A 144,179-nucleotide genomic window follows, 5' to 3' on the forward strand; every position below is an offset into this window, starting at 1 on the left:
CTATAGGACTAATTTGAATTGTTCGTGCAATTCAAGTTTTTATAGCCCAATTTCTGCTTCAACCCATTATAAATTCTCCCTTCTAAACCCAATTTTACATCTACACAAAACTCAAGTTTCTCCTCTCCAAAAAGAAAAAATAAGTATCCCATTTTTTTCAACCATGTCATCAATATTCTCCGTGGATGATCAAAGAAGGTCCAAAAAAATAACCCAAGCAACTATCACCACTTCCTTCCCCTCCTTCTTTGATGGACGTGCAATTCACGTGTCCAATAATTTATGATTAAGATAAATCGAGAAATTTAAGTGATTTTCTATTCCTGTTAGCAAATCTAAAAACGGAACGTTCACCATGTATAATTAACTTGAACGAAATATTCAAAGAACTAGAAACAACTTTTTGTATACTTTAATTTCTGTTTTATGACGAAAAAAAGTTTTTACAATGTGTGTGCAATTAAAAAATTGCTATTTTTGCATAAAATCTTATACTCTATTGATTAGTTTTAGATGTATGTGTTACTCATTTGTCAACATCTAAAAGACAATAATAAGAGGTTCCTTCATCAATTTTTCTTTTTTAGTTAAATACCACTAAGCAAGCTTAGGGGTAATTTATTAATCAACTAATAAAAAGAAGTTCAACAAGTCGGAAACCCGACAAAACAGAAATAAAGCAACAAATAAACAAAAAGGGAAAGAGGATCAGGTCATAAGACCAAAACCCTAAAATCTAGCTCAACAATCGGCAAGTGCAGTCCAGTAGTTCTTAAGCTGAATTAACCGGTAAGTTGTGTAATTTTCCATCCAATCTCCATGTATCTGTGTTGAAGACTTGTTGTAATGAGAATCAAACTGCTGTGTTTGAGTGATTTCCTTCCTTATGAGCATCAACTCAAAGGAAGCACCACAAGTATATGAGCACTAAAAGAGATGCATGCGTCAAACCAATTGCACGAGGAATTACCTGAAGCAAGAAAACTATGAGGGCAAAATATTGCGTTGGCGCATACTCATTATGGCACCTCATCTTTCAATGATTATCTTTTCTTAGCCAGTTTTTCAACGTATTTGTTGCACACTTTTGCCGGTAATTTTTGTGGCCATTTTATTATTTATTTGTGGTAACTAAAATCACGATGTGCAACTCACGTGTTCAGTGACTAGTATTATCATAAAGATGGAAGAAGAAAAGATCAACAAAAGAGGAGATCTAAAAAAAAAAAAAAACAGAAGCAGACAAGCCATTTCGTCGATAATTGTGGCATAAACAACGGTATAATTGTAACATACACATTGTAAAAACTTAACTTATAAAACAGGAATTAAAATGTACAAAAAGTTGCTTCTAGTTCTTTGAATATTTCGTTCAAGTTAATTATATATAGCGAATGAATTTAGATTTGCTAACAAGAATAAAAAGTCACTTAAGTTTCTTGATTTATCTTAGACATATATTATTAGACACATGAGTTGCATGTACACCAAAGAAGGAGGAGGAGAAGGAAGTGGTGTTAGTTGCTTGGGTTATTTTTCTGGACATTATTTGATCATCCACAGAGTATGTTGATGACATTGTTGTAAAATATGGGATACAGATTTTTTTTCTTTTTTGAGAAGAGAGACTTGAGTTTTGTGTAAATGTAAAACTGGGTTTAATTAGAAGGGAGAATTTATAATTGGGTTAAAGTAGAAATTGGGATATAAAAAACGTGAATTGCACGAACAATTCATATTTTTTATATGTGTTTGTTTACATGTTTGATGGATAACAGTTGTGATGAAGTGGAAGTTACTCCAGATTCATTTCTGGATATGCACTTTCATTCGTGTTTGTCTACATGTCTGATGGATAACAGTTGTGACGAATTGAAAGTTACTACAGATTCATTTCTGGATATGCACTTTCTTTCAATATTTTAAACCAATTTAATTTTTTTGTAAGTTTAAATTTTGTGCACCGTGAGTGTATAAAAATTTCTACATTGTCAAATAAATATACCTTCTAGTGCAGTTTATCAATTCTTTTTAGCATTTTTTACTTTTTCTAAAAGTTAAAAAGAAAAAAACACTATGTGCCCGTTTCTCTCCAAATCTTATATGTCTCTCCTCCAAGTCCTCCTTCCATGTTTATTATATTTTTGCGCTTTCTTTCCAACCTCATATGTTTCTGATCACTTTAATAGTTTAATGTGATTGAAGCACGTAAAACGCTTTAAGATTTTGATGCAATTTTTCATATGATGCCTGTAATTTTAAATACTTCTCAAATAAAAAGAAAAAAAACTTGAAATTACTTTATATAGCAGTTAGAAGAAATAAAACTTGCACAACTTAAAGAAGGGCAAAAATTGGCATGTATAAAAAGACTGAATAAATCGATCTTTGAAGGTTGGTTTAAGACTAAATATTTTTTAACAAAATGACATCGTCTTCCGGAGGTTGACTTTTTATCGACACAAACCCGGAAAAGTGCAAATTGACCGAGCTTGGTTGGTTTTAAAAATTATTTTGAAAAAAACGCCTCTGGAGGTCAGTTTTTCAAAAATAAAAAATTAAATCGACTCCGGAGGTCATTTTTTCACGAATAAATGAATTTGTTCTACTTTCGTTGTTTTAGAAATAGAAGTCAAATAAATTTTTGACCCTAAAATAAAAGGGTTGATTTAAAGAAAAAAATATGTTAGTTTTGAAGGGCAAATATGAGCTGATGATAAGGGTATATTTGGGATCAAAGTCAAACGGAGGGCAAATTTATCCTATTTCCCAGAGTTGAAGGGCAAATTTGAGACCAAAGTTAAAATAAGGGCAATTTTGCTCTATTTCTTATAGTTGAGGGGTATTTTTAACCCTTTTCTGTGATTTTAAAAAAAACAAAATTAAAAGTCACAATTTTCAATTGCAAACATATTCTAAAATGGCTAAATTGACACCTATACCCCTGGATCCATTTTTAATGCATTTATTTGGTATTTATCGGGTGAGCTAGCCAAGAAATTGAACGCACACGGAGCACGTAGGGATTAATTAAAACTCTACCACTCGTGTATTTTGGCCACGTAGGAGAGAGATAACGGAAATTTTCCATTTTTTCTATGAGTACACCATTCCTAATTTGTAGATCCATGTTATTCTCCATATTGAAGCTCAAAAATTCATTTTCTTTCTCTGGATTTAGCGGTTGTCTTGAAGAGGTAAGCTCCCATTTATCTGAAACTTCCTGGCAATATAGATGATTGGGGGAGTTTGTAGAGAAATATATCCTTGTAAAGAATCTTTAGCTTTTTGTATACCTCTTGTATACGGCCAGTTTGGCCATATTTATGAATGAACATACATTTACTTGATAAAAAAAGGTAAGCTCCCATTTAAGTAAAATTCTTCTCTTGTTTATTTTTATCTTACATTTAAAACACCATGACTTATAATCACCCCCCCCCCCCCCCCCCCACCCCCAAAAAATTTATGTATACAAAATTAGAAAAAATTGAAGAGAGAAGGAGAGGGTCTTCATTTTTTGTTTTGTTCAAAGAGTGCAATGGACCGATAATGACCTGACCCTTTAGTCTTTTGATCTTTTGTTCAACACGTGAGTGCAAAGAAAATAAAAACATTTGGTTTGTTATTCAGCTCAATCGATAAATGTCAAAGAAATGCTTTAAAAATGTATTCAGGAGGTAATAGAAATATGTGTACAAACTGCAAATTCGGCCATAGTTTAGGCGTCATTTTACGCATTTTTCATAATAAAAATAATTATTAAAAGCATATAACAATATGTTGCTAGTTATTTATAATTTTATTGGAATTAACTATCGTAAATGACGCGAATCAAAGAGTGCATAAAAGATGTAACTTCAACTTTTATAATAACATAATTCTCATGAAGAGAAAATAAATGAAGAAAAGACAATCACCAAAGGACAAGGACAACTTCGACCAGGGTAAGTCAATCCAACAATTTTTAGGATATTTAACGAGAACAATTAATTATATTATTCTAAAAACATGAAACATCATTTGTTAGCCCCGGTTGTTGTTGGACATTTATGCGATGTGTACAAAGGCGAATTTAGAATTTTTGAAACATGGGTTCACCACTTAAAAAAAAAAAAAATGTATGAAGGGGGACTTGATCGCTAAACCTCTAGGTAAATAACTCAACCAAGAGGTACACAATGTTATATTTAATATTTTTCTCACAAAATTGAGGTGTCAAAAAACATTATTGCCAAAATTGAGTCACATGAAAATGAATCATGATTCAATCGTCAGACACGAACTTGCACGTACACTGCAAATCAAATATTATGAATTTTACATTCAAAAAATCACAATTTTCAATTGCAAACATATTCTACAAACATTTTTGGTATAACAAAAAAAAAAATTAATAAAAAGACAATGCCAGTTATTTGAAATTTCATCGGAAAACTATAGTGAATTACGCATATCAAAGAGTGCGTAGATGCATATCTCCTACTTTTAAACAACAATAATATCTCATGACATATAGTAAAGTAAAAGCAAAATTTAATGAAAAAAAGTTGCAACTTCAGCCACGTTCGTAAGTAAATTCAACAATTTTTAGAGTTAATATAATAAGATCATTAAGTTATATTAAATATAAAAACTATAAAGAATTAAGGAGGAGGGTGGTAATGTTGTCCAGATCTGAAGAAGGAGGAGAAAGAAGTGGTGATAGTTGCTTGGGTTATTTTTTTGGACCTTCTTTGATCATATACAGAAAATGTTGATGATATTGGTGAAAAAAGGGGGAGACAATTTTTTTTCTTTTTTGGAGAAGAGAAACTTGAGTTTTGTGTAGATGTAAAATCAGTTTTAGAAGGGAGATTGGGTTGAAGTAGAAATTGGGCTACTAAAAAACTTGAGTTGCACGGACAATTCCAATTAGTCTTTTAGAATTTATATTCTACAATAATATTTTTTAAACTGCATACATATGCAAGGACATTTTTAGTTATAAAACAAAAATTAAAGTATATAAAAAATTTACTACTAGTTTTGAATATTTCGTTGAAGTTAATTATACATCGTCAATTACACGAACAAAAGAAGTAGGTAACAAAAAGTTATCTTCAACTTTTAGAATGGAAGGAAATCTTATCTATGCTCAGAGTGAACAAATTGGAGCAACTACTAATGTTGTAGCAGAAGCAAAGGCTATTAGTGAGGGGTTGAAGTACTGCATTGATAAGGATTTACATCCTTTAATTTTGGAGACTGACTCTCTATTACTTAAGAATGTGATTGAAGGGGTATGGGTGTTACCTTGGTGTATTGCATCACATGTTGAGGGAATAAGCAGATTGTTGTAGGGATTTAATGTGGTGATCCAACATGTGTACAAAGAAGGCTGGAATTTTGTTTGCTATATTTAAAACTAATAAATAAATGCTTCTGAATTGATCTCCTTGCTGATTTTATAACTAACGTGGCTTTTGATTTTGTAGGTACCTTCTTAAAGTAGCAATTATTTTCTGGACTACCTAGTGCAAGAAGGAAAATACTCAACTTGGACAAACATCAAATGCCTAACCTGAGAATTAGCGATGAAAGGAATTGAGATATTAGGAAGTGCAATTATATAAATGTGACTTTGGTATTGACATTTTTGCAATGTGTGATATTAGCTTGACTCATTCTGTTGAAGAAATATCAATACTAGAGAAACAGCTTAATCGCATTTCTAGAAATGGTGTACGGGGAATAATATGAGTTGAGGACCTATGTACATATCATCCCAAAGATTCTATACAGTTAGAAAACATTAAGTTTTTGTGATATTTAGTCATCTTGAGTTTGGATGATATTTAGTCATCTTGAGTTTGGAGGCATACTCCTAATGATTTGTTAGCCAAGTCTCTGGTGAGAGCTTAGGGGCACATATTTGGCACAATCAAATTTCGAGTGCTACTTACTCAAAAACCCACGAGATCTAATGATGTGGAGGATTTAGAAGCTTGATTAATCAATCAGCATAGGAGAATCAACAACCACAATCACTGCACAAAAATGGTAGCTGGGTATGGAACTGGAATCATGGAAACGAGACAGAATCTTATCAGCTACAAATGGCAATTTCTTAGAAAGCAAGAAGACAGATCTTTCATCGGAGAGGAACAAGAGTTTACCTGAGCTAAGAAACCTTGAAGACTTGTTATCGACCAGCTGCTGGAGCTGAAATCTTGGCAGCCATTGTCAACGGAGACCGGTCGGAGATGAAAAATTTTCATCGGGGTTGCTTAGTTTGGAGAGTGAAGTTTCTAAATCTGTTTTTGTGCATTTGTCTTTCCCTTTGTGCTATTTTCTTTTGTTTTGTTTTTACAGATTATTTTATTAATAAAATGAAGCCACTAATTAAGGTGGTTACTTATTATTATTATTTTAAAAAAAAAAAAAAAGAAGCTCGTAATAATATATAATAAAGGAAAAGGAAAAACATATTAAGTAGCAGTGGAGATTTACTACCAGAAATCTAGAATCAACTGAGTTTCTCAATTTAACTAGGTCAGGATTTGCTGACTAAATTATTAGGTGGCAACACGAATATCGATTCTAATTGACGTTACAAAGAGAACATTTTATATTGATAAAGTAAGAACAAAAATTCTTTTGATTTTATTAATAAAGTGCTAATGAGAAAAAACAACATACTGAAAAGGCACAATTACAACAAACACTTAAATAAGAAATTAAAAAATTATGCTACAATAATGTCATAATGATCGAAACGTAAATTGCACGTAAATTTTGTCAAGATTAATGCTAATAAAGGAAAACAATGACCAAATGAAGAGAGGAAAAAAAAAAAAAAAATAGAGTGTGACTCTCAAGAGAGTAGCACATATATTCATCATCGAACACGTGAATTGCATGTACAATACAAAACAGTTATTATAATTTTATCCTCCCACATGATCTTGCCCTCAATAATTTTTCTTGCTTCAAGCAATTCCTCGTGCAATTAATTTGATGCATGTGTCTCTTTTATATTACTCATATATACTTGTGGTGCTTCCTTTGAATTGATAAAGAAACCTTTTATTATTTTTTGTAAATGTTGATACATGTGTTCCACGTACAGTTAAAATTAGTCACAATAGAGTATAAGATATCTATCCAAAAATTATCAATTTTGAATAGCATATACATTGTAAAAAAAATTAGTTATAAATCAGAAATTAAAGTATACAAAAAGGTGCTTCCAGTTATTTTAATATTTCATTCAAGTTAAATATATATAGTCAACATTCCGTTTTTAGATTTGCTAACAAGAATAAAAGTCACCTGAGTCTCTCGATTTATCATAATCATAACCATTCATGACGGGTAAGTATTTATTGGATAATGAGCTAAGCCATGGGTCATCAGAAAGCAAATCTTTGAATATATAAAGACAAAACACGGAATTATTTTGGTGTTACTATTTAAGTTATATTGTAAGTTTATAAATTTTTGTACTACTTCGGAATAATTTTACGTGTGTTGTCTATCGAGCTTAACTTCAAACAAATATGACTGAAGTTCAAATATTTTGCCCGAACATCAAACAGTTTAACCACATAAACTTCAAACACCACATGTATGATATTTGTCAAAACTGGGTACATGTAAGATAATTATAAGAAATTGAATACATATTAAATAATAGTATCTATAGAGTTCCCACAAAGAATTTATAGTATGAAATGTGAAATACAATCAAAGCCCAAACAAGAAGTCAAAGGCTAGTAAAAAAAATTAGTCAGGAAAAGCCAGAGCTTCACGACTTCACCTTACCTATAACAATCGTGTATAGTACATACACGTGACATATATGATGTGTTTAATCACGACTCATGATTCATCATCATGCACATGAATTGCACGTACATCGCAAGGCAATTTATGAATTTTATATAGGAAGTATCTCAGAAAAAAAATTAAGTATGGAAAGTATTGTCATGAAATAAAACAAGAGAACTATGGTGAAAGAAGTTCACCGCTTATCCAAGCTAAGAATTGAACCGACACAAACTAAAAATTGGTGGAGTTATTGCTTTCAACATGGCTTATTCCTACTTAGTCATTGAAGTTAGAGAGAAGAGGATTTGGTGATTCCTACTTGTTAGCGGATGAAAAGGGGATTCACGAACATAAAGCGTCAACTTTTGAACAAGGGAGATGGCGGTACCATGAGATACCGAGGCACATTATACATTTATGGGATGTAGTGTGTCGGAAGAGCGGATTATGTAAGGATCACAATTGGTGGGTATTTCATTCACCCAGGGTATCCCACGAAGATGTATCATGATCTTAAGAGAGACTTATGATGGTGAAATGATATGAAAAAGAATGTGGTGGGTTTGTGGCTGAAGATGGCCCAAATTTTTTGCAAGTGAAAGACCGAACACTAGTAGGCCCTCGCGACTTGTCTCGAATATAAATATTCTGTTTTGAGAATGGGAGATGATAAATATAGACTTTATCTTTGTCTACCTCATTCTAGTTAGAAGGCACAACCCGATTTGGGTGATTATTTTCTGATCTAATCGAATCGGCACACTTCTTTCCCCGTTAAGATGATAGATTTAGCACCGAATATGCCAAGTTGTTATTCGAGAAATCGTTTGACTTCATGGGACCCAAGCATCCATCATTTCGATTTCACAACAAAAAGGATTCGGGTAGCAGGGTTAACCAAGACAACTTTTCATCTTTTTCGAATTTGGGCATCGATGATCACTACTATACGTTGTTCGATCTCATGTTACAATATTCATGTCATCTTATTTTGTTTCAGCTAGAACTTCACATTTTCCATTAACGACAAGATATAAGTCAGCTTTTATGAGTTGGAAAGAAGTGAAAATTCGGTTACATTTGTGCTTGTTCTATATTCACTAATACTGTCAATGAAATTTTAATTGAAATATTCAGAATTAGTCGTCTGCTAGTTCCGTATTCAACAAAACATTAGTATTCGATTAGTTCATAGACATTGTTAATCATGATTTATCTAGGCAATTCGGTAATCATGTATTCATTAAAAATATATTGTATTGTCATAAAAAAAATATGTGTCCTTGATTTCAATGGTAGATTGGGATGACCACACGCCTCTTATTGAGTTTACTTACAAAAATAATTACCATGCTAGTATTGGGATGGATCATGTTTGAAACCCTTTTTGAGTCACCTAGGTAAAATGACTTCAACCACCAAGGTGTAGATCACCGATTGGTTAGTTTAAAGGAGGGAGACGAGTTGTTAGGGCCGTATTTGGTCTATCGGGCTATGGAGAAGGTATTTACTTGATTTAGAGAGCGTTTGAAAATAAAGCAAATCTTTGAAGTCTTACACAAATGTGAGATAGAGAGATTTATAGTTTGAAGTTAATACGGTATTTCTTAAGCTCTCCCCATTTTGACTGAAGGGTGGCATGAGATTTGGTAAGAAGAATAACATAGTCATGCTATATTGGACCATACAAAATCCAGTGAAAGGTTGGTCAATTAGCTTATGAGCTTGAGTTGTCACAAGACTTGATTACTGTGCATCTACTGCTTCATTTGTCCATGTTGAGAAAGTGTGTGGGAGACCCGTCATTGGTTGTATCCGAAATGTGATAGCACAATAAATCCCAATGATAATTTGACTTATGAAGGAGTCCCCAGTGAAAATCCTTGATCACCATGTAACAAATTATGTGTAGGATATAGCCACATGTAAAGGTTTTGTGGCTAATTCATCATCAGGAAAGTTGAAGAGGCTACAAGGGAAACCGAAGAATACATGAAGTCCAATCTATCCCTATCTCTTTGAAGAATCAAAATAGCAAAAATATATAAAGTATTGTACCTTCCCCTCTCAGAATCTTTCCTTCTACAATTTCTACATTATCTGCTCAAAATTATACTTTTCGTTAGACAATCAACTTAGTATTGTTATTAAAAGAACAACAAATGAAGAAAGATCATGGAAAACTTTTCGATTATTTTTCATGTGCTCATGGGACAAAAATGAAGTTATTATGCACATGTCTCGGTAGTCACTCTTTATTAGAATCCATCATTCGAGGATGAATGATCCCAAGGGGGAGATAATGTAACACCCCGTATCGTTAGAGTTCTAGTGGAAAAAAAATTGAAGGTTTGAACGTTTTCCGAAAATGGTTGTCGGAACTTACTTGGGAAACCATAAATCCTTGATTAGTTGAGAATTTGGGAAAGTACCCTTAATGAAAGTTATAGGTAAAATTTTATATATCATTTATCAATACGTAGAAATACTTTTCTAACGATATAAGGACCAGTCCAATCAGAGATCGGAGCAAGGAGATATGATCGTCTCAATATGGCTAATAGTAAGGCACTTAAAATTCTATAGAATCGACTAAGTTTTCAATATGTCTGCCTTCCAGTCAAATTTCATGAAACTCCGTTGGGAATTTGAGGAAACGTAAAATATGAAAGTTTTAGCCCTTTGAAATATCTTTCCAACGGTATATTGTGGAGCCCAAAACGAGCTCTGTACAAGAAGTTATGTTCATTTTACCGAACACTATGCAAAATCGACAGAGGTGGTGGTGCTGGTGCGCGTCCCAAAAAGAAAGTGTGTTTTTTTCCGACCCTAACGTCGCTTATTCCGATATCACAAAAACCCCCTCTCTAAATTTTGACCTCAGGGGTCGTGCTGTTACATGCGAGTCGAGGGCCCATCGCATAACCATCGTAGCACCTCCTTCTTCAAATTTGGTTTCGGGTCAAAAGTCGAGATTTCGCGTTTTAAGTTATATTTAAGCTTGGGGTTTATTTCCCTAACACCCCTAGTCACGAAAAATCACCCTAAAATCAGAGGTAACAAGTCCCAAGCCTCAAGAACCCTCCAAGGTAAGCTTTATCATGATTCTAGGTTGAATTCAAATCTACTAGAAAAGAAGTTCTTGAATTCAAGTCAACTAATCTCTTTCTAATTAACGACTAAACCCTTCTAATCAATATGAGTTGTGAGTGGAACATTATTGTTGGGCGTGGAAACCCTAGACCTCAAATTCAAGAGAATGGAACGTCAAAAAGGTAATGCTTTCATTTGTACACTCTAATCATTCATAATAGTGAATTGATGAGTTCTTGGGAGAATAGTAAATGGGTTTAGTAAATTTTATATCTAATTACACGAACTATAGTAAGGTTTTGGATTGTTGACTTGAGATTTTTATAATGATATGGGTGATGGAGAATGATGTTAATTACACCTAATTGAGATTGTAGAATCACCTAGAAGTAATAGAATGGGAATTGGGTGAAGAAACACTATAAATGGAGATTGTGGAGCTTTATGCCCACTAAGTGTTTGATAAAATGCTTAGATGGCCAAAGCATGAATATTATTGCTAATATAGAATTTTTTGACTTGTATTGATATAGATCAAAGTTGAAAGGGTTGACGAACATTATATTACGCTCAAACTCTTGTGAATTAAGGTATGTGAGGCTAACTATCTACGTTAGAGAATATTCATAATTCTCCCTACGCCCCATTCTTCTCCTTGTCTGTAATTTGACTCGTAATATAGTTTAGCCCTAGTTTCATGATATGATATAGATTGTGTGTTATCTTCTAGGGTTATAGTTACTTTATCTCGTTCATGTTTGTCACTTTGAACATCATGAACTCAACACGTAATCTTTATAGACTTATGCATTGTTATCACATCGAGTCTCGGTCAATTGTATAACTGGATTATTTGCATGAGTCCAATAATCATAAACAATTATCATGCTATCAACTTTAGCCCGTCTTGTAAATTGTTAATGTTGAAAAAAGTATTTTTGGGCCCTAGGCCACGCTTATGCATACGTATAAATGCTTGGGCCGAGGCCAGCTTTTATGCACATTATTTGGGCCCTAGGCCACAGTTATATTTACATTTTACAGGTGATTCTTCATCCAATTTAACGTGGAAAACTTCAAACTTCTTGCTTTCCGTTTAGTTCGGTTCGATTTTGGATCCGATATTTTATTGTTGCTTGCTTTACATACAATATAAGATAATTCAAATGTGTTGATGTCCACAATCAAAGCCCACACATGAAATCTAAAGCATTCGCGATTTAGTAACGATATACAGAGCTTGACGACTCGGCTTACCTTAACAAATCGTGAGTGTACATATACGCAGCATATATGATGTGCTTAATCATGATTCATCATCCGACACATGAATTGCACGTACATCAAAAGATAATTTATTAATTTTATATCAAAAATATCACAATCTATACTTGCAGACATATTTTAAAAACATTTTGCATTGTAATAAAAATAAAATAAAAAATATATTGTTACGTTCTTTGGTAGTTGTTCAGAATTGTTTATGCTAACCACACAAACCAAAAAGCGCTTCGGATATTTCGATTTTTAAGTATTTTCGCATTATGATTAAAAGAAAAAACAAATTTAGTATATCGTAATGTGTTTAGTTGTTTCCACATTAGGGACAAAAAATGTTTTTGATATCACATGTTGATCCAATAATTTTTAAAATTAATTTGATTTTTTTTCGGTCATTATACTTAGAACATCGGGTGTCGTGTTACGTGTGTTTGAGGTTGTTGGGGGCGTGGAGGGAGGGGGCATCAACGGGTAAGTATTTATGTAAATATTGATGGATAAGTATTTACTGGATAATGAGGTAAGCTATCGGTCATCATAAAGCAAATCTTTGAATGTGAAAAAACAAAACGCGAATGGAAAAAGAACAAAGCAGGAAAGAAGAAAGTACATGATACCCCATTTTGGTGTCACTTTTTAAGTTATATTGTAAGTTATTAATTTTTGCACCAATTCGGAATAATTTTACACATGTGTTGTCTGTCGAGCCTAACTTCAAACAAATATGGCAGAAGTTAAAATATTTTGTTCGAACACCAAACAGTTAAGCCATATAAAACTTCCAACACCACACGTCTGAAATTTGTCAAAATTGTGTACATGTAAGGTAATTGAAAGAAATTGACTACATATTAATTTAACAGTATCCAAATAGAGTTCCCCATAAAGAATTTATCGTATGTAATGCGAAACACAATCAAAGCACAACCATGAAGTCAAAAGCTATTAAAAACGAAGTTAGTAAAGAAAAGCCAGAGCTTCATGACATCACCTTACATGTAACAGTCGCGTATAGTGTCATACCCTATTTTAACCTAAGTCAAAATAGTTTACAATATTCGGGTAATTCCGGGGTTATTTAAAGTTAAGGAGTCGCCACCTAATTATCTACGGTGAATTAGGGCACCTAAGATTAATTAAAGTAGTTATCCAAAGTTGATTTTATTAAAGTCTACGAAAGCAAAAAGATTCTAGGTACGGGTTCAACTAACCTAGAGGGAAGGTATTAGGCATCCTCTAAGTTCCATTAATAATGGTTAATCCGACCAGACTTAAATTTAATTAGGCTAAGTGTAAATATAGTATTATAGGAAAAAAAAAAAACATAGCTTTGTAATTATAACTAAAGTGGTAAATAGCCATGTAAGAATGCTATTTAAAATAGGACTCATAGAAAAATAATAATTTGTATAAGGAGTACTTCTATGTAAATATAATTGTTGTTAAGACCTTAGACGAAAATATAATAGTGTCGTTTACAATAATACTTGTAGAGGAGATTCGAACAAACATGAATTTTAAGTAAAGATATTATTATATGAATATTGCGATGTAAAAAAATCTAGACTTGTTTTTGTAAATAGGCTGTAAAAGCAATAGATTTTCTTTCTCTTTCATTAGCTTTATTTAACTAAAATATGCATAATTCTTGAAAAAAATGTATTCATAAAATATATTTGGATTTATATTTACATATATCTGAAAAATAGATTGCATTACAATGTGAGTTCTAGACAATTGTTTGTAACGTGAACTGTAGAGCAAGAATGGACATGGAACCTACATTTTAATTTTTCTTGAAATGTTATAAAGAAATGCTCTTGAAAATCAATAGCAAGAAAACAAATAATGAATCTTATGAAATTGATTGATTTTCCTTAAATTAACTACTCATTATTAAACTAGACCCCACTAATTTGCTAAAGTTCATCTAAATTAGGAAAATAAGATAAGATAAGATGTTAATCATACAAAGCAAATAAAAATACACAACAATAAAAATAAGGAAGAGAGTAAAAGAGTAAATGGGTTCGGCCCATTTATTAAGACCCAACTGCTGCGAACTGTTCATGCTATTGGGCTTCGGCCCAGATTTTTTATGTATTCTTTGCAGACAGGGGCTGGACACGAGAGGAGTCATGTTGGGCTTTTAGCCCAACACCGAATGCGGGAGAAGACGAGTCCGAGGGACTCGTATGCGATAGTCATGCATAAAAACAAAAGAAAAGGATTAGTACGTGACCAATAGATAAGGTTTAAAGATATGAAATGTAGATTTAAAGCGCATGTTGAATTATGTGTGCTATGTATACTTGAGTATATTCAGTGTATGTACATTCATAAGATCTTAGTCCCTTTTAAATTAGTGCGCATTTTCCTTAATCGAATCGCTTCACCCGATCGGTCCCGCTAATGGCGGGTCATACAACAACATTCCAACTTTAAAACACATAGCGCAATTATGAAACAGAAACTCAGCTTAAACTAGAAAATACAACAAGGCTAGTCTAATGATTAAACCAAGACAATAAGCTAAAACATGTTAGGTGGCAGATTGAGATTCATTCTTGCAACTGAGCTAGTAGTGAGATAATGCAGGATTACATGCAACTAATCTGACCTGAAAATATACTAATCCAATAGACTAACATGCCAGGCTAACATTATGTTGGACTACAAATTCATTAACAGAGGATCAAACTTATCTAACGGAGACAAACAAATGCTATCACTCATATCATATAACAACTAGAGGTGGCAAAATGGGTTAAAAATATGGTTATCCGCTCGATCCAACCCATTTTAAATGGGTTGATACCTATCCATTTAATATGGGTCCAATATGAGTCAACCCATATTATCCACTTAAAATATGGGTAAATTAATGGGTAAAATGGATAAAACCCACAACATATAGAGTGTGTTTGGTATGAAGAAAATGTTTTCAATTTTCCCATGTTTGGTTGGTCAAAATGTTTTGGAAAATATTTTCTCTAGAAAACAAATTCCTTAACCACCCCCTCCTACCCCCACCCCCACCACCCCCCACTACCTACCTCCCCACCCCTATAACCACCCAGCCCACCCCCTACCCCTATCACCACCTACCCCCAACCCTTACCTCTCACCTCCCTACCACCACCCCTATCTCTCAACTTTGCAAAACTAGACATTTTGTGAAAGTAGTAACTTTCAAAAATAGCAACTTTGCAAAAGTAATCACATTACAAAAGTAGCCGCTTTTTCAAAATATTACTTGCGAAAAGTAGCTACTTTTCAAAAATAGTCGTTTTGCAAAAGTATTCACTTAAGAAAATAGTCACTTTGTAAAAGTAGTCACTTTTAGAAAATAGCCACTTTGTGAAAGTAGATACTTTTTAAAAATAGTCACTTTTTGAAAGTAGTCAATTTTCATGAATAGTCATTTTGTGAAAGTAGTTACTTTAAAAACTAAGCGCTTTGCAAAAGTAGCCATTTTTAAAATAGCTTCTTTGTGAAAGTATTAAAATAACCATTTTTGAAATGTGCCATTTCCAAGATAGTGGTCAATTTTGTAAAGTAGCCATTTTTTTAAAGTGACACAAAAATGGCTACTTTTTGTAAAGTGGCCATTTTTTGAAAAATGACAAAAAAGTTGCTTATTTTTGCAAATTTGCATTTTCGGTCGTTTTCCAAGAAATAAATTTTGCAAAAATAACCATTTTTATGTCACTTTATAAAAATGGTCAATTTACAAAAATAGCCATTTTTTGTCACTTTTAAAAAATGGCTAGTTTACAAACATAGTCACTTTTGGGGTTGTCTTCAAAGTACAAAGTAGTCATATATGAAATAGACGCTTTAGGAGGGGGTGGGGTGGGTGGAGCGGTGGTGTGGGATAGGATGGAGTTGGGGTGGGTAGGTGAAGATGAAGTGCGTTCGAGGGTGATCGTTAGGTGGGGCTGGGATTTGGTTGGGGAGTGGGTGGTGGGGGGTGGGGTTGGGTGGATATTTTCCAAAAAAGATTTTCTTTGAGGTCGTGTCATTCAAAAGGTTCGAAGTTCTATTCTTCCCACAACGTTGGGTAACTATGTACTGTGGGATTAGATTTGTGGACAAAATGGTAAATTAATCTTCTCCATATTGGCTACATGAAGCCAACATCTTTGAAGTAGCTTTGGATAATATGGATATTATGGATATCCATATTATCCGACGGTAACCCATTTTTTAACCGTGTTAAATATGGGCGGGTCGGTAATCGATCCGTTTTTTGTCAACTCATTTTCGACCCGACCCATATCCGACTCGACCCACCCGTTTGCCACCCCTAATAACAACTAACCTAATCGATTCCAACAAAACAGCATGTAGATCATAACTAATCAAAACAATAATTATTATACAATACGAGGTTGACATAAGCAGATTAAGCCAAACAACTCCCAAGGCATTTTCAGCTAAAACCAATTACATTAACACCTAAACCATACTCAACTGAGAAAGACGTACGAGCTAAGCTATCATACATTTAAGTAAACTCAGAACCAATCATGTACTGCACTTAGCCATTTTCTACTACCTGAATCCATATGAAACTGACCAGATCCTAAACAGAGCATACTCATCGACCCAGTTTAATCCATGAAATCGTCAATAACCAACAACTCAACAACAATAATGAAACCTAAAACAGACCCATTAAGACTAATTGTAGATTAATCTAACAGCTACCACCAAATATCAAATAAACCACACGACGACAGGAAACTACATAATTAACTAACTAGATTAAAAACTAAAGACTGAACATAAGAAATGCATCAAGATTTACCTTTTTTGTGTGCAGTGAACTGAGTGTTGATGTCTCGAACCTAACTCTCGTCTTGTCGGATTCGAGGCAATAGTAGAGTAATAATAGAGTAATACGGAGTAAAACTTTGTATTTTGAAATCGATGTCCGTGTAAGTAAAGTGAACTGTTTTGTATTTCTTTTCCCCCAGTCCGTGTATCCCTTAAATAACGAAGTTCAGCTCGATTTTTCTTCTTTGAAGAATCTCAAAACATAAGTAACAAACGAGATTTGAACAAATCTAAAATCTAGAGCAGGAGTGAAAAATAGGAATTTTGAGTGTCGTCCCCCCAAAAATTCCCAATCCGTGTTCCTTTTTTTTTTTTTTTTTTTTTTTTTTTTACTGTGTTGAACCCCCCTTTTATTTATAGCATCAAGATGGGTTTTGTTTGGGCGGGGTTTTGAATTTGAATTTCAAAATTGAGTCAAAGTTTGCTAATCCGAACGTTGGGTTCATTTCACGTGATTTGATTCGGGGTTACCGAAAATGGTTCGATTTTCTCTGTTCTTTGTGAATTTGTTGCGTTTTGGAGTGAGAAATGGAAAGGACTTTCTGTCAACGACAGGCGACTCAGGCGTCGCGACAATTTGGTGTGGAAACGGGGTGGACACGGACTGTGTAAGGCAAATGAGGGACTGATTTTTGGCTAAAAATAGAGGAAGGGAGAGGAGGAAGGAGAGAGAACGAGAGAAATTAGAGAGAGAGGCGTGAAAGGTCAGCTGAAGAAGGGTTGAAGAAAGAGAGAATATTAGGTTTTGTTTAATGTATTGGGCCGGGTCGGGTAAATTGCTAATGGGCTGGAGCGGGTAGAACATGTGGGCTGTCTGAAAGTTTGAGTAGTATAGCATAATGGGCTGGTCGGTTTTGGCTGAATTTAACATGAATTTGGGATCTGATTTTGGACCAATTTCTTCCTTTAATTAATTTCCCCTTGAGCTTCTTAGTGATTAATTTGTACAATACACTAGGTGAAAACAATTAGTAATTAATATATGGAAGGTAAGGATTTAATGAAGTGTTGTCTTGTAATTAATTTAACGAGTCCAAGCCCGAAAATGAAATGATGACGAACATTTAAAAATCTGTGATAAAGTAATACTAGTAATGCTGATAGTGAAATAGTGAAAATTAATAATAGTGAAAATAAAATTTTTAGCTAATCAATAAATTTAGAAGCCCGAGTAAATAAAATTAAATAAAGGAGGGACAAAATTGGGTGTCAACATATAGTACATATACGTAACATAGATGATATATTAATCATGACACGTGATTCATCATTAGGCACACGAATTGCACGTACATGTAACATCCTGTAAATTCGAATTAGGTGTGAATGTATAAAATTGGTATTAAGATGACATTTTAGGTATATGAGTCCTTTCGGGATTATTCAGGTGGAAGATGGCAGTTTTGAAGCCAAACCAAATAGTGAAGTTCGTAAGAATTCTTAAATTCATCTAAGTATGAGGTAGTCCTCACTTATGCCTAGTTTTCGGGTAGTTATGTTAGGAATCTGAGAAAACTCAAAACATAAAAGTTTTAGATCTTTAAAATACCTTTCCAACCATAAATGGTGGAGGTCAAATGGAGCTCTGTGCTAGGAGTTATACACATTTTACTGAACCCTATCGGCAGTCGCGGCATCCTTGCGTCACAAGGGTGGCGCGAGTTTTCATGTTTTAGATCGATTTTTGGCCTTGTGTGACACATTTGCAATGCAAGGGTTGCACAGGGAAGGTCCTCGTGCTGGCCTTGAGACTCAAGGGTGACACGAGCCCTCAATTTTCTGGTTCCAAACCCTATAAGTTTAAAACTTCGTTTTAACTTTCCCCACTTCGTTTTGACCGACTTTTTGAGAGAAAACAACCCTAATGCTTCCCCAAAATATATAAGCTAAGTTCTTGATCAATTCCCATCACTACAAGATCAATCTAACATCAAACTAACACTAGTTCATCATTCAAAACTATAGATTCTTGAAAACTGAAGAAAGAGAAATTGAAGAAGACTTTGAGAAACTTCTTAAAGGTATATTCTTTGATCCTTAATGAGATTATTTAGATGATTTGGAGTGGTGTAGGGTATTAGAATCAATAGTAATCCATGGGTGATTCATGGGGGAATCAAGAACATGTTTTTGGGCACAAAAAGCCATAGTTTTTCGATAAGGGTGGGAACTCTTAGAATTTGGTTAAAATTCTGAATTTTATCATTAATAATCATTGTAGATCCATTGTTGAACTTGGAGGAATACGTTTGAGCGGAAATTGAGGCATGTCAAAATTTCAAAAATCTTTCTTGAAATATGTCTATGTTGTGAAATCCTCTCTATGTTTTGAAATTATCTTTTAAAGTATGTATACTTTTATTGAAAACATTTTGGAGTATGAATACGTTTGAAACCCTTGTTTGGTGGATGTTTCTTGTTAAACCTATTTTCGATTTGGAGATGATTTTTGAACAAGGTCATGCGCGTATGTTCCTTGTTAAACCGATCTTCGATTTGGAGATAATTTTTTAAGAAGGTCACGTGCGTGTAGGGTCAAGCCCCCATCGAACCTCATACGAATTAAAGTGAACCACATAAACCAAAAAGTGCTCAGAAGTTATATTTTCACTTTCAAAATAGTAATAATGCTCATAATATATAAATAAACTAAAAGAAAAAACAAATGAAGAAAGATGAAGAAAAGACCGTTAGCACTATCCTTAGACCTCCGAGGGACAAAAATGACATCAACCACTAATAGTTAATCTAATAATTTTTAAATCTAATTTAACAAGAATTTTGTTATATTATTATTATAACATAAAACTCTTATGGTGTGTGTGGCGGGAGGAGGGGGCAGGAGAAGGAAGGGAGTGGTGGTGGGCGGCCGGATCTAAAAAGGGATTATTGCGAGGAGATGGCAATCATGTCGAACCAAAAGAAGAAAAAGAGGAGGCAGTGATGATGTTGTCCAAATCTAGAAGAAGAAAAAAAGTGGTTGTGATGTTGTCGAATCTAAAAAGAAATGAAGATGATTTTGCTATTACCTAAATTTGAGAGAAGATGTGGTGGTGATGACCGGATTAGAAAAGGCAAGTGGTGTTATTTTTTTCACTCGCTACCCCGCCTCCCCCTTTGATCCTCTTCCTTATTCTTTAGATTTGATCATCGCCCCCAAACACCACCTTGTCCATTTTCTTTTTCTTTTTTGGATGGATCTAGTTATGCCACCGCCGCAATTCCACTTCTTCCTTCTTATTTTCTTATCTAACCATCGTCACCACTATCACCCCCTTCTTCTCCAAATTCGGCCACCACCACCTTCTCTTTAAGATTTGATTACTACCAACATCACTTTTTTTGCAGATCTGAAGGAGAAGGAGAAGAAGGAAGTGGTGGTGGGTGGACAGATCTAAAAAGGGAGTATTGCGAGGAGCTGACAATCATGTCAAACCAGAAGAAGAAAAAAGAAGAGGTAGTGATGATGTTGCCCAAATTTGGAAAAAATAAAATAACAAGTGGTTGTGATGTTGTCGAATCTAAAATGAAATGAAGATTATTTTGCTATAACATAAATTTGAAAAAAGAGGTGGTAGTGATGCCCGAACCCAAAAAAGAAAGTGGTATTTTTTTCTACTAGCCACCCGCTCCCCCTTTTGGTCCTCTTCCTTATTCTTCAGATTTGATCATCGCCCCCAACCACCACCTTTTCCGTTTTCTTTTTTTTTAAGATCGATCTAGTTATTTCGCCGCTGCAATTCCACCTCTTCCTTCTTATTTTCTGATCTAACCACCGTCACTACTACCACCTCATTCTTCTTAATTTCGGCTACCACCACCTTCTCTTTCAGATTCGATCACTACCAACACCATGTTTTTTTCAGATATGATCACCACCACCACCTTTTTTTCGATATAGATGACATCACAACTATCTTTTTTTAAGATTCGGTAACATCACAACCACCTCTTTTTTTTTTTTTTTTTTTTTTTTTCTAGATTTGGGCAACATCACCACTAGATGCTCCTCTTTTTTCTTCTAGTTAGACCACCACCTCCTTTTAACCCTCCCATTTTGAATCCGGTCTCCGCCACTGCTTTCATCTCCTCCTCTTTCTTCTTTAGATCTGGCCACCACCATACATTTATTTCACTCACCACCCCCATTTCACATTGATCCCCCTCCTTGTTTTTTTATAGTGGATTACTACCAACCACCACTTCCTTCTTTTTCTTTTTCTTTTTTTAGATCGGTTTAGTGGTGCCGCCGCCACCAACACCACCTCTTTATTCTTCTTTCTAAATCTGACCATCGTCGTTACCATCACCGCCTCTTTTTTCTTCAAATTCAACCACAACACCTTCTTTTTCTAATTTGGGTAATATTATCACTACCTATTCATTTTTCTTCTTTAGGTTTCACCTCCTCTTAATCCTCCATTTTAGATCCGGTCACCACCACCACTTGCTTCTTTTCCTTCTCCTTCTTAAGATTGTGCTACCACCATATGATTTTTTGACTAGCCACCTCCCTCTGATCCTCCTTATTCTTCAGATTTGATCATCACCCCAATTCCATTCCTTTTTCTTTTCTGACCAAACCATTGTCATCAGCACCACCTGGTCACTACCATCTTCTTTTTCAGATTCGATCACCACCAGCACCACCTTCTTTTTCAGATTCGGTCACCACCATCACCACCTCTTTTTCAGATTTGGGTAACATCACAACCATCTTTTTTTAAGATTCGGGTAACACCAAAATCACCTTTTTTCCCCATATTTGGGCAACATCACAATTATCTACTTCTTTTTCTTTTTCTGGTTCGACCACCACTGCCACCTCCTCTTTATCCTCCCATTTTAGATTCGGCCAGCGCCACCGCTTTTTTCTCCTCCTCCTCTTTCTTCAGATCTGCCCATCACCATACTTTTTTTTTTTTCACTCACCAACCCTTCTCTGATCCTCCTCATTTTTTAGATTTGATCATCACCGCCAATAACGACCTCCCTCTTCTTTTTTTTTTTTAGATCGGTTAATTTGGTGATGCCACAGACACCACCTCTTCCTTTCTTTTTTAACTCAGCCATCACCGTCACCATTACCATCTCCTTTTTTAGAATATAGAATAACGATATACAAACAAGAACCAATCCCAAGAAAAAGGCAGAATAGATTTGATTGGGAAGTAATACTACCCCTAGACCCTTTTTTTAGATTCGGTCATCGTCATCACCGATGGTGTTAAAATGGCTAAAAAAGATAGTCACTAAATTTTTGTTTCGGCTAAAATTTTATATTTTTGACAAGATATAAGTTAAGCTTTTACGAGTTGAAAATAGCGTGCTTTTACATATTAGAAACTCGACCATGCATGTTATATAGTTTATTAAAGAAGCATAGGCAGCAATGAGGCGGATTAAAAAAGCATAGGCAGTAATGAGTTGGATGATTTTTGACACGTGGTATATTATAAAAGATTTTGTATCGATCGCGTTATAGACTTCGCTTTATATGAAAATGCATATGAAGTCGATAGCCGGAAAAAAGAGTAAGATAATGATTTGTATAATTTATACTATTTTTTACTAACTTAATAGTAAAAATCTCATGCGCGTCGGTACACCTTAATCTCAACCAAACTCATATAAGTAAATAAATAAATAGTGACATGAAGCTTGGAGCGCATGCATGTCGATATCAACCAATAGTTTCTAAGCAAAAAATCTCAAAAATCTGAGAAACGTATAATGTTGCATCATATAGATAACTGCTAAACTTGTAGAGTTAGATATATATACACATATATCTATATATTACAATTCTTTTTTTTTTTTTCATTGCTTAATACAAGCTGAACATTTTTCAGTCCATATATATGCTTCTCAACACACTATAGTACACGTCACCGTAATTACCCTAGACACTTTTAGTAACTTCCTGCACATAAACTTAAAGATAGAGCTATACACATGCTCTAATACCTATACAAGTAAATTATATACCATGTATGCAAGCATTGTTTTTCTTTATATATATTTTTCACCATATATATAAAAGAGAGCTAATTAAACACATAAAATAAGAAGTACTTAACCACACCATGGAGGATAGTTAATTCCATCATCCAAGTTGCATGCATATAACCCTGGATCATTCACTGCTTCTTGAAATGAAGTTGTTGCTTTTGCTTCTTCCCATATAGAAGAATCATCAATTACTGGCAACATATTCAAATCTCTCCACATTTCTCCACCAAGCTGATTATTAATATTTTCATCTAAACCTTCATCAGCAGTTTTGTTGATGTCCAAACACATAAATGCATTTGGATCATTAGCAGAAAAATTGTTGGTACCAAAATCATTGTTGAAACAAAGAGAGGTGTCATTTCCAACACTCCAAGTTGATGGTGAAGACCCATTGTAAACAGTTGTCGGAACTGGAGCTGGAGCAGGAGCCGCACAAATGGTGTTGGGCCTGGAGTTTTTTACTTGGGCCTGGGGTTCAGCCTGGGCCTGTTTGTTGAACAGATGAGGCAAATTGAGTTTGGCCTCGGCACCATAGAGCTTACGGGCCGCGTGATCATAGGCCACAGCGGCATCGTAAGAATTCCCATAGGTGCCGAGCCAGAGTCTGGCTCCGCGATTGGGTTCGCGGATCTCAGCAACCCATTTGCCCCAAGTACGTTGGCGGACACCCTTATAGGTGCAGCTAGCGTTTTCGGGACCACCTTTGCCTCTCATGCAGCCTTTTCTGGAAGTGGCTTGGGTTATTTTTTTAGATCTTCTTGGATCATCAACAGAGAAGGTTGACATTGTGGGGAGGAAAATGGGACTGAATTTTTTTTATTTTTTTTAAGAGAAGAAAACCTTGAGTTTGTGTGCATCAAAACAGGTTTTAGATAGGAGATTTATAGTTGGTGAAGGCTTTGATGGTGGGAACTGTTCAAAGATACGTGGCTACCTCCATGGTTAGAATTTTGATACTTGTCAAGTGCTACATTTGATCTTGTTGCTATCTCTTTTTTCTTCTTTTTTGTTTTTAAATTCGTTTTAGAAACATGCATGTTTGTGTCTTTAGTTCATGCAAGTGCTTATGCGTTTTTTTGTACTGAAGCAGAGGTGTCGAAGACAAGATGTTACACCTAAGAGTACTGCTTAAGGTTTTCTTCTTCATTCTTTTCCTTTTTATTTTTTGAGAAAGGGTCAAAAGTAGCTTCTCCAGTATACAAATAGTCTAATTTTATCCTCAGTTACTTTGATCATCCATATTCTTATATTTTATGTTGACTAATTACTCCGTAACTGTCCTTTCTATTTTGTTAAAGAGAACTGAAATAATAAGAAACTAGTTCGAAACTAAATAAGACCCTGAAAACATCTTCTGCAACACACGAAAAAATGCTAGAAGGCACGTGTGAATGTCATTCAAAATGAGATTCTTGACTAAATGTCAAATTTGCTAAACCATCAACTACCGAATTAGCATCTCTATAAATATGGGCGATAGAGACCACCCAGTTCCTAGTCAAAAGGTGACGAATGCGGTTGACAATATCACCATTCCGACTAAAATATAGTAGAAAGATAATTTTAACCTATAGTCAACAATATGTAGAAGGATGAATTTGAATAATTTCTCTTGAAGTATTTTGACATGTAATATGGACAATAGAGACCACTCAGTTCCTAGCCAAGAAGTGACGAATATAATTAATAATAGCACCATTCCGACTAAAATATAGTAGAAGATAATTTTAACCTATAATCAACAATATATAGAAGGACAAATTTGAATAATTTATCTGGAAGTATTTTGACATGTAACTTGTTCTTGAGTAGTGGGGGAACAAAGATTTTCACTAAAAAAATAAAAAATAAAATTAAATGGCAAGGAAACATGAAACACCAGTAAGGCCGGCTTTTGGGCAAAGCAATTAAAGCCCAAGCTTTAGGCCCCTAAACTTTTGGGGCCCCATTTTTCACTAATAAGGTTCTATGATTTTTTTACTTTGAAAAATTTAAGATAATTTCAAATCGTAAAAAGTACATTTTTTCCATTTAAAAATTGTTCTTCTTGATATTTTTTACTATATATTATAATTTAATTATGTCAAGTTGTCTATGAATCCTGTTACATAAAAAAATATTAAAGTAAATCATAAGGGATTATTAAAATTAAGAAACTTGATTCTTTTTCAAATGCTTATATTGCTTATGAAATATTATTAACAATTTCTGAAACAATTGTCTTGCCAAGAAAAATTCTGAATTAAAATTGATAAAATTTTACTTATAAGTTAAAACAATGTCTTAAGAGAGATTGAATATATTAATTATATTATCAACTGGAAAAAAAAATATTAGAAGTGATCAGTTATAAAATATCACCACTCCGACAAAAATTCTATATATAAATAGACTTCAAATAAAAAGTACGTAGTATGAAAGTGTTTCTCCTTTTCAAAAAAAAAAAAAAAAAAAACTTAAAGCCTCTAGTTGAAGTTTGGCTTAGACCATCAATAGTCTTGGGCCGCCCTTGATTACACCGATAGGATTCAACAAATAATATTTACAAAAATAACAACTATGTCCCAATCGCACTAAAATTAGGGTCAACATATAGTATACATGTATAAAAATAAAACTAGCTATCCACATAGTACAACTTTTTATCGAAGGGACGTCAATTGACGCCCTTTGAACATGAGTGGCTCCGCCATTGCTATGGAGCTCCTTAAAATTAAGGACCAATACGAAATAATTTACTAACAGTAAAATTTTAAAGAGAAAGATAAAATTAAAAAAACGTTTGTAGGGAGTAGTTTAAGATTTGTAAATGTGAACCGACTTTTTCCACTTCATCAGGAACCACTACCCACTTTTTCATGCTTTGGTCGATGAAAACAAAAATCAAAAGAGAGTAAGGATGAGAAAATGCTTACGTCAGTTCCCGGAAAAACATGGAAATGGGATAAGTACGGAAACTCCAAAACTTTAGCACATGAAGTATAGAGACAAGTAGGAAGAAAGCTGGCTTCTTTTATAGTTACGTGTCGGTCTACATTTCTGATGGATAACAGTTGTATGAATTGGAACTTAGTACAGGTTCATTCATCTCTGGATATGCATTTGCATTCAATAGCAAAGCAGAAGAAAAAAAAACAGAAACTGAATAACTACTACAGTAATATAGTATGGTAGATGATACTGTGGGTAACTAATGCAGTTTTTTAAACAATTTTCTGTGGTTTCACACAAGTTTTGTGAGGCCGAGAAAAACATGTCCCTCTTGTCTGAACTTTCTGCTAGCGCTAAGTACAAAAATCTTTGTACCACTGTCCAACCAAATTTACCCCTTCAGGAATATTTGGGGTAGGCTCCTTTTCCCAAGAAAAATTATACTACCATTGTGATTTGTGAATCATGGAAAATGAGATGGTAAAACAATTGTATACTCACTTCATCCCAATTTATGTGACAGTATAATTTTACTAGACATGGAATTTAAGAAAAAAAATTAAAATTTGGTGTAAAACAAGCAATAAATCTAACGATTTCATTCACTTCACTAACAAAAGGTTAGGGGGAAAATTTAAGCTAAATTATTTCTAATAATGTATCATTTTTTTTTATTAATTAAAAAAAATGTATCACATAAATTGGGACAGAGAATACATTGGATGTTTATCAAATTGGTGGATATAAAATGTCTTTCGTACACAAATTTATCACTTAAGATCCAGTGATATTAACTTACAATTTACAAACTTACAACACAACTTAAACAAAGAGAAATAAATTTTTGGTCCTTTACAAATTTTTTTTAATTTTATGATCTTTATACAAGAGATCTTCATTTTCTAAACATAAGAGATATGAAAATAACACATAAGAGATCTGAAAAAGATATTTTCTTAACATTAAAATGGGGTACCGTGCCCTTTCCTCTTTCATACTTTTGTTTTTTTCTTTTCGGGTTTTGTCTTTACACATTCAAGAATTTGTCTTTATGATGACCGATGTCTTACTTCATCATCCAATAAACTCGACGAGTCAGTAATTTAATACAAACATCAACGGGTAAGCATTTACTAAGATGATGAGGTAAGCCATCAGTCATAAAGACAAATGCTTGAATGAGTAACGATCCCCAAAACCCGAAAGAAAAAAGAACAAAAGTAGGAAAGAGGGAAGTGCACGGATGCCCCATGTTGGTGTTATTGTTTAAGTTATGTTGTAATAGCAAATTTTTGCACTACTTCGGAATAACTTTACACATGTGTTGCCTAACAAGCCTAAGGTCACGTAAATATGTTAAAGTTCAACTATTTTTGCTTGAATTTCAAATAGAAATATCTGAATTTCAGTCATATAAAACTTCAAACATCACATGTCTAATATTTATTAAAACTGGGTACGTGTAAAAAAAAAATAAGAAATTGAATATATATCAAATAGCAATATCCAAACAAAATATCCGTAACTTTTTTAGTATGAAATGTGAAACACAATCAAGTTCACGATATATTTTAAATCATTTCTCACAGTACAGGGGTATATTTGACCCTTCTCCATTTTGAGTAATGTCCAAAATTATCGTTAATGAGCTTGTTAACTATGTGCTAAACGATTTCGTGGCATTAATTGATTTTACAATAAATTGATTTGCTTTAAAGCACTTCATGAAATCACCTTACTTAAAAGAAATTATTATTCCGTCCAATTCAAAATAAGTGTTCACTTAGCCTTTTTCACACCCTTTAAGAAAACACCAAGTACTAAATTTTTTTTTAGGTATTTTGACTAAACTACCCTTAATTAATATAAGACTCTTGCTTATTTTTCACCTTGAGTAAATACGGGCAAATATGAAAAAATAAAGTTAATTCCTTTCTTAATTTTGTAAGCGAACACATATTTTGAACCAAAATAAAAAAGCTAAGTGAACACTTATTTTGAACCTGAGGGAGTACTATACAAACTTCAATTGTCAACGCCTCAATCCCAAAACAAGTAACAGCCAAATTTAACTGAACTTCCATCAAGTTAAAATTTCAGCAATATAATTTCAGGCTATTGCGTATATATATTTCACATGGTACACCTAATGTTACAGGATGAAAGTTGCGTACACCATTTTGTTCCCTTTATGGTTTAATACATTAGAGCAAAAAGGTCATAGGTGGGTCTCAAAATATTCACATACACAACACAGCCGCTATATAATTTTCCGGCATGAGATGGCCGACGTACAAATCCCAAAGACTCGCAGTGCAAACGTAAAGTCACATAATCTTTGAAGAGTTGGCTGACAAACTTTGCCTCTATAATAGTAGTCCATAAAATGTTAAGAGGCAGCCAATCATTTTAACAGTATAAAACTTCATCTCTCCTGACAAAAACCTGACAATAGCATCAAGGTTGTATTATTGGGATTCGCGTAGCGCCGCCCTTATTGCCTTCAACATCTCGTTGACTTTAATCCCTTTCCTACAAGCAACAGACATAACAGAATTTTCACCGTTGGCCGCTCACAATAACATGTAAATATATATATGTGCTGAAGAGGTTTGGCTGAAAGTCTGAAACTGTAGCTGTTTTTTTGTCTTGGAGAATAACATAATTTATTTATCAAATACGGAATCCATAAAATATGCAACAGTACATGATGAGCACAAAATAAAATATGAAGTGTCTTTTTTTCTTTTTTCTTTCTTATTCCTTGGTATTATGGCCTAAAATTAATTCAAAATGCCTACTTGACGGCATATCAAGTGACCTTCATTCCTAGAACTTGGTTGGGACAATCACATAGTTACAGATATGACAGCATCAACCATATAAAAGGAAATTTTTGATTAAGCACCGGGTGTCCGAGTCTCTTTGAGCCCCGACTAATCCCGGAGGTGCACAGGCCCTCGGCAAGGAGTTTCCCGCAAATGCACCACGGGTAATTCAGGGTTTCCCCAGTCCGATGACCCTCAGAAATTGTTTGCACCCAGCGGGTTTCGAACTTGAGACCTTGAAAGGGAGCACCCCAAGGCTCAAGTCAATTGCCACCAGGCCAACCCCTGAGGGTTATATAAAAGGAAATTATAAGCCTAATATATTATATGGACAATCAAGACTTGTGTTAGACACAAAAAGGCATAGAGGAATATCTAAAGTTCCAAACTGGAGCGGCATACTCGTTTCTAACTAAATACTTCTTCTATGACAGTGTGAGAGCAACATCACATGTATCTAGAACCTGATGAAAAATTTGGGAGGAAGAAACTTATATTACAAGCTTTATAAAAGTCACACATGCATGTCTAACTTTCCAAAATAATAAGATCTTTGAGGCTTGAATGTCTGTAAACCTAGAAGAAGATAGATGACAGAGGAACTTACAGTACACTAACACCCACAACAGCAAGAGGGCGTGGATACTCTTCAAGTTCTTTAACCTTCTGATCCTTAGCAGATAACCCTGAAGAATGATCACTGTTTTGGCTCTCGTCAATAGAAATGGACTCAGCCACAGCTCCAGAGCTTGGGTCAGGTTCGGAAGATATTCTCTCACACCCAATTTTCCATATTTCTTCGGTCAAGGTAGGAAGCTTGTCTATTGCCTGTCAAAGCCATAACCATATCTTTCATATTTAACAAACTTGATGGCCCTTGACAAGATGCATATTAATACAACATTTTTTGCAGGTGAAAGCAAGTTATGCAGAGCCAGATACCTCAGGTTTGTCAATCTTGTTTAGCACTACAAGGTATGGCCTGTCAAGGTACTCAGGATTGTACATCCGCAGTTCCTGCAAATAAGATATCATTTCCCTCAGCAGAGTAGCAAGGAAAGAAGATACCGGAGTGTCGATAAGCAGCGACTTACTCAGAAAGGTGAAACAACCCCCCACCCAAAATAAGAACCTCCTGCAGTTGGGAGGTCAACCATAAAACAGAGAGACTGGATGAGCATAGTATGCAATATGGCTACAATAGAAGTAGCTTTGAAACTACTTCTCCAGCAAAAATATACTATAGCTAGGGTCAAATGGGTGGGTCAATCAGTTGGGCTAAAATGGGCTGAAATAGGGTGGGCTAAACTGGGCTAAAAAGCAGGACATAACCCAACCCGCCCAATTCTTACCAGTGTTAATTTCTTGGTTTGTTCTATTATAATTTTTTAATTACCTAATAAAGCTATATTTTTTTCATTATGGCTACATTGGGTATGTTGTTGTCGTTGTTGTTGTATGGCTATATATCCCATATCAAATAAAAAAGAATGTCTTTTCGAAAATATTTTGACAAAATTCTATGGGTCAATCGGGCTACATATCACCCCAATTTGGCTACATATTAGCCCAACTTTTAGATGGACTGGAATGTGTTGGGCTAAAATGAGCTGAGCTAAACTTGAATGGGTTGGACGGGTTATATTTTCATGGGCTAAATTTTGTCACCCCTAACTAAAGCAATTAGGCAAACTACAAAACAATGATGTGATACAAGTAAGTTTATGGCATTTTTAACAGACCAAGGTAAAAATACTTGAGCGCTAAGTTCACTACACCAAAAGAGGCTTTTAGTGGCAATATATTTTCCTTTTAGCGGCAATAGTTATTGCCACAAAAACATTTACCAGCAATTGGTTAAATGTCATTAGATCCAAGGTCGCTAAAGCCTTTAGCGGCATTTATTGTTAGGGCTAAAGTTTGGTATTGCCGGTAATAATTGATTCTAGAATACAATTAGCAGCAATTTAGTTATTGTCGTTAACTAATTGCCGCTAAAAGCATATTTTGCTGTAGTGGTTGGTCTGCCCAAACCAATTAGGCAAGACATTAATGAAATGGCATGAGGTAGAGAACATAAAAAATGGATCTCTCTATGATGAGGCAATAAATATTACAGAGTAAAACAAACACATCACATAGATCAAGTTTCTTGTATGTAAGACTAATATGCATCTATGAGTAGAGAGGGGGATTTTAATAAATAAAAAGGTTATTAAACCAGCAAAGTAAAATGTTTCTTAGTTGGAAAAACCAGTTAAAGATAGCAGCTAACGAATAACCGAGATGGTCATGGGAATCCATGTAACCTATCACTTCCACACACTTTATTCCTTGTCCACCTTAGCGCTTACTTAATCCAAAATGATTAAACAAAAAATCACAGCGCAGCTCAAAAATGAAGATGAAGGAACCTGCATGGTGAAATAATTCTACGGAAATAAATAGGAAGAAATTGTGCATTACGTAAGTTTATCTTTCAATTCGTCCCACCTCCGATCTTTGAAGCCATATGCTATAATAGTAATCAAGAGTTGATTCTTTAGATGCCTCTACGGCAAACTGGTCAAATTAAGAGAACTTTAAATTTTCTTGTCAAACCAAATCGGGTCAATGAAGAAGAACCTTACAACTGTGTGATTCCAAATTTATTTCTTCTGTTAAGACGCAACTAAGGTGTTATAACTAATTAACTATGACAAAAATTATGTTTAACGAGTGGGATTAGACTTACTTCTTTTACAGTTCTGTAATCACCGACTGGGTCCTCAACAGCTGCATCAACAACATGAACCAACAATCTTGTTCTCCTCAAGTGTCTCAAGAAATTACGCCCTAGACCCTGATAAGATAATTAGGGACACATGCATAGCCAAATTTCATTTTTGTAGAGCAACATAAGTAAAACATAAAACTACAAGGTTTGAGGCCTCAAATTAGTAGAGTGATAACTGAATGTAATAGACATACCTTTCCCAAATGTGCACCTTCTATTAGACCAGGCAGATCCGCTAGAGTTGCTTCAGATGAATATTTGTCTGCCCCTAAACTTGGGTCACCATCAAGACGTCCAAGGTTTGGCATCAGCGTTGTGAATGGATAATCAGCAATATCAGGCTTTGCATGCGTAATGGCAGCCAATAGGGTTGATTTTCCAGCATTTGGAAGTCCCTGAGGAAAATTGAAAGAGCAAAGTCAAAGAGTTGAAGATAACTGAAGAATAATAGAGTTGCATCTATATATGATCACTTAATGTAATGAACCAATCAGGCTATGAGCATCCAGATGTATCACTACAAACAAATTTTACTATTGACCAATATAATCCACATTTTACATGTTATTACTTATTTGTACTCGTCCCAATGACACTATATGTCCTTGGGGATCCAAAAGCTAAAAAGTCAACAAAAATCTAACATCATGCATAATTTAAAAAAACAAATAAGGTCAAATGGGTAAGAGCCAAAAAGCAAAGTGCTTCTCTACGGCCTCAGGTTCAGAGATCATTTCAATTCTAAAAGTAGTAAAGATGCATAGACATCTAAGCAGACATAGCATCCAACAAAATAGGCTCACAAAATTAGCAATTACGAATGCATAAATTAATAAAGAGGATAAAGGTTCTAGAATTAATCTTTCCTTTTTCTCAACATTATTTTTATAAGGATGGTGTTCGGCCAACTTGCGGGCACCTCGACTATACTGTGTGATACCTGCTATCTCACCAGAATATGTGACAGATATCTCTGCCACCGAGGCTTAAAAAGATAGAAGAAACCATTTGGCATTTTCAACCTCTGTTAGGATTTGAATAATAGCCTGGCTAATTGAGTAAACGACCTACCTAAATGTGAGAATGGTTGAAATGTAATATCAATTGATATATGCATCAGTGTTTACCGGCATATATTAGTACATGTCAACTGAATCATGGATATCAGAATGCTAATTAAGTTTGTGCACATATCTGCAAATATGAAAAGTTTGTCTGATAAAGATACTCACAACAAGACCCACATCAGCCACAACTCTCAGTATCAACTGCAGGCTAACTTCCTCTCCAGACTGGCCAAAAGATAAAACCTGCGAGAAAGTGAAACAAAAAGGTACAGTGTATTAAGTCCAAAAACTACTACCAATATTCATACTGGCTTTAGTAAGTCCCATCAGATTATCAACACATTTGTGGGTTTTCAGCACACTTTTACTATTCGCCCAAGTCAGATAAGCATGTTAGCTCGTCAAAATACAATCACTTGGAAAGAGACCTTTTGCCAGCATAGCATGACAGAATACAGGACTACATAGCTGGATCACATGACACTAACACTAGAAAGCTAGTATCAGCTAAGTGCATAAAATTATTTTTTTCTAAGCTCCTTATCATGCATCATAAGATTCATTGGCATGCTAGCAGACACGGCGAAAGGATTATATAAAATCAGATGTCTCTTAAAGATTAGGCTTATACAAACCTTATCGGTTTCATCTCTCATTATATTTGTTGACAAATTCGTCATTTGTTTCCTTTTGTGCTCTGGAACATCCAACAAGCTAATCTGCCACAACCATGTAGCACAGAATCAAAGACCAGGCATGCAGTTCCAAATAAGTAATACAGTATCTATTAGTCACAACGAAATACTTCAAGCACCAAAGAACATATCCAAAAAAAGCGAAATAATTTGCTCCTTTTTCTTTCTTTTATTTTTCTTATATTTGGTAGGGGATGGTGTAGAAGAGAGATACTAACTACTTTAAAAAACTGGTAGAAGCATGATATGCCAAGCATCGCAATTATATATGAGACCCAAAGATTTCTCACCCCTCCTTGTCCTCCCCTTGCAACAAGAACTTCATCACCTTGATTAGCTAGATCTGCCAAAAACTTTCCTCTTTTAAGTTTGACAACAGTACCTGGAAAATATGGAAAAGCATGAGATGAGAAGTGTTGGCATCACACAGCAGTATACCTTTCAAAATACAAAAATCACTATTCTTAAACAGCTTCAAATGAAGTGTCTAAGTTGAGAAAACAGAACATATCCAGTATACATTATAGCAACAAGAAAATAAAAGAATGTAATAATCTCAAAGTAAATCCATGAGTCTAAACTCTCACAGGAGTTTCTGATGCATGCTAGAGCTATTATCACACTAGAGATCCAAAGGGAGAACAAACCTAGTGGAACGGGAATTCTCAATGTTGGTGCAGTAGCTCCATTTTGCATATGAGATGTTAACACACCCATGGAATCAACATTCCCCCCACGCTTCGCCTTGTGATTTCTCTTATTGTGAAACTCCAACAGTGAATCTTTACTCTCATCTGCACAAATGACAACATCGCCACCATGTCCCCCCATTGGTAGGATTATTGAGCCATCAAAGTCCCTTTTATAAGAGGCTTTCTTCTTTGCCTTATCTCTGCCAAATTTTCCTTCGGACTTAGATGGAGCTTTATGGTTGGGCATACTAAGAACGGCACCATGCCCTCCATCTCCAGCACGAACTGTGATAATCACCTCATCAAAATATTTGTGAGGTTCTCTTATGTATGCATCAGAAGCGGGCGAAGGAGGCATTCTGGTTTTTGCAAGTGCACACTTTACAGCATAGCTTCTATAATTTTCATTACTGTTCCTCTTTTGAGAAGCACTGCGAGGAAAGTCCAATATACATTATAGCAACAAGAACATAAAAGAATGTAATAAAGTATCGGAACACAAGTTAACCAAACCAAATCCATGAAATGATAAATCGGTACTCGCTAATAGTCAAACAGAATACCCCAGCAGAAGTTCACAGTATACATTAACTTGCACCACAAGATGCTAATATGTACAACAAAAGGACTAAAGATTCCCTTAAATATGGAGGGAATTGAAGAAATATCCAAGGCATTAAAATCATGATTCTGCTTGAACTTACACTAAAGAGTACAAAAGCTGCAAATCCCTAAATTTGACAAACAAACAAAAAAAAAAAAACTGTATATTCTCAAAATATCTGTTATTCCTTTCTTCCCAAGTACTCTCATATGTTAACAAAATTGGTGCATATTGCTAACTATTCCAAAAGAAAGAAAAAGAAAACATTGGGTGAGTCGTAATCTTTTTAATAAGCATCATTTTAAGTTCACAACTTTTTTCTCAAATTTACCTGTATAGGCATTTTATACACAGTCCCCCTCCCCCCAATCTTTTAAGAAACTCTTTAACATAATTTTTACTGTTTCTAATAAGTGCAATCCTTTAACAGAACTCTAAAAAAACCCAAGTGATTATATAGCCAAACAGAAGGCAGCAAAGAAATATATACATTAACTGTTATAAGAAACTCGTATCTATCTCCTAGTGCGAAATTAACTGCCTTTATTTTATGTTTTGTTATTCCTACTGTTGTACTAAGTATTAGGAGTAGAGGTAAAAATGGTACAAAATTGTTAAGCAATTGCACTTGTTAAGTAAAAAACTTCATCAAGTTCATATAAGCTCAATGAATTACATATAGCTGACCATAGTTAATTACAAGATTAAGGTAGAAGCTGTACCTATGTGGGAATTGTTGAAGAGGACAGGATAAGGTAGAAGAGAAGGAAAGAGAGGAATCATTATTAGTGAAATGAAGGTTGAGATATGAACAAGAAGAAGACAAGTGAGACACCATTGTAGTTGTAAAATGTACTGTTGTTGGGCGCCAGAATACTAGAGGATAGAACTAGAGGATTAACTTCCATTTTATATGTTCCTTTGCTGGAATTCTTTTTTAAGCAAATTGCATCTAGTAGGCTGTTTTTACATTATTATGCTTTCAAGTTTTATCCTTTTCTTTAAATTATTTAATCTACAGCCAGTTTAGCCAAAAAAAAAATTCAATAAGTGCTTATTTTAAAAAAGTGAGGTATTTGGCTAAAAAACACTTTTTTGAGAGAAAATAAGTCGATTTTTAAATTTTTTGAGCTACTCTCCTTTTTTCGTTAATTTTAAAAAAGCATTTTTCAAAATAAAAAAAAATTAAAAAATACTTTTTTTAAAAGACCTTTTGAGTTAAAAATAAATTTTATTTAATTTGAACTTTTTAAAAAATTGAAGTACCATGGAAACATGGATGAAATGAAATGAATTTTGCTCAAAAGTGATTTTTTTAAATTAATAGGCTAAAACAAACTATTTTTAATACAAAAGATTTTTTTGAAAAGTAATTTTGAAAAAACACTTTTCAAACAACACAAAAATTTTTAAAAAAATTTTGAAAAAACACTTTTTCAAAAATTTCGATCAAACAGGTTAGTTAACATATATTTCATGGCACTGGCCACTGAGTGTTATGCGATCAGCATACAAGATACACTTTTTGTTCTTAGTATTTCAGTTATTGTATTGTAAATTTTCATAAAATTCTATTTAATTTGAACAATTTTGGGCTGAAAAAAGAATAAATTAAATTGAGGTACCATGGAAGCATGGATGAAGTATCACAGTGAAATGAAATGAACTATCAAAGTTCATATAAATTTTTTTGCCAAACTTCCAAAGTTCGAGACTTTTCAACCAAACTTTAGGCAAAATGTTTGAAGTTTGTGACTGCCAAACCAAACTTCAAACAGAGTTATCTGAAGTTTACTTGCAAAAGCAATATGCCAAACTTCAAAGTCGTATACGTCCGATTATAGTAGTTTCAGACGCAAATTTTTTCAACTTCAATATCATAAATCTGAAGTTTGATTCTGAAACGGCTAAAACTTTCATAAATTTATATGCTTCAGCTATGGGTTATATAGCAGTCCGCAAATCGACTATCTGTGCACTTTGATAGTCTACTTTCTTGATGGCTCTATGATAGAGTGAGCAAAATTTGATACTATCCACGGGAAAAACCTCACTTTTTCCTCCACTAAGAAGAAAAACGAACTAAGACAATCTACTTATCGATCATTTATTTACCATCACCTTTTAAACTAATCTTCTCATGTCGAGCGCAAATGAATTACCATTTTAACAAAGCATTTGACTAACACATTCACTTATGACATTCTAAGCATAAACAAATCGCCACAAGTGGTATCGTGGTATTCAGTAAAACTTTAATACTCTCACAGTTGCCCCAAGGACTGATTCGTGAGGTCTTAAAAACGTCAGACAACCCATAATCAGCCATCCCAATTTTTGCTTTCGGAAAGTTGGCAATGTGAATCTAGCTGCGAATGGACTTCAAGGGGCAGTAATTGCTCCCCCAGGGGCTGGAATCATGCTCCTAAATCAGCTCACCTAGCTCTTCAGAAAGTCTTTCAAAGAAAATGGTGGATGCCCTTCCTGCAACACAACAGTCATCAAAAGTTTAGTATTTAAATGGAGAAGGGTAGTGGAGCAGGACATTATCCCCCGAGTTTCAACTCTATCCGATCATCAAGAATCTTGAACTACCAAAGTTTCAAGTGGTCTTGGTCCAACAGCAGGTTTGTAAAACCTTGCATGCATGGGCGGAGCTAACTAGGAAGGGGCTGAACCCCCTTTGTTGAAAAATTATACTGCGCACATAGGGTAAAAAAACCTATTGTTTGTGTGTGTATATACATATATATATATGAACCGTTGAATCCCCCTTAATGGAAGAGAAGCTTCTACTGTAGTTGTAAATGTGGTACAAATCGGGTTCCAACCCCAAGTGTATCATTTAATCCCCTAGCCAGAATTCTAGCTGTGCCACTGCTTTGCTTGAATGCCTAGGGTAGGGGTAGCTAATAGATAGGCGAAATTATGTCGCTCCTGGGATGAATCACTAGCGGTTCCTATCTGAAAAGTTTCTCTTTTAACACTTCTTTCACCTTCTATATTCCCTCCCTGTCCACAGAATGCTAAGCAACAATTCATTAAATAAAGCTCTAAGATCAAACCTTACTGGATTCTTGACTTAAGCATTGCCTTACGACAGTTGTCTGCTGCATCAACCTTTCAACCGCAGAATAGCTGGGGAGGTTTGAATGTGCTGCCAGCAGCATGACAACAAAAATGAGTGAGGAGGGAAATTAAAGTGATTAGAAATCACGACATCAGAAAGACCCGTAAAAAAACACACCAAGTATTGCTCTATTCAAACTATCAGCAACTTGCTGTCTGTACTCCAAGCTTAATAGATGAAACATGGGTGACTTTTCTGGTTCGCTATAAGCTAATAAAGCCATGAAGTCCTGCCACAAAGCTTCAATATTTAGACAAGTACAAGGGAATTGGAAGAGAATATCTAAGAGATTCACTAGGGAAGAAACGTACCTCAAGCTTTTTAACATATTTCTGCACCTTTCCAAAAGGAGCCAACTTTGCCTGTGCAAATTCCAGAGCTTCTGTGCTGCCACAGATAGATAGAAATAGTCAGAAAAGTGAATTTCATCCTTGACAATTAAGCCATTGGCATACTGTGCTCACCATTTTCTTGAGCAGACAAGTCCAACAAAATGAAGGCTCAAGAGATCAAAATGAAGATCCTTATTTTCCTCTAATAAGTCAGGAGCGAACTGCTCTGTAAGTTCAATGGCCTTCAGTACACTCCCCTCTAATGCCAAATGATAAATCCCTGGAGATAACTCTGTAGTTAGAATCATCAATCAAACACTTTCTAAAGACTAAAATTAATAAGGGGAACACCAGAATCCAGATAACTCCATTGCTTACTGTGATGTGGATAAACTAACTAATAAAGAGGAAAGAAAAAAAGGAAACAAAATCGGCTCATCATAACATTTTCAAATCTGCTCCTCCTTTACTGAAAGCTCCTATGCATGGGAGGTGAATAGAACAACACTACTTCCCAATCCCAAGATAATTGGGTTAGTTATCTGAATTCTATATATTCAATTTGCTCCATTAGGGCTTGTTTCATTCAAATACTCAATAATTTGCCACTTAAAAATAAATATCCTCCAAATCTCATGCTTATCCTAACATTGACACATCATTCGTTAACCAAGGTGAGAATGCTCTCGGTCCATACTAGACTTAATATACGTGTACCAACACTGACCAAACCTTATTTCCGACTAGCTAATATTGCCTATATGTGTACTTGCTTCTATTATGTTTTTCTTCTGCTAAGTCGCGTGGAGTTTAGAGATTGTAGGTCTTTGAGACAACTTCCTTCCATGTTATTTGGCTCTATCTCGTCTCTTTCAACACCTTCAATCATTGTGTTACACAGTCAATCATCAAGCATTGGAGGACAACGTCTCATAACGATGAAGTAAAATTTGTGCCCCAAGTTTATAGGCTTTTGACATATCAAAATGAATATGATATCCACAATAGGCAGTAGGCATGCAAAATATGCATGTGGGAAGATCGACAGAAAAATAGCATGCCATCAAAATGAAACAAGCTATTGCAGACAAGACTATTTCTCAAACAAAAATACACATCGGGGAAAAAAGGGGGTGTACTTATCATGGAAAACTGTTCTCAAAGTTTAGAAGCAAACCACTACCAAAAAAGGGGCTTAAGGAATGTTAATGTCAGATTGTAACACAATAAAAAGAACGAGCAATTTGTGCTTGATGAAAACTATCACTTACTTTTTCTCTTCTCCATATCCTCCAGATGATTAGCAGTCTGCTTCATGCCAGTGGAGGCCGTAAAAGATTCCAACGTGTCTGTGAAGCAATTATGCGCGAGATATGACATGACAATGTTGTAAATATCATTGTCATTGACAGCCTATTGAAGAAGCACACAAAAAGCAAATCAGAAGTTAGACACAGCACAAACATCCATTTGAATCATAGATCTTTTGTTTTATGAAAGTTTTCCAACACAGAACATTGAAAGAGAGTCCACAAACAAAACAAACTTCTCTGACAATATGTTACTTTCAGTATTTTCTTAAGATCGATCTTAAAGTCAACTTTTAACTTTATCAACCAATTAACTATTCCTCGATCCCAAATCAGTCGGAGTTGGCTATATCTAATACCAGTTAGGATCGGCTATACGAAATTACGGATCCTCTATACTCATTCAGAGCCCATTTCATTGTTAATACTAAATAATTTTTCTTTCAGGATAAATTAAAGGATCTCTAAAACAAGTTCTCTAAATCTCTCTTATCCAGTTATCCCTATACTAACATAAAACACGACTCTCAAAGAACACCAGACCTAATATAAGTATAATAATAACTAGTAACTAGTACAGTCTATATCATTCTCTCCCATTGTATTACCTACATTGATTACGAGAGATTATAGGTATCCTGAGACAACACCTCGTGTTTTAGGTCTATCATGTCCTTTTTAGTATCTTCAATCATCATAGTGTCACACTTGTTGACCGATGCATATACCCCCCCCCCTCCCCTTTTTTTCCCAGCACCGTTCTCACTTCTCATTTCATAGAGGCATATACAAACAGCCATGATATATGTTTACCACTATAAGTATAATACTTGTTCGTTATTTATTTTTTTGATAACCGTGGTGTCCGATCAGCTTGTGCGCACGTCGACTAATTCCAGGGGATACCTGTCACCTCCCACCAGCAATAGGTACAAGGTAACTCTGTCCACCAAGGTTAGGAAAGATGGGAAGAATCACCTAGTGTTTTTGTCTCTATTGGGAATTGAACCTGAGACCTCATGATGCGCAACTCACCTCATTGACTACTACGCCACACCCTTGGGTGGTTGTTCGTTATTTTGAGAACGGGAAAAGGTTGCAACTTGTAGTATTCTTTTTACATAATCTCAATCCGAATCCGATATTCAACGAACACATTACTCATGCCTTAGGGGGCTTCAGCAATTGGTCAAATTGATCATCCAAAAGCAAAATAGGATCACAAAAAATTAGGAAGGAGAGAGTATAAGATAACAAGGTTTCCCTAATTTCTTTTCTATTCTTTCATTCTGCCAAAGCTAACTGTCATTCAATCTCCTTTTTTGCTCAACCAAAGAAAAGGAACTTTTCCAAATTAAACCTGTTTCTTAACCCTTTCCAGTCTATTTGTCGAATGATCAAGAACAAGACCAAAAAAGAGATACAAGAACAAGCATGTAACAAGCAAAAATTACATGAATATAAAAACTAAGCGAACCCCATATACATAAGAACCACAATGCCACAGATACGACTAGTCAATTGTCAAAAAGAAGTGTCAAAGTCAATTATTAGCAAATTACAGATTCAAAAGATTGAACAAAAGGGTCTACAATGGTATTTAGCAAAACCAAGAAAAGCTAAAAATTAGAAAATCTCCTCGTCAAGAAAACAATAATAGAACATGAAAAGGAACAAAATTTATTCATAAATTACCGGAATAAACAAAAATAACTTACAATGTCTTCGTATTGCTTGGGATCAATATCCATTATTTACCGATAATCTTGGAAGATATCTGATTATTACTGTCTGCTTTGTTCCAAATTTTTGAGAAGAAAAAGTTTTTCACAAAGTATGACTCGTGGGGTTATGCGTTGATAGATGATTTGATTGATGGTGGGTTATGTTTGTGTTTGATAAGAATTTGAAGCAAAGACAAAGACTGCACAATTTTCCTTTTGTTTTTCTTGCTTAAAATACTGACCCCTGATTTTTCTTTCAACAATGTACACCCCAACATAATATATATGTACCTATATATTACTCCCTCAGTTCATTTTTACCATAACAACAAAAGCAATTTTCTTTTTTTAATATGCGAAAGTAAACGAGTAAAAACAAAAATTTATTTTTGAAGGGAATACGTACTTATATATTACTTTACTACTTATATATAAGCCGCTAGCGAGAGGAGTTTAGGGTAGGCCACTAAATTTAAAGATGTGTCCTTTTGCTGATGGAAGGGGTTGTAGGGGTATTTTGGGGAATTGAGTTATCTGATTTAATTTTAATTCCAGCGGCAAGAGAGAGGATCTTCGGGTCGTCCTCTTCCAGCTTGTGCTCTCTCATTGGTTGCATAGTACTACTTATGATTTTTTCTCACTGCTTTATTATCTTAAACTGTAACTTTTTAGCTGGGTTATTGTGTTGTCCTTTTTTGTTTTCTGCAGCAACGCCTAACATTTTCTTGTACTCAATATACTTCCACGTGTGCAGCAACGATGCGTATAGTTCCCCTTTTTTGTATATATAATATACAGTGAAAGTTGGTACTATCTTTGATTGAAAAAAAAAATATATCTTGATTTAATTCCCATTAAATCCTACACATTTAGGATTAGCACGTGCAGTCCCTAGAAATTATTTTTACTGTAATAGTGTAATTACTTTTGTGCAAGTTTATAAGACGCAACTTTTCACAACATTTTAAAGAGAAATAAGGATGAGCGGAAAAAAGGAAAAACCAAAGGCCACCACGGAAGGAATTCACGGACTAAATTATGGTAAATACTTTTACCTATCGAGTCTTTATTCTTATTTAAACGATAAATCTTAAGAATCAACATCAAGATGAAAATATATATTACTTATCTTACATCCATTAGCTTGGTATACATATTTGGCATGGGTAACTTTCTGCCATAAATTACTGGCGAAGTTACGAAAATAAAAAAGATTCTCATTTTGTGACTATATGTTTTGGAGCTAGAGTAGACATTTCCATGTGCTTATCATGTCTCTAAGTGGTAAATTGTCTGCAAGAAGAATTCGGCTTCACAAACAATTAGTAAACTAGAGAAGTACAAATGCATAACGAACTTTTGTTCCACAGAATCATATTTTGCATATTTAGAAGTTTAAGTATGTGGTCGCATAAGGTGAATTGTCGGGGAAGTAGATATATTTATTGGGTTCTGTATATATTTGCTTTGATGCTCTTGTCGTTGAACATTTGCAGTTAAAAGAAGCCATTTTACAAGAGCGTAGCTCGAGTCAAATTATCATCCATATGAATTCAAATTTATCTGATACAAAATTAATCAATGAGCTAAAAGATATATAAGTGAGTAATGACTATGAATTAGTAATTGTATAAGAAGTCAATGATTATGATATGCATTAAATTATTTGTTTTCCTCTATTAACGCTTCAACTAGAACTGCCAAAAGATTATTCATCTTTTGTGAACAAAATACTCGACTACATGGATACATTGCAACTAGTTACTACTTACATATAAGCCTCTACGGAGAGGAGCTTCGGGTCAGGGAGGGCTATTTCCGGAATTTTCCATGATTATCTGCGTACTTGATAGCTTTATCAAAGTGTAGGTCTCACTAAATTTCCTATGCCACGCGCTGACTTGCAAGTTTTTAGTTACTTTTGTAAAAATGTGGGCCCTACTGGATTTTTCATTTGCCGTGAGTGAGAACTTTTGTTTCTCCCCCTCTCTCCTCTCTTTCTCCATAGCCTTTTGTTCATCTTTGCAGCTTGTGTTGATATATATGCATATATAACAGTAGTAATATGTGTAGTTAACTTAATAATTACCTACACATGCTGATATACATATTCTGATCATTTTAATCGAAAGCAAAACAAATTTTGAAGATTAACGAGCTATCTCTACCGAAGATACTAATTCTAGGTGTTTTGACATGCGATTTCATATTATAGTTTCATATCATGAGATGAAATCAGAAATCAGCATTTCTAAATGCTGATTTCATCTCATGAGATGAAATTTCAAATTATCATTGGGATTTCAAAAAAATTAAATGCAAAACTTGACCCATAAATTTATACTTTGTAACAAAAGACTCAGACGTTAGTAGATATTTTTAACAATTACTCGCACCAACCAAATCATTTACCAACCTCATTAACTTCTACCAACCTTTATTTATGTGGGAGGATTATATTTAAGAGTAGTCGCATTACTATTCATGTTAACTTTTTCGTTTTATTGAACTAAAGTTTGATCAATTGATGTTGTATTTTTTAGAGAATTTTCATTTATCAAAAGTTCTCATTCAGTAACGTATTAATTTTGTTATGTACATATATTTAATCATAATTATAGCAAGCCTTAAAATATTACGACTTGACTCATTTGGTAAGCTTATATAAGAATTGAGAAAGTTTTGATAGTTTTTACAACTTGTGGAAGAAAAAAAAATTGCTTATGTATAACATCAAAAATACGAAAAAATAAAAAAAATATTTGAAAAATATCAATTTTGAATTGATTTGTCAAATATGTTTTAAATCCAAGATTTCGATTTCAAATACGTCCAAACGGCTCCTAAAGAATTTGTTGTGTTGGAAGCGACAAATATGGAGGATATATGCATTCGACTTTGTTGATAGAGATCAACAACAATGTAAAAAAGAAGAATCTTGCGGCAGATTAGAATGTTGATTAATTTTTATTGTATGTGGTATATATTTCTAAATACGGGAAATCTCATGCATGTGATTTTGTTATAAAATTTACTTGGCTATCGATGCTTATCTCTTTAGACATGACTGTACAAATAGTATTTCTATCTTTTAACTTATTTAATTGGTAAATTATTTTTTATTATAAAATTTATGACAATAATTTATTTAATTAAATAGATCGCCAGAAAAGGGAGATTAAGGATTCTCAATTTGTCATGGTTGCTTAGGGGTCGCTTAATATAACTTACTTTAATCCGTATGTGAAGATAGGGGTTAAAGTAAACTTGCAAACATTAGCTAAAATTATTAAAAATCAAACTCGAAATTAAAAATCAAAAAGGAGGTGGCCACAACAATCTTGGGTGCAATGATATCTCACATTTGGGAAGCTAGGAAGTGCAAGCAATTCAATGGGAAAACTGTACAGATAGAAATAATAGCAACACAGATATAGAAAGAGATTAAGAAAAGAATAGATTAGGTTAAAGGTTTCAAGAAAACAAGAAATGAAGTTTTTTTATTCAGAATTTTGTAACTAGTTGTTTCTTCTACTCGAGGCCTCTGTGGTGCAAATACCCTTCATAGAAGGTGGTTTAATCCTTGAGGTGCTCTTTAGGTGTATATTTTTGTTTGTCTATAATAATATTTCACAGTTTATTACCCAAAAATAAAAAAATAAAAAATAAAAAATAAAAGGGTAATCGAATATAGAAATTTGTCAATATTTTGAATCAAACTTTTTTAGGAAAGTATATCATATAAAATGGGACCTGTTTTTATTGAATATTTGATACAATCAATCAATGTTGAATGCACTATCTTTTTTTCTTTTTCGTTTTTTGTGTACACAATGATCTGCACATCTGAACTCATTATGTACATCGATCAATATTTACTCTTAAATTATTTTTCTTGTTTGTTTTCAGGAGATGCGCTTAAGAACTATATAACAATTTTTCTTTTCTATTTTCAAGAGTTGCCGAGAAGAGTAGAGGAAGAAGTGATAAAAAAGAGTGGTACTTATGGCCCTCTAAACGAATATAAGTGGTTATAGGACACAAAATTTAGTTATGTAACAGAAAATTCGAGTTAAGTATACATGAATATTTGTGTATTATTCTATTTCATCAACTTTTGTTGTATAGGATCGATTAACCATCATCAAGGCGATTGTCTTCTAATTGGTAGTATACGAATATATGTTGGTTTTTGGCTTTTTGCCGTTTGCAGAATAGCGCTTCACATTTAAATAAACTTTTTATTAAGCAAAAAAAAAAAAAGAGAATGTAAAAGTATTTACCCACTTTAGATAATCAGATTTTTGTTTATAATTTAATTATGAATTTCTAGATTTATCAGCTTTTGATCTCTTAATTTCCCATTACCCGAATCTACCTCCACCACAACTTTTATGGTACTCTGATTTTAGCCTTTGCACGGTAATAAATTCAAAAGGTAAGATTTATTGATATACTCCCCGTGAAGACTACGTATTGCCTTTGTTATAATAATTTTAAGTAGGTGTCCGGATATGATTTTCTTGAAGTTTGAAAAAGAATATTTGAAGTTGTAATTGATAAAGAGGGTTTAAAATTCAACTTCTAAGATACTTTTCAATTTCAATTTCAACTCTTTTTTTTTTCTTTTTTTTCTAACTTCAACAAAATATTATCAAAATGTCAATGTACACAAATGGTAATATTCGAGAGTTTTGTAATAGTTGAAATGAGTAACAAGAGCACACTTAAAAGGGAGATTCATATGTTTCATCGTTATTGCCAAACAAGGGTATTTGGTTACAAAATACTGGAATTAGTACGAAATTTTGAACCATGCGTTAGAGAATTAAATAAGACAAAATTGATGAGAGGTTGTTGGATTTTGGTAGGGTAACATTATGGCTAAAACCGTACCCAATTATTCCTATGTTGTCATGTTTAACACATGACCTACGTTTGTGTGGACAATTTTGTTCACAAGTATCTCTTTGGATCAAATCTAACGTAAAATAAATCCGACACGTCATTTTTTTAAAGAGAAAAATTCACTAGATGTCCGATAATTATATTGGAGCTCGATAAAATTCTGACTTGCGGTGGAAAGTCCGACATTAAGGACAAGATGCTATCTAACAAATATAACTTCATAACCAACGCTCGAACTCGAACCCTCAATTTAAAGACGAAAGATTACACAGCCTCCCATTATAATCACTTGTTGGTAACACTATCTAGAATATAGTCAAGATTTAAAATTTATGAATTTAAGCTTTTTATCCTTTTAAGTTACTGAATTAATATTAAATATTTTTTTAGATAAATATAAAATTAAGAATCAAAGTTACTTAATTCCATCAAACTCCTACATCCCTAATCACATGTAACATGTTTCAATTGGTCATTGTCACTAGCAAAGACTAGAAATTTTATTGTTTTTTCCTACTTTAACAATTTGGAGGCTTAGAAAACAGAAACTTGGAACCTTTCTGTACCAATAGAACAAGCCCACATTTCTCTCACTCTTTGGTTAGTGCTCCGATATTTATTCCGAAAAAACTGCAAATATCAACCAACCCCATTTTACAATTTTTCTCTCACATCTCAAATTTCTCAGGCACCCTTTAAAAATGAATTTGTTATGGCAATCTTTGTTTCTTGTTTTGCTAATCTTTCAAGGACCAATTTGCAATTGTTCATCAATTTATGATCTTTTTGAAAATTGGTGTCAGCAACATGGAAAAACATATTCTTCAGAACAAGAAAGGGTGTATAGATTTAAGGTTTTTGAAGAAAACTATGCTTATATTACAGAGCATAATAGTAAAGGGAATTCCAGTTATACCCTAGGTCTTAATGCTTATTCTGATCTTACTCATCATGAGTTTAAGAAATCTTTCTTGGGGTTGTCATCTTCTGCTAATGAGTTTATTAGATTGAAACATGGAGATTCTTCTTTTGGTGGTGTTTTGAGTGATGTTGGTGATGTTGATATTCCTTCTTCTTTGGATTGGAGAGAAAAAGGAGCTGTTACTAATGTTAAAAATCAAGGAAGTTGTGGTATGTTGAGTTTATTATTGCCTTGTTTTAAGTAGCATCTCCTTAGTATATAATTTGTGCATAGCTGAACCAAGATCAGTTTTTTTTTTTTTTTTATGTTTATGATCTTACTTATCAGAATACTGAAACTTGTGATGTTAGTTTTGTTTATTTTAGTTTTCTTTTTGTTGTTTGGGAGTTGAGATTCTGGTAATTGTACTTAAACTTTCAGTTTCCTTTTTTATTTTCTTGTACTGTTTGACAGGATGAAGTTATCTACTAATTTACTTCATTGAACGTTGAAACTTGAAACCTAGCCTTGAATGTAGAGAATTCTTGTTTTAGGAACTCTTGGGTTTCCCCAAAAGACAATCTTTTAAGTATTACTCCCTCCGTTCACTTTTACTTGTTCACTTTGGACTTTTCACGTTGTTTAAGAAATAATAAATGAAGTGCATACTTTACCAATGTGCCCATATTAATTAGTGCATATTTTTATTGGATTTGAAAAATGATTTGAATTGAGTAATTAATACTATGAGTAAAACATGAAAAATAAAATTGTCTTCTCTTGATATGCTAAAAGTGACAAGTAAAAGTGAAAATCTATTTTTGAAATACTGGACAAGTAAAAGTGAACGGAGGGAGCATAATGAAAATGGAGTGGAATGGATATTGAGGATTCATAAACCAACCAAAACCAGTTTGATAGTAGTAGTAAGTTGTTGTTGAAACTTAGGACCCTGAAACTTAGCCTTATGAGCTAATCCTATCGCGAGTTAATTGGGAACAATTGTTCTGTTTGTTTCTCATTATCAGAGAGAAAAAGTTACTATTTGTTTCTTAGTTTCAATTTTCATCTCTATGTATGCGAAAATATATCTTTAAGAGTGACTGGAAGATGAGAGTAATTGGATATGCTGATACAGTATCTCGCTTTATATTGACTGATGGACAGGTGAGAAATAGTGTTACAAAGATCATGAACATAGCACATAAGAGGAGTAAAATAGTGTTGAATTATCATTTGTCTTAGCAATTGGAGTATAAACTTTACCAGACTACTCATGAGATCTGCTCTTTCATTGTTTATTTCTTTCTAGTGAACTTTGTTGAATAGATGAGGGAGATCTTCTCACTATCTTGGTCTTCTGTCTTCCAGAGGAGAGTACTTTCCACTTAAATTTGCATTACAATCAGAACTGGCTACCAGCTTTAGAGCCTGTTTGGATGGGCTTATGGCTTTTGGCTTAAAAACAAGTGCTTAAAGCACTTTTTTATCTCATCCAAACACTACAAAAGTGCTTAAAAGCTATTTTGGCTTAAAAGCACCTAAAATAAGCCAATCTGATTCATTTTTGGGTCCTTCGACCATTGACTCATAACTCATCGTGTTTTATCTTCATTTTGTTTTTGCAACTGTGTACACAATTGTGCCCTATGATTCTCTACTTGTTTGAGCAATCAAAGAAACATGTTTTATTATTTTTCAATTGTCAATTTTGTGACGCATACTAGTATGATGTTTTATAGCAGGTAATTTGACTGTCAGATATGTGGAACTATACTTTCTTCCCAATGCAGAATTTGCTTGGGGGGGACTTAGACTTGTTACTTTGGCAAAACAACTTTTATGACTGCACATAATTCTCACTTAGTGAAGTTTGCCTTATTCTTATCTCAAGTAATTTTTTTCTGTCGAAATGTTTGGTAATATCAGCCTGAACATAGGACAGAAGTGAAATTGTAGCCTTTTTTGTAAATTTATTCGGACAATGAGTGAAATTTTCCCTTGTCCACAACATTGTCATTCTATTGCCATTACATTTACTTAATCCCAGCTACTACCTTCCGTAACTAAAAACAGTTACTTTTGTTTCATTTTCCAGGTGCTTGCTGGTCATTCTCAGCCACTGGTGCAATCGAAGGTATCAATCAGATTACCACTGGATCTCTTGTTAGCCTCTCTGAGCAGGAGTTAATTGATTGCGACAGAAGTTACAATGATGGTTGTGGAGGTGGATTAATGGACTATGCTTTTGAATTTGTCATAAAGAATGGTGGCATTGACACTGAAAAGGATTACCCTTTTAGAGAAAGGGAAGGAACATGCAACAAAAATAAGGTACCTAATTATTCTTGAATGTAGTATTACAATTTCATCAGCTAAAAGGGTCTGCAAATGAATTGTAATTACAATTGAAAAGGAAATGTTTTAATATATGCTTGAAGGCTGACAGTATCACATGGTTAATCTCATTCGAAGCCAACGTTATTGGTGGCACCTGAATTGAAAGTTGGTGACTAGGAAAATGGCGCAAATAAAATGACCACAAATAAGTCATGCAAAGTAGGCACCTCCCACTCCCTTAAGGCAGTAAACCTTGGCCTCGCCCATCTTGATTTGGCTTATGACACGCCCCAACCATCTTCTTGCTCCTAATCCTGTAATAAATGTGCTTGTTGTCCTATATATGTTCTGCTCTGGATTCCTTTTATTTATTATAGAGAACTTAGGACAAGTTTATTCCAGATAAAGCAATTAGGGTCGTTTGGTTGCTGGTTAGAGTTATGCAAGTATTAGTAATGCAGGTTTTAGCTATGCAGGTTTTAGTTGTTTCATCTTCTACCCTGCATGAAATAATACATAGATTTCCTCATAACTTATACATGTATTAGTTATGCGGGATTGTAAGCTGGTAACCAAACACTGTACTTGGTGTATTGAATTTAATACATAGCAACTAAAATGCTACCAAACATGATACTAGTTATGTTGATTTTAATACATGAATAATTCACTTCCTAACCAGCAACCAAACAACCCCTATGAACAAAATAAACATGACTGCTTTGCTTAACTTGTCAACTTTGCAGCTACAAAGACGTGTTGTGACCATTGATGGATATACTGACATTCCTCAAAATGATGAGGACGAGCTTCTAAAGGCGGTGGCAACTCAACCTGTGAGTGTTGGGATATGTGGCAGTGCGAGAGCATTTCAATCATATTCGAAGGTCTCTTCCAGATCCGAATTACCAATCTCCTAATCATCTTAGGTAGTTTGTGGTAATAGAATTGTAAAGTTGCTGTCTTTGTGTTGCAGGGGATATTCACTGGGCCGTGCTCTACATCACTAGATCATGCAGTACTGATTGTTGGATATGGTTCCGAAAATGGACTTGATTACTGGATCATAAAGAATTCATGGGGAACAAGCTGGGGAATAAATGGTTATATGCACATGCAGCGTAATACTGGGAATCAAGAAGGGATCTGTGGGATAAATATGCTAGCTTCCTATCCAACTAAGAGTAGCCCAAATCCACCAACTCCTCCAGCTCCTAGTCCATCTAAATGCAGTACGTTTACCTCATGTGGTCAAGGTGAAACCTGCTGCTGTGGTTGGAGGTTTATCGGAGTATGCCTTTCTTGGAAATGTTGCGGTTTGGATTCAGCAGTTTGTTGTAATGATGGACGCCACTGTTGCCCACATGATTATCCAATTTGTGACACAAGTCGGAACCTTTGCCTCAAGGTGTATCTCCACTTCTAAACTTCTTTTCTGATGTGCTGTTTATATACATTTTCTTTCACCCTTTGCTACTGTGTTTTGACAGTTAATTTGTTTTAATGCAGCGAATGAGCAATGCTACTACAGTGCAACAGTCTCAGAGGGAAGCATTTACCGGGAAATTCGGAGGTCTCAATTACCCTTTCTAGGCGTAGGAGCTTGGCAAAACGTCATTATCTTTTAGCCATATTCATGATTTTGCGGATTTACACTATGTGGGGGTACATACACATCTACCCCTTAGTAATTACATATTAATGTTGTTGTGAGATATAATTTTGTATATGTAAAAACTGATGTAGTTGCTGCTAGTGAGACGATAATTACCACTATAACTCTTGTATCACATTATCAGCTTGCGTTTTAGTAGTATCTGAGACTTTTCAGTTTCTAGATGACGACCTTTTATCACTATGTTTACTAGTATAATATTATTCTGTTAATAAATCTTTAGTCTACCTAAAGGGTGGTAAACTTCTGAGAGTTAAGTCTGCTTTTCCTTTCATTTATAAAGTAACAGTAGATTGTTGAAACTATAAAATTACTACATAAGAGTTCAGTTGGAAAGAAATATGTTGGAAGCAAGCTATAATTTCCATTGTTGCATGTTGAATGGCTATTTGTTCTTAATCTCGTCAAGCCTTCAAATAGAAATATATTTGGCGTAGAAGAAAGGCAATCCCTAAAGAAAATGAAAAAGGCCGAACCAAAGAAACTGTTAATATATGCCGTGTACTTGACTCTTTCCCAGAATGGTGATTTTGGAGGGGTTTTAATTACTTACTTTGTTATCGCGTTTAGGTTTTCCAGTTCTTTGTTTTTGAATGCATTCTTGTTGTTGCAATTTTGTTGGTGGGCATGAATATATATCTTCGTTAGTCTCTTCTTCTGCAGTTCCTTTTCTCCAAGACCATATTGCCTTAAAGTTTATGCCTTTGTCTAGGTTGTGTGGAAATGCTATTGCTATTGTAGTAGTAGCAGAGACTAACAAAAGTAGATTTACATAGTTTTTGCTTAATACAAAATCATTAGCTACATAGTGGTTTACTAGTGACAGAGAGCCAGATGAACCTGCATCTGAATAGACCAGTGTAGCTGCAAAGGGTGCAAAACTGTATCATAGGAAAGAGTGAACCGGCAAGGCACTTGGAATGAGCCTTTAAGTCTAACTGGCCTTGTGAAAGTGACTCTCGTATGCTTAGTAGTACCCCAAGGAGAGATCCTTCAAACTTACAATTTTGGGATTAGAAGCTGACTGCTTTCACCAAAACTTTATAGTCACAACAGAGAATTGCGAAAACGATTCCTAGTCGAGCTTTTGGGGTTAGAAGTTTAGTACTATGTGGAGAATTACATACTTACAGCAGGAAATAGAAGAAAATGCTCCCAGTAGCTTGTTCAGCTAACATCAAAGTAGGCGTCATTACCTGAAAGTTTCCTATTAACATAGAATGAACTGCATGACACTTGAGTAGATGGTGAAGGTTGGCTCTTGTTCTTCTTTAAGTAACAAATGTTGTTGGGAAGAAAGGGGAAGGAGTGGAAAAATAAACACTGTTCATGTTAGAGTTACCGTCCTAGAAGCCTTAGTTGCACTCTCTAGCCAAGAGAACAGTCACAGAGGTACTAATTTAGCTGTAATTAGAAGCCATATCTGTTTATGTAAGATGATGCTTCTAAGAAAAATAGCACTTGTGACATGGATCATGTTAGAGTTACTGTAAGTTGTAAGCTTTTTAGGAAACATAGCCCCGCCCCGCCCCGTTTATGTTATCTTTCATTTTTCCTCTTTATGTCGAAGCATGACATATTTTCTTAAAACAATTAGATGAATGATTAGTAAAATGGATTTTTTTTCTTTTGACATTCAAATTTCAAAATAGAACTAGAATTTACATATTTTACTATGTTTAGCATGAGAATACACAAAACCATCTTTAGGGTAAGCTTGAAGAATATCTCGAGTTAAAAAATGATTTATCTTAATTACTAAAGACAAACTTGTGAGTAAGTATAATTGCAAGGTAGTATTTCACCTTTTTGTAGATGTCTTTTTAGTGATTTCTTTTAAATGAATATTGTTAATCGTAAGAGTAATTAGGCGATCACCGATAAATAGGAAAGGTTTTGTACAAGCTTAAACAAATAAAATAGTCTATTAAATCGTAAGTTTAATAAAAAAAAATATTGATTTTAAAGATAGAAGTCACATTTTAACAAGTAAGAATTTACTAAACAGAAATGAGAAATCTTACAAACTTCCAAGAATCATGCTTATACTTTTAGTAGTAAAGAGGTGATGAACAAGAATAAAAATTTTTTACCCAACCCACTTATAACCCTGGCTTAGGTGGCCCTATTAAAGATAAAAATGGTGTGAGTTGCCCCCGTCCGTTTATCTGCAACTTTGAGATCTAAAATGCCATTCTAGTGAAATGGTCCAATACAACTTCCCGATAGGGTAGATATCTCTTTGCTACTAAGGCCCATTTGTTTGCAGCATTGAAGACGCTATTAAGTTCATTTGTTTGCATTGTTAAGACAGAAGTCTTAATCATTAAGATCTTAAACCCACACCATGAATTTTTTTTTACCACAAGCTCCACACCCAACCCCACGCCTCTACCTCAATCCCACCCCACCACCCACCCTCCACTCCAACCCACCCCCACCCCAACCCTACCCCACCACCCAACCTCCACCTCAACCACACCATTCCCCCACGCACCCTCCCCACCAACCCCACCCGACCAACCCCTACCCTCCCACACCACCCACCCTCGCTCGCCACGTCCCACCCCACCACCAACCCCACACCACCCACCCCCACTCTCACTCCCCACTACGCCCACCTCTCACCCCCAACCCCACTTCACACCACCCCCACCACCACCCCTTACCCCAACCATCGACCACCCACCCACTCCTCCACCTCCACTCACCACCCACCACGACTACAAATCATCTCCACCATTACTAGTGAACATAAGTGTTTCATTTTTTATCAAATAATATTTTATTTTATTATATTTATTTTTTGATATTTATTATTTTTTAGTTGAATTGTATATTTATTATGTTTAAATGAATACATTATGCACATTCAGATGTTGAAAAACAAACAGTCTTAATCATTCAGTGTTCAGACCTAGAGACATCATCTTAATCATTCAGATGTGCATTCAAATTTAGACGTCTTAATCTTAATGGAAAAAATGAAGCCTAAGCCCTTGTTACAAGTCTCAAAAAAAAAAAAATGAGGCCTAAGCCCCTCAGCGAAGCTGGGAGCAAGATGGTATGATTTGCAAGTTTTAGTCCCAATATTAGCAAGAGAATATGTTTTAAATCACTAAGCTGAAAGATGAAGCATATTACTAGACGTAATTAGCATAAAGGAAAAACAGAGGTGATGCAATGTCTCTGGCTTAGGTGGAAAGATAATGAATGGTGTGAGTTGTCCATCTGCTACTGAGAGCTAAATTATTCAGTGAAATGGTACAACAAACCTTACTCCACTGCAGCATTGAGGACAGCATTGTTGCAGAAGAATACTGATAGACCTAGGAGGTAGATCAAAGTGTGTTGCTAAAAACTACTCATGCACAATATGCTGTCATAGTTTGACAAAAATTCTATGCAGTTTCGTTCCAAACAGTAAAACACTCCTGAACAGTTTGATTCATAACTCTCTTTGAGGAAGAGGAGAGCATGCTACATAATTGCAGCATCTATTCGTGTGTATTCACAGTAACAAGCAAAATTAAGATGTTAAAGTCCCATTGCAAAAGGATAATCTTTCGATGCTGGTTTAGCTGACAATCACCCTACTGCAGAAGGTGATGAATGCGAGATCACCTTTCTGGCTAATATATGATAACACACATTAACTACTTGAAATCAATGATGGAAGCAAACGAATATGTCATTCGCGATCCTGAAAAGATCATAGCTTTTTGATGTATTCAGATTCAAATTAATTCAGCCCTCAAGGAAAAGATACCACAATACCAATAGAAGTTGTTAATCGATCCAATTTACAAAACGTTGTGGAACTAGTATTAGGCATCAAAATTACAAATACAGTGAAAAACAGATGTGATGCAAGGTCTCTGGCTTAGGTAGAAAAATAATGAATAGTGTTAACTCTGGCTTAGGTAGAAAAATAATGAATGGTGCTGTGTTGGCCATCTGCTATTAAGATCTAAATTATTCAGTGAAATAATGCAACTTAAACCTTACTCCCCTTCGCAGTATTGAAGACAGCATCGCGGTAGATTGCAGAAGAATACTGATAGACCTAAGGAGGTAGATCATAGTGTCTGTTGCTAAACGCTACTCATGCAGCATAATTCTGCGTCGTTTCTATCTAAAATACTCCTGAACAGTTTGATGCATAACTCTCTTTGAGGAAGAGAGATTCATGCTACATATTGTAGCATCTATGTGTGTGTATTCACACAATAACAAGCAAGAGAAAATGTTAAAGTACCATTCCAAAAGGAAGTTCTTTTACTGCTGGTTTAGCTTACACTCTCCCTAATGCAGAAGGTGAGCAATTGTAGATCACCTTTTTGGTGAATATGATAAGCAACATTAACTGCTTGAATTCAAAGATGAATTACAAAAGTCTGTCCCACTCAAAAGCCTAAAAAGATCACTGCTTATTGATGAATTCATCTCCAAACTAATTCGAATCTCAAGGAAAAGAAACCACACTATCAATAGTAGTTAATATCCATCCAATTGCAGCAAAACATAAATCAATCCCACACTATAAAACCTTGCAAGAACTAGTACTATTAGGCATCAAAATTTACAAATTCTTAACACAATTCATCACCATGTATATATAAATTACACAACCCAAAATTCTTACATGTTTGTTTCAAGAAGATGGAAACACATCCTTAACAGCAGAAGCAGCAGTTAAATAATTCAAAGTATTCCTCAAAGTCTCTTTTTCTCTCTTCAATCTCATAGCAGTATCTTCCAACTCAAGTAACGCTTGTTGTTCCCTTGGTGCTCCTTCAAAAGTACTCCCAACAAAGAACGAAAAAGGCGTTGGAAACAAATTCCTTCTCAAATCCGTTGCTTCTTTCTCACCTTTCCCGTTCAACCTATTAGACAACCTAATCACATCTTTCATATAACTTTCAACTTCATTAGCTAACCCTTCCACGTCATCACCCTCATTACCAGATGGTCTATCCTCAAGCCACGTCACCTCAGCAACTAAATACGGTTTAGACCGTACAAGTTTGTTAACACGGAACCTTTCTTGTCCTTTACAGATTAAGAAAAACCTGTCGTCGACAAGTCGTTCATGTTTAACGACTTCTCCGACACAACCAACGTCGGATGTACCTGTTGTTGTGTCTGAGTAAATTACGCCGAAACGAAGGTCTGTTTGGAGGAGTGTATGCATCATTATACGGTAACGGAATTCGAAGATTTGAAGTGGAAGGATAGCACCTGGGAAGAGAACTAATGGGAGTGGGAAAAGTGGGAGTTCAACGACGTCGTTTGGGGGATGTGAAGGACCATTTGTGTGGTGTTTTTCAGGGAAGGATGAAGCGGAGCATTGGATGATACGGGTCGGGTTACGCCGGCGACGGAGTAATGATTGACATTGAGGGGTAAAATGGTAATTGGGTTGATGAGTTAAGAAGAGATGATTAGGGTTTAAGTGGGGTTTGTAAGGTGAAGGTAAGATTTGAGGTAAAGCCATAGGGATCTGATAAATATGTATGGGTTGTTGATAAATCAGAACATTGATGAAGAAGAGAGAAAAAAAGAAAACTGAAAACTAAGATGGAAAAAACAAGAATGGTTCTTGATTTAGCGAGATTGTAGTAGTAAGTGAAGTGTGGCAGCATAAATTAATTCTATCCAAATGTAACCTCAAAATATCTATAGTGGGTTTGAGTTATTTGAGTGTGGTGTGAAGATTTACACGTGGAAATATGTTATCTATAGCTTACGTGGCAACTGTGTTTGGTGAATGGATGCTACTGTCTGCCACATCAATTTTTTGGATTTTCATTTTCCATCCTACAAAAACAATCTGATCATCTATACTCCAGTAAAGAAGTTCTATCTTTTCGTCTTTCTTTTTTAAATAGTTTAAGGAAATAGACAATAGTAGTAGTAGTACTGTAGTAGTAATAAATTTGCAGTAGTTGTGAATTGTGATGGAGATGGTTTGGTACCAAACTACCAATACCCTATTTGAGAAGAAAGAAGTTGGAAATGGAGTAGTAGATTCGCAATTAGGAAATGAATATACTTGGGGGAATAAAACTACGAAAGGGTTGTGGGGTTTGTGAACCAAAATATCCGCATACAAGTTCCTAATGGAATAATGCACATAACTTTCTGATTTAAGAAAGTTCAGATTTAATTTACTAATTGCATAAATACCCAATTTGTGTCATTACTTAAGTTATCATAAAAGTTTAAAATTTTCACTGTCTCATGTTTAAGTTTCATTTGGTTGAAGTTGCTTGAATTTCAGTCACAATTCAATTATTTTTGTTCGAAGTTCATGCACATATAATTGAAGTTCAGTCATTTTTGCCTGAATTTGAAGCAAAACTATATGAACTTCAATCACATAAAATTTTACACACTGCATATATGTTGTTTCTCAAAGCTGAGTTCAGTTTAAGTATTTTTTAAAATCTAAATGCCAATTAAACAATAATGTCAAAATAAGGTATCCATATAAAATTTACATTCACACTTGTTTGATTTGTGGATTGGAAAACCATCTATTTTGATAAGAAAGCGCTCTTAATTTAGTTCAGTAGAACGTGGGTCTTTAAAACCCGATGTTGTAGGTTTAAATCCTACATAGCGTGATTTTTAAATTCATTCAGTAACTTTCATAACAATCGGAATTTGACCTCCTGTGCCTGTGAATTAAAAGAAAGGAGGAGGTCAATTAAAAAGAGATGTTAATTAATCAAAGGTCCAACTGATCACCACGCTTATACTGTAAATATGCAGTTACGAATAATCCAACCAAAATAACAGAAATTAGACCTAACACGTTTTCAAATAGAAAAAACTTTAATCATTTTTACTGAATAATAACTTTTTTGTTGACAAAAGAATAAAAATAATTTCTAACTTAATCCAAATCATAAAATTATGACACAATCAAATCAAAACGAATAAAAGTATTGAATTGAATCGTACCACCACGATTAACAGTTTCTTTTGGGGCCTGTGCCAGGGGTAGGGAGTAGAGTGCCACCCCCATTAAATGCTTTTTTAGCTACGACGGGCCATGTCGGGCCATTACTCGATGGTCCAAAATATTTCCCTCCCCTTTATATTGCATTTTTTTGCACGGATTGCCCTTCGTTTGGGGTGGTCTTTAAATTTTCAAATGTGGTCTTTAAATTTTGCCCTTCATATTTGTGATCTTTAAATTTTCCCTTGCTTGGAAAGATTATATTCTCGGGTTTCAAGCATAAAAATAAAAAATAATTTTACTGAATATGCAATCTTTAAGAAAAGTTAAAGTTATGCCGGATCCGCATAATGAAAAATCTGCCCCTAAAAATAATTTAAACTTTCCTTATAAGGCAAACTTTTTTTTTGGTTGAAAGTATTTATTATGAAAAATCAAATCAAAACAAAGTTAAAAGTACATGGTAAAATTCCTACTCTCGCTAACTTGTATAAGTCAAACTAGGAGCAACTATTACATTAACAGTTTCTTTTACACTTAGCTAGGGGATAGTAGGAAGAGCTCTTTGCCATTTGAAGTTGTTTCGCCTTGGATGAATATGTTGTGCAATCTCTTTAGTCCATCGTAAAAAACGTATTTTGAAACGTAGGCTTTCTCTAAACGGACCCCAATTTCGATTTGTGTCTAGCAATGTGTGAGATCCATGTGATTTCTATATTCTTCTAGTGTACCTACCCATTTACCACAATTTTTGTGATGGAACAAAATAAAGATGGGAAAATATTTCTGCCTACGCGGTAAGACTAAGTCTAAAATAAACGGCCTTATCAAAGTGTGAAATATGGACATTTATAAGTCATAATACTTTTCCATGTAACTTTGGTATATAAAAAATACATATATATGCTTCAAGGCAAATCGGCTAGTATGCTCGCATAAGTTTTAAACCACAGTTTATGCCCATGGCTTAATGGACAAAACTTTTAAGGCATAGTAAAATAAAAGGAATTATCAAAAAAAATAATACTCCATCTATTAACAAGGCATAAGTAAGCTAACTTTGGACTAGATTAAGCGAAATTTAAACTTTTGCGAATTTTTTTTTGTGGGGGTTCGAACCTGAAACCTATGGGATTTAGCGAAGGGCAAAATTTAAAGATTTCAAATATGAAAAAATTTGTGTGGTAACTATGAGCCTGTTTAGATGGGCTTAAAATAAGCAGCTTATAAGTTAGAAATAGCTTATAAGTGAATTGGGATGCTAACTTATTTATTTTCCAAATCGCTTTACTTTAAATCATTGTTAAATGGACCCAATTATTTTTTTTGGCTTATTTTATGCACAAAATGGCTTTAAAATTTGCCGGCCAAACACTCAAAAAAGCTGCTTATAAGGTTCAAACGGGCTCTATTTGGGCCCAAATCAGAACAATGAGTGTTTAACACCACACGCCCATGGCTCCAAAGACAAAGTAAAATAAAAAGAACTGACAAAAAATAATACTCCATCTATTTTAATTTATGTGAACCCATTTGACTGGACACGACATTTAAGAAAGAGTGAAGATTTTTGAAACTTCTGGTTCAAAATAAGTCTTGAATATTTGTGTGGCTATAAATCATTCATAAAGTGAATTTGTTTCCAAATTAGGAAAGAGGTCATTCATTTTGGCACGGACTAAAAAGAAAATAGGTTCACATAAATTGAAATAGAGGGAGTAATTAATAAAAGGGCAAAAAACATATATGTACATAGTAAGTGGGTATATTTACGATTTAACATGATGATACTTTTCAGTTTACAAAATATATCAATAGATTTGTTACAAAATCTATACGAAAAGTAAATTAAAAAAGTAAATAAAACACATTAAATAAATCGTTTTCCTTATTTTATCCACTTTTCTCTCTCCATTCAAAATTAAGAGATATTGTTCCCTTATTTTCTCCAACTTTTGCTCTTTTATTTCATCTACTTTTCTCTTCCCATTCAAAATTAAGAGATATTGTTCCCTAATTTTCTCCAACTTTTACTCAAAAAGTCCATTCTAATCGGTAATTTTTATGTACAAAGTTCATACACCAGAAGACATATATGTATAATTTTTGTATGCAATATGTATAATTGTAAAAATTATTTTATACTTTTTACATATCGAACATGTATAAAAATCGTTTGTGTATTTTGATTATGATAAAGTACATTTAACTTGTATAAAATATAATCAAAATATGTATAAATTTTGAGAAAATATGTATAATAAATTTGTAATTGATACAAACCAGATTCCATACAAAATTCATACACCAGAAAATAAGTATATATAAATTTTTCTATGCAATATGTATAACTGTATAAATTCGTTATAATTTTTAAGTATGAAATATGTGTAAAAGTTGTATGTATATTTTGATTACGATAAAGTACATATAAATTGTATAAAATCTGATCAAAGTATGTATAGATTATGAGAAGTATATATGTATAATAAGTTTCCTGATTGATACAAACCATATTCCATACACTAATTCATATCGAATTTATTCACGTTTCATACACATTGTACCTCATATATCTAAATGATATATAGCAAATTTCATACACATTTCATACATATATTAGTTTTTAACATTTTTGAAAACTGCAGTTTATATAATATAATATAAAGATTTCAAACACACAATGATCACTTATATAAACTATAAAGATTTCAAACACATAATGATCACACATATCTCAAAACGATATAAATCAATTTTTATATACAATTAATACACAGGTCAATAATAAAAAATACTTTGTAATATTGGTTTGAAAATTTATTCTAGGAGATAAAATGAATTTTAGGTTTGAAAATGGTGTCTATCATAGAAGGAGAGGGAGAGGGAGAGAAAGAGAATTCTTTTAAAAAAGTAGAAGAAGTTGATTGGTAACTATCCTAAAATTAAGCCCACATTTAAAATCAGATTATTTTTCTTAAAAAAAGCCTAAAATCGTGGAATCCCATTAAACTAAAATCTGATATACTTTATAATTTTATTGGTATATTTTGTAAATAAGGAAAAGTATCCTTATATTTTATAATATAAAGTCTTTAAGTAGTATTATTAGGTCATTTTCTCTTAAAAAGAGCTTATATTTAATCTATTTTACGACATCAAAACTAGAAAGGGATTCCGTGTTTCCGAGGCCTATTGCGTGGCCGTTCAGCAGCATTTATCGTTAGTTTGAGCTTGGACGGTTTAGATAATGATCCCAAATAAGGAAGTTCTATCTTTTCATCTTTCTTTTTTAAATAGTTTAAGGAAATAGACAATAGCAGTAGTAATGTAGTCTGTAGTAGTAATAAATTTACAGTAGTTGTGATGGAGATGGTTTGGGACCAAACTACCGATCAGAGGCGGATTCAGAATTTGATACTTGTGGGTTTCAACCCATTTCAAACTTAAAAAAATAAAGAGATAAAGCAAAGACCTACAGGTGACCAAGCGATTCGAACCCTTGACCAAACGAAGCAAAGCTTTAAAAAGTTCTTTGTTGCCACTGGACTAACAACACACTTTATTAATGGGTTCCCAAATAATATTTTTTTATATATTTGCTGAATACAAATACAAGATCCGCACAAATACATGGGGGATCCCGGGAACCCCCATATAATTAGCTAAATCCGCCCCTGCTACCAATACCCTATTTGAGAAGAAAGAAGTTGGAAATGGAGTAGTAGATTCGCAATTAGGAAATGAACATACTTTTGGGGGAATAAAACTACGAAAGAGTTGTGGGGTTTGTGAACCAAAATATCCGCATACAAGTTCCTAATGGAGTGATGCACATAAATTTCTGATTTAACAAAGTCAGATTTACTAACTGCATAAATATCCAATTTTAGTGTCATTATTTATCATAGAAGTTTAAAATTTTCACTATCACATGTTTCCGTTTCATTTGGTTGAAGTTGTTTGAATTTTAGTCACAATTTAATTGTTTTTGCATGGAGTTCATGCACATATAATTGAAGTTCAGCCATTTTTGCTTGAACTTGAAGCAAAACGATCTGAACTTCAACCACATAAAATTTTACACACCGCATATATGATGTTTCTCAAAGCTGATTTCAGGTTAAGTATTTTTAAAAATCTAAATGCCAATTAAACAACAATGTCAAAATAAGGTATCCATAAAAAATTTACATTCACACTTGTTTGATTTGCGGATCGAGAAACCATCTATTCTGATAAGAAAACGTTGTTAGTTTAGTTTGGTAGAACGTAGGTCTTTAAAACCCGATGTCGTAGGTTCAAATCCTACATAGCGTGATTTTAGATTCATTCATTAACTTTCACAACAATCGGAATTTGACCTCCTGTGCTGTGAATTAAAGAAAGGAGGAGGTCAATCAAAAAGAGATGTTAATTAATCAAAGGTTCAACTGATCACCATGTTTATATTGTAAATATGCAATTATAAATAATTCAACCAAAATAGCATAAATTAGACCTAACACGATTCCATATAGAAAAAACTTCAATTAATTTTGCTGAATAATTTTTTTGTTGATAAAAGAATAAAAATCAATTCTAACTTAATTCAAATCATAAAACTACGACACAATCAAATCAAAACGAATAAAATGTTGAATTGAATCGTACCACACGGTTAACACATTCTTTTGGGGCTTGTGCCAGGGGCGGGGAGTAGAGTGCCACATTAAATGCTCTTTTAGCTACGACGGGCCATGTTGGACCATTACGAGATGGGCCAGACGAGCCCAATTACACCTCCCCTTTATATTGTTGGTGACTATTTGGGCCCAAATCAGAACAATAAGTGTTTAACACCACCCCCGCTTCCCCCACGCCCCCGCGGGGGCCCTCAAAAGAAAAAGTAAAAATAAAAAGAACTGACGAAAAATAATAAATAATTAAAAGAGCTTATCTTTTTTTATTTTATGACATCAAAACCAGAAAGGAAAAGCCGTGTTTCCGAGGCAAATTGCGTGGCCGTTAAGTATAGCATTTAATTTATCCTAATCCGTAGAATTCTTAAGGTGGTCAGTTTGAGCTTGGTCGGTTTAGATAATGATCCCAAATAATAATAAAATTTTCTTTAAATCGTGGAAAAATCTAAAGATTAATTGCATGATGATGACAGTTTGCCATTTTTTTATAATCGACGTTTAATTTTAATGTTGACCTTAGAAATCATCAGTCGTAATTGTTTGCGACATTTCATATGCAATGCTGTACTTTTCTGCGTCACAAGTGCAACCTCATGGGTGACGCTAGTCTCTCAAAGAGATTGCAAACAAATTGTGGAGGAGCAATAATTATTTAGAAGTTTTAAATTCCAATATGCATTTGTTTTTAGTTGAAAATGTTTACTCCCATAACATGATTACTATGTAAATTTAAATTAGTCGAATTCAAACAAGTTCATATACCTAGTGAAAAGAAAAATAAAAAATTCCAAGATGTTATTACTTTTTTATTGCGGGCCATTTGAATTAATAACTTTTCACACAGAATATAATTACAATAATAACATATCCAGTATAATTTAATCCGGTAATATTCGAAAACTGCAATCAGCGAGAATTGAACCCGCAACTTTGGATTAAATTTGAATTCCTTGACTGTTGAGTTAAGTTTCTTAGTCATATATACATATTTATGTAAAAATCTATTAAAATCTCGATAAATATTAGATTTAAAATTAAAGTTGTATTTGTACAATAAATTCGAATTTGTCTCTATCTTCTTCTCTTGGGCCTTACCGAACAAAATGTTCACACTATGTGACGCGTTTCCTTAATTCGTAATAAAGTCTAAAACCCCTTACATTTTGGTAATTTACCACCTACCCCTTCCACTATAAAGTCTCTGCTCCTAGAAGGTTCTCTACATTGAGCGTTGGTTTTACGAGAAGCTAAGGACTTGTTTGGTTTTTAAATTTCTGATTTCCCAAAAAACACTGTGAGAAAATGGCAACTTCATCTGAGGAAGGACAAGTGATTGGCTGCCACAAGGTTGAGGAATGGAAGGAGCACTTCCAGAAGGGCGTGGAAACCAAGAAACTGGTAAACCTTTGACTTTTTTTTTTTTTTTTTTTTGAAAATGGTGATTTTGTGTTTTGTTACTTTGACTTTATTTGTTATTTTGGGGTTTGGGTTTTGTTCAAAATTTGATTTTGAAAAATGGGTTCTTGTTGTTTAGATTTATTGTTATGAGATTTTGTTGATTTTTTCAGTTATGGCTTGTCGGTGGGTTTGTTTGGTTTTTTCGTATGCTTATCTTAAAGTTTATTGTTTGATTTCAGTTAATATGTTCGCTTATGATTTGCTGGTAGACAGTTCTAATTCCACTCATTTGATTGGCATAATTGTGATCTTGGAACAAATTCTTAGTTAAAGTTGCTGTCTTGCTGATTGGTTGGGGAAAAAATTCAGCTTTTGTTGCTATTTGGGCACCTTGTGGAGAAATATTTTTATGGGGTCAAAAGGTTGTTCGAGTAGGATGTAAAGAAACTGATAAATCGAATATATGCTGAAGATATTACCCAATATAAAGTTGATATGATGCTTACCTTGTTGCTTTTGTGATTGTTTATTGCTTAGGTTTTTTTTTTTTTTTGTGAAGATAAACTAATCTAATAGGACTTTTCAGCTGTGTGGGACTTTTGATTTGATATTAGATTCGAACTTAGTATAGGTATTCTTTTTATTAAAACCTTAACTTATATAAGCGGAGCCAAAGTCCCCGCACCAAGGGCGTGGTTTAGTGGTCAATCGATGGTGAGAACTATAGCGAATTCGAGAACTATAGCGAATTCAAAAACTATAAGTGATGCCTAAGTGGTCAGAGGTGATTTCTTCCCACCTAGGTCTTAGTAGGCAGAGTAATCTGGTACCTCACAAGTTTGACCCCAATACCACCATCATAAAGATAAAAAAAAAGGAAAAAGTTTGAGCCGAAGTCACTATGCATCTCGCATAGTTGCTAGACCAAATTGACGTTATATGGGTGATGTTATGCCTACTTCAGATTTCTAGTTGTTGGGTTTAAATCTTTCTTTTGAACTGCTATTGCTTTGAACTTTGAAGGAACATATACATATATTACAATCTTTTTAACTATATGGACTTATTTGAGTTGAACTCACTATAGAAGTATTAGCTTCTAGCTTTTTTAGATCAACTAGAATTAGTACAGACGGATGGTACCTCTAAATATGCCTCAGATTGTTAGAACTTGTGGGACACATTTCTTTTCTTTTAACTCGTCTAACTTGTGTAAAAAAACCAACTCTTTGGTTCAGGTGGTGGTGGACTTTACTGCTTCCTGGTGCGGCCCTTGCCGTTTTATTGCCCCAGTTCTTGCTGACATTGCTAAGAAGATGCCCCATGTTATATTCCTCAAGGTTGACATCGATGAACTGAAGGTACATCTCCAATCAAATTTTATACCAATGTAGTCATCGATACTTTTGACTAATGTAATCAGTGATTGATAGTAAAATAGCGGTACCTTTCTTGCAGACTGTTGCAGAGGAATGGAATGTGGAGGCAATGCCAACATTTGTGTTCCTTAAAGACGGGAAGGAAGTGGACAGGGTTGTTGGTGCCAAGAAAGAGGAGTTGCAGCAGACCATTGTGAAGCATGCTGCTGCTCCTGCTACTGTGACTGCTTGATCAAGAAGATGATATTCTAGTATTTAGTGTTGTCTTCTGAAATAACTATGGATGGTTGTATGTTTTATTATCCACCATGTTTTTATTGCTTTTGTGAAACCTTTGTCTTGGTGCTTGGAATATGATATTTGTGCATATGGTGTTATTACTGGTGTAAGGCTATATGCCCATGTCTATCGAAAGACTATTTTCAGACTTTTACTGTTTTGAAGCGCTTTCATTTTGCTTGAATAGCATTAGATTCGATTTATAAGTGCCTCGATTTATAAGTGCCTTTATCTTTTGGGTCTTTCGGTATATTATCCAGCATCTCAGAGTATAGCTTTGACCATGCGGTTGGACAAAATAATTCGGTTGCAATTGAAAGAAAAAACAAGAGTATTTGAAGCTAAGCTGAAATGCATACAAGAAAATAAATTTTGTCGTAGCAATCATGTTTTTATAGCTCGTGGCAATCATGGGTTTGCATTAGGGTTCAGTTCTTAGCAAGGTGAGGTGTCATGGTGTATGTGGTTCGCAGATGACATAGTCTTGATTGACGAGTCTCGTAGCGGAGTTAACTCTAAACTAGAGGATTGGAGATAGACGTTAGAGTCTAAAGGATTCAAATTGAGTAGGATCAAGATAGAGTATTTGGAGTGCAGGTTCAGTGGCGTACCTCAGAAGGTTGACGTGAAAGTGAAGCTTGGTATTCAGGTCATGTGAAAGTGAAGCTTGGTACCCAGGTTATCCAAAAGAAAGGAAGTTTTAAGTATTTTGAGTTTATTTTACAAGAAAATGGGGATATTGACGATGATGTCACACATCGTATTGGTGCAGGATAGTTGAAATGGGGCTCGCTTTTAGGAGTGTTGTGTGACAAGAAAGTGCCATCAAAACTTAAGGCAGTTCTACGAAAGTGGTTGTTAGGCAGAGCTCATTGTATGAGCGACGTGTTGGCAGATCGAAATTATATGTATAGAAGATGAAAGTCGCGGAAATGAGAATGTTGCGGTGGATGTGTGGGCACATTAGGAGAGATAGGATCAGGAATGAGGACATTCGGGATAAGGTGGGAGTGGTATCGGTGGAGAACAAGATGCGGGAAGCAAGGTTGAGATGGTTTGGGCATGTGAAGAGGAGAGACATTGATGCCCCAGTGCGGAGGCGTGAGAGGTTGACTATGAACGGTTTTAGGAGAGGTAGAGGAAGGCGAAGAAATATTGGGGAGAGTTAATTAGGCGGGACGTGGCGCGATTTTGATTCACGAGAACATGACCTTAGATAGGAGGTTGTGGAGGGACTCGGTTGGGATAAAGGCTAGTAGGTAGTCTCGCTTTTCTTTTTCGCCTAGTAGGCATAGTTTTTTGCTCTATTGTTTATTGCCCTTTGATTCATGCTTTTATATGTTGGGTCTTGTCTTTTCGTATTTGTTTTATCATGACTTCTTTCTTTCTTGTTATTTCGTTTCGCATTGCTTTGATTCTTGTCATGTCGTATCTTTTCCCTTGTTTTCTTTTGAGCCGAGGGTCTTTCGGAAACAAAATTTCGCACCTTCGAGGTGGGGGTAACGTCTCGCGTATCTTAATCATAGGATCACATTGTGGGATTCAATGAGCATGTTCTTTGTGTAGTAGTAGAGAATTTCTTGTCACGTCTTCCCCCTTTTCTTTTTCTTTTTGTTATTCTCTTTTAACGTTTATAGTTAGCCAGAAAGAGACTTAGGGAATAGGAAGGATATTTAAGAACTTTTAACATTACCGTCTGAATTGTAAGTATTAAATCGTCTGCTAATGGAGAATCTTAATTTCTTTCTCCATGGTTGAGTTTAAACAGTTCCCCATTCTTTGTTGACAGTATCTTGTGCGTCTTTGATCATCATTTAAGAGTTCTTTCGTTTCTGAAAGACCCCGTTAAACAGGTCAGAATCAAAATAAATCTAAAACAAACAAGAATCGGAACTGTTTTTCAAAGTCCAATGCCACGTAAAAGCTTCTTTTAGTTACCATGGTCCATTTCAGACCATTAAGTGATGGGCCAGATGTATCCAATTGCCCATCCATTTACGTGGCTATGAACATTTGAGCCCTAAAGAGCAAATTGGTCTAATTTCAAAAGATTGAAAAGGAGCTCATCTTTTAGGTAGTATTTGCTTATATAAATCTGAAGAGCAGGTTACACATTTGACCAGTCGCTCGAAAATAATTATATTTTCTAGTCATATACTCCATACCAAAAAAGATACACACAATTTTATGTAAAATATGTATATCTAATGTATACAATTCATTAACATACAAAATATATATATTTCTCGACTCTTATTTAGTAGGCTCATATACAATGTAAAAATCCCAAATTCAAAATACCGAAAATTATTTTTTAGTTTTTGCTGCAACTCTGTTTGTTTGGGTAATTTTTTTCTCCAAAAAGAGTTTGTAAAATCAATTTCTGAAAATCTTGAACCAAAGGCCATCTTCTATCTAAGAAAGCGACGATTTTGTTCCACAACGTATTCCGTAGACATTAAATAAGTTAACCATTTATCCAATTGTCCTAATACATCAGAATAATTAGATGTTGTCTGTTTTGACTTATACTATCAAATAATGGAAAGATGGAACCCCACTTGTGTCTTAAATACTCCAATGTAATTTCTAGATGTAGAAGTAGGTCCCTGCTGATTTTATCCTGTATCTGTTTATAAATTTCATAACTTGGATTATTTTGCGTTCACAGCTCTTTATTAATGACGCTACTCCCCCACGTTGCCACGTGCCCCTCCTTGTGTGCAATTCACTAGTGACGTACTCCCTAATGTTGCCACGTGTACGTCCTTCTGTGCTCTTCATGTTACTCTATCAAAATAAATCCTTCACTTACTCACACTGCTCGACAGACGTGAATAACGTTTCAATTTTTTGGTCTGGTTTGTTTTTTCTTGATTCGTAATAATTTTGTGAGACACCAAACTGTAGCTTGGAACAGATGATGTCAAACATATACATCCACCAAGCAAAGTGGAAAATTAAAGCATAATGACTTATTCTAATCAAAATAACAAAACCAGAAATTCTCCTAGCTACATCTTGGCTTTTTCCATGAAATGTAACTCAATCTAATGATCAAAGCCTACAAAACTGATACACTAACTGAACTCATGAAGTTGTCCTTTTCACTAACAAAATCTTTGATACATCACCACCTATTTCCTCGAACAACACGAGCAAATTTTGTGTTGGTTTCAACCAAGATCTTGGGACATGGTACCTACAAAAGCAGATTGGACAAAGGACTAATTGTTAGGAAATTCTCTTGAACATGCTTTTATTAATGAACAAAATCAGTAAAAATTTGAAAACGACGTACCATTTCTGAGTTGGCTGACCACAACCAAGTTGACATTTTGTTTGTCTATATGTTCCAGCATAGTGGAAAGAATCGCAATTGCCATTAGCAGTTGCTGTCCAATATCGACCGATGTTTTGTCCATTGATCCATACTTGTCCCTTACCCATGCTTCTCATGTCTAGTGCCACAGGGTCATTTCCTTCTGGTGCATCAAAATAAGCCTGAAACAAACATTTCAAGATGAGTCATAAGCAGGGGCGAATCCAGTAGTCAAACTTAATAGCTTCAAGTTCCTTGAGAATATGGTTCAAAGTTCGTTAGAATTTATATCTTTTTCTCATTTTCTTACCTTGTACCATTTAAGAGGTTGTTGTCCTTGGGTAGCTAGTGCACCACCAATCCAATCAACTGAAGACGCTCCGTGTTGAGAGATCAAGTTCATTGCTTCTCCTTTTAATCCAGCCTGTTTAATGAGTATCAAGAACATATTATATCCTGAAGGATTTAAACTCTTCTGTTGTCAATCTTTTGAAGGCAAAAAGGAAGAGTGAAAGATTTGGTGAGATTCAGTACTCTGTATGTCCATTTCTGCAATGATAAATCTTTATGGCCCTGGTTGATACCTTGAAGAACAACTGGCCCGAGTATTCCTGTATTCCATTCCTCATAATGCATTCCAATATTCTTCAAGCCAATAAGAGTATTCAAAATTAATCGAGTACGAAAAACTATTTGTGCAGCAGCATTAGAGTAACAAAAGTAGATAAGTAATAGTGTAGCAAAGATGAGAAACTAACCGGCAGGCCAACAGCAATGCTCAGTAGCTCAATCCTATTAGCTCCAGCCTGCAGGTCAACTGGTCCTGTGAAAGTGAACCTTGTATCCCTCCGAGTACCATAAGAAGATCCTGAATATTAGGAATTGATTACCATTTACTACAAATAGGAAATATCAAAAATGTTTCCTAATAGCTGTTCTACCAATGTGCATATATGCAATTATTACCTGAAAATTTCCCATTAACAAAAACATGAGCTGCATGCCCACTTGAGTGGAAGCTGAGGGTTGGTTTCTGTCCTCCTCGTAGAAATGATTCTGAAGGACTAATATCAACACTGCAATACAAGCAAGAAAAATAAAAGAAATGGTATTAGAGAAAGTTTCATCCTAGAAGAAGTATGGTATGTTGGATGATTTTTCTACTTATCTATGAACCTCACCTTGTCATGTACCACAAGTAATCACTGTTATCTCTGGTGATATTTATCTGCTCCAAAAGTCCTTCAGCTGTAAATGTTGAACTGTCCTGATCTAGAGAAAATACATCTTCACTATAAGCCCCCCAAGAGTGAAGCTGAGAGACAGTTGGTGTCATTTGCACTTGTGTAGTTCGAGTCCCAACCTTAGCCAAGAAAAAGATGTTTTAAATTCGCTAAGCTGAAAGAAAAATCACATAGCTATTAATGAAATGGTGCGAATTATGGTTTCTGAAAACTTGCTTACCTTTGCAGTATTGAAGGCAACATGTTTGCAGTCTGGAAGAATACTTATGGACCAAGGAGGTAGATTAAAGTGCTTCTTTTTAAAAACTACTCTAGCAGCAGAGTTACTGTCGTAATTTGAGAGAAACGCTGCACAGTTTCTTTTGCCAGACGAGAATACATGAGCCTGAAATAAATGACCTTTTTGATTCAGCAAGACAAATTGGTAAACCACATATCATATTTTTGGGGTTAAGAACCTTAATAATTGAGACTAACCTCTTGAGAGCTTCCTAGTGAAGTAACTGTGGGATCTGAAGATAATAAAGCTCGCTCACATAGTTTAATTACCCTGTGGAACTCCTTTAGATGGCTATATTTAGGTTCCCTGATCAGACCTGATTAAATATGAGGTTAAGAAGTTAGCTGATAACTAAAAGTTCAATTGGTAGTTTGATCAGGAGACTTCAGCATATGTCATGAAATAAAATAAAACGCCCTAAAGATTGTGTTCATAGCGATAAATTCACGTGCAACCGGATTTTAATTTCTAGCCATTAAGGACTAAGGTGGTAATCTCACCATATTCGTCAATTGGAGCATCATAATCATAACTTGTTGTTATGAAAGGTCCTCCAGCTGTGCGCCCAAAGTTGGTTCCCCCATGGAACTGTTAAAATAAGACATAATTAAGACAAGAAAGATCATTCATCCTACTCAAGCATGAACATATTCAGTATGAATGTTGGATTTCCTTTTCTCTGACAAAGTTCATTACCATGTAATAGTTAACAAACGAGCCACCTTTTTGTATGAAACGAGCAACTGCAAATGCCAAATCTTGAACTGGCCTCATAGGTGTCGTGCCACCAAATTCTGTGAACCTTCCCTCAACAAACAAAAGAAGATGAGAACCAATTGATAAAAATGAACATAGATTTGCATTATATTAGAGCTTATGAAATCTTCAAGTTTCTGAAAGAAGTTGTTACCAGCCACTCCAAGCCTCAGTCCAGATAGTTGGCTTGTAAGGTTTGTTTGGAGAAAAATCATCACAGTAAAAACCATTGCATGTATTTATCTGATTAAGACACGTGCTTAGAATCCTCAGTTAGTGTTTCCAAGAACATTAAGCCTGAATTTGAGCTAATAACGGGAGAAACTCACGATAGGATCGGGGGCATCATCCTCTTTGCACATAACCCAGGGAACTCCAGTATCCAATCCAACAGCCATTTTTGCAGCCCATTGGACATATGCTTCGCCAGCCTTTCCAAGTGCCTCCTTTACTGGTTGATATTCATTTTCAATCTAACCAAAAACAACTTTAGAACAATTGCTAGATAATTGTGCAGTATATCATGCATTCAGAAAATAGAAATTCTATAAGTTTCATACCTGAGAGAGTATAATGGGACCTCCTTGGGATTCAAACAGGTTTTCACTCTTCATCATCTCAACTATTTTCTGGGTGAATAATTGCGTTGCGGCCTTTACCACAAAAAGAATTGAAATGTCAATACTACGACTCATGACCAGTATATTTACCAGAGAAAAAGAAGTGAACACTTATCTACACATTTTGGAAAAATTGGTGCCATGTTGTTGTAATGGTGGATAGTGTCAGTCACTTTAATGTGACAAAAGATCATATTGCAACTTTATGTTATAGTGGACAAACCTTGAAAGGCACATTATCTGTTCTGAAGCTGATACCAGGAACATATTTCAACCATACAGGAAATCCTCTGCATTAATGAGAGGGGATATAAATAAGAGATGATTAGCTCATTCTTGAAAATAAACAAGAAAATCAAAGTAACAAGCAAATATAGAATACAAAGTAAATGGTAAAGTAAGAGCTACTACCCAAAATTCCACTCAGCACAAACATAAGGTCCAATGCGCAAATGTGCATAAAGCCCAGCTTTTTGCACTATTTTTATAAACCTTACAAGATCATATCTCCCCTCAAAATTATACTGTCCACAAGAAAAATATAGTAATACATTAGCAAACAAAGAGTAAGTCTTTTTGGCCAAATTGTAGAGCCTTAGGTACACTCACATTGCCTGGGGAAGGTTCATGAGCATTCCAGAAAACATAAGTTTCAATGACATCCAAGTTTGCATCTTTAGCCTTGTTTATGAGATCTTCCCACATCTGCAACACACCCATTTCATTTAATTCATCCTTATTAACATAGATACATAATTACATTGTATGTCCAAGAATATAGTACTGGAAACTGTTGAGACATAATCAAAGGATACAAGCTTTTAGATGAGATGGTCAATATAACATGATACCAGAGCGGGTCGAGTCTCAACGTCACCCATTCTCATAAAGAAGAATTTACACATTTTAACAGAAGTTAAGTCGACATGGTCACACATTTTAACAGAAACAAAACCAAGAATGAGTTGGAAGTGAATGTGGGAATACCTCAGGAGTACTTCTGGGATAATGTATGGAGCCAGAGAGAAGAATTCTTCTTTTTCCATTAATGATAATGGCCTTCTTATCATAGGTGACTATGCAAGAAATCAACTGAGCTACCATTAGCAAAGAAAATGTATAAACTTTGAGGAACTTGGAAACTGAGCTTGTCCCCATTTTTTGTCTATTCACTTAATAAGCAGTCTGAAAGAGGAGGGAAGTTTCTTTTTTTTTAAAATAAAGCTGAGTAGAAGAACAGAGGAATAACACTTGTAATCAGCAGAATGGCAACTATATAAAGGTGCTGTTTGGATTCTTCTTGCCCATCAGCTTATCTCACTAGTCTTCCACCATTAATGCAGTTCCTCAAGTTCGATGTTCATTAATAAGAGCCTTCTAAAAAAACTGCAGTTTCATATGATATACTATAAGCATGGATAATTTCATACTTCCAATTTCTATGCCGTTCAATTTTTTATTTGTTGCCCGGTATCTGTATTGGGATCCAATGAAATTTGAATTCGCGCCACGAAGTCTAGGGTAAAGCTCTTTCTAACAAAGGCGACTTAATATTCATGGCTCGAATTGAGAGTTTAGATTAAGGATGAACACTCTACCGTAGCTAGTAATGCAAATTTTTGAGTATTTTAAAATATCAACGTGTTCTTTTAGGAGTCACAATGTGAAACTAAAAGATTGGTATTTTAAAAACTTATTTATGCGTTAATTAGAATTTGTTACCGCTCTTTTGTTCAATTCAAAGTGAATAAACATTGTTAAGCGATACCAAAGGGGGTAAAAGAGATCTCGAGATTTATCTAGTCCCCGTGTTACTTTTTACCTCCTTTTTATTTGTCAAAGGCCATCTTTAACGGAGAGAAAAGTTAATCTTTAGACTTTAGTCCTTAATTCATTATTATATCATTGAAATGTTAGATTTGAATTTTAACGACATTCTATGCATTCAACATGGTCCTTTTTATTTGTAATTTAATTTTTTATTCAACCATTAAAAAATGTTTAATTGTATTAATCATAAAGGTTATTTCACTAGATTAACATTTATGGTGTGTTTGGTTGGTCAAAATGTTTTGAAAACTATTTTCTCTAGAAAAACAAGTTCGAGGAAAATGGTTTCTCTAATGGAAGTAGGGAAAATAAGTTCCATAAGTGATATTCCAAGTTATTTGTCTCCTCCCTCCCCACCCACCCAACACCCCAAACTCCTGTTCCTTGACCATCCCAACCCCCTCGCCCCCGCCGCCCCCCCCCCAAAACCCCCCCCCCCCGGCCACTCTCAAATCCTCCACTCCCAAGTTCCACCCTATCCCCCCATAGTGTTTTCCTATATTACATATATAACGTTCTCGAAATAGTATTTTTGCTTACTTACTAGACACTAAACATAAATAAGAAATTCACTTATTTTCCTTCTTACCAAACACGCCCGGATCTGGGCTAAGTTTAATTTGTTTGGTTACCCGTTTAGATGGGCTTATGGCTTTTACTTATAAGCCAAAAGCCATAAGTTAGGAATTCTAGTTCATTGTTTTTGGCTTATTTTTGTTGTTTTAGCTCTAAAACAGGTGCTTAGAAGCACTTTTTTATTTTATTCAAACACTACAAAAGTGCTTAAAAATTATTTTTGGCTTAAAAACACCTAAAATAAGCCAATCCAAAGAGGCTAAAGCGAGGACGGGAGTCAATCAGACGTGGCATTAATTAAGCATCTAGTAATTATAGTATGGTTTTAAATGTTTGAGGGGAAACACCGTTTTGTTAGAGAAGTTTCACATCACACTACCCAAAAGAAAAAAGAAAAAAAATGGTTTATTTAAACTTCAAGGATTTATGCAGTGATAATTTAGAAAAAAATTATACAATTAAGTCGTTTAAAACGTAATTACATGTAATCTTATTTAATAAGTATTCAATTTGGTATAGCGTACTCACTTCGGTTCAAATAGACTGTTTACTTAGCCTTTATTTTTTTGTTCAAAAAGAGTGTTCACTTACCAAATCAAAAAAAAAAAAAAAAAAAAAAACTAATCTTATTTTTTCAGATTTACCCTTACTAAGTGTTAAGTGACCAAATTCCAAGATTTATTGAATTAGGGGTACTTTAGTCAAATTACCTATTTTTACCTACGAGTTAATATTTTTTTAAGAGGCGTCTGAAATGACTAAGAGGACACTATTTTTTAACCGGCCGAAGTATAATATATGCCCCTTTTGGTCCAATTTGCTTGCCATATTGCCTTTATATGTTCCTTAAGAAAATACTAACTATTAAAATTAACCTATTTATTCATTGATCTTAAATTCTCAATTTAATATCATTCTGGCTTTCAGTGTTATATGTTTGTAATTCTTATTTAAATAAAGGAGATAATATTTATAGAGCATTTTGTTGCTTACTTGAATAGTTGAATTTATACCGGTGTTCTCACTTAAATTTATGACGAATTGTTGACACATTTTAGTTCAATTTGGTAACTTTGTTTCACATATAAATAAATCAACGTGAATAAGAAAGAAAAAATGTACCACATCTAGCTAGCCATCTAGAATTATGACGGAAATTGATAATTGATATACTACATTGCTACTCAACTAATTATAACGGCATGTTGATTATGGCGTTGCCCCCCGTCTCCTGTGTATCCCTTTCCTTGAGACCATTTCATATTCATATACGATATGCTAATTCCATCCCAAACTAAGTGTCATCTTAGCAAAAGTTAAGCTCGTTAAGAAATCAATAAATATCATATTAGTTTATTAAACTACCTCTATTGATTAGATATTTTTGAGAATTGAACGATATTAAAGAGGACTGCTTCTTTAATGATAAGGACATAGTTGAAAATACTTGTCAATTTTTGTCTTGAATTTCTAAGATGACACTTATTTTGGATAATTTTTTTTATTAAGATGACACTTATTTTAGCACGAAAGGAGTACTACTCTTTTCAACTGAAATATATGTCCAAACACAACTTTAACTATCAAATACTATTTTCAATTTCAACTTCAAATATATTCTTTTGTTCAAATTTTAAGTAAATTTATGTGCAAAGTCCTACTAATTGTAATTACGTCATACTATTTTCAGAGAATGTTCTAAAACTTCAAATTTGGTTCTTTTGTCGAAATAGTCCGGGATTATAATCCGGGACTAATTATCCCATAAGTGGGATTATTTTATACCATCTAAAAGATGGTATAAAATAATCCTACTAATTGTAAGGTTACGTCGCTAATTTTTATATACGCGTTTAGTGCAGTATAAATTTATTGTACCAAACTAGCCAGATAACTTCTCTTATACCATGAACCAAACGACCACTACTAGTACTATAATTTAGTACTTTTGCTTGGATTTAATTTTAGCCTAGGTGAAAAAATTCAACGCTCTACTATAACAAGTTGATAACTAGTAAAGTGTGAAATAGTGACAGACTGACAGTGGGGCTATTATATTGTTGAGAGCAAATATCGGATCTGGTTCTTATTTTAATATCTTAAATTTCTATTATGCAAGCTTAAAGTTGCTACCTTTGCCCTTTGGGAACTAGAGAACTATTCTCTTCTATTCCCAATTATTAGCCATTTCGGCAGACAATTTATTTCAATATGCTACATTCTCTCTTCGATATTAATCATTTTGATAAATTTTATTGCAAAATATCTGACGTTTTAAAAACTAAAAAGTTATCTGGAGCAACCTTTTCCTGATCTACCCAAGTAGTAAATTTTCAATAAAGATGTTTAAAGAGACATAAAATAAGAGTATAATTTAGACGAATATACTTAAGATTAAAGCAATTAAATATTTTTTTTAAAAGGTGTACAAATACTTTAAAAGAGAAGTATTTTTTTTTTTTTTGTTGGCATAAGGAAGTACGTTGACGTTTTCTAAAAGCACAGGAGGCGTTTTTTTTATTTTTTATTTTTTATTTTTTGTCAGTCACTCTTACAAAGAGATAAAGGAGATTTTAGACAAATACAGTTACTATATTTAAGGGCGTAGAATTTTTTTAAAAGACTATATAATATGGATAGGATGCACACGTACTATATTTCATTACTCGTGTTAATTCAGTCGTATATAGCAGAGTAAATGGGATTAAATTTGTGTATTAATGTTGAAACTACATTCCTACCGTTCAATCAAAGCTGATTAATATTGTAGAGGGCAAGCAACGCAGCCATGTTTTAAAGTTTTTATGGATGTTTGAGAATTTTTCTGACTAATTTCGTTGTTTGTTCCAATGTCTGGTGTTAAGGTTTACGAGACCAATTTAATAGGAAACTTGTAGAAGCAGCAATAGACACCGTTTATCCGCCGTTTGTTCCTCTCCATTCTTCGATTTCCAAGCTTCATTCAAACTTTGGTGGATTTTTCACGGTAAAAATCTACTCATATCGGGTGTTTATACAAAAATCAATAAATATTTGCACATATATTTCTAATATGTATTTTTTTAATTTCATTAAATCACTTAACTATGATAAGTTGAATTTAAATTGACGTACAAACTCCGGATAAATATTTACCATTAGTTTTCACTCCTTTCCTTGTACGCTTTGTTTTTCAACTTTTTCACATTTGTGGACAGGTAGACAATCTTTATTTTAGGCCCCTACCACCCCCCACGCTAAAAAAATTCATGCATGCATGAGATTGAAATCTTAATATTGTGCAACTACGTACTTTGAAAGATTGTTTTCTTTGGAAAGACATGAGATATATCATTCTTAACTAATCTATATAGTCAAGTTAAAGGAACTCATTTGAAAGTTATTTTTTGTTTTTTTGTAAATCATGTTTTTCTCTAATGCATTCGACATTTAGACATTGGTTAGTCCAAGTTAACGGGTAACATTTTTGGTACACACGATTATAGAGAACACCAACATGTAAGTTAGAACATGAATCACTCTTCAAATGAATTTGATAATATCAAAATAATACCTGGCTTGCGAGTTGCGTGATATCTTTACCCAGCACACTTATGATGAAAATTGTAGAGCACTATCAGGGGCGGCTCAACTTGATTGGTGGCCTAAAGCCAAATTTCAATATGAGACCCTAAAGTGTTCTTTTTTTTTTTTTTTTTTTTTGGATAAAAGTCGTGCATATATATTATTTGATGTGTATTTTTTCTAGCCTTTTAAATGCAAAATTGTTAATTGTTATTTTCGAGATGGACTAATAAGAAAAGTGTGTCACATATATTGAATCGCAAAAAAATTAAAAAATTCAAATTAAAAAGAAAAGAAACGGAAAGAGATCAATAGCAAGTTAGAACAATAGAACCTAATTTTAGAATTTGATAACCAGATATTACAACAAAATTTCACTATTTCGATTTGCTTGTTGTTATGCCTAACAACCCGAGAAAAAAAAATGAAAAAGAGTACAGTTTGATGTATTACAACCCTTGTTTTCGTGAGAAGAAATAATTTAATAGTAGAAAGAAAAGAGCATAAATATACAACTTTTTTTATGAGAATAGATAAAAGAATAATAATTTGGATTCTATATGCAAATTACCTCAAATATATATAAATACACTTTAAATTACATCAAAAATTGTTCTACAGATCTTATACCTTTTTATTGAAATATTTACTATTTAAAAAAAAAAAAATTAACACAATAGACCAACTTTTAAGGAGTAGTCATTAATATGGGCCTAAAATATTTGGGGGCCTAAAGCGGTCGCTTCATCCGGCTCTGAGTACTATAGCTAAAAATATCCCAACGAGTCTGTATGTAAATATAGCGCATATTCGGACAATAATATTCTTCCAGATATCAGGGGCACACAACACACTACTAAAAAATCTCTATTTTCCCACTGAAAAATGTTCAGTGGCTATTTCCTACTGAATGTCAGTGGAAAAAACTTAAATAGTAGTGTTTTCACACAGAAAAAGTAGAAAGTTTCCCAACGTTTCAGTGAGATCCTATTTCCCACCATGCGTTTTCCCAATTGGTTCAGTGAGAATGAGGTGGAAAAATCATGTTTTATAGCACAAAATTTCCCACTGAATGTCGGTGGAAAAAACATCTTTTTCTAGTAGTGACATTACGTTCTCATTTGTTGAAGTTCCGACTCCAGGATATCCTGGACTTTCACTTTTAGGGATATTGTCCTAGAGTTCAGTTTTTGCAACTCAAATAAGACAGTATCCTAGATGCATAATGATGTTGGGCATATTTTACTCCATTTTTGTATTGATTTTCTCTTATCTTTACAATTCCTTGGTATGTTTTCTAGTGTTAACCTGTCCCACTAAACTAAGTTACAGGAGGAAGCAGTGTTACCGGAAGTGATCATCCTTTCCCTAAATTCATCGGTGGTACCTACAATGCCACAAGCTTAAATGTACAAATAAAATCACGATAAAGTAATTTCAGTTTGAAATGGGTTATCCATGGGTAGTACCTTGAAAATGATGGGTAGATTCAGTTTCAAATGTACAGGGAAAGCTATAACGGGGTAATTAAATGGGTTCTACTTGAAAAAATAATGAGGTAATTCCATATGTGGTACTTATGTAAAAGTGAAACTTCAGGATAATGACATGGAGTTTCAGTTTAAACTCTAGGACATTATCTTGAAGTTTGAATATACACAAGTGAAACTTTAGGACATTGATGTAGAGTTTATATTCAAGTGTCCTAGGACTTCACCGGAAGCTAATATTTGTGGCCCATGATTGAGAAGTTTCATCTTGTTTCTTGCGCTTATGCCGCCAATACAAGAGTGATTTACAAGAATGACTTTGAACTTGGGTGATTTTGAATTTTTGACCTCGCTTACCCTATAGGCAAACTTCAAGTTTAATTTAACTACTTTAATTTTACTTAATTTTCACCTTGAAGATTTGATCATGAGGCAAGTGAGGATCAAATGTTTAGGACGGCCCATTTTCAAGGTCATTTGATGTAATTTCCTAATAGGAAAGAAGATAAACAACCTATTTACATTTACGATTCAGGATATGGAGGAATTTGAAACCAACCACTTTTCCACAAATATGTTTCAGGTCTGATGAAAGTGAAGGAGAGCAAAGGCCATAATAATATTATTTCCGCTTATTTAACAAAAAAGAATTGGCTATATTTAACATGTTTTTTTGCTCGGATTGCCCTTCTTTTGGGGTGGTCTTTAAATTTTGCCCCTCATATTTGTAGTCTTTAAATTTTATTCCTCATATTTGTAGTCTTTAAGTTTTGTCCTTCACTTGAAAAGGTGGGCGAATACCTGAGGTTCTGGGTTCGAACCCCCGCTCAGGCATAAAATAAAAAATAATTTCGCAAGGCAGGGTTGGGGGGCGTGTATGCCGGGCCTTAAGGAAAACTAAAGTTATGACGGATCCGGCATAACTAAAAATCTGTGCCTCATAAGGCAGAACTTTTCCTTAAGGCATAATTTAGTTATGTCTTATGGGGCAAACTTTAGTTAAGGCATAACCAAAAGTATGCCTCAAAGGCAGAACCTTTCCTTAAGGCATAGGCTTTGTCTTATAAGGCAAACTTTTAGTTATGCTTTAAGGAAAAGTTTGACCTTATGGTGTATACTTTTAGTTATGTCTTGTGGGGCACACTATTAGTTAAGGCATACTAAAAGTATGCCCCATAAGGCGGAATTTTTCCTTAAGGCATAACTAAAAGTTTGTGTTGAAAAGTAAATAAAATAAAATATATGCCTCAAGGCAATGTCTGCCGGAGGGGGCAGAGAGAAATTCAAAATCTGTCTTGCGAATTTTTTTAAAAAAATTTTATTGAGCAGGGGTTCGAACCCGGAACCCATGGGTTTTAGGCGAAGGACAAAAATTAAAGACCACCAATTTGAGGGACAAAAGTTAAAGACCACCCCAAAAAAGGCTAATTCTGCGAATTGCCCTATATTTAACTGTATTTTCAACTGTGGCTAAACATTGATTAGCGGTCCAAACAATGATCAGCCCAACACTTTTAGGCTTAACATGTATAGTTTTCAGGCCTATACGGACTGTCCATTGCACATGTTACTTGAATACCTGTCGGGCCGAATTCTCCCGAATAAGCCCAACAACAGCAAATTTAGTGTAATTTTACTAATAGGGTTTGGGGAGGATAGTGTATATTTAACGCCTACCTTGTAAAGGTATTAGAAAGGATGTTTCTGATAGACTCTCTGGTCAAGGAAAACAATTCAAACAGTTTTAAAGAAAAATAGAAAGTGAAGCCATGACAAATAATAAGGAAAGCAAGACATAACACTCTGAAAGAAAGAAAGAAACAACTAAATAATACGATAACCGAAGTACAAGAAACAATGATAGTAATAGAAAACCGAAGCACGAGAAACTACGAGAATACTACTACTACTGGTATGAAAAGTGAGACTACACGCAACTACCACCAAGCTTATCCCACATGAAAGTGAAACAACACGCAATTACCCATTAACTGTCTACCATAATTCGCGGCCTCCATATCCCCCTATCTGGCGTCATGTCCTCGGTAAGTTGAAGATGTGTCATGTCTTGTCTAATCATTTGTCCCAATTATATATTCGGCCTACCTTTAACCCTCCTTAAACCCACCATCACAACCGTGGGCATGAGTTTCATAAAAAATGGGGTTCATCCGAACCCTTTACGGAAAAAAATAATATTTATACATGGTTAAAATTATTTTTATGTATATATAGTAGATGTTGAACCCTCTTTCGCTTCTTCGTATTATTACTTTTTTATATTTTGAACCCCCTTGGTGAAAATTCTAGCTCCGCCGCTATCGTCAACCTCTCACATTTCCTTATTGGGACATTTGCGTGTCACCTCTTCATATTTCAGAACTAACCAAACCTTGCTTCCTTCATCTTATCCGTCGTCACTGAGACCATTTCCACCTTATACTAGATATCTTCATTCGTGATCCTATCTCCCACTTGAATAAGCCCATTTAGCTAATTCTCTCTTCAAAAGCTTTAGGCCCAAATAGGAAAGTTGGGTTCTAACCAAAGCAGAAACGTTGGCCCAAGTGTGCCTAGTTATGGATAATCCGAGTTGATCAATTTCTTGGATAATCTGAGCTGTCAACTTCTGATTGGTTAAAACTTGACACGCAATAGAAGAAAGTAATCACAGTGAATCAAGTCTGAACTTCCTGTGGATCTCTGCAACTCATTCATCAACAAATTAATCATAACTCCAAAAAGAAAAAAGATCACTCTCCAATGGAGAGTGTAATTCTTCCCTGCAAATCAATTTTCCCAACAATTTCAGAATTACCCCAAAACTATCACCCAAAACCAAAAATACCCCTCAATTATGAACCAAGATTAACAGATACCCAATTGAACTATCTCTGCACAAATGGGCGCTTAAGTGAAGCTATAACAGCTCTTGAATCCATTTCACAATATGGGTACAAGGTAAAACCCGAAACTTTTTCAAGACTTATAGAATCTTGCATAAATGAAAAATCACTGCATTTTGGGCGTAAACTTCATAGAAAGATGAGATTTTTACTGGAAAAAGTTGACCCTTTTATTGAAACTAAGTTATTAGGGATGTATTCCAAATGTGGTTCTTTACAAGAAGCGTTTCAACTGTTTGATCAAATGCGTGAAAGAGATTTATTTGCTTGGTCTGCTATGATTGGTGCTTGTTCAAGAAATAGTAGGTGGGGTGAAGTTGTGGAATTATTTTATATGATGATGAGTGATGGTGTTGTACCTGATAGTTTTTTGTTTCCCAAGATTTTACAAGCTTGTGCAAATTGTGGGGATTTCAAGACTGGTAATTTGATTCATTCTATAGCGATTCGATGTGGAATGAGTTCTGTGATTCGTGTGAATAATTCGCTTTTAGCTGTTTATGCGAAATGTGGGTTGTTAAGTTGTGCAAAGAGGCTTTTTGAGAGTATGGAGACGAGGGATACGGTGTCTTGGAATTCGATTATAATGGCGTATTGTCACAAGGGTGATATTGTTGAGGCACAGAGGTTATTGAATTTGATGCGTCTTGAAGGCGTGGGACCAGGTTTGATTACGTGGAATATATTGATAGCGAGTTATAATCAGTTAGACAGGTGTGATGAGGCGCTTGAGGTTATGAAGGAGATGGAAGGTAATGGGATAACACCTGATGTTTTTACTTGGACTTGTTTGATTTCGGGTTTGGCTCAACATAACAGGAACAGTCAGGCATTAGAATTGTTCCGGGAGATGATTGCGAATGGAGTTACACCAAGTGAAGTAACACTTACAAGCACGGTTTCAGCTTGTGCGTCTCTTAAGGACCTGAGGAAGGGAAGGGAGCTTCACTCTTTGGTTGTTAAGTTGGGATTTGATGGAGAAGTAATTGTAGGGAATGCTTTGGTTGACTTATATTCCAAGTGTGGTAAACTCGAAGCTGCTCGGTTGGTCTTTGATGTGATCCCAGAGAAAGATGTATACAGTTGGAATTCCATGATTGGAGGATATTGCCAAGCTGGGTACTGTGGAAAAGCCTATGATCTTTTTCGGAGGATGCATGAGTTTGAGGTATCACCTAATGTAATCACGTGGAATGTGCTGATTACAGGACACATGCAAAATGGTGATGAGGATCAAGCGTTGGATCTTTTCTGGAGGATGGAGAAGGACGGGAGCATTGAGCGGGACGCTGCCTCATGGAACGCTCTCATTGCTGGCTATTTGCAAAATGGGCAGAAAGATAAAGCATTGGGTATATTTCGCAAAATGCAGTCATTTGGTTTTAAGCCGAACGCAGTTACCATTTTGTCCATCCTACCAGCTTGTGCAAACCTAATTGCTGCAAAGAAGGTGAAAGAGATCCATCGTTGTGTTTTGCGTTTCAATCTGGAAAATGACCTCTCCGTTGCTAATTCTCTTATAGACACATACTCCAAGTCGGGGGGCATAAAATACTCGAAAGCAATATTTGATGGGATGTCAACCAAAGATATCATTTCTTGGAACACACTGATTTCTGGTTATGTTTTACATGGCTGTTCCAGCGAGGCAATAAAGCTATTTCATCAAATGAAAGAGGTAGGGTTTAAACCAAATAGGGGTACTTTCTCCAGTGTGATTTCGTCTTATGGTCTAGCGAAAATGGTTGAAGAGGGGAAGCGTATGTTCTCTAGCATATCCGAGGAGTATCGGATTGTACCAGGTCTAGAGCATTGTGTGGCTATGGTTAATTTATATGGCCGGTCAGGTAAACTTGAAGAAGCAATTGATTTTATAGACAATATGACCATGGAGCATGATATTTCTTTATGGGGTGCATTGCTGACTGCTTCTCGCGTGCATGGTAATTTGAATTTAGCTATCCATGCTGGAGAACAATTGCTCAAACTGGATCCTGGAAATGTAGTGATTAATCAGTTACTTCTACAGTTGAATGTACCACATGGGATTTCTGAAGAATCAGTAACTGTGACGCGACCTAGAAAAAGAAATCACCATGAAGAATCTCTTGGTTGGAGCTGGACTGAGATAAATAATGTGGTCCATGCTTTTGCTTCAGGTCAGCAAAGTAATTCTGAGGTTCCAGATTCATGGACAAAAAGAAAGGAAGTAAAAATGGAGGGATCCAGGTCTTGCAAAAGGCTTTGCATCACAGAAGAGGAGAACGAAGATATTACTAGAGTTCATAGTGAGAAATTTGCACTTTCTTTTGCCCTCCTTAACAATCCTCAATCATCCCGAGTGATACGAATTGTTAAGAACCTCAGAATGTGTGAAGATTGCCATAGGACTGCCAAATTTGTTTCTCAGAATTATGAACGTGAAATATATATACATGACTCGAAGTGCTTGCATCACTTTAAAGACGGTTATTGTTCCTGTGGCAATTATTGGTAGCTTTAAGTGGCCATGAACTGTCATTTTCTTGCAGACAAGTCCATGAATAGTCATTTTCTTGCAGACAAGTCTCCTCTTCTCCAAGGAATTGATAGATCGGCTGTTTTCTGGAGAAAAGATCTGCATGTGATAAAGAGGATCCTCTTTGAAAATGTATAGATGATGGTGCAAACGGTGGCATCTCAAATGTTGTTATTGCTGTAAATATAAAGTTTCTCTGTTTGGTCAGGTCTTGTAAATGGATGAGAGAAATCTGGATTATGACACTAGTTCATAGGCTCTGTATCAAATTGTACATATGCTAAAGAGATAATCTTTCTTCTTATCGAGTGCTCATTTGAAATCATGTTTTTTCCTAACTGTGTGACAATTGAACTAGCCTTCGGATGAGCATCCCAAAGGTGTGGCCTAGTGATCAAAGTGAAGGAAGAATATTATAGAACCCACTGGAATAAAGATGGTTTGCTTACATGCTTGGTGTCAACTTTTATTGCTTATATTTATGCATGTTTTCTGAATGACATACCTATTTAGGCTGCTTAAATATTCCATTTGTTTTTGGTTCTACAGCACTCCGCTGTCGGTGTCCACTCTCGCTACATTTTCTTATACCTTACATTTTTGGTACCTCTGTTATACTTTTCTCTGGGGAGAAATGGATGAGTTTAGAATACAGAGAGTAATGGATACACTCCTTGCAGTTGGATGGTTTAACAGTGATACGGAATGGTTTTCGACATTCCTAAAAGAAGACTTATTCTCTATTAGTAAGGTCTGCGTACACTTTACTCTCCCCAGACCCCACTATGTGGGAATTCACTGGGTATGTTGTTGTTGTTGTTGTTGTAGTGTGGAGCTTATAGGTTTAACTCTCTACAAAATATTTATCTCCGAGGATATTGACCTTCCCTGAGTTAGAAATCAACCGAGTATATTATCCATTATCAGGAAATTCATATACATCCAATTGCCAATTGTTCTTTCTTGTACAGGGGCTTGAAGACTCAATACTTACTCAGATTAAGTGAGTTCCTATCTTTTCTGCAAAATGCACATTGGAGTTGCTGGTCTGAGCTTAATGAGGCGTATATACCTCTATTATCGTTTTCATGTATGGACGGATAATTCAGCTGGGAACTGTGTGTTGCCTCTTGGACAGGAAACAGTTTTAGTCTAGTCAATTAGTAACCTACAATCATATGGAGTGATGAATGGACAATGTTGAAAGTCAATATGTTCTTTTATTATTCTTTCTCAGGTAGTCCAAGGGATAGTGGAACAATCCATCCAGCTCCATGTGCTGTTGGAGGAGAAGGTGGCAGCCATAGTATGATGAAGCTTTTTATGGGATCAAACAGAGGGTCCTAAGCATATCATCAGAGGCCATTTGCTGTAATCGCGATGATGTCCGATGTGTTCCTAAGTTGGCTTGTAAAATGATGTTGTAAACTCCTTTGGACATATGATGGTCCTTATTGCAGTAATATAAACTTTGTTTCAGAATAAATAAATAAGAGGAAAGGAAATCTTGTCACAAGCATAGAAGTTTCTGCTGGTAAAATTAGACCTTCTTCATGAAGAGCTAACTGGCATCAGTGGCTGAAATAAGTCATTAACTTTCCATACAGCTGAAGGAAATGTGGTGCCCTTGGGGGTGAGAGGCTTAAGGGAAATAAGGAACATTTTTCAATTCATCGACAACTGAAGATAAGGGGATGTCTCCGCGTGAGTCGTGATCAGGAGATCAGAAGTTCAAGCCGCGGAAACAGTCCCTTGCGGAAATGCAAAATATGCTGCGTACCCAATCTTGTCCAGCCTTTCCTTGGAACCCGCGCATAGGTGGAGTTTAGTGCGCTAAGCTTCTCTTTAACAACAATAGAAGACAAAGTGGTGGGGCTTTCATAGAACTGGTGCAATGCGTCTGCAACACTTGTTGGGGAATCAAAGAACCTCAAAGCCATCTTCTCTTCTGAAGATTTTCTATTAGAGTTTGTTAATTTTTTCCTGTTGTCATTAAAGAAAAGTCAGTAATGGTTGAAAGTCCAAAAGAACTTCACTTATTGTTTCGACTTCTGTGTATGTGGGATCAAAAATGAACTTCTATTGGCAATCAGACTACTTTTATAAATACACCTTATATTTCTATCCTCTGCCTTAGTTAGCTTGGTTTAGTACCAAACTAGTAAACATATTCGCGCTTTACCCGATTATAAATTATATTATTACATCTACGAAATGATCAATAAATAAATACTGAATAAAAATTTATACTATTTCTCTTTTCAGTGAGAAAGAAAACCTTTAGAAGCAGCATACATTTTGAATTAATTCATACATTAGGGTTATTTAAAGCATATGTTTCTGTATAATATATAATTAAATATACATTTTCAAATTAAGCTTGTTTAGGTATTACATAGTTAGGAATAATTTAAGGTGTATTAAAAACAATAAGGTAAATTTTAAATTAAAATACATAAATTTCAAAAAATTACTAATTAACATACATATAATTGTATATTGAGAAAATAGAATTTTATATAAATGAATTTAAACTTTTGATTAGCAAAAGTCTTCTTAGGCAACAGAATAGGATTGAAGAGCTTTCCAAATTTTTCAATATTCCTTACCATCGAGAGCATGTGCATGAAATAATTTTGTTCTCCTTGTAATCAAATTATACATATAAAAAACAATTCAAAACGTAACAAAATGAGATTTTTTTTCTAGTAAATTATACGAACACAATTTTCACGCTTTTTCATTGGGGCTAAATCTCAAACACACAATTAAGGTCAATTTTTTTTCTCAGTCAATTAATTCTATCCAGATCAAATATAATATTACTGGTTTATTTCTCAAAAATAAAAACTAAACCTCCAGTATGTAGAAACAACGGAAATGATAGGATCATCTAATTACATACGATCAGGCAATTCCTTCTCGATATTCATATTCTTTAAGAATTTATCAAATCACCGCAATCACCCAGCAATGTGAAAAAACAATTAAATCCTTACATAAAATAATAAATAAAGAAAAATCAAAGCCTAGAAAATAAAAGGAGCAAATAAACTATCAAGTTAAAATAAAATTAAGCCAATTAAGCCATCTAACTTTCAAAATGATAAATTAGCAAGACACTCACTGTCAAAATGTAGCAAAAATTGCACTCGGGCATGATATATACCAAGGAAATATGGGAAAGAAAATCCTCCATGTAGAGGTATTTTATATTCAGATTGCTCCAAAAAGCATATTAAAGGTAGCATTTAATAATCATGCACGTTTCCCCTTAATGAATGCACAAATAAATGCACAGTGAACACGTCTCCTAAGCATGATGTGCACTATAATGGTGAAAACAAATAAGTAGTAGTTAAGAGGTCTTTTGTAACTGAGATGAAATAAGTAGGATAGAATAGATCATGATCAATTTCCACTTATTAAACAAATTGAATGAAAAAAATAAAAGAAAAAATCCAAAAAAAGGAGAAAAAAAGATAAATACAATCCTTAGCCATAGAGAGGTGCCACATCACCTTATTTATGTCTAGCTTTATAATATATATTGATTGATATGCCTTGAAAAGAGCACATTTTAGTATAGTTTTATTATTATGATCACGAGTCTAGCCTCTAACTGTGGAGGATATAGGTTTTCTGGGCTTTCGGGGAGCGGGGCATAACTTGTAGAGTACTATGAAGCGCAAATATAAACTTTGCCCCCAAAAAAGTCGTTTGTCTTGAGGAAGAAAGGTTAATGACCAACACAAAATAGGGACAAAAGTGCAAATGACCCAGTCAACCAAGATGAGCTTTAGTGGGCTGGACTAGAATTCTGAAGGGCTATGACTTGGTCCGTTCTACATATTTAATCACTGTAAGCCCACCATTAAATCTATTCTTTTTTCGTTAATGATCAGCTTAGGAAACCAGTTTTTTATGTATTTTTTTAGCTTATATTTTGTAATTATCAGCAAAAAATATTGATTTTTTAATCACATGAACTCTCTTGATGAGAGGCGGCTAATCAATTTTCTGGAGGAAATCTGATGACTAAACTAATGAACATAATTGAATTATCATCAACAGACAACTATTGAGATGGTACGTCTTTTTGCATACACTATTATCAATTTAGGGCTGTACAAAGAAAATCGATAAACCGCACCAAACCGACAAACCGAATCAAACCGGGAAAAAAAACCGAGTAGTGGTTTGTTTGGTTTGGTGTTGGATAAAAAAACCCGATCATAATAGGTTTGGTTTGGTTTTAACTAAAAAAAGTCAAACCGAGACCAAACCGATCCGATTATATATATACAATTTATAAATATTTTTATACATATATAATTTATAAATACGTGTATAACTTTATCACTTTTAAGCTTTGATTAGTCAGCTTCGTTCGTGATGCAATCCGTTTAAGAATTGGTACCACATCCGATTGTATAATTAATTCTTTTTTGGCAATTAAAAGAGACTTTTTCATTACAAATAGCTACTGTTGTCCAAAGTCAAAACACTACTATGGCAGAACAGCCTAGCAGTGATCAAAACTAGCCTTTATCACATCAAAACAACTCAGACAATAAACAAAACTAGTAGATTAAGGGTAGAAAATCAGCTAATCCGATTTTTTTGTGAGTGTTGTCCACTGGGAAACTTTAACAAACACCTCTTGTATGATCCTCCTTGTAAGTATTTGTGGAATTAATTCTTAATGCTAAGTTTGAGTTATAATCTTTTTGTTCATTTAGCGATAGACTTTTTAAGTAAATGTTTAAAAGCTAACTAAAACTCATTTTACGGAACAATATTGAAGTTGTTTGTTACTACATTCTGTTTGATTGTTATAGTTATACATCACATGCATGTTCTATACTTATTTGATTCAATTGTTATGAATTTTTTATTTAATGAGTCAATGAATTCACCACACATTTTTCATTTTACATAATTAGAAATAGAAGGGTAAGATGCTTATTTTTGGTCAAGCAAATGCTATTATAAGATGCTTTGTTTTCAACAAAAAAAAAAAAAAAAAAAACCCGACTAACCCGAAAAATCCGAGAAAAACCGAGAGTGAAAAACCGATTGTTGTTGGTTTGGTTTGGTTTATCGATTTAAAAACCCGATACAATTGGTTTGGTTTGGTATTTGAAAAATCCGAACCAACCCGGTCCATGTACACCCCTAATTATCATTAAGTCATAGTTAATCGACACATCTTTATCTCAATTTATTATTTAACCATGGTAAATTAAAATAAGTTGGTGTAAATACTGAGTCCTAATAACTTTTACCATCCGAAAACTCCAAAGCCGTGCTGTTGCCTAACGCGTAGCAAATTAAGAGTTACTATTCACTAATTGATTAATTATCTTGAGGACGAAAAGATTTAATCCTAGCAAGTTGTGTTCCACTCTATACAATTTCAAGATTATTTCTCTCAATCTAAGAAGATGCTTTCACAAGTCAATGTCATCCATTTTAGCGTTGGAACAATGTTGGATACGTGACTACTTTTTCTTTCATATATCATCTTTTTAGTAACCATCTTTTTCTCCTTTTTCTTTTGGTAATCATCTGATATTCGAAATTTACGGTCTCGATTAATCCAGATTCAAGTCGTGTAGGACTCATTTAAGGAGGAACCGCTCCTTATCAGAAATTTCTCCATTCTCAGAGCTCACACTCGAAACCTCTAATTAAAGGTGGATAAATCTCATCCATCTCACCACATCTCCGATGGTACCTTCTCTTTTATCATGTGTTAATTGTTGCACCACTATGATTTGTATGAAAAAACAAGATAAAGGACTGGCCATACCACATCAAGAGAGTCTAGGTCATGAACACAGAGTGAAAAATGACTAGTAATTAAAACAAAAATGGTCCCAATTTTTCACAATCATGGAGTGGGCAACTGATAGTGGTGCCATGGTCCTATTATTCTCTAATAATGGACCTCTTAACTACTACCTATGCTGTTAGATCTTCTTGCGCCAAATATTATTCCCTTGTGGCCAATAATATGTAATAGTGTAAGCACATTATGTTTTTTCTAGTTAATTGATACTCCCTCCGTCCTAATTTGTTTGAAGGTTGACCAGTTTGAGAAGTCAAACAGCTCTTTCTTTGATTATGATTTTCTCCAACTCTTTTCATAAATTGTGAATTATTAATTATGCAGTCTTATAGTGCTTTTTATATAGGTTTCAAATATGTAAATTTTATTAAAAAAATACTCGAAGAATCTATGTTTAAAATTAAGTCAAAGAAAAAAATGTTTGATTCCCCAAACTTATCAACCTTCAAACAAATTGGGGCGGAGGGAGTAACATTTATGGCTTGTTTGGTCAAGCTTTTGGGAGGTTTAAAATGCTTATTTGAAAAAACTGAGGTGTTTGACCAAGCTTTCGGGAGAAAATAAGTACTTTTGAGGAGTGACAGAAGTTGTTTTTCAAAAACTAAAAAAAAAGTAGTTTTTCTCAAAAGTATTTTTTTGAAAAACACTTTTGAGAAAAATACACTTAGAAGCACTTTTTAAAAACTTGATCAACACTAATCGTTGTTCAAATGTGTGTTTTAAATTAATTGGCCAAACACAAACGTCTTCTCACCAAAAATACTTTTTTGGAAAACACTTTTGGAAAAATTACTTTTCAGAATAAGCTAATTTTAGAAGCTTGGCCAAATATGCTATTAGTACCCTCTGTTTCATAATAAAATCTTTGATTTTGCCGAAAAACTTAATCTTTCTTTAATGAGAAATTGTTTTCTCTGAAACAATTGTGTAAAAGTCACTAACAACTTAGTTCACTTATAATATAGTTATAGATAAACTCATTATAGCAAATATAACTTGTAACCTAGTAAAAATAGTACCTAAACAACTATTACAGATTAAATATTGCACTAATAATAAAAATTAAAAATTCTTCCATTTCCCCAAAGCACTTCCAACTTTCAAGATTGGGTGTCATGTGTTCTAATAGGCAAAAGAAATAAACGCTCGCATCTTACGTGAAAATTTTAACCAATTAAAATCCCTCATACATTTTAACTATACCCATCAGATATGAAGAAGTGTGCTACTGTGTTATACAAGTGCAGAAGCACCTTTTAAACCAATCAAATAACAAAACTGGAAAATAAGAAATCAAAATTGGAAACTAAAGCGAAAAGCTCGAAAAATAAAAACCAAAAGCTGAAAATAAGAAGCCAAAAATATTAAGCAACACCAGATCTTATTATGTTATTCCAGAATCCCAAAAAAGCTTTAAAATCAATCTCAAAAGGCTGGTCTTCAATTCCTGGTTGGCCAAATTGCCTCGTTGCGTTCTTGAAAAAAGGTCATTATACACATATTTTAATGATGTGTATAATTAAAATATGTGGGAGGTTTTAATTGATTGAATTTTTCACGTAGGATGTGATTGACGTTCACGCGTAAGGCTAAAGAAAATGAAACTCACCATATATGTTACTATATGTAAGTTGGATTGTGTTTAATTGATACACTTGAGGCCCAGTTCAGGAGTTCAATGGTAACAACACTTAGTTGAGGTGCGAAAGTGAAAAAAATGGACAAGTTTAGGGGGTTGCATATGCATTAATCCTTTTTATAAAAATGTAAAAGCATAATGAAAGATAGCTCTATATTGACAAGGATGAGAAAGTTTTTACCAAAAAAAAAAAAAAGTTTTACATGCAACTACTCATGTATCGATTAAAAAGTTGTTGCATGCACTATGGGTGTATATAATATAAACTCACAATCATACTATGGGGTTTCATTAATTGGTACATGGTAGGACATACCACATTTATTGAGTCACTTGTCATTATAATACTCCATAACCAACAAATAACGCACTCACTGTGCCAACATCACACTGGTGAATCATTTTGTCCAATTAATTTCTTAATTCACTGTTTTTGTCCATTTTGTTTTTTATCGTATTTCTTTTCCCTCTAGTTTGGATCCTCATTAAACATGCAATGCCACTTGTCGACCGAGACTGACTGGACTTCATGGTTTTCCTCTCTTGTTTATATTCTGATTGACATTTGGCTTTGTATTCTGTCACGCTTAATTTATTATTCATGATATTTCGACATTAAACAAATCATAAAGTTTTCATTCAAGTGGTCTCTTCCAGCTCCGACCAAGTTACTATATTTGAACAATTGATATTTTTGAATTTTATGTTTTCTCTGTCAGAAAAAATATCTCAGAAGCTAACACATCACTTGTGTTGCTCGAAATTTCCAGAAATGTTATCGTCTTCGTCTTGAATCTTTCAAAATTTCAATTGCACGTAGAGGCGGAATCTGATTTTTCCAAGTGACAATTATTTTTACTTATTGAGTTCTGGATAGATATTGGTTATAAATATTAAATTAATTTTAATACAAATGAGGTTTAAAGCCAAAATGTTTCTATTTAGTTTACGAAGAAACCGTAGCTTAGAGAGAACTTATCTTCGCCCGTAATTGCCCCCTGATCCTCCAAAGAATATTCTCCCTTACTTCTAGAAAATATAACAGTTTTAGAGAATTTGAACAACACGATATAAAAGTCGTGTTCTCCGCCGGTTATAAAGTTCAAGTTTAGTATATGTCAATTATTAACCAAAGGTTATATAGTGCTTGAATTTTGAACCAACACATGTATGTGGAACTGTCATTTTTTTCCTTGTATTCTTGGGCTCAGGGCTATGCTAGGCTTTGTGATGAAATTAATAAGCTTTAAGAGTACCTGCAGAAAGGGTCTCCTAGCCATTATTACAAGACAAAACGTGTGTAATTTTTTCCAGCTTTCTTAAGCTTAAGCATAAGAAGTTTGAAACATACATAAGGTGACATAGTACCTGAATTTTGTGAAAAAGAGTGCCGACTACTTATGAAGCTCAAGCTTGGTATTTCAATTATTAACCAAAGGTGACCTATTGCCTGAATTTTCAACCAACACATGCATGTGGAAATGTCAATTTTTTCCTTATACATATTCACGGGCGGCTATGCATTGAGGTATGTGATCCAATTAACTTTAGCTTAAGAGTACCTACAAATGAAAGGGTCTCTAAGCCATTATTACGAGACAAAACGTGCGTGTGTTTTTCGTCTCTCCACTTTTTCTTAAGGTTAACCATAAGAAGTTTGAAACATACACAAGTAGGCAACAGTACCCATAATGACAAAAAGACATAAAACAAGATAAGTATTGCCAAGATTTTAGAAGTTTGCATTCCAAAAACAGGTTTTAATTATAATTGTAGCATTCATTCCAGCTTCTAAGGATGGCCCATATATATTGAGTCTCGAAACATCTGTAATATAGACTATAATGATGTTGCTAGTAGAGCCAAAATTTTCATTAAGGAGATTCAAAATATAAATAAGTAAATAAACGAAAAAACTAAAGAAATTCAATATCTATTATATATACATAAAAAATAATTTCAATTTTATATGTACAGTATATAATTTTCTAACAAAGAGGATTAGGATTCAGATGAACTCCTCGCACCCCTAGGCCCTAGTTAATTCCACTCCCTGACAGCTGCTTAATTGAACTGAAAACTTTTTAATTTTGAACAGGAATCTAGCTGTCTAATTGACAAAAGTTAGGCCAAATACAAATAATTGATCGACAATGAATTCCTTCTCCTGTGTGTTCTCATAATCACACACATTTGTGTGACATGGTCTTCATGTGTCAATTGTTTTTCTGTTTTGAGCGGTTGCACTCATCACATGATCATGATTCTCGAATATCATTTTCCTGTTCCAAAAAAAAAAAATTGTCTACTTAATTGAATGGGAGAACCAGATTATGATTTTTTTTTTTTTTTTTCTTTTTTTTAACACTATGCTACAAGATTTCATAACTCAGATGACGTAAATGTTTTAAGTTTGATGAGACGGCCCTCAATCTCATTAATTGCACATCAAATTAGGGAGTTAGAAGCTTCTATGATCACTAAATTTTGGGTAATTGACCACCATATATAGTCACTCAATTTTGTTTTATCTCATAAAAGTCGCTTAACTTTGGGAAAGTTTTCCAATTAACTTTGTTTTGTCTTCATTGAAGTAATGGGTTGGCTATTGAAATGAAATAGAATAATCACTCAACTATGGGTAAGTGGCCTCTATAATCATTCAACTTTGGGTAAGTGGCCTCTATAGTCACTCAATTTTAGGTAAGTGGCCTCCATAGTCATTTTAGCCGAAAATATAATTTCCGGTAGACATGGCAGTTATAATTTATTTTAAGAAAATATCTAACAAAATTAAAATCAATAATTAAATTTATTTATTTAGGATTTAATTCATCATATTAGTGCATATAATACTAAAATTTAGAATATTATTCAAAACAATTTAGAATATTATTCATAACTAATACTCCCTCTGTTTCAATTTGTTTGAACCTATTTTCTTTTTAGTCCGTGCCAAAATGAATGACCTCTTTCCTAATTTGGAAACAAATTCACTTTATGAATGATTTACCAAATACACAAATTTTCAAGGCTTATTTTGAACCACAAGTTTCAAAAGTCTTCCCTCTTTCTTAAATACTTTGCCTTGAGACTCTTTTTTTTTTTAACTTGCCAATCAAATGGGTTCATATAAATTGAAACGGAGGGAATACATAAAATTATGAACTTAGACTTTCTCGAGTAATATTGCAAGGCATAAATAATTTAAAAAGTTATTATAAAAATATAAAATTCTATCAAATTAAGATTCTAGGATCTTAATTTGGGTCTTCCGTTTGCTAAAAGTAACAAGGCTAATGTGTTACAATTTGAGAATTTTTTGAGCAAACTGGTTGCTAGAGAATTTTTTGGGTGAATATTCTGCTAGTAATAGTGAAGATAAAACTGAGGCTGAAGGAGGGGATAATGTCGTCGAGATAGAATTTTATATTCTTAGAATAACTTTTTTTTTAAAAATTATTTAGCCTTGCAATATTACTTGAGATATATTGTCTATGTTCATTAATTTTATGTATTAATGATGAATAATATCCTAAACTTAGTATTATATGCACTAATTATGATGAATTGAATCCTAAATAAATAAATTCAATTATTGATTTTAATTATTTTAGATATTTTATTTAATATAAATTATAACTGCCACGTCATTAAATATGTACCGAAAATTATATTTTCGGCTAAAATGACTATGGAAGCCAATTACCCAAAGTTGAGTGACTATAGAAGTCACTTACCTAAAGTTTAATTATGTATAATACTGACATTATCCAAAGATGAGTCATTTATAGAGGCCACTTATTCTCTTTTGAATGACGAAAATGAAAAAGACAAAACAAACATTGATCTTACTTGAGAAGATCTTTTATGAAGATTTATACATGTTCTAAGAATCTTACCCAAAATTGAGTGACTTTTGAAAGACAAAATAAAATTGAATAACTATGAGTCTATGATGACCAATTACCACAGTTGAGTGATCATATAAGCTTCTAACTCTCAAATTAGAATAAACAAAAATTGAGAAGTAACGGTTACTCAGTTGATCTATTCGAGACTAAAAGTTGAGAATAGTGCTCGCTATTTTTCCAACAATAATTAGTAGTGGAGCCACACGTCTGGAAGAAAATTCAATTGGATCCCATTCATCCTGAAAATTATTCTGTGCAATAGAGTAAAAGTAAATTATTAACATATTTTGAATCATCTTAAATTAAAAAAGAAAACTTTTAGTATTTTTTTTTAACATTTTCTGAATCCCCTTAATGTGTAGAATTCGGTTAAAAAATGCTACTTATCTGCCATATATAGATAATGTTTTACAATTTTTCCATTTTTTGAATCCCTTATTAATACTATATAGAATTCTGGCTCTACTGCCGATCTGCCATAGATAATGTTCGAATCTCACTGGAATTTCTTTTTTTTTTTCTTTTTTCTCCGAGCTTCACACACCTTGAAATGATAAAAAGATATACCAAAAACATTATCAGAGTTTATTCTATTTTGCCGTGCTATATATCTCTGTTTTAACCACAAGTTTAGTACATGTACGTAGTAACATTTTTTATGCTTAATAAAGTAATCACAAATATGGGGTTTATTGAATATTTTAAGATTCATCTTGTTATTATAAAATTAAATGGTATTATAAAGTTTACATGAGAGAATGTTATCATATTTAATACATTAACAGGTTATAATAGTTAATACTTATGAGAAATAAATCAATATATAAATATAACTATGAGTAAAAAGTCTATAACCATAATAAAAGTTGCAGTAAATTTATATGCTTTTGTGAAAGAAGGGCAACCTGATGGAAGATTGAAATTTGAATAATACTACTAATATTTATACATATGTACATGTAAAGTAATGTTGGTCCTGTCCCTAGACCAAAATTTTGAAACAAAAAAAAAAAAAAAAAAAAAAAGAGGGATACTCTTAGATATTTAGAAGTTTGCCTTCCCTCAATTATTTTGGCCTAATAATGCTAACTTCCCTTATATTTTACGATATTACAATTATCTCTCTTATTTTGATTTATTATAACAATACTTTAATATATTTATTATTAATGATAAAAAAAATATGATTTGAATAATTTAACTTTCTATGATATATTGTATTATTTAATTTATTTTGTAAACATATCTTATTATTTAAATTCATCTCCGTCCTTCGAAAAAATCGCAAACACCGCCGTGGCTCCAGATGATTTGTTCTAGGGTTGTCTTAGGGGACGGCCGGTTTCTCAAGCGAGAGATTAAGTTATTACAATTCTAGTCCCAAGATCTTAATATCTTTCTTTATCTATTATACTTATGATTTTCTTGTTCTACTCCTTTAATATTCACTACTGATTGAGACTTCTTCTCCCACTCTTTTCCATATATTTGAGCTGAAGTGCATAGTAATAATAAAAGGAAATAAATATGAAAAAAGAACATCTAATGTTATAGGCTCCTTAATATTCATTCTATTTAATTTTGACTTCGGAGACATAAATTCAACCATCTTCTTCGATTTCTTTTGAAACTTCATGTAAAATTTCAATGAACTCACTTTGTCAATTGTTGTATATTTCATTTTTGTTTCTTCTAGGTCCATCTGCTAACGTCGGATGCTTTGTGTGTCGGGTTGTCCTTTATTCTAGGTCTAGCCGGTTGATACCTTTTCATAATAAAATAGTAATATTTTTCTCCATCTTCCATTTTTATTCAACAAAACACAAAAACAAATAAAAATAATAAAGAAAAAGTTTGACAAAAGAAATAAGTCATAAATAATCTGTATATGCAAGATCACTTTCATTTCATTATTAAAGTAGTATAATTTGTTAATGCATCCTCTTTCACTTTTGTCATTACTATGTGAAAAGGTGAATTTGGATCAATTCCCTTCTCATTTTTCCTTTCCTGTCCCATAAAATTAATCAATACTATTTCTTCAAGAAGCAGTTTGCCACTTTCTATGATGGGTCTTCTCTTCCTAACTATTTTTTGAAACCCTTGTGTCCAGAAATTTTTACTTAAGAAATCAATTGGTGATTTCAAGATAAAGGATCAAGTAACATCACCATGTTTAAATTTTAAGGCAAAAAAATAAGAATAACAAATCTCATAGAGAGAAAATCTTCTCGAATTGAGATTACTCATCGGAATCATTTAATAGTTACGCTGTAAATATAAAATGTTCCTTTTAAATTAGGTCAAATTGTACTTTTAATCTCTTTTTTATATGAGTTTCCAGAACAAACAAATCTAAATATAATCACCAAATAATAAAATTATTACAAATTTTAAAAGTTAAAGAAACATTGTAGGGAGACATAACAAACAACAACATACCCAGCGAAATCCCACAAAGTGAGGTATGGAAGGGAGACATAACAAAATAGAAAAATAAAGTGTCTTTGGCTATGATTCTATCTCGAAAGCCCAGACTTCATAAAAGGCCACCGACTCTTCCACTGCTATATGAATGAAAGATACTTAAAAGTAAAAAATTGAAAGTACAAAAAGAGAAGGAAAAATTAATAGCCAAACCTGTTCTCGTTATGATCTATAGCCAGGGGTGGATCTACAGTGTCCGGTGGGGGTTCTCGGGAACCCACTAATGTTTGCCCCGACCCTATATTTATCTTTGTGTAATTCGTTGAATATATAAATATATTTCGATGGGAACCCACATCAAAGATGCGTTGCTGGTCCGATGGCAAAGAAGGGGTTGGCTAAAGCTTTGCTGTCCATGATTAGGGTTCGAAACTTGCTGGGCTGTTTTAAGTCCTGTTTCATTTTTTAACCAAACACCAGTTCTATTTCTCTTTTCCTCATTAAAAATCACAAAAGTCTAATTAAAAGAGACCATCCAAATTTAAAACTTGTTGAAGCCCAAATCTCAGGCGCTAATTCATTCTTCTTCCTCATTTTTTTTGGTTGTTTTCCTCTTATATTGTAATAATATATTATATATATATATATATATATATATATATATATATATATATATATATATATATATATATATAAAATATATATATATATATATATATATATATATATATATATATATTTGACATCTAAGGGAAACGGGAACCCATAAGTTTATATATATATATATATATCGGCCTCAAGCCAAACCAACGTTAGTAATTGGCAATTACTCAATTTACGTGAAACTAAAGAGAGGAACTTATTCATCCAATAGTTGATCAACATATAAAAGATAATAATATCATATCATATATAATAACAAATAAGTGTAAAAAAGATTATGCAAAACCTGAATCAAACTAATGAACTATATAGTGAACAGAAGATGTCTTTAATTTCTAGGTTGTTGTACCTTATTAATATTTTGATGATTCCCCATTCATGATTGCTGCACAATAAATGTGAATCTCTGACTTGCATACAATTACAATACATTAAAGAGATACTATATAAATATGCGCATACATACGTGAAGAACTTTACTAAAAAATTATTGTATGAGTTTTCGTTGGTTGTTGATAATATTTATTCCGTTGGTGACATGAATCGCCATCTTTTACACGTAATATTCCATACTCAACCTAGAACAATGCGACAAACAGATAAAATTAAAGCATAATCTTAGAAAAGTTATCTGATATAATAGGCAGAGTGTTTGCTCAAAAGTTAATTTCATCATGAAGAACACACCACCGGAGAAATTTATACACAAAAAAACATTCCTCTGGTCTACACCAAATCCTCCATTAAATTCATAGTCCCCTCTGGGGCCGGTAACATCAAAGACTTGTTCAAGTTAGCCATGGAAGGGCCATCCACATCAATGACTTTAATGGAGAAATTTTTGAAACTTACCTGCGTGACTTTAATGATTTTTTTATAACTGTGCGTGTGTGTTTCTATATAAACGTGCATATGTGTGTTTGTGATGAGTTAGTGATGGAAATGGAGGGTTATAGCAGTTTCAAGAAATCCTAAATATATTTTCCTATCAAAACACAACTGCCCCACTAAATAAGCAATCGGTTTCCATTCTTGTCATTTAATTATGTTAATGCAATTAATTTAGTTCTTCTCTTTCTTCAAATCGTCCACATAGGCGACGTGGGACTACATCGTGTGTGTATATGGAGTAGTTGTGACTTGTGTATCATATGCTATCCTAATATTTTTAAAATTTACTTTTTGATTTAAATAGTTAATAAAAAAATCTGATAACTTCCCCTAAACGTGCCTTGAATAATAGTAGCTTGGTTTTAGGACTCCATTTACATAAATGGGGCAGTTGTTTCAACTTTCAACCCTATATATTTATATATATATATATATATATATATATATTAAATATTTAATTATCTTACTTCAATTCAAATTTTAAAAATAGTAACTAATTATTAACTGCTTAACTAATTCTTGTCCTAAAGCTAACACATGGCATTCTCCTATGCACCATACATTTTCAATTCTAGTGCAAACTATCCTCTTTTTAATAATAGATAGATATTCCATCTAAGAAAGAGTCAAGCGGAAGTCAAAGAAAGAATGAAAGGGGATGACCGATTCTTACGATAAAAAGCGCTCGATCGATGAATAACTCTTGTTTATGCACAGATTCAAAGAATTAAAGAATCACATTATGTTTATTGTACCCATTCTAATGTTATATTTTTGTAAGGCTTTCCTCCAGCTGATTCTTTCTTACCAATGAATAAGATTTTCAAGACCAAATTCAGCAGCGATAGTAAATTATCTTATTACCCATTAATCGAAATTTTGAAACTTAAATAATGGTAAATAGAAACTATTACTTGTAATATAATTTATATAGAAGCAAAGGGTAAATTATGCACATTTAATGGAAGATCTTGTCCAACTCTACCGGGATATTTATCAAGGATTAATTGTTAATGGTTAAAGATTTCTGGAGGGGGGAGAAAAGATTGACCTGCCAAGTTTTTTCACAACAAAAAAATAATCATTATCTCTATTTTTTTTTACCTAAGGTAGATTCTCTAACCAGTTCTCTCAAATGAGGTACCCGTTAGTTTGAGTAATTCTCTAATAAGATTATCTCAAAGATCATCTCCGAGTAACGATTAGGCATTATTTTATTCAAAAAGTTGATCTCTCGGAAAATATCGGTTAACGGGTTTATTAAAAGCTAATTGATCTGAGTAAAATGTCTTACTAACTCAAGAATCGTCCTGGACATCTTAAGAATAACAAATATGGGAACATTGTGATGAAACTTGATATGGCTAAGGCCCATGACAAAGTCTCTTGGCTTTTTCTTAAATAAAACGCTCTCATCACTATCATCAAGAGAACAACAAAGTTTTCATCGATCCATCATTCATAGCTTCATCTATCTCGCAAATTTGGTACTCGGTCATGATCAATGGTATGAGGTATGGTTTCTTCCACTTACCGGGTTAAAAAACGGGTGACCCTCTATGCGGTCTCTTTGTCTAAAATCTTGAAGGCCGAAACTTTATCTAAGGCCACTAAATCCACCTCAGTGGCTATTTTAAAGAAAGGTATATAGGATACTTTACCAAAAGGGGCCTCGATAAATCACTTATGTTATGCGATGACATTGTCATCTTCGTACGGGAACAAGAGAAGCATCAAATGATCACCAAGATCTTGAAACAATATGAGAAGGAATCGGTCAAGAAATCAACAATGACAAGAGTGTGTTTTTGCTTGCTACTAACTCCCATTTGTAGAAGAAGAATGATTGGCGTTGAAACTGCTCGTTACAAACATGTTTTGTTTTTCTATGAAATATCTTGGTTATCTTTCTTCCTGGAGGAAAAGAAAACTCGATGTTATGTGTTGTCGACATTGCTAAAGCTGTAATGAACAAGGCTGTGGTTGCGATGGTAAGGTAATATTTTATCACGGGGGGGAAGAGCTATTATAATTAAGCATGTCTTACGGTGTCGGACTCTTCACACTCTAGCCGCAATGTCACCCTAGAGGAATCATAAAACGATTACTAGAAAAATACGGATTGCCGATTTTTATGATGAATTTCGGTGACAAAAAGAGATACCATTGGAGTTCTTGGGCAAACATGTGTTTTTTACCCTAAGAAGATGGAAGGGGGCCTTTTTTCAAAAGTATTAGTAACATTTGTAATGTTTTTGCCTCTAAAAGATGGTGGAGACTAAGAGTAGAAAACAACATATGGGCTCAGTTTATGATGGCAAAATACTGTCAAAGAGGTCATGTGGTGGCAAGAAATGTACAAGGTTATCAATCTTTCATCTGGAAAGAACTTTTGAGGATTAAGGCTGAAGTGGAACCTCACATCTTATGGAGGATAAATGAAGCTAAAGTGTCCTTACGGTGGGACAAGATGGGTACGGGCCCACTAGTACGTTCATTTATCTAAGAACAATCACGGTTCTCTCATGGTGGCGGTATCGATCCGATAGGAGATAGGCCGGGATTGGAGTTCATTAAAAAAATTGTTCCATACGATATAGCCTCTATCATTCGAGCCAGGTGGACATAGGGCAAAGAGATAAAGTTGATCAAGCCATACGGATCAATAATCCATCGAAAATTCACATGTGCAGTGCCTTTCGGATCTAAGGAAGAAGCGACTTACGCTTGGGGAATCTCCTATATGGAAATGCATATGGAATAAAGGAAACCCTTTAGAATGGCCTTTATCACTGGAGAATTATCAAGAAAAAGTTAAAAATGTATGATAGAATCAAGAACTTCACTAATGAATCGATCCTATGTGTATTTGTTGCAATGATCCTAAAGAGGAAACTATACTACATGTCTTCATGGAAGGGATTTACTTGAAGATAAGGTTTTTATTTTTTTGGAGACTGTTTAGGTATTAATATGCGGACGCGTACTATTCAAGCAAGATTTTTAACATGGTGGAATTGTAACACTAAGAACTCCATGCTGAGAGTAGCATACCAGTGCATCCCAGTTTTAATTTGTTGGGAATTGTGGAAAGCTTGGAGCTCTGTCAGATATGGAAACAAGAATTATTCGAAGACCAAGATTTACTATGAAGTGCAACAACATGTGAAAGGCATCATGAACAAGAAAGGCTAAACATTGAGTCAAGATTCAGACAACTGGAGCAAAATATGCGGTAGCATGGAAGCTTATAAAGCCAAGTTATCTCCTAGCTTCCCTGTTGTTTTTGGAGCAAACCACCGGTGAATATCATCAAGATAAACAACGATGGAAAAGTATGGTACTGCGACAAAGCGAGGAGATTGGAGGAATTGCTAGGACTCTGAGGAGACATTATTATGGCTTTTGCTAAGGCGGTCGACATTTTCTTCCTTAATTTCTAATAATAGTCTTTGAAACTTCCTTAATTCGGTGAAGTTTTGGTGTATTTCTGGTTGGACCATAATAATATTAACAATGGTATTATAGAGGTGATTCAATCCTAGTGGTGAAGTGGCTAGATGGTGAATATAGCCAAAGCTTTCCTATCGTAGGAATTCCTTTATCACAGGAACTAGAAGACATGAGGAGGATTATATACAAAAGAAGAATCAAAGTGCGCCAATTCCAACAAAGAATTAATAATTTGATGCAAACACGGTGACTCATTAGCTAAATTTGGAAAGCCCACACGGCTTTAGTTTCATTGCTAACTTGTTTTATACGATGCAGAAATCCCAAAGAGCGAGGCTAGGGAGCGAGTGAATTTGGATAGAGCTCAACTAGCAAATTTCACCATACAGAATCGAAACAAGGAGAAGAACATGAAGTACATGACCGAAGTGGAAAAGAAGAAGCTACTAACAATCGATTTTTCAAATGGAAGATATCAACCCAATACATAGGAAGGAGCGTGATTTTTTGGGGCAGTCTACTGATTTTTTTTTTGGAACAACTAATGGCAGTACCTTCGCTAGGAATGTGTTGCAAGTCCTATGTAAAAAGTTTTTGTATTATAGTTATGATGTCCCGTGAGTTTATTATGAGAACATAACTAATTGGAATGCTTGTCTAATTAGTAGTGTTCTCCTAGCTCATAAGGATAGATACCACTAATGTAAAAGAGGGAGTCATGGCGTAGCCCTCCTCCCATGTATATTTTTGCTAATCTTATTAACAAGGTAGGGGTCGATCACTTTCTCTTTCCTCAAATCCTCTCCAATGGCCATAGACAATAGTAGTCTATGGAATTGGTTTAATATAAAAAAAAAAAAAAAAAAAAAAAAAGAGTGATCATATAAGCTTGTAACTCTCAAATTAGAATAAACAAAAATTGAGAAGTAACGGTTACTCAGTTGATCTATTCGAGACTAAAAGTTGAGAATAGTGCTCGCTATTTTTCCAACAATAAATAGTAGTGGAGCCACACGTCTGGAAGAAAATTCAATTGGATCCCATTCATCCTGAAAATTATTCTGTGCAATAGAGTAAAAGTAAATTATTAACATATTTTGAATCATCTTAAATTAAAAAGAAAACTTTTTAGTATTTTTTTTTAACATTTTCTGAATCCCCTTAATGTGTAGAATTCGGTTAAAAAATGCTACTTCAATCTGCCATATATAGATAATGTTTTACAATTTTTCCATTTTTGAATCCCTTATTAATACTATATAGAATTCTGGCTCTACTGCCGATCTGCCATAGATAATGTTCGAATCTCACTGGAATTTCTTTTTTTTTTTTTTCTCCGAGCTTCACACACCTTGAAATGATAAAAAGATATACCAAAAACATTATCAGAGTTTATTCTATTTTGCCGTGCTATATTTCTCTGTTTTAACCACAATATTCCATCTAAGAAAGAGTCAAGCGGAAGTCAAAGAAAGAATGAAACGTCCACTGGCCGATTCTTACCGATAAAAAAGCAACCGATCGATGTTCAAACTCCTCTTTATACTACACGAAATGATTAAAAGAATTAAAGAATCACATTATGTTTATTGTACCCATTCTAATGTTATATTTTTGTAAGGCTTTCCTCCAGCTGATTCTTTCTTACCAATGAATAAGATTTTCAAGACCAAATTCAGCAGCGATAGTAAATTATCTTATTACCCATTAATCGAAATTTTGAAACTTAAATAATGGTAAATAGAAACTATTACTTGTAATATAATTTATATAGAAGCAAAGGGTAAATTATGCACACGCAAACATGCATCTTGTCCACGACTCTACGTACTATTTACATGCGGATTAATTAGTTAATAAAAATGTGGAGGGGTGCGGAGAAAAGATAGGCCTGCCAACTAAGCTCACAACAAAAAATAATCATTATCTCTATTTTTTTTCTTAACCAATTTAAGTTATGTATAACCAGTGTGTATGAATTACGCACTGATTGTACGCTTATTATGGATTTGTTATACACATAGTATATGCGAGATGACTATAAATTATTACTGTCGGATAGATAAAAAAAAATTATTTTGCCGCCTGACTAACAATGTCAAGATCTCAAAAAAACTTGTAAAGTGACAAGCTGACTAGGAAAGTAAAAAATTACTAAGGATCATTAGTTCAATCACAATACTCCATATGCACCCATGTGATAAATTACTCCTTTTGTGGTTTCTTTACTTTTGCAAGGGTTTTTCTGATAATGGTACCCCTAAAGTTGCACAAGATATATTTTTATGCTAGATATTTTATGCAAAACTTTATAATAACTGGGGAAAAGAGAAGAATCAAATCTAAGGAAGAATAATTAGTGTAAGTGAAAGGTAGAAGCAACAGAAAAGAGGAGAGATTCTTCTCCTGTTTTATTTAATTAAAGTCAGTTTTTTGGCACTTTGCTTAGGTCCCTATTGTGCTTCATTGCTTTGCACTTTGTCAGACAAAAGTAGTGAACAAATCAGCAGTATAACTAAAGCCTTTATTTGTTCTTCCTTTTTCTTTAAAGTAAAATAATTATTTATTTAACTGAACAGAACAAAAATTGACATAATGATGGATAAAAAACAAGATTGCAGAACCAAAGCAATACAATTGGGGTCAGTTCCAACTCATAATTAGCAGTATATAAGTTGTTTCCATTCCCTTGAAAAAGGGTTACTTAACTACAAGTACATTAACAATATGATCTTCTCATTTAAAGGCAAAAAAAAAAATAAAAAAAAATAAAGAAATAGAGGGAAAACTATTAAGAACTTGATTAATGGAGCAAGCTTAAGGGTTTACACTCTGATTAATTTTTGTTAAATTTCAAAGGAAGACTTAAATCCAAACTCTTTGTCCGCTCTGACACAAAAGGAACATCAAAGAGTGAAGAGTCACCTCTGAATCTTGTTCAGTATTGTAATTTATGTTAATTACAAGCGAAAATTATAGTATGCACGAATATAAGAGATAAGACGAGGAAATTCTAATAAAATCTTACTAAAACTAATATGCATAAAGATAACTCTACACATGTACTTTGTACTGATCACGAATCGCTTGTTATCGCACTATACTTCTTCGGAAGATCAACTCTTAGATATGTAAAATCAAATGATGAATGGAGAAATGGAATGTCAGATAGAATCGCCAAAGCACGGCTAAAGACTTGACATTTCACTTAAATATATGACACTAAAACGTAAATAAAATAAGAGGAGGAATACAAGTACAACAGCCCTCTTTACCTTTAATATATTTCAACCTGAGAGAACATTTCAGACAATTAGATTAGTATATACTAACAATTCACGACTTGAATAATATAACGAAATACAGATGATTCCAGTTCATTTTTATTGAATTTATTCTTTCATATCAATATTTGGGCCCTAGAATAGATCCTCCCCGTTTTAAAATGCTCCAATTGGGTGTAAATCAGCTAATTGTACTATTTAGATTTGTTTCCTAAATTATTGCATTAGAATTTTATGTCTATCCGAAACATGGCAGCTGATCATTTAATCATTAACCTCATCACCAGTATTTTAGACTATATTGTCAAAAATAAAATGACTAACATTACGTAAACAAGAGTCCACTTGGAAGATGTTGCAAATGCCACTCACCAGTGTTTTATTATGCATCATAAAAATGGGCATATAATTTTATCCCTTTCCAATGAAGAATAAATTATTTTTTTATTGTTACCCTTTTCATGGAGAATAATTTTTTGTTATTATAATCGCCATATAAATGAATCCGCTCATTCATTTATCAATTTCTCTAAAACCACCTTAACCTATAGCCTGTGAAGTTGTAATTTCTAGAGCTTTGGAACAGATTCTTACCTTGTTCTTTATTTCTCCAGTAAGTCCGGTTTTCCAAGAATGGCAGCATGGTTGCATAAGGGTTTTCAAGAAAATAAATAATGCTGAGGTGGATATGATAAGATTATTACATGTACTAATTTGACTATGAAAGCCTAAGAAAAACTTTACACTATAGCAATAAATGGAAAACTAGACAAAACCTAAAATACTTTTTCACTAGCTATATCACTAGCTAGAGGTGTAATTTAAAGTTAAAATACAAATTATGACGGATGAATGCTAGGATACACATTAACTGTCACATTCTTCAATTTGAATTATTCATCAAAGGGGTCAAAATCGTTAGATTTTCTGCTATTTGTAATCAGATTTTAATTTGGTATCTTTTTTACTCTCAGGGCAAAATATGGGTAAGGAATCGTTTGTGATGACATAGACATTCCCATATTAAAAATGATTTAACTAATTGGATATTAGCAAATATGTAAGTATATATGAGAATTAAAAACCCCTGTTTTTATATGTGACCTTGATTTGGATAATTAACCAAGAATAATTCACTAAAATCTTGCCTGGAAGGTACGTCAGGACTAGTAAATTTATCAACATACGTATTTAGAAAGAGTTTCCAAGAACGGAAGGAAACAAAATTCAATAATAATAATAATCACTTCCCACTTCCCATAACAATAAACAAAAGATTAGAAAAAGAACTACATTGAGATCATAGATTACGTCTATATGGTTAGTAGCTGTATTATTGTTTAATCCTTTTTCAAATTTCTTCTCTGTTTAATTCTTTCCTTGCAATAAATCCGTGGTGGGGGCATCAAAAAATTCATAAAAAGATTTTTTTGGGACAAAGGTCAATTTCAAATCTTCCTCTATCGCAAGGTGATTTTTGTAAATAAAAACAAGAAAATAAAATAGATGTATCAAAGAATTACTTCCCGTAACTAGAAATCTATCATTGAATCAAAACACTGACGTGTATAGTATTAGAAGATATGTTTGTAGAATGCAAAAGATCATTTTCTCCTACTACTTGTTTACGGGACAGAGGTACAATATTATATACGGATCGATTCAGACAAATTCAATAATTTTTACTTAGATTTTTATATTTATATTAAGAATCTAAATATTTAATTGTGAGCTAATTAAAACGAGCTAGAGTATATTCGATGACAAGTTCATAATCCATAAATTCCAAATTCCGCCTAATGCTTATTTACTGTTGTTGTTTGTTAACTCTTAACAGAGAGAGATTGGACTAGTTGGACAACTTGCAAAAACAAAAAATCCTGTGTGGAGTGCAACGTTTTCGTCATTTACCTCTTTAATTAAGTCAGTTTTAATTACTAATTCGGATCGTCTTTCAAATCAAGACGTATATTTTGGATTAAGACTGATGTACTTATATGTGACCAAATGGAGAGGCAAGAATAGATAAATGACAAGGTTTATGTTTGTTACTCCAAGAACATGAAACATGGCGTTCTAATTTACATATGTTCCATCTTATGTTTTTCAATAGTAATTAAGCTGTTTCATCTTTCCGACCAGGTAGTGGTTTGGTCTTGGTTTGGTGTGGACATAATTGGTTTGGTTTGGTTTAACTAAAAAAGTCGAACCGAACCAAACCAACCCGACATTACATGTATTCAAATTTTAAAATATTTTATACATAAAAATATTTACTTGTAATGTAATTTATAAATGTTTCTTAAATTTTTTTGTAGTTCTTTAACTATTAATCGAGTTTTGAATGTCAAGTTTTTTTATATATATGTTAGTAACTCAAATAAAGTCCAAACCAAAACTAACTCAACACTAATGCTAACAAAAGAAATTCAATTTACTGGAATGACAATAATGTTGGATATCTAGTTTTGCATAATTTATTTAGAGAGTTAAAGACATAACTTAAGTTTTATTTCTTTGTCATGTAATTAATACTTATTAGCCCTACTTATTTTAGCATGGCTTAGTATTTTTAGATTATGGTCATTTTCTTTATGGCTTGTTAATTAGCAAATTTATTTTGAATTTATTAGCTTTTGTTGAAAACTCTTCTCACATTTTGTGTTATTTTCTTAAGAAACACCTTAAATATAGTTGTATCTTACTAGAACTAAAGAAATATTTGAAGTAAAAGTTATATGTTTTGTATCAAGACTATTCCGAAAAAAAACCCGAAAAACCCGAGAAAACCGAATAACCCGAGAAAACCCGAGGTTGAAAAACCCGAATTTTATTGGTTTGGTTTGGTATATAAATTTAAAAACCCGACGCAATTGGTTTGGTTTGGCGTTTAAAACCAACCAACCTATCTACGACACCCCTACCGGGTGGTAAAGGACTGAGAATCTTAGCATATAAGGCCGTGTTTGGTATAGAAGAAAATATGTTTCAGAAAATATTTTCAATTTTCTCATATTTAGTTAATCAAAATATGTTTAGAAAATTAAGTTCCTTAAAATCAGGAAAACGTATTTGATGGAATTAGGGAAAACAAGTTTCATAAGTGAATTTCCCTCCCACCCCTAATACTCCACCGACCCTCACCCAACTCGTCCCTTCTCCCCACATCCCTACCTATATAAATGCTTCTTAAAAATATTTTTTATTTATTTACTAAACACTAAAAACAAGTTTTTGGTGGTTACAGAGGAATTAAAAGAAACGATGAAGTTACATCATTTTCTTCACTAACAAACAGAAACAAGTAGTTGAAAATAATAAATAAATAAATAAATGGGCCAGGGGATTCACATTAAGAATGATATGTACATTGACTCATAAACAATGATTTATATGGCACATTTAAATTTGAAGTCCACAATACCTAACTTAGTAAGAACTTTGAAAGAGCCGTATCTAATTGTATCCGCTTACGTCTACAACAAGTTTTTTATTTTTATTTTTTCAAAACACTATATATGGCAGGAAACTCAAAGTATTCTTAGGTTGTGGTCAATATATTTTAGGCAACTCACGAAATTTCGAGCCTTTTAGTGAATACTTTTTTATGTCTCTTGCTTTTAGGGGACTGATAACGTAAATATTTCATGGTATGATTAGATCATCAAAAAATATCTAAAGGTAACTCCATAATAAGTGAAATTTAATTTTGATCTAAAAAATAAGCTAAATTATTTATAATTGACATGTCTGCCTATAACAGATAAAAATGACTTGATGGTATAATTGTATACATTATCACTATATATAAATTAGACTCTTAAATAGAGGGTGTATGAACTTTATAATAAGACATATATAAACAATAACCTCTCTTAGAAGGTAGGACACGTTACTATTTAAGTAGTCAAAGTATGTATACATTATACCTAATTATTGACACAATTGCAGTTGGTCAATTATTTGAAATCTAGCGATAGCCAACTATCAAAGACGTAGACTCAATCTAATACGTACTCAACAAGTTCTTCATCTACTGTTCACACAGAGTGCTATTTCAACCCATTCAGTTCTAAACTTTGTGATTATTTTTGGATATATATTCAGTTGAAGTTTAAAAATACATTTAAAGTTAACGTCGCAAAAGAATATTTCGAAGTTATATTGATATATAACCTTTAGTGGTTCATAGCTGCAACTATAACAAATTTACATGTTCACCGAAAATGGTTGTGGTGGAATGGATATGATTCTTTCACTATTAACTAGAGATCTCAAGTTCAAATTTTCGGTATAGAAATAATACAAAATGAGGTCTTTCCCTTAAATGAATTTTTTGTGACGTGAATCTGAATTAATCGATGTCTCAGTGGAGTCCGGAACCTAAATGACCCAATAAAAACTCAATTGAACCAAAATACCCGAACAAAAAAAAAAAAAAGAGATACCATAGTACCTTTAACGCATCTTTTTTCTGCGTTATATAAAAGTAAGTTAATGTCTCACGTTAAAATCCGTTACCGATTTTTCAAAAAAAAAAAAAAAAAAAATTGCATAATGCATAATTTTACTGCGCTATGCAAGTAGTTCAATTTCCTGAGTTGCTAAGTTAGGCCGTGTCAATATACTTGCTAATCCAACCGTATTCATTGCAAATCAAAACTATGCAAAAGTTTTCATTTTATAATGTTTCTCCGTTCACTTTTATTTGTCCATAATTCTAAAAATATATTTTCACTTTTAGCATATTAAGAGAAGATATTTTTTTCCCGTTTTACCCATAGTATTAATTGCCCATTTCAAATCATTTTCAAGTCCATTAAAAATATGCATCAATTAATATGAATATCGTGATAAATCATGCACTTCATTTATTATTTTTTAAGGGGTGTCAAAGTTGTGGACAAGTAAAAGTGAACCGAGGAAATATTAATTTATCTTTTGATACTAAAAGAATCTTTTGACAATTTTTTACCAAAATATGTATTATCTTATCTTTTGATACTTATGAAAAACATTTATTATTATAAAGAGTATTTATTTTCTTACTTTTGAATAAATATCTTTTAACAAAATTTTTACTGTCTTGTTCATTGACTTGTTGCTTTTTTTCTTAATTAATGTTTATTTAGCTTATTCTAAAAACAACCGAGTCTAAAATCTATTTACCGATAAAAGTAAATAATTTTTATTATAATTGAGGGTTAATTACGTTAAATATTAATGTAATAAGAATTAATTCGAGATACACACCTTGTATTTTAAAATCGAACATTTACACCACTTATACTATGAAAATCCTATCTTCAATTTTAAAATACATGGTGTGTATCTCGAATTAATTCTTATTACATGAGTATTTATTGAAAAGATAACTAGAATTTTAACAATTTGGCAAAATATTTAAAAAAAAAACTAAATTCTAGTGATGTATTCCCAATTTTTCAAAAATAAAATAAAATAAACTTCTTAAGAAATCCTATGCTAATGAAACTTTATCGGAATAAGTAAATTAAAAAATAATTTTAAAGCGAAGAATAAATAAAGAAACTAAAGATGAGGAATAAATTAAAAAACTCCTCATCTTTAGTTTCTTTATTTATTCTTCGCTTTAAAATTATTTTTAATTTACTTATTCCGATAAAGTTTCATTTTTATTTACTTATTAGATAAAGTTTTTTTTTTTTTTTTTTTTTTTTTTGAGAAATTGGGAATACATCCCTATAATTTAGATTTTTTTAAAAATATTTTTCCAAATTGTTAAAATTCTAGTTATCTTTTCATTAAATACTCATGCAATACGAATTAATTCGAGATACACACCATGTATTTTAAAATTGAAGATAGGATTTTCATAGTATAAGTGGTGTAAATGTTCGATTTTAAAATACAAGGTGTGTATCTCGAATTAATTCTTATTACATTAATAATTAACGTAATTAACCCTCAATTATAATAAAAATTACTTACTTTTATCGGTAAATAGATCTTAGACTCGATCTTTTTAGAATTAGCTAAATAAATATTAATTAAGAAAAAAGAGCAGCAACTCAATGAACAAGACAGTAAAATTGTTGTTAAAAGATATTTATTCAAAAAGTAAGAAAATAAAAACTCTTTATAATAATAAATGTTTTTCATAAGTATCAGAAGATAAGATAATACATATTTTGGTAAAAAATTGTCAAAAGATTCTTTTAGTATCAAAAGATAAATTAATATTTCCTCCGATCACTTTTACTTGTCCACAATTCTGCATATCCCTTAAGAAATAATAAATGAAGTGCATAATTTACCACGATATTCATATTAATTGATGCATATTTTAATGGACTTGAAAATGATTTGAAATGAGCAACTAATACTATGGGTAAAACAAGAAAAAATTATCTTCTCTTAATATGCTAAAAGTGAAAATATATTTTTAGAATAATGTACAAGTAAAAGTGAACAGAGAAATATTATAAAATGAAAACTTTTGCATAGTTTTGATTTGCAATGAATACAGTTGGATTAGCAAGTATATTGACATAGCCTAACTTAGCAACTCAGGAAATTGAACTATTTGCATAGTGCAGTAAAATTATGCGTTATGAAATTTGTTTTGTTTTGTTTGTTTGTTTTTTTTTTTTTTTTTTGAAAAATCGGTAACTGATTTTAACGTGAGACGTTAACTCACTTTTATATAACGCAGAAAAAAAATGCGTTAAAGGTACTATGGTACCTCTTTTTTTTTTTTTTTTTTTTTGGGGTATTTGGTTCAATTGAGTTTTTATTGGGTCATTTAGGTTCCGGACTCTATTTCAGTGTATGTATCGCGCACTAAGTGGGAAAAAACAATTTTTTACATGTTATCAGAGCAGTTTGTTAAATGTTTGAAAATTTCCTTTTCATTTACCATGAAAAAGATACGCTAAACAATAACCAACATGTGACCAAGGTAGCCATCCAATGGGAAAGCGTTAAAGCCAAATAATTCTGTTAATTGAGTCAATTTTCGTAATTATTGTTTAACTTAATTAGTTGCAATATTATAAGCATTCATTCGGTACCACTAGTTTCTCATTTTTAACCTGATTAGGCAACTATATTAGTACGATAGATCCATATAATCTATGCTTAGATTTCCTTCGTGTGTCTTTTAGCGTTAATTCAATCCATATGTTCATCATTAACTTAATGTACTTCCTTCAGTTCAGGGAAGGTAGACATTAATCAATATTAATTAAATTGGAGGTCTAATTTCTTACTATCAATTTGTTGCAAACTGCAGTGCAATACTGTAACGCAACTCTCGGCTAGCTATTATTGCCTACCATCAAGATGCTCATCTCAATATTTTATTCTATTATCTTATGAACATCACTTGGGACAAATTGAATTTTTGGTATTAATTAACATATTGTTGTGATGGTATAACTACGACAATAACTTCTAATATCTCCCAATCGTTAACATTTGTTGTTATATATATATATATATATATGAGCCTTTCTAAACTTTTATTAAGTCAACTATATTAATATGTATGTTATTCATGAAGAGAACAATTCATCAGTGAGGTCAAAATGCGGACAATTATGAGTTCCAATATGTTGTTGTTATCAAATTGGACACCTCTTTATTCATATTAATCAATTATATGAAGAAAAACTTGGAAGGTCGTTTGGGCATAAAAAATTGCTTTTAGTATGTACAAATATAGTTATAATTTGGCTATGAGTAATTACAGACCTTCAGGAATTGAAGTTCAACTGAAATACTAAAATCTTTATCTGAAGATGTGTTTCAAACGAAATGCTAGTTCTAGTTCACAAATTTTCAACTTGCATATGTTTTTGTTATGTGAAGTTCATATTTAAACAGAATTTAATCACGGGGTAATTAGACATTTGATCACTCGGTAAAAAATATTGATATCCGCTAACCAACATACATAACATATACATATATTATGTGTCAGTTATTTTTTTGAGCGAGTGACTATTTACGTCAATTTTCCTTGAATCAACAACATACTCAGTGTAGTTTGAAAAGTAGGGTATGAGAAGGATAGAATATACGCAGGCCTTACTTCTTTCTTTATGGGTAGAGAAACTGTTTCCATAGACCCTCGGCTCAACTACCTTGAACCCTAGAATCAACTGCCTTAAATTGGAGTACTATTTTTTTTTTTTTCAAATTAACTTAAATATCGTCCTATCTATTTTTTTTTTTCAAATTAACTTAAGTATCGTCCTAACTATTTTTTTTTTCCAATTAACTTAAATATCGTCCAAACACCTAACCATAATTTATTTTGAATTAGCCAAAATCATTAAATTCCGAAATGAAAAATTAAGATAGGAAAAAAAGACCCGTCGATCAGTCCTTCCGCCCACGTGAAGTTTTCCTTGTTAATGGGCCCACACAGATCCTCCGTATCCCTTAATGGGCCCCCACTCTCAGTGGGCCCACCAAAGTTTCACTCGTGTCAGGCCTCATCCTCGCACGTGACCATTCTCTTCCTTCTTCACTATCCTCTCTTCCCCATTTGTCCTATAAATACCCAACTTGTACCTCACATCATAGACAAATCCCAAAAACTATATAATTCTTTGCAAATATGACCATTTCTAGCACCTCCTCATCTCAAACTTATTATTGCATTTCCCCATTATCTTCTTCTTGTTTCTTCCTCCTTGTTATCTTCATGTATCTTTTGACGACGTTATTAATGATTTGCTAGAAAGAAAGAAAAAAAAGGATTTTAAGAATCTTTTGCATGTTTGATTTTGGTAAATCTTTAAAGTGCAATCTGTCTTACGTTAGTCCCACGCTTGTGCTGACGATCCTGGTACTACTTCTGCTCCTGCCACAAGATTTTGTTCTCTTTCCCCACAAGTGTCACTACGGGGTATTTATTAAAATTAAATTTTGAATTCGTCTCCCTTAATTTCACATTTTCCTTATCCTTCGCCTATATATACTAACAAGCACTTCCTCTTTTCACACCATAAACACACAATTTCTATTTTCACTATGGCTACTAAATTATTGTTAACATTAGCAATATGTCGACTTATTGTTACCGTGGGATTTACTTTTAACCCCAATGAGCTTTTACGGCTCGGCTTAGACGGGAACCTCAGCTCAGCTCCAGCTGATTTAGAAACCGCCTCGGTCGACTTCGGCGGGCTATATAGAGCCGAGCCGATGGTGGTTCTTCACCCGGCTAGAGCCGAGGACGTAGTGCGGCTCGTAAGAGCAGCGTACGACTCGGCTCGTGGGTTCACTGTCTCGGCTAGAGGACACGGCCATTCTATAAATGGTCAAGCTATGACAACAAATGGAGTTGTTGTTCAAATGAACGGTTCGAAAAATAAGTTGTTGACTACGACTAAGGTTTCGGAGAAATTCATGTACGCTGATGTTTGGGGTGGAGAGTTATGGATAGATGTGTTGACGTCCACGTTAGAATATGGACTTGCGCCGAAATCATGGACTGATTATTTGTATTTGACTGTGGGTGGTACTCTCTCTAATGCTGGTATTAGTGGTCAGGCTTTCAATCATGGCCCTCAAATTAGCAATGTCCATGAACTTGATGTTGTTACAGGTGCGTTAATTATTTTATACTGTCAATGTATAAATTAAAAGTCGAATTATCATTGCCAAAAAATAATAATTCATACAAGTAGTACATTATATTCTTATCCGCACTCTATTTAATACTGAATTCCTGATAGCTTTTGTTAAGAAAGAAAGTAGTTGCCAGATATGTGACTTTAGAACAATAACATGGGATGTTAGGATGGTATTTTGTCTTGTAACATCTTTAGATGGGGTGTTTTAACAATAGCTTTATTTTTTTTGTGTTAATTATGAACCCCTTTTTTCAGAATATGTTTAGAGATTTGTCCTTGAAATTGAGTGAGTACTACCACATGGGTGTTTTGTTTTTATGCTCAACTGAACTCTCTTATAATATAGAATCTCTTACTTCGGGCAGGGTGTATTAATCATTGTAATTAGTACCAATAGATTGTCATAATTGAAACAAAATTAGAAACAAATTATTGATATGATTAGAACCATTTATCATACTTTTGATGTGACAAATGGTATGTTTGAAAACAGGTAAGGGTGAGCTATTGACATGTTCAGAAAAAGAAAACTCTGAGCTGTTTCAAGCCGTTCTTGGTGGATTAGGACAATTTGGGATCATAACAAGGGCAAGAATTGCGCTTGAACAAGCTCCTCAAAGGGTTTGTATTTTTTCTCAATGTGCTATAACAAAATATGTTTTTAGCGACAGTTTAGTTTTAACACTATAACAAAATATGTTTTAATTATAATTCTTTAATTAATTATATTCTAGAATTAATTACCAAACTTTAATACCAAACTTAAGCTCTAAATAATAAATTAAAGAACTTTAATTGGATCTAATGGCATTAACCAATTGCTGATAAATATTTTTATGGCAATAATTATTGCCGCTAAAAGAAAAATATATTGTTACTAAAAGCCTCTTTTTATGTAGTGTTTGATTATTATTTTATTTTGGATATCTACATTGGCAATTTTTTTCTTGCTTTCTTTCCTCCTCCCCCTCTCTGGTCTATAACTCTATATGGTGGGGCTTTATAATTTTTTTCTTAGTACTAGTTTATGGACAAGACATGAAAGGAGGTTGCATAATTCAGGACATAAGAGCAAGGAAAATGGGTCCTTGTTTTTGTAGCTTTTTCCAACTTCATTTAAACCGCTGTTCTTAAGCTGGCACTGTTGTTGACATCACTTTTCCCTGTAAAGTGTTGTCTCATAATTCTAATTTATTTCGGATTTGACTTATATATATTGATAGATTTATATGTAAAAAAAAAATGATGGAGAAAAATGGTTATTTGACCCTTTACAAACTTTTTTTAATATTATGATCCTTTGGAAAAAACACATAAGAGATTTGAAAAAGTCATTTTTTTTCTATTCAAATTGTAAGAGGTCAAGATATCTTATTTCTTATGATGAATCCTCATATTAGTATATTTAACGTGTTATATCAGGTAAATCACCTAACTTTCTAAGTTACTATTTAATTCTACTTTTATGAACCGTTATCTATGATTATTTTTCTAGATGGTATAATTGTTTAAGTATTACTTTATAAGTGTGTATAAGTTAAATTCGTTTATTTAATGTACATGCAGGTGAGATGGATCCGAGTTCTATATTCAAATTTTTCGACATTTACCCAAGACCAAGAGTATTTAATATCTTTAGATGGAAAACCAGCTTCACAAAAATTTGATTATGTGGAAGGATTTGTTATAGTTGATGAAGGCCTAATCAACAATTGGAGATCTTCTTTCTTTTCTCCAAGTAACCCTGTGAAGGTTTCTTCTCTGAAGGCTGAAGGAGGAGTTTTATATTGCTTAGAAATCACCAAAAATTATCTCCTTTCAAATGCTGATATCGTTGATCAGGTTTGTTTCCACTATACTCTAGTGAATTTTTTTAAATATAATTAGGTTACTTTTATCAGTTGTAGAAGGTTGTCTGATTTTCAATATTACAATATTCATAAGGAGGCTTACCTGTAAATATTGTTTAAGTCACCTAATAGTATAAAAATTACTATCACTAATAGTGTATACTTAAATTCTATTTAATATTATGCATGTTTTCTTTACAGATATCTATTGTTGCTGCATCACTATTATGTTTCTTGATAAATTAATTAATTAAAGTGTCTTTAATTAGTTTACTTTCTTGATTCCTTGCCACATGATGCACACTTTTGCTATTTGAATGTAAAGAGAAAATTAAAGATGGGTAAAGTTGGTGATCTATTGATGCTATAAGATGCGCTAGCTAGTATTAGTAGTTAAGCTTTAGCTTTAGCTCTCTGATTAATGCATGTTTAGTGCGAATAAAGCCTGTAAAGTATATACAGTAGTATTTTTTGCTAATAGGTGGCGAAGCTATATTTTAGAGGCCTATTTTCTTCCTTTGTTTTACCTACTCAATCGTCTTAGATTTTGATAACATATTTCAAAAGAATATATTATACTATATGCTAATATTATAAAAGATTCTTACAACATCGATGTAGTTTCATCTATTGAAATTGGCCAGTTATTATATTTTGCAGATTGCTAGTTCAGCTTTGCTATAAAGTTACATGTACTTGTCTTTTAGATGATTTGACGGTGTAAAATTTTTATGCATAATTTATTTTTTATATATTCAATATTTTGAAATGAGGAGTGTTCAGCTGACCACTCTTTCTTCTATATATCTACGTTCACTTATTATTCGTGTGTATTAGCTAAACAATTCAAAAGCAAGATTAAGAAATGTCGTAACTAAGTTATTTAAATTCTGACATTAGAAAAATCAGAACATTCTATAAAGCTTCGCTGTCGTTATTCCTGTTTGGTACATATCCAAAGCAATTTTTTAGGATAATTTAAGCTTATTATTTTATTCGATTGACAGCATTCGTCGTAAAAAGATGGAACACAACATGCACAAGAAAACATGGAAGATCTTCCATAATCTATCAGCTCGGTCAGATCCTAAGATCGAACGCACACAACGCACACTTTAACTATTTCTTAAACTTTTAGTATTATAATAATATATGATTATATCTAAGCCATCCAGTGACATTCCACCAAAATATATTCCCTAGTCTAATAATTTTGTTATTTATGAATTTTTAATTGGAGTTTGCATGAAAATAAAGGTTATCCTGACAAAAGTAGTAACAGTTCAGCAGTGGCTAGCTTTTTTGTACTTTGATTGAATATTTTAATGTTACGTTGTCTTAACTTTGGACGTGAAGTATAATCGTTCTTTTTTTAAAATTTTGCTTTTTCATTCTTTTTTCAGGCGATAGAGATTTTGTTGAAAAAGCTAAATTATATACCAGCTTCAGTGTTCACAACGGACCTTCCTTACGTGGATTTCTTGGACCGGGTTCACAAGGCCGAGTTGAAACTCCGGTCTAAAGGGTTGTGGGAAGTGCCACACCCATGGCTAAACTTATTTGTACCAAAATCAAAAATTGCAGAGTTCGATAAAGGAGTGTTTAAGGGCATTTTGGGGAATAAGACTAGTGGTCCCATACTCATCTACCCTATGAACAAGAACAAGTAAGTTCTCCTCCCATATGAATTTATTTTTATATACCGTGGCGGATTGAGAATTTTCAGCTTTTGAGTTTTAGAAAAGACAACTTATTAATTAGATTCTGGATAAATTCTTATACAAATTCGATGAATATTCTTAACATGAATACAAAATTTTCGTCAAAGCTATTGAATTCTGCCGAACCGGTAATTAAGATTATAGCTCCATCCTTGCCATTGGTGCAATAATATTTAAACACTATTGAATCACTTAAAAATAACTATGTATAATTGTTCATAAAAAGTACTTTAAGATACAAAATAAGGCAGAATACCTTTTGTTAAAATATGTTGATAGTGAAAAATTATACTGTTAGTACATATGTTGTAAGTAAAATCCAACAATTATATATGCCTTTTTCTCCTAATATGTACCGTCATCTACGTCTGTCTGTTTCTTACTATGTACCGTCATCTACTTCTGTCTGTTTCTTACGTTGGTTGTCTGAAAGTGCATGCATGCAACAAAACACTATATATGTAGTATCTACTATGCTATGCATATGTAAATATTTTGTTGTGCCGTTTCTGATGACACAAACTTTGGTAGAACTAGTGATATGAGTCATCGACCTCACAATTTGGATTATGTTCATCAGACATCTCACCCGATTTCTGAATTTTATCGAAAATTACGAAAACGTAAAGATACAAAATTTCAACAACATTCATGTATAGTATGGTCCATTAATAATGGTCCTTCCCCTGCTAAATAGCTTAAGCGATCGCTCAGTATCTACTTTTCGTCCAGAGATGTTGCTGTAATTTTGTTTTGTCCTAGCTGCCAAACAGACAACAAATTAAAAAATGAATAGTAAATACGAACGAATCCAATATAGGAATAGAGACAAAGTCAATAAAGTGCGTCTAATTAATCTTGAAGATTAGAGTTCATTTTTTTTTTTTTAAAAAGGAAAATATATTTAAATTTGAATAGATAAAATTACTTGATACCTTTGTTGATAATACATGTCGATGTCAGCGGCGGAGTTAGAATATCTTTTGCTTTGCGGTTCAGTCAAAACAATACTCAAGTTAGTAATTTAGACTCGATAATTTTTAAAAAAGTTAAAATCTTAAACCCATAAACTTTAAATTATAGCTCCTCATTTGATCCAGGTATGTAAAAGTTATTTGGACACTACCCTTATGAAAAATAATAGGGACAATTCAACGTCCGATACCAAACACCATGTCCCATACCACTCCAATGCTTTGGGGTCAGTGGTTAGTTCTGTTCATGTCGTATGTTGTATGATAAGTGGCATGTCCACCTAAACACGTGGCTCGCATGCATAATACCATGCAATTTTAATTTCCAGCTAGAATTAATGAACCAATAAATCCAACAAAACTTAGAAGGTAAGAGAGATGGTCCAAATTAAACATTCAAGATCCTCTTGTCAGGAAGATCTTCCCTAGGGGTACCAAATTCTTGGCTACTTCCTAACCTTATCAAAAAAGCACTCACGAATATTCGAAAATCTTGTTCTAGTTCGATAGTCCAATCGATACGACATATTTTGTTCATTTATTCTTTTTAAAATATTGATTTTGTTTATGAAATTTTTTGTGTACGCCACTTAATTTACTATCTTGGCATTATGTTTAGGTGGGACGAGAGGAGTTCGGTGGTAACACCAGAAGAGGATGTGTTTTACTTAGTCGCATTTCTGAGGTCGGCATTGGAAAATGGTGATGAGACACAAACGTTGGATTACCTCAGCAATCAAAATTACGAAATATTGAAGTTTTGTGAAGATGCAAGGATAAATGTGAAACAATATTTGCCTCATTATACAAATCAACGAGAATGGAGGGACCATTTTGGAGAAAAATATTGGACAAGATTTCAGCAAAGGAAAATAGAGTTTGACCCAAGACATATTTTAGCCACCGGCCAAAAGATTTTCATGCCTTCTTTTAATCCTAATACTGCCTCCTGGTGACGTATCGGGGATTAATTAATTAGTCCTATTTATTAATTAGGATTTAGGATTTGTTATGATTAAAAGTTATTAATTAGTGATAGATTGATAGATTTGAATAGGATGTCTAGTGTATTTATGTACATATCAAGGGAAAAAAAGAAAAAAATAATCCCCTTAATTTTATTTAGTAAAGAAGAAGTGTTGTTCCAATTGGGTTACGAGTTCAATTTATCTTTTATAGTTTCCCACTTAGTGTTTGGTATCCTTTTTGAGTTTAACGAATAGTTCAGGGTTGCATGAAAGTCCCATATTGAGGATAAAATGTTCTCTGTTAATTAAAGATAATTTTTATTTTCAAAATTTAAATTCGAAATGTCTGATTAAGAATATATCACAACCTTCGATGATACGTGTTTAAACAATGATCATATAGTCCATGTGTAGGGTACGAATTTAGGACCTGTAATTTCTTTTTCTTCTTAGTATGGTTGAGGAGTGGTTGGTTCCCAATTTGTCATTTTCCACGCATGTGTTTTACATTATTAGCCAGTACTGCCTCATCTTTCATGAATATGACCGATCAATTAATAGGTCGTCTTCAATAATATTTCAAAATTGATATCAGTAAAGAAGAAAAGGACTTAGACCATTATTTTTTGTAGAAGAGAAAAAGCTGAGCTGAAAGCTTTTTAAGCATCATTATTTGCTGATATATAAATCTCTCAAAAGTTAAGAAAAATGCTAACAAAAAAAGCTTCCATTCATGAAGAGAAAATGAGAACACATTTATAGAGATTGGTGCACTTGGAAATTTGAATTATTGTTAAGTGAATGCTTTTAAAAGTGAGAATGCGAAACCATTTCCAGAAGTTTTCACCAATTGTCTCTTTTTGAGACGACAACAACAACATACCGTGGTCTAAAGATTTTATTTGAGCAAACTAATAATATAATGAAAAAACATTATACCACAGTTTAATATTATGTAAATTACTGCAAACGTTAAACGAGTCAAATGTTTTATTTGTTAGATTGAGTAATATATGAGCAAACATTAGACCCGAGTCTAACTTTATCATGAATAATTATTTCTCCAGAGCTATATTTTCATAACTTTTAAAAATAATGACAACATTTAAATGGGGACCAAAAGAGGGATATTTGTGTAAATCAACCTTTTCTGCAGTAGATGAGTGCTAATTTTGTTCTCGGGCTGGGCCCAATAAGTGTTCCTTCAGAAATGGGCTCATTTCTAACAGACCCATCAATAATTTGGTTGGGGGATGAGCCCATGTTTGGTGCCAATGTATCAGGGGCAATTTGCAGGAAAGTACTTATTTTGGGATGGTCTTTAATTTTTTTCCATTAAATTGGTGGTCTTTAATTTTCCCTTCGTTAGAGCCCCTTAGTTTTGGGTTCGAATCTCCGTTCAGTTAAAAATTAAAAAAAATTGCAAGACAAAATTTGAATTCGTAAGGCAAAGTTTGCATGATTCAGGCAGAGTTTTGCCTGAGCACTTCATTTTTAGCGGTATCCTGTATAGCAAGCCTTTTTGATCGCTTCAATGCCTTCAGGTGTTCTTCTTTTGTACCTTACTCCTTGTCTTGTCATCATTAACATTCAAGTTTCTTTAACAATTTCATCACTTCTTACTTTCTCCAAACAAGGACCAACAGATTTGCCCCAGTTTCTTCTGCCTCTGTCAAGCACTTCATTTTCAGCAATATCATCTTTCACCAATACTGAATCTTCATCTTGTGCAGCAAGCCTCTTTGATCGCTTCAATACCTTATGGGATTCTTCTTTTGTGCCTTTATTCCGTGGCTCATCATCATTAGCATTTAAGAAATTTCTGCCTTGCGAATTCAAAACTCTGTCTTGTAATTTATTTATTTTTTACTAAGCTGGGGTTCGAACCTAAAACCTTAGGGTATTAGGCGAAGGACAAAAATTAAAGACCACTAATTTGAGGGACAAAAATTAAAGAACATCCAAAGGAAGGACAATCCGCGCAAAAAAATGCTGCATTAGTTTAACGGGTTTGTTATCTAATTAACAAAATTTGATTTGGGTCTCATCTTCTTATTTTGGTTTTGATATTTTAAGGTCAAATTTCTTTTTGTGTAGTTGTTATTCAGACCTTGTGACTGAGACGACCCCCCAAAACCCCTTATTCGCCAAATCTAAAATAAGTCTTATTTAGAAATGAAGCTGTCTAGTCAATTCTTGTCAATTGTTACCCTATAAAAGCTTATATAATATTTTAGAGATATTCTACATTTTAATCGACATGTATCATCCAAAATCCATAAATAGTCCGCACAATTTTTTGTTTCAATATTTAAGCCTAAATCTATTGTTTCAATAATAAATTCTTTAAGGAAATCACATTTGTACTTCGGGTTGAAATTGACCAATAAACCGGAATAGAAAGAAAGAATTTTCAATACTTTTTCTATGTTTTTTTTTTTTTTTTTTTGGGTGGGGAGAGGGGCGTCCGGCGACGATTAGAATTACTTTACTTATTAGTTTAGTATTAATTACCTGCCTATCAATCAACTAACTGTAGAGATCTAGGTTGAGATATCAAAGTTGACCTCCTTGTGGGTGCGATAGATGAATGGCAGTAGAGTTAAGATTTTTAGTTTATGATTTTTGATTTTTTTTTTTTTGCTTACTAGATTTTAAGTATATTATTTGTATATATTAAATAAAGTTTTAAACACAAAATAGGGATTGAGCATACATTACTTGGTTTTATTAAACCTGCAGCTTCGAGCGACAAAAAAAACCCTGTAACTATCACTATGGCTCCGCCTGCGTATAGAAATGTTTAAAACATTATTAGTTGAATAACCAGAAACAGCTTACCGTTACTACTACCTCCTTTACCATGTCTAAATTTTAATATTTTAGGAAATTTATGCTTTATTTGTCGATGTCAATTTTGTTTTTCCATTACATAATAAAAGCTAAAATGTGTATGGACTTTCATCACGTGATTCCTCCTAGAACATTCGCCACGTGTCCAAATTGATGGCAAACCGCACGTGAGTATCCATCTAATCATAAAAACCGCCGTCCCAATTGATCAGTTTCTGAAGTAAATTTTCAACAATACCCAATTATCTTCCCTAATTACAAAACACCCCCATAAAGTTCTCATCACTTTACACTTTATACCCCAATAAATTAATACCGACGTCCACTCTACGCAGAAACTTCTTTTTTTTTTTTTTTTTATCGCAACTATCTTTTTCTCTTCCTGTAATAACTCAACCCACCATGTCTAGCCCTTCTGCTTCATCTCGCAAGGTTTGTTTCTTGGTCTGTTTTTCTTGGTAAAAATTGAATCTTTATGGATTATATGAAGAAAAAAATAGTTTTTTTTTGTTTTCTTGCAAATGGGGTTGTTTATTTTGTTGAAATGTAGTAGGCTTTGAGCAAGATCGCTTGTAATCGGTTACAGAAAGAGCTTGTGGAATGGCAGGTTAATCCACCTGCTGGATTTAAACACAAAGCTACTGATAATCTTCAAAGGTATTTGCTCCTTTTTTTTTTTTTTACTTTTTTTGTCTGAAATTGATTTATTTGGTTTATGTATTGATTTTCAAGAAAGGGGTTGATTGGAAAAAGAAAGAGATTTCAGCTTTTTTTTTTTTTTTTTTAAGAATTGTTTGTAATTTTTGTGTTTTTGGGGTGGTAGATGGATAATTGAAGTCAATGGGGCACCTGGAACTTTGTATGCAAATGAGATGTATCAACTTCAGGTTGATTTCCCTGAGCATTACCCTATGGAAGCCCCTCAAGTGAGTTTCCTTTTTTTTTTTTTCCCAATATAATTTAATTATTTATTAATTTTTGTTGTCCAAAGAAAAATTTCTCTTGTTGTTTTTTTGTTTTAACAGGTAATTATGTCTTGCTGTCTTATAGGTCAATTAGTAAGAATTAAAAGGATAACTAGAGGAAAAAGTGTTTTAAATCCTGAAGAACTAATTATTTTGTGACTTCAGACATAAGCAGTAGATAATGATCACTTAATAAATAGAACTGCCTAGGCTTTCAGTATGGCGAAGTTTAACATTGATTGAAAAAGTAAGCACTTCAGAAAACTCTTAATAAATACTATGTGTGTTTGCTTTCTTAGTTCCATCAGCTTTGGTTTAACTGCTTTGAATACTTTAACTTGGAGTCTAATTTCTGCCATCATATATCTGGAATGCAAGACATTAGCTTGCTTGTTTGATAAGAGTAATTTCTTTTTTCTTAAAGTTTATTTTATCTTTACTGTAGCATTTTATCTCTTGACTTGGCAGGTTGTTTTTATCCCTCCTGCTCCATTGCATCCTCACATTTATAGCAATGGGCATATCTGTTTAGGTTTGTTTTCCCGTCCTTTGCAAGCATTTGTTTGCTCATCTGATCTTAATTGCTTCCTAACATGCAATAGTGCAAAGTAATCAATGCGGCACTTGAAATTGAGGCCTACAGATACAGAATAAAAACAACATATATCTTATAATTGCACAACATGAGATGAGTGAGAAGCATTTTCCTTCGAGTTGCTCAGCATGGTCATTTTGCGATGGTAGCTTGAATTGGTACAACTATTGGATTGCAATTGCGCTAAATATCTCTAGTTGCCCAGCATGGCCATTTTGCGATGGTATCTTGATTGGTACGACCATTGCATTGCAAATGTGCTAAATGTCATATTGTTGCCCCCGTTGCATCCTTGGTTATGGTTTTCTGTTCTTCTTTCATTTCTTGTAGTATGTTGCTTCAAGCAAGTTGAGTGAGGATAAAATCTAGCCTAGATATGGTGGCATTTTGATTTGGCTCTTTGGACTTGGTGTGCATTCTTTTGTTTTTGTATGTGTCTGTTGAAATCTTGTTTGGTTGGGGAAATGAACATGAAAAGAAGTCTATTACTTAGCATTTTCTGGATACGTTGAAGCTTAATCATGAGTGTCTTGGTCAAATCTACTTGTTAAAACAGCAGATGAATTGAGAGTATACTGCTTGATCGCTCTATTGCTCTGCACCATGATTATATCTTCTTTTAGCAGCACGTATAATCTCTACTTAAAATTTCCTGGTTATTTGGGATTTACCCATCTTAATACAAACATCAGTAATTTTGAAAATAAAACAAATGGCCCAAAGTACTACCTCATATTACCATTGTAGGCTCGTGAGTTGTGCTCATTATTCCAAATTATGTACTCCCTCTGTTTCAATTTATGTGGCTTAATTCCTTTTAGTATGTTAAAAAAGAATGTAAGTTTTCCATATTTAGTTGAGTAAAGCTTTTAATTCCAGTATTCCTATTTTACCCTTAATGATACTCCCTTATAGGCATGGCATAGCATGTTTAAGACCACAAAATCAAGGGTACTTTTGGTATGTCATACACACTTTTAAGACCACAAGATTCAAAAGTCTTTTTTACATTCTTCAAATTTGTGGTGTTTCAAGTTAAGACACATAAATTGAAATGGAGGGTGTAGTATATTATATTCCGATTCTACAGTTATTCTAAAACTAGTTTTCTATCTTTTCTTGTTTCCTGGTAATATTCTTTCGCCATGAAAAACTCCTCTTGAACTACATATCAAGATCATATGTAGGGTAAAATTCTCTTCACAAGTTAATCCTGGGTAAGTGGAGACCAGTAGAGGGGTGGGCCCATTATCAAATTTAATGTGTCTCACAACAGATAAAAGTTAGGGGGTTCATTTTGGGCGCTGCTTGGCCCTCAGGGATTTCTAGGTCAGAAAAGAAAAGGTATCTTGGGGTTCATAAATTGCAGCAATAACCCTCCAGTTTAGCATGTTTAGGAGTTTATGGATGCATCATTTAGCTCAAGGCTGGTTAAACTTTATCGGTGATACTGCCATGTTATTTAGGTAGACTTACCTCTGTAATGTGCTTTTTTTTGAAGAGGTGTCAGTGGTGCTGCAGAATATTGATTTTGCAAAGACTAGCAATGTAGCACCTATAATCACATGTTTGTGGATACTGACATTGTGAAGTCTTGTTGTGTATGTCGGTGGGGCATAGACTTAATCATCAGCATATGTATGGGCTCCTCTGGAATGTTTAGCGCTTTGGTTTTGATTTTTGAAGCCACAGCCACAAGTTAGATCTGATACTTTCAGATAAACAAAAACCTATCTTATACTTTCAGATAAACAAAAACTTACTGCCCTGAACAGAAACAGAAGCATGTTTTGATATTCTTTCAGTTAGCTTCTCCTCCTATTTGCTAAGTGAGAAAGAAAAGGAAAAAAGATGATCTAGAGAACACTCACGCACATGAAAAATATGTGAACTGCCATCAACACATTGGCCAATTTATATAATTGTTGGTATTCTTTTGCTTGACCAGCTTACTAGTTCAAAATTCAAACAAATGTACCTACAATTTAAAATTGCTATAGAAATTTTGGTAGTTATGATTTAGTTCCTATATATATACCTCCTCTGTTCCAATTTATGTGGCAACATTACTATTTGGGGAGTCAAACAGGTCTTCTTTGACCCCGCTTATCTTAAATTTTGAATCAACTATTATGACTTCTAGAAGGTGTACTTATTATGTACGTAGGTTTTTTTTTCAATGAAGTAAGTAGTATTTAAATGGCATCAAGAAGATGCATATAGCAAAGTAGTTACAAAAGAGAGAGATTATTAGCTCTGTTACAAAGAGGCCTATGCTAGGGAGAAAGAGCTAATAAAGTCCAACGACTTCAAATGAGAATCTACAGGGGATAGACTATCTCAGCTACACAAATCTAAAAGACATCTAGCCTTAAGGGAGTGGTTTGGAGTTCATATTCCATCAAAACATTTTCTATTCCTCTCATTCCAAACACACCAAAAAATACAAGCAGGAATCATTTTTCAAACTTGTCTGATGGATTTATCAACTTTACATGAAATCCAACTAATGTAGGCATCCTTGATACTGGCTGGTAATTTTAAATATGTAATTTTTCTTTTTCAAAGACTTGGAGAATCTGTATCCAAATTCTATCGAAAATTAAGTACTTTGACCCTGGTACTCTGAACATTGCCACATAAAGTGAAATGGAGGGAGTACATTTTATTTCTAAAGGAATATTAATAAATGTTTGCTGCCAAAAGTTGATCAATTCCTCTAAACTGAATTAGACAAGTACTGGCAGTACTTAACAGGAGTGTGGCATAATTTTGTAGCAGTCACCCCTTTCTCCAACTAAAGTCTTATGTAATACATGATTAAATATTACACTGTATGATGTATTTGTTATGTGCTGCACATGATTTTGGTTCTTGTGTTTTCATATCATGCTCGCCGGTTGGTTGCAGATATCCTGTACGATTCATGGTCCCCTGCCATGACTGTTAGTTCCATCTGCATCAGCATTCTCTCAATGCTGTCTAGCTCACCTGCGAAGGTCTGTTAGCATTTAAACTTCAATGGAATTTTACATTTGGCATCTCTTCATTTGTTCATGAACTTCTCACCTTTTGAGATTGAGACCTCAAATTTACCTTGTCTGTTTGAACAGCAACGTCCTGCTGACAATGATCGCTACGTGAAGAACTGCAAAAATGGCAGGTCTCCCAAGGAGACGAGATGGTGGTTCCATGACGATAAAGTGTAGTATCACAAGCTACATATGACTACAACCTAGCAACTCCAACTCCAAACTGAAAAGCAAAGAGAATTTGGTTTATAAAACAAGTAGTAGTAATAGAAGAACAACTGACATTCTGAATTTGCCAGTTCGCATTGTGCGCTGAGCAAAATTTGAAAGCTGCTATAAAGCAGCCTTTACTTGTATAGCGGTGTTAGTGCTTCTGGTTAAATGTGAGACATAAGCATATGTAGGAATGTTGTGTTTTATGTTATAATGGCTGTGGCATTAAAAGCCGGCCCTTTATCGTCCCCCTTACGTGTGATGTACCATGTAATCAAAACTTGCTTTGCTTGATTATAAGTTGGGGTTAAGAGTTCTATCAAGTTTAATATGACTTTCCAGTAAATTCAAGCTTGCTATGCTTACAACTTTTGTAGTCATTTTCTTAACATGACTGCAAAGTGCGAAGACTCTTGATGATCATTGTCTTTAGGTGTTGAGCCGAAAGCCTAAAACACCAGAATTGGAGAACTCTTTATATTCAGTATAAGAGGAAAATTGTATCAACTCCTCAACATAAGACTTAAGATTTATGTTCCAAATTGGTGGAATGGTAAATTTTGGTATTTTAGTACTAGTGGTATACGGTATAAGATTATCTGTTTTTTCTTACATTATGCTATTCTTCACATAACTACAGCACAACAACATAACTACAGTATATATATATATATTTCACATAACTAGTTTTGATATATTTCACCGGAGAACAACCATTACTCTTTTGCATCTCATTAGAAGGGATGAAGAGAAGTAAGATATATTACAGTGGATTAAATTATGCACCAATCTCTTGTTTAAAATCATGATACTGAGTAAAAGTTCATAATTCTGATGAAAAATTGAAAGCGAATAAGGGGATGAGAACTATGAGGTCGTTAAATTAGTCTAGATGAGCTCAAGCAAACCTATAAACATCATATAGTTATTAAAAGGCGAATAAGTAGTCAGCATTCACTGCTATATCCTATGACACTGCCTAAACATCCTTGGTAATGAGGCATTTTATGCAACTACTAAAGTTGTGGTAACGGAGTCAATGTGGAAACAAAAGAGAGACATTTTATCGCAGACGTAACACTTGTATTCGAATTGCAGGTCAGATTTTAAGTTCTAATAGTAGAAAAGAAACCCCCAAAATTTCAACTAATAAGATATCAACAGTATTACACTGCAAGAGGGCTCACCTTTCTTGAAGAGAAGAATCAAGAATGCTAATACGGCGTTATAATCCCATGATGTCTATGTTACCTTCCTCTTCCTCCATCGTTACCCCATTTCCCAGACAGTTTTTGAGATGCCCTCTTCCAATATTCACTCAATCTTTCAAACCCCACTTAATAATACCTTCACTCCTTTGTACTGTCCCTAGAGATTTCACCCTTTCATTCTATTCTTCTAACACTGCTCAAACCTCCAATATTGACACCCCTGATGAACTGCACCATCAGCTATCAAATCCTAAACAAGTAAAGTTGCTAACTTTATCTTCTTGATTTCAAAAAAATAGTGTCTTTTTTTTTCTTACTTTCTGAGCTGGTGTCAGTGTGAATTAGCTTTCCCTTTGTTTTAGGGCCCTTTGAAACCAGGTTTATATCTAGTAGGAACCCCAATTGGCAATCTTGAAGATATTACTCTCAGGTAAAATTCACTTGCATACTTTACTGCTTTTTGTATTGGCTTTTTGGGTAGATGGACACTCACACACTAAGTTCAATCCTTATGTCACATTGTGGAAGAATAGGATTACACCTGTAAAGTTTCATGAATGTTATACATCAACTAGTATTACTATATTTTAGTCCCAAGCTAGTTGAGGGTCGGCTATATGAATCGTCAGACACTTGGACCTAGTTTGATTTAATATGAGTTCTCTAACATTAGAGGTTCTCTTTATGTTTTAGATAAGAGTATAATGGATATTATGGTCCAACAATTTGAAATGTATTTATTTATTACTCTGTCCTTTTCAATTTGTTTGTCTTATTTTGATTGGGCACAGAGTTTACGAAAGTAAGGAAGCCTTTTGAATCTTGTGGTTTTAAACTAAAGATATGTATGATGTACCAAAATGCCTTTTAATCTTGTGGTCTTAAACATGCCATGTGAGATATTGAAATTAAGGAGTTGCCAAATTAGGAAAGAGACATTCTTTTTAAAACATACTAAAAAGGAAAGTAAGACAGACAAATTGAAATAGAGGGAGTAATTCGTGTCCATTACATGTATTTCCCTCTGCTTAGGAATGAATTAGTTGTTGGCATTTTGAAGATCTAATCTTGAACACTGGATGTCATGATTGTTTTTTGCTTCCATATTCTCTGCCTTAATGGTGAATTTGTCGATGCTTTCAGGGCTTTGCGAGTCTTGAAATCAGCAGATGTGATTCTTTCGGAAGATACAAGGCATTCCGGGAAATTGCTACACTATTACAACATTAAAACTCCTCTTGTAAGTCACTTTTTGGGTTATGCCTGGTGCTTTTCTTAGAACGTTTGTTTGTGTCTAAGAATAGGCTTTAGGTTTCAGCTTAGTTATCACAAGTTTAATGAGTCTCAAAGAGCTCAAATGGTGCTGAGGAAACTACAAGATGGTGAAATTGTTGCCCTGATTAGTGATGCTGGCACACCTGGCATTAGTGATCCTGGAATGGAACTGGTGAGCAAGTATATCCTTGTGGATTATTCGATCTTTTCTTGCAATGACTATTTATACCGGAACAAACGGCTATCTTGATTCATTAGAAGTTGGACAATGTGTTGAATATCCATGATTATAGGCTATTTCTTAGGGGAAATATATTACTCCCTCCGTCCCAATTTAGGTGATGCGCTTAGACTAAGCACAGAGAGTAAGAAAAATAGTAAGATATTTGAAGCTTGTGGTCTGAAACAAGTTATACATATTTGTGTCGCTATAAATCATCTCACCAAGGGTAAAATGGTAAGTTTAAAGTTAAATTATTTCTAAATATATAAAGGTATCATTCTGGTACAAACTAAAAAGGAAGTGTGCCACATATATTGGGACAGAGGGAGTAGTCGTTTGTGTACCATTGGACCAAAGGTTGTGATATATACCGTGTGAAATAGTTTGTCCTGAACATTCTCTACATATTTGTGGAAAGAGCAGTAACTAGGTTTTCAGGCTTCATGTCCCACATCTTGTCTATTGAAAGATATGCATGTGAAGTAATTTTCTAAAATGTAGGCTAAGCTGTGCGCGGAGAAAAATATACTTGTTGTTCCCATTCCCGGGCCTTCTGCTGTGGTAACTGCTCTTTCGGCCTCTGGCTTACCTACTCATGAGTTCTCATTTGGTAATGCTCTGACACACTGTGTTTTTTAGTTACTAAATTTCAAGAATAGTGAGTGAAATACTGGTTCACATATTGTGTCATTATGTAGTTGGTTTTCTTCCAAAGCATAATACTTCGAGGAGAGAGAGGCTGATACTTTCAGCAAATGAATCAGCCACACAAATTTTCTTCATTCCACCTCACAAGCTTTCTCAATTTCTTGAAGAGGCTGCTGCTATATTTGGTGAGAGTAGGTAAATCTCCAACCCCACCCAGCTCCCCGTTTCCCCCTTCTCACAAAAAAGAAAAGAGACAATTAGGGAAGGAGAATTTGTTTAGTTCCACCTTTACAATTCTGTTACTTTTAGATGTTAATATATTGCATTTTATGCTTCAATGTAGGCAGTGTGTCATGGCTCGGGAGATGACCAAAGTTCATGAGGAGGTAAGTGCTTATGATTTAAGCTTACTATCCCTTGAAAGTTTTCATTATTTCATTATCATCCTTGTTAGATTTACAAGCTAGTACATAAACAACTATCTAATCTGGAAGAGGGATAAGTGAACTTACAGATATTTCGAAGAGGGTTAAACACTAATTTTTGTTTCTTCTGTAGGAAGACCGGGTTGGATTTTCCTTTCTGTGTCTTGTATATTTCGACACTATAAAATAGTTCATATAAGTTAATTCTTTGTTCGCATATTTTTGTTCTTCCAAGTGCCTTTTTCTGTATCACAGTTATTATGGTGATCCGTTATGATAGTTTATTACACAAGTTCAAAGGGTTACTCTTTGGATTTTTTGTTTTGTCTCATTAATTATTGATAGGAAAAAAGGCTCTTGAGCTTCATTAGTCATGCAAGCATTAATTCATAATGTTTATCAGTAAATTCATAATGTTTCACTGCTACCTCATTAGTTCTGGCGTGGCACTATCGGCGAAGCAAAAGAGGCATACTTGGCACACCAACCGAAGGGTGAAATTACTTTCTTGATTGAAGGCAAATCGATCAGTATAGATGAGAGTCCATCAGAGTCCCAGCTGGAGAATGAGTTGAGAGAGCTGATTTCGGAGGGACATTCTCTTTCTATGGTAGTAATCTTTTTCCCAAAATGCAGATTTTATTTCTTCAGATCTTACTCTGTGCTGAGAACTCGAAATTTTCTAACGTGTTTACATAGTTTAGTAAAATTTAATGGTTACAACTTACAACATCACTTATCATTTAAATCTCACAAATAGAAGTTTTCCATCGAGAACTAAGGAGTTAAAAAACAGTTATTTTGATCAACCTTCTTAAATTTATTTGCTCAATCTGATTTCTGGTAAAGGTTTGCAAGTGTCTTTTGCTGGCTTTCTTCTTCTAGGTTGTGAAGGGGTATGGTACATCCAGGTTCCAATACTTTGTATTAGGTGTAATGAGTTAAAAACCATTGTGTAGGTACCTTGGATATTACTGGAAAGATCTTTTCAGCATAAAAATAACTTTGTTGGAGATGTTAATGGAATTCTCTGCGGGTCAGCTAAATTGTTAAACTTTCTTTTTATTCTATAAGCATGATTTTTCTTTCTACTTTGCCTTCTTTGTATATTTTTATACTAAACGAAGTTTCAGTTCCCTATGAAGTATGATCCATGTATTGAGTTAAAATCTATTGGGAGGCGCCCATGGATATAATTACTGAAAAGACCTTTTCAGCATATAAATAACTTATCTGGATATGTCAATGGAATTCTCATGGGTCACCTAATATAGGTACTTATTTTTTGTTTCCTTAGCACAGTTTTTGTTTCTACTTTGCCTTTGTTTCTATTTTTCTACACTAAACGAAATTTCAGTAACCCATGATCTTGTTTAATAAGTAACTCTCCACCTACCATCCGACAATCCCATTCTTTTGGTGTTCGCTTTAGTTACATTTTACCATCAAAAGTTGTTGGTTAATTTCATGAAAGAACCATGTCTGCCAAATTCACTTGCTTAAGAATTTGGAAGCTGTGTCACATCAATTTGTTGCAACCCTATTTTTGATTCATTTTCATGGTTTACTTGATCAAATCAAAACGCCGTACGTAAATGATAATGCTGTTTTATGTATGGCAAATCTGTCTCAAATTTCAACCTCATCCTTCTGTTTTTTGCTTTCATGATCAGTAAACCAACCTAATTACAATATAATCTCTCATTTTACTGATGATTTAAGTCTATAGTTAGAATGAGCAGTTTTGCTGTTCAGTCATGCGTTACCGATTTATTTAAAGGTGTTTGACTGGTCACGGAGTTTAAGAATAAAACTTCTTGTCCAAAATAAGCCATAGATATTTTTGTGTGGCCATAAATTATCTCATTAAGGGTAAAATGGGGAGTTTAAAGTTAAATGTTACTAAATATAGAAAGGTGTAATTCTTTTTGGGACTGGCTAAGAAGGAAAGAGTGTCCATAAATTGGGACAGAAGGAGTATCATTAAGTGGATGGAACTAGAATAATATAAATCTATACTTGACAATGATAAGCGGAACTTACAATATTTAGCAACAAATTGATGGGACATGGCTGTGGTAATGAGTATGATTTACTGAATAACATTCTGTATCGGTTAGGAGGCATTAAGATACAAGTTATGGTTAGGTGATATTACATTGCAGAAGATGGAGTATGTTTTTTTTCATTGCAACACTTGTCCATGTATGATTCGAATCTTGAACTTCAAAACCTATATGATATATCATTTGATCACAGGCCGTCAAGTTGGTAGCAAGTGGAAAGTTGCTGAAACGAAAAGCAATATATTCTCTTGCATTGAGGAAATTCGGAGGGCAAGTAGAATCAGAGGATGAATAGACTAACTCTATCCTGTGAGTGTCTGTTATGTTACCTTCTATCTCCCAACCACTAACCCCACCATCCTCCCAAAATTAAGAAAACGGAAAGATTACCTGTTGCTTTCATTGTAATTTAAGTAACAGCTTATGTTAATGGTTGCTTTGATGTTGACCAGTTTGATATTGTCTCCAACTGCTTTGATTAGGAAAGGAGTTTTCTGCTATCTTCCCCGTATGATAGCTGAGTGCAAGTTAAGGCAAAGGAAGTGCAGCATACTATAGTATGTGTTTGACTGAACTCTTGTTAGAGAGAAAGGTTATTTTATACTAATGTGGATACCATGGAGCTTCAAACTTTTTTTGTTATAGGAAAATGACATCAAATTTGGTAAGACAGCAACATGGTCCTAATAGTAGCAAGCAATTGTTTGTTAAGCAGTCCATAGTCTTAGTCACAGATATCACATCTGATTTAGCCTTTTCTTTTTTATTCTTACTCTATTGTACCTGGAGATGCAACTTTGTATCTGTCAACATTATTTGATTAGTTTTTTCTACAAATTCGTGTGCATTTGATGCACCCCAGTAGTTTTATGTTAGTCTTAGTCATTTGGGTATTGAATTATTAGTGAACAGTCAGTTTTAACTCATGTTTGAGCAACTTGTGTTTGTATTCACACGATATGTTTCTCTCTCTTTTAAATGTATGTGTATTGTGTATAATGTTTTTAACACTCAAGTTATCTCCATGTTCTTCTACTAGAAGATGTTACCTACCTTAATATATAGGGATATATTTGACCAAACACCAACAAAAGTAACAAACCAATCTTTTCAAGATATATTTTTGTGAAAGACATTTTATGTCATTATACCAAACACAAAATGGAAAAATTTACAAGTTCTTGTTAGTGAAGTTAGTTCAAATGCAAACAAATATGAAGTTGTAACAGAAGAAACATGGGTGAGTTCCGAAGCACTAGTTCAGGAAAATATATTTGATTAAAGATTAGATATATAGATTTTATCATATTCTATATTTGATTAAAAACAAAACGATAAAATGACCAACGTGCCTTCTAATAAATTCTTCACTTTTGCTGTTAAAGACTTTTGCAAGTAAGGAAAACCATTTAAAAATCTTTTCAAAGCAGTCATTTGCGCAATCAATTCTAAAACATATCCTTTTAATACTACGTCTCTTAGCAAAAAAAATTTCGCGTTTGGTGACTGGTTAGGCTTATGCGGGTATTAGTAATGTAGGTATTAGTTGTGAAGGTATTAGTTATGCAGGGTTTTAGTTATGCATAAATTATTTTTTTGGATATTGGTTTGTTATATCAAAAGTTAATAAATTTATATACTTGTTAAAATTTAAATATTTGTTTACAATTAAAATTAAAATATTTTTTTTACAAAATATAATAGTAAAATATATAAAAAAAATTGTTTAGAAAAGGAAAGTAATTAAATGGGGGATGATAAGGATAATATTGTCATTTCAATTTTTTATTCATGTATTAGTTATTTCATCTTCTACCCCGCATAAAATAATATATAAATTCCCTCATAACTTATATATGTATTAGTTATGCAGGTTTCGAAATTGCAAATCAAATGTCGTACTAATTTTATACATGAATAACTTACTTCCTAATTAGCTACCAAATGCTGTATAAGCATGCAGAAATTAATACATGAATAGGGTGTCTTTTTACTATCTACCAAATGTGGTATAATTTAATGCAGGAATTAATACATGAATAACTTACATCTTGTCCAGCTACCAAATGATTAGCGTTTGTTTATTCCAAAAGTCAAACACTCCTTCTTCACTAAAATTCTTTCTTTTAGAAAATTAAATTAGAGTTTCTCCTAGCAAATCTTTGGTGTTTTCTATTCCAAAGTCAATCATTTTTTATTTTTTTTTAAATAAATTAAAATCCTCTCTCTTACAATAAGAATAAGAATGAAAAGGCTGACTACTGAGAACTTTGTTATTACGCTTCCTTCGATGAATAAGTCGGCAAACGTTTTTAAAAGTTAAAGCTATTATTGTAGCCTTTAGAATATTCACTTTTTATTTTTAAAAAGTATAAATTTTTTCTCTCGAGAAAGGTGTTTCTTTTTTGATTTGTCACATCCTATTTTCGGTACATACTTTCGGATATGATAAATACGAATTCTTGCCGGCAAATTTTAATTTAAGTTACAGAGTATTCCCAACTAAATACAATTTCATACTCATAACTAAATTCAATACCTTTGATTATGGGTGAATGAATACCACACCATAATCTTTGGTAATCTCGAGGAGCTATTCATTTGTTCTCCTTCTTTCTAGGTTTTGGAAATATTTTTTTTATAAAGGAATTAAAGAACTTTGCTAGTTTGTTTGTTTGTTTTTTTTTTTTTTTAAAATTCCCCTGCTTTATGTTTTGATAGTTCTTTATACCGGAAATCAAGAAAATAATAATGCTATCAAATTGATCCATTTTTTTAAATCTTATAAAAAATAACTCAAACTTTTCTCACTCTCACTCTCACTCTCTCTGCCTTTTTATATATATTTATATATGTTAGTATAGGTATCTGTATATGTTTGCATATATCTGTATATGTTTGTACATTTTGAACTATTTTTCATAATGTAAATTTTAAGTTTTTTTTTTTACAATATAAGTGATCAAGTTATATATTTCTGAATTTTCTCCAGAAATTAATGCTCTTCAATTACAATCACTTTTCTCCGCAAGTTATTACTCAGTAAAAATCTATAAAGTTCTTATTAAAATAATAAAGAAACACACAAAAAACTAAGAAGATATTTCCATTCACTGATCCCACGAAACCTCCAAAATGGTCGGCTGGTCCCTATATAATAAATGTATATTGATGATGTGTACCCTGCCGTTTATATAGGTTTATCTTTTGAACTTTTTTTTAATACACAGACAACATGTAATAAATTGTGTAATAATCTCCAAAACTGAATAACAACGGGATATTTTTAGGCCCCGTTTGTCCATAGATCAGAGTGTTTCAAGATTTGAAATAATATTTAGAGATTGTTTCAAATAAGTACTTGTTTATTAAGCTAATCAATTATTTCAATTTGAAACTTAAAATATGTAACTTGAAGTTTGAAAACAGATTTTAGAAAATATTTAGAGATTGTTTCAAATAAGTACTTGTTTATTAAACTAATCAATTATTTCAATTTGAAACTTAAAATATGTAACTTGAAGTTTGAAAACAGATTTTAGAAAATATTTCAAGTTTTCATTCACAAAATTTTAACTGTATTTTTATGTCCAAACACAACTTTCATTTCCAAATATCTTTTTCAGCATAACTGCAATTCTTTTCTTTTTTGGATATATCAATCAATTTATGTCTGAAGGCAATTTTAACTTCCAATATTCTTATTTTTTTTAGAAATATCAATGAATTATGTCCAAATACCTACTTAGCAATTATGTCCAAATACCTATTTTTCACGTTATGGGTATATATATGTATATATATATACATATATATATATATATATATCAAATTAAAAAGCTAATTACGTGTAAATGTACTAACTGATATGTAATATACTAATTAAACCATGTAACGTCTGAATAACATTCTTTCTAGTTTTTGCCATTCAAATTCTAAATATATTTTAAATAGAAAATTTGGAAAGGACACGTAACCAGCCTTGTATTTGCCGAAATATGCGCATAAGACATCGTTTGATTGAAAGCCGCCAAATTTACAAGATTTGGACATGTTTAAAGTTTAAACATTAAACTAAAAAATAAGACTACAACCTACGGCTATGACTCTATAACCATACATTTATATACACGTCTCTTTAGACCTGTGCCTTATTGTCATTGTTTTCTTCCTTTCCACTCTTTCCAGACGTCTTTCTTCCAAACACTGAACAACAGGTGGATGACGGTGGTCCCACTCTAAGGAATTTTGTGTTACAGAAATACACATAGGCTTTTTTTTTTTTTGGTGCAAGAAAAAAAGATGCTAAGATTATAATGGAAGGGCAGTACTACATGAATAAAAAATCTATGAAATGAATAGTAATTAAAATTTGCGTTGGTTCTTTCCGTAAAAATGAAAAATGTGGTGTACAATTTAATATATGTGTTTAGTTTTAAGCCGGATAAATTTCTAATTTTAGCCTTGTGACTTTAGCAGCAGGACAGTTTATGTCCTTTATTCCATTTACAAGTTATGTGATAAAAATCTCTACCAAACTCAAGATATATAAGCAGATATTTTAACTAAAGAATATAATTTGTGTTAGTACGAGTGCACAACAACAACAACAATAACCATATACCCATTGTAGTCCTGACAGTAGGTAGTTATATAAAAGCAAAATTTTCATTCCACTCTTTAATATTTTAACTTCCATTTTGATGAAATTATTTAATTCAAATCAAATTTGGAACCAGAATTTGACATTATAACTTATGTATCCTAATTTTTAAAGTTATTTAGTTCTAAATAAATAATCTATACATAGTTAATGAACTTTTAAGACAAATACATAATTTAACGTCTCGAGGATGGAGGCACATTTTTAGCTGTCCTCTTAATTAGGGATTAGGGGTTCGAACATGGATATGGAAAAAAAAATCTTTGGAGGAAGACTCCTAATAGGCGCGATGCGGTGCGAATTATCCTGGATTAATTGGGCTCAAATGCGGATATCGAGCACCAATCGTAAAAATCAAAGAACGTGAAAAATGTAGGAGGTCGATAAACTTTTGAAAAGTATACTTTAAAAACAAAAACAAAAAAATTGACATAAATAAATAAGATTAAGACCTAAAAGTAATTAATTAAAAAGTTTTAAAAAAATTTGAAAATTATCACAAGGACTACAAAAGTCCCTTTCGATACTTTTGAAAAGAGGACTTTAAAAACAAAAAAACAAAAAAATTGACTTAAATAAATAAAATTAGGACATAAAAGTAATTAATGAAAAGTTTTTAAAAATTTGGGAAATTATTGTGAGGTTGAAGTTATTTAGTTCTAAATAAATAATCTATACATAGTTAATGAACTTTTAAGACAAATACATAATTTAACTTGTGAGACGGAGACGTTCTTTCTCTCTTACCCAAGGATTAGGGGTTCGAACATGTATATGGAAAAAAATCTGGAGGAAGCTGCTCCCCCGAATAGGCGCGATGATTGCGAATTATCCTGGATTAATTGCTCAAATGCGGATATCGAGCACCAATCGAAGAAAATCAAAGAACGTGAAAAATGAGGTAGGAGGTTCGATAGCTTTTAAAAGTAGGATTTTAAAAACAAAAAACAAAAAAATTGACATAAATAAATAAGATTAGGACCTAAAAGTAATTAATTAAAAAGTTTTAAAAAAATTTGAAAATTATGTAAGGACTACAAAAGTCCCCGAGCTCGATAGCTTTTTGAAAAGTAGATTTTTAAAAACAAAAAACAAAAAAATTAACTTAAATAAATAAAATTAGGACATAAAAGTAATTAATGAAAAAGTTTTTAAAAATTTGGGAAATTATTGTGAGGACTACAAAAGTCCTCACATTCCCTCTTATATATAATAGTAATTTGATACTCTTTGATTGGATTTAGAGATTAAAAATCATGAAAGATTTTCTTCAAATTGTGGTCTAAATCAAGCAATACACTTACTAGTCGTTTGGTTGCTAGTCGAAATAGTCCCGGTATTATAATCCCGGGACTAATTTATCCCATATAGTGGGATTATTTTATACCATCTAAAAGATGGTATAAAATAATCCCAGTATAAGTGGGTTAAGAAAGGTATAAGTGGGCTATTAATACCGCTAATTTTTATACCACGTTTGGTACAAGGTATAAATTTATTAAATTATTTTATACCTTATACCAAACGTGGTATAAAAATTAGCGCTGGGATAACCCACCTTATACCTTGAACCAAACGACTAATTAGTGTACTATAAATCATTTTTTTTTTTTAATTACATAGGGGTAGGGGTGTAGAGAAAGGGGAAATGAGGGAGGGGATTACAACCTAGGGATTCGAACCCTCACCAACAAGTTGAAAGTTCAGTTAGCCAACCAACTGAGTAATTAAATCATCTACTTAAGACGACGACAACAACATACCCAGTATAATCCCATCAGATGGGGTCTGGGGAGAGAATAGTGTACGTAGACCTTACTTCTATCTTGAGAGGTAAATCATCTACTTAAGAGTAAAATAAAAAATTAAACTTAAATTATTTCTAAATATAAAAAAATATCTTTACTTAGATAGATTAGAATGAAAAATGCATCACATAAATTGGAGAAAGTATTTGTTTCACTTATTTTCTCTGGTATAGATAATTCTTGGATTGTCCCTCATTTAATTTGGTATAAAAGTACATCAAGATCCAATATCAAATTATTATTTTTTATGTCGAAAATAAAAATACAATAAAACGAAGTATAAAATAATATCGAGTTTTATACCACAATTATTTTCATTATATCCCTCTCTAAAATCTCTCCTCCAAACACTGAACAACAGGTGGGTTCTGAGGGCCCCACATGTAGGAATTTATGGATATATAAATATAAAAATACAAAGTGTATGGTGTGTATCACACCTATACATATAATATAAAAAAAATAATATACATGTATGCACAAAAGAACCAACTACCTAACCAAAGCAAGCTGTATCATCAAACTGTTTAAACAACACATTGTAACTACTATTAGGAACAAAGAACAAACTTTGTTTATAGTTTTGTTCTAAGGAACCCCTTAAGACTAAAGATCAAATTTTTATTTTTCTTGGTTTTAGGTCTACCAACTGGTGGTTACCGATTCAGACCCTTAACCATCAAAAACCAATATTCTCCTTACCAAGATAAAAACAACTACCATCACAATACCAATATTTTGTTCTTAGGAAAACCCCCAACAAATTTTATTAAACAATAAAGAAAAAAAAGAAGCTTCTGTTTTTTTTTTGAATTTTGAGCTGGTACTTTGAGACCCCACTTGAGAAAAAGTTTGGTATAATTGAAAAGGAATATATTATTATTATTGTTGTGCTTTTTGTTCTGATGTAGTTGCAAGAAATGGAAGGTTGGAGTTGATTCTTCTTTGCTTTTTTCTTGTTTTTCATGATTGTTGTTTGTTTTTGAATATTTTTATGGTTGGTGTCATTGTTCAATGATAAGGAGGGGTTGTTGTGCTTAGGATCTTTTAGGATCAGTTTTGTCTCCATATTGGGAAGCTTTGGTTTTGAGCCAATTGGGAGTTTTTGTTTTCAATCACTCTCTTTGCCCTTCTCTTTCTTTCTTTGCAGTGTGCTGCCTCAGTTGAAAGCACAAAGATTAGTTCTTTTTTCTTTCCAGGTAAATTCTATTCTCCTGTTTTCTTTGCCCTATCATTTTCATTTCTATATTTTATTAGTACTTGTGCAATTAAGTAATGTTTTCATTCATCAAGTTCTTTTCTTGGTTATGTTGGCTTCAATTTTATTGCCTCAAGTCTCTGATGATGATGATGTTGATGTATTCTGATTTTATTGGTTTTTAACATGGTAGAATTCCTATAGTTACTGTTGCTATAGTGGTGTTTGATCATTTCATTTTCTTCTTTATGATAATCTGATGGAAAAGAAAGACTTTTTCATGCTTCTCTGTCTAAAACATGTTTGATGTTGTTTCTGATATTAAGTAGTTGTTCAAACATGTTGGCTGAATCCTGTTTTCTTCTTCATTGACAGGTCCCAAAGAATTTCTTCGTAAAGTCTGCTAATGATTTGTAGTTCAAGCGAGTCAGTCACTTGAGCAGGAACCTGTGATTCTTGAGACATAATAGAGGATATATATAATAATGTCTGCTTACTATTCAAATTTGTCCAATCAAAGAGATGTCTTGCCAATGTCTTTTTCGCCAGACCAGAAATTTGCTTCTTATCAGTCAACTGGTCAAGTCTCATACTCGGAGTTGCCTGCTCAGAACTATGGTGAAATTCAAACAATGAGAGGTAAAGATGAAATGTTATTCATTCCACCAACCAGTGAATCGGGAGGTATGCAACCAATTAGCAACTTTTTGGAGAATTCAGTTCTGATGGATCCCCGTTCTTTTCCAATAAAACAACTTCTTGTGCCTAACGGTGAACAAAGCCTTCAAAATCAAGGATTATCTCTTAGTTTGGGTACGCAAGTTCCTCCTTCGCTTCATGTGTATTCATATCAAGATGACTATACGAATTCCAGTCTATCTTCTCTGGTGGGCACTCACGTTCTGCACTCAGAGCAGGGATCTCAAAACAAGGAATCTAAAGTTTCCGAATACTTGTCATTTGATTTAGCTGG

The 144,179-nt window shown here is 33.5% G+C and overlaps 12 protein-coding genes across 15 annotated transcripts in view; 7 read left to right on the top strand and 5 right to left on the bottom strand.

The window, feature by feature from the left end:
- Window positions 1–21,213: 21,213 nt before the first annotated feature.
- LOC132033171 (dehydration-responsive element-binding protein 2D-like) lies at window positions 21,214–25,063 on the bottom strand. Its single transcript, XM_059423059.1, has one exon. The coding sequence runs from the start codon at window positions 23,827–23,829 to the stop codon at window positions 23,104–23,106; it is 726 nt and encodes a 241-aa protein (XP_059279042.1). The 5' UTR covers window positions 23,830–25,063; the 3' UTR covers window positions 21,214–23,103.
- Window positions 25,064–28,060: 2,997 nt separating this feature from the next.
- LOC132033172 (probable GTP-binding protein OBGC2) lies at window positions 28,061–35,526 on the bottom strand. Its single transcript, XM_059423060.1, has 10 exons — window positions 35,359–35,526; window positions 33,988–34,463; window positions 33,631–33,722; window positions 33,281–33,364; window positions 32,811–32,888; window positions 31,773–31,973; window positions 31,537–31,644; window positions 29,745–29,819; window positions 29,410–29,630; window positions 28,061–28,506 (listed from the first exon to the last, which is right to left on the bottom strand). Exons 1-10 carry the CDS (start codon window positions 35,472–35,474, stop codon window positions 28,443–28,445), a joined length of 1,515 nt encoding a protein of 504 aa, XP_059279043.1. The 5' UTR covers window positions 35,475–35,526; the 3' UTR covers window positions 28,061–28,442.
- A 1,135-nt stretch (window positions 35,527–36,661) lies between these two features.
- On the bottom strand, window positions 36,662–41,392 carry LOC132033173 (uncharacterized). Of its 2 annotated transcripts, none has more exons than XM_059423061.1 (7): window positions 41,127–41,392; window positions 39,370–39,511; window positions 38,231–38,378; window positions 38,078–38,153; window positions 37,884–37,995; window positions 37,707–37,793; window positions 36,662–37,120 (listed from the first exon to the last, which is right to left on the bottom strand). In XM_059423061.1, exons 1-7 carry the CDS (start codon window positions 41,157–41,159, stop codon window positions 37,062–37,064), a joined length of 657 nt encoding a protein of 218 aa, XP_059279044.1. In that variant the 5' UTR covers window positions 41,160–41,392; the 3' UTR covers window positions 36,662–37,061. The 2 variants fall into 2 exon arrangements, with proteins under 2 accessions (XP_059279044.1, XP_059279045.1); XM_059423062.1 differs by having other exon boundaries at window positions 37,702–37,793; window positions 41,127–41,391.
- Window positions 41,393–46,583: 5,191 nt separating this feature from the next.
- Window positions 46,584–51,097, top strand: LOC132033174 (zingipain-2). Its single transcript, XM_059423063.1, has 5 exons — window positions 46,584–47,171; window positions 49,040–49,275; window positions 50,028–50,168; window positions 50,258–50,689; window positions 50,791–51,097. The coding sequence occupies exons 1-5, from the start codon at window positions 46,742–46,744 to the stop codon at window positions 50,872–50,874; spliced, it is 1,323 nt and encodes a 440-aa protein (XP_059279046.1). The 5' UTR covers window positions 46,584–46,741; the 3' UTR covers window positions 50,875–51,097.
- A 4,409-nt stretch (window positions 51,098–55,506) lies between these two features.
- LOC132033175 (uncharacterized) lies at window positions 55,507–56,617 on the bottom strand. The gene has a single exon (XM_059423064.1). The coding sequence runs from the start codon at window positions 56,451–56,453 to the stop codon at window positions 55,611–55,613; it is 843 nt and encodes a 280-aa protein (XP_059279047.1). The 5' UTR covers window positions 56,454–56,617; the 3' UTR covers window positions 55,507–55,610.
- Window positions 56,618–63,815: 7,198 nt separating this feature from the next.
- LOC132033177 (thioredoxin H-type 1) lies at window positions 63,816–65,809 on the top strand. Its single transcript, XM_059423066.1, has 3 exons — window positions 63,816–64,003; window positions 65,242–65,364; window positions 65,462–65,809. Exons 1-3 carry the CDS (start codon window positions 63,908–63,910, stop codon window positions 65,612–65,614), a joined length of 372 nt encoding a protein of 123 aa, XP_059279049.1. The 5' UTR covers window positions 63,816–63,907; the 3' UTR covers window positions 65,615–65,809.
- A 2,563-nt stretch (window positions 65,810–68,372) lies between these two features.
- LOC132033176 (beta-galactosidase 5) lies at window positions 68,373–73,455 on the bottom strand. Its single transcript, XM_059423065.1, has 18 exons — window positions 72,871–73,455; window positions 72,493–72,588; window positions 72,295–72,407; window positions 72,107–72,173; window positions 71,824–71,916; window positions 71,593–71,736; window positions 71,418–71,506; window positions 71,204–71,309; window positions 71,008–71,095; window positions 70,705–70,823; window positions 70,448–70,612; window positions 70,165–70,346; window positions 69,950–70,059; window positions 69,742–69,851; window positions 69,518–69,628; window positions 69,294–69,407; window positions 68,963–69,165; window positions 68,373–68,863 (listed from the first exon to the last, which is right to left on the bottom strand). The coding sequence occupies exons 1-18, from the start codon at window positions 73,039–73,041 to the stop codon at window positions 68,752–68,754; spliced, it is 2,193 nt and encodes a 730-aa protein (XP_059279048.1). The 5' UTR covers window positions 73,042–73,455; the 3' UTR covers window positions 68,373–68,751.
- Window positions 73,456–82,025: 8,570 nt separating this feature from the next.
- Window positions 82,026–85,215, top strand: LOC132033179 (pentatricopeptide repeat-containing protein At1g19720). Its single transcript, XM_059423067.1, has one exon. The coding sequence runs from the start codon at window positions 82,107–82,109 to the stop codon at window positions 84,744–84,746; it is 2,640 nt and encodes an 879-aa protein (XP_059279050.1). The 5' UTR covers window positions 82,026–82,106; the 3' UTR covers window positions 84,747–85,215.
- A 30,245-nt stretch (window positions 85,216–115,460) lies between these two features.
- Window positions 115,461–122,211, top strand: LOC132033180 (cytokinin dehydrogenase 5). The gene is made up of 5 exons (XM_059423068.1): window positions 115,461–116,490; window positions 117,012–117,139; window positions 118,085–118,360; window positions 119,772–120,034; window positions 121,683–122,211. Exons 1-5 carry the CDS (start codon window positions 115,914–115,916, stop codon window positions 122,017–122,019), a joined length of 1,581 nt encoding a protein of 526 aa, XP_059279051.1. The 5' UTR covers window positions 115,461–115,913; the 3' UTR covers window positions 122,020–122,211.
- Window positions 122,212–125,147: 2,936 nt separating this feature from the next.
- On the top strand, window positions 125,148–130,006 carry LOC132033181 (probable ubiquitin-conjugating enzyme E2 18). Its single transcript, XM_059423069.1, has 6 exons — window positions 125,148–125,316; window positions 125,438–125,541; window positions 125,708–125,810; window positions 126,318–126,381; window positions 129,355–129,443; window positions 129,558–130,006. The coding sequence occupies exons 1-6, from the start codon at window positions 125,287–125,289 to the stop codon at window positions 129,651–129,653; spliced, it is 486 nt and encodes a 161-aa protein (XP_059279052.1). The 5' UTR covers window positions 125,148–125,286; the 3' UTR covers window positions 129,654–130,006.
- A 708-nt stretch (window positions 130,007–130,714) lies between these two features.
- On the top strand, window positions 130,715–136,463 carry LOC132033182 (uncharacterized). Of its 2 annotated transcripts, none has more exons than XM_059423072.1 (10): window positions 130,715–131,158; window positions 131,263–131,330; window positions 132,044–132,140; window positions 132,219–132,347; window positions 132,900–133,008; window positions 133,097–133,241; window positions 133,390–133,432; window positions 133,908–134,081; window positions 135,731–135,846; window positions 135,990–136,463. In XM_059423072.1, exons 1-9 carry the CDS (start codon window positions 130,901–130,903, stop codon window positions 135,830–135,832), a joined length of 1,125 nt encoding a protein of 374 aa, XP_059279055.1. In that variant the 5' UTR covers window positions 130,715–130,900; the 3' UTR covers window positions 135,833–135,846; window positions 135,990–136,463. The 2 variants fall into 2 exon arrangements, with proteins under 2 accessions (XP_059279055.1, XP_059279054.1); XM_059423071.1 differs by having other exon boundaries at window positions 130,722–131,158; window positions 136,020–136,463.
- Window positions 136,464–142,467: 6,004 nt separating this feature from the next.
- Window positions 142,468–144,179, top strand: part of LOC132033183 (BEL1-like homeodomain protein 3) — a 4,712-nt gene continuing 3,000 nt past the window's right edge. The window contains exons 1-2 of one of the 2 annotated variants that reach the window (XM_059423073.1): window positions 142,468–143,207; window positions 143,582–144,179. The exon at window positions 143,582–144,179 is cut by the window's right edge and continues 361 nt beyond it. In XM_059423073.1, coding sequence (XP_059279056.1) covers window positions 143,692–144,179 — 488 coding nt within the window. In that variant the 5' untranslated portion in view covers window positions 142,468–143,207; window positions 143,582–143,691. The remainder of the gene's footprint in view (window positions 143,208–143,581) is intronic. The other variant, XM_059423074.1, reaches the window with a different exon arrangement.

The sequence above is a fragment of the Lycium ferocissimum genome, chromosome 10, assembly GCF_029784015.1.
Source record: "Lycium ferocissimum isolate CSIRO_LF1 chromosome 10, AGI_CSIRO_Lferr_CH_V1, whole genome shotgun sequence".
Lineage (NCBI taxonomy): Eukaryota > Viridiplantae > Streptophyta > Magnoliopsida > Solanales > Solanaceae > Lycium > Lycium ferocissimum.

Bases quoted from the DNA above. Each gene is read 5' to 3' on its own strand.
- LOC132033171 (XM_059423059.1), bottom strand. From the start codon at position 23,829: ATGTCAACCTTCTCTGTTGATGATCCAAGAAGATCTAAAAAAATAACC.
- LOC132033172 (XM_059423060.1), bottom strand. From the start codon at position 35,474: ATGGTGTCTCACTTGTCTTCTTCTTGTTCATATCTCAACCTTCATTTC. The intron at 33,723-33,987 runs GTTTGTTCTCCC...CATATTTTCCAG, and splicing joins GAGAATTCCCGTTCCACTAG to GTACTGTTGTCAAACTTAAA. The intron at 31,974-32,810 runs GTGAGTATCTTT...AATTTTCCTCAG, and splicing joins TGGCTGATGTGGGTCTTGTT to GGACTTCCAAATGCTGGAAA.
- LOC132033173 (XM_059423061.1), bottom strand. From the start codon at position 41,159: ATGGATATTGATCCCAAGCAATACGAAGACATT. The intron at 38,379-39,369 runs GTAAGTGATAGT...AGTTATCTCCAG, and splicing joins GGATATGGAGAAGAGAAAAA to GGATTTATCATTTGGCATTA. The intron at 38,154-38,230 runs GTGAGCACAGTA...TATCTGTGGCAG, and splicing joins CTTGTCTGCTCAAGAAAATG to CACAGAAGCTCTGGAATTTG.
- LOC132033174 (XM_059423063.1), top strand. From the start codon at position 46,742: ATGAATTTGTTATGGCAATCTTTGTTTCTTGTTTTGCTAATCTTTCAA. The intron at 47,172-49,039 runs GTATGTTGAGTT...TTCATTTTCCAG, and splicing joins TAAAAATCAAGGAAGTTGTG to GTGCTTGCTGGTCATTCTCA. The intron at 49,276-50,027 runs GTACCTAATTAT...TCAACTTTGCAG, and splicing joins GAACATGCAACAAAAATAAG to CTACAAAGACGTGTTGTGAC.
- LOC132033175 (XM_059423064.1), bottom strand. From the start codon at position 56,453: ATGGCTTTACCTCAAATCTTACCTTCACCTTACAAACCCCACTTAAAC.
- LOC132033177 (XM_059423066.1), top strand. From the start codon at position 63,908: ATGGCAACTTCATCTGAGGAAGGACAAGTGATTGGCTGCCACAAGGTT. The intron at 64,004-65,241 runs GTAAACCTTTGA...TCTTTGGTTCAG, and splicing joins GCGTGGAAACCAAGAAACTG to GTGGTGGTGGACTTTACTGC. The intron at 65,365-65,461 runs GTACATCTCCAA...CCTTTCTTGCAG, and splicing joins TTGACATCGATGAACTGAAG to ACTGTTGCAGAGGAATGGAA.
- LOC132033176 (XM_059423065.1), bottom strand. From the start codon at position 73,041: ATGGGGACAAGCTCAGTTTCCAAGTTCCTCAAAGTTTATACATTTTCT. The intron at 69,852-69,949 runs GTAATAATTGCA...CCTAATATTCAG, and splicing joins TGTTAATGGGAAATTTTCAG to GATCTTCTTATGGTACTCGG. The intron at 69,408-69,517 runs GTACTGAATCTC...CTCATTAAACAG, and splicing joins TGCAGAAATGGACATACAGA to GCTGGATTAAAAGGAGAAGC.
- LOC132033179 (XM_059423067.1), top strand. From the start codon at position 82,107: ATGGAGAGTGTAATTCTTCCCTGCAAATCAATTTTCCCAACAATTTCA.
- LOC132033180 (XM_059423068.1), top strand. From the start codon at position 115,914: ATGGCTACTAAATTATTGTTAACATTAGCAATATGTCGACTTATTGTT. The intron at 117,140-118,084 runs GTTTGTATTTTT...ATGTACATGCAG, and splicing joins TTGAACAAGCTCCTCAAAGG to GTGAGATGGATCCGAGTTCT. The intron at 118,361-119,771 runs GTTTGTTTCCAC...TTCTTTTTTCAG, and splicing joins ATGCTGATATCGTTGATCAG to GCGATAGAGATTTTGTTGAA.
- LOC132033181 (XM_059423069.1), top strand. From the start codon at position 125,287: ATGTCTAGCCCTTCTGCTTCATCTCGCAAG. The intron at 125,811-126,317 runs GTGAGTTTCCTT...TTGACTTGGCAG, and splicing joins ACCCTATGGAAGCCCCTCAA to GTTGTTTTTATCCCTCCTGC. The intron at 129,444-129,557 runs GTCTGTTAGCAT...CTGTTTGAACAG, and splicing joins TGTCTAGCTCACCTGCGAAG to CAACGTCCTGCTGACAATGA.
- LOC132033182 (XM_059423072.1), top strand. From the start codon at position 130,901: ATGCTAATACGGCGTTATAATCCCATGATGTCTATGTTACCTTCCTCT. The intron at 131,331-132,043 runs GTAAAATTCACT...CGATGCTTTCAG, and splicing joins CTTGAAGATATTACTCTCAG to GGCTTTGCGAGTCTTGAAAT. The intron at 133,242-133,389 runs GTAAATCTCCAA...GCTTCAATGTAG, and splicing joins GCTATATTTGGTGAGAGTAG to GCAGTGTGTCATGGCTCGGG.